Here is a 112,500-nt window from a genome sequence, read left to right as displayed (position 1 = left end):
TAAAGTGAGAATTTGGAGGGGAAAGTCAGAACTGAAATGTAAAGTGAGAATTTGGAGGGAAAAGTCAGAACTGTGAAATGTAAAGTGAGAATTTGGAGGGAAAAGTCAGAACTGTGAAATGTAAAGTGAGAATTTGGAGGGAAAAGTCAGAACTGTGAAATGTAAAGTGAGAATTTGGAGGGAAAAGTCAAAACTGTGAAATGTTAAGTGAGAATTTGGAGGGAAAAGTCAGAACTGTAAAAATGTAAAGTGGGAATTTGGAGGGAAAAGTCAAAACTTTGAAATGTAAAGTGGGAATTTGGAGGGAAAAGTCAAAACTGTGAAATGTAAAGCTGGAATTTGGAGGGAAAAGTCAAAACTGTGAAATGTTAAGTGAGAATTTGGAGGGAAAAGTCAGAACTGTGAAATGTAAAGTGAGAATTTGGAGGGAAAAGTCAAAACTGTGAAATGTAAAGTGAGAATTTGGAGGGAAAAGTCAGAACTGTGAAATGTAAAGTGAGAATTTGGAGGGAAAAGTCAAAACTGTGAAATGTAAAGTGAGAATTTGGAGGGGAAAGTCAGAACTGTGAAATGTAAAGTGAGAATTTGGAGGGAAAAGTCAGAACTGTGAAATGTAAAGTGAGAATTTGGAGGGAAAAGTCAGAACTGTGAAATGTAAAGTGAGAATTTGGAGGGAAAAGTCAGAACTGTGAAATGTAAAGTGAGAATTTGGAGGGAAAAGTCAAAACTGTGAAATGTTAAGTGAGAATTTGGAGGGAAAAGTCAGAACTGTAAAAATGTAAAGTGGGAATTTGGTGGGAAAAGTCAAAACTTTGAAATGTAAAGTGGGAATTTGGAGGGAAAAGTCAAAACTGTGAAATGTTAAGTGAGAATTTGGAGGGAAAAGTCAGAACTGAAATGTAAAGTAAGAATTTGGAGGGAAAAGTCAAAACTGTGAAATGTAAAGTGAGAATTTGGAGGGAAAAGTCAGAACTGTGAAATGTAAAGTGAGAATTTGGAGGGAAAAGTCAAAACTGTGAAATGTAAAGTGAGAATTTGGAGGGAAAAGTCAAAACTGTGAAATGTAAAGTGAGAATTTGGAGGGGAAAGTCAGAACTGAAATGTAAAGTGAGAATTTGGAGGGAAAAGTCAGAACTGTGAAATGTAAAGTGAGAATTTGGAGGGAAAAGTCAGAACTGTGAAATGTAAAGCTGGAATTTGGAGGGAAAAGTCAGAACTGTGAAATGTAAAGTGAGAATTTGGAGGGAAAAGTCAAAACTGTCAAATGTAAAGTGAGAATTTGGAGGGAAAAGTCAGAACTGAAATGTAAAGTGAGAATTTGGAGGGAAAAGTCAGAACTGTGAAATGTAAAGTGAGAATTTGGAGGGAAAAGTCAAAACTGTGAAATGTAAAGTGAGAATTTGGAGGGAAAAGTCAAAACTGTGAAATGTAAAGTGAGAATTTGGAGGGAAAAGTCAAAACTGTGAAATGTAAAGTGAGAATTTGGAGGGGAAAGTCAGAACTGAAATGTAAAGTGAGAATTTGGAGGGAAAAGTCAGAACTGTGAAATGTAAAGTGAGAATTTGGAGGGAAAAGTCAGAACTGTGAAATGTAAAGTGAGAATTTGGAGGGAAAAGTCAGAACTGAAATGTAAAGTGAGAATTTGAAGGGAAAAGTCAAAACTGTGAAATGTAAAGTGAGAATTTGGAGGGAAAAGTCAGAACTGTGAAATGTAAAGTGAGAATTTGGAGGGAAAAGTCAAAACTGTGAAATGTAAAGTGAGAATTTGGAGGGGAAAGTCAGAACTGAAATGTAAAGTGAGAATTTGGAGGGAAAAGTCAGAACTGTGAAATGTAAAGTGAGAATTTGGAGGGAAAAGTCAGAACTGTGAAATGTAAAGCTGGAATTTGGAGGGAAAAGTCAGAACTGTGAAATGTAAAGCTGGAATTTGGAGGGAAAAGTCAGAACTGTGAAATGTAAAGCTGGAATTTGGAGGGAAAAGTCAGAACTGTGAAATGTAAAGTGAGAATTTGGAGGGAAAAGTCAAAACTGTGAAATGTAAAGTGAGAATTTGGAGGGAAAAGTCAAAACTGTGAAATGTAAAGTGAGAATTTGGAGGGAAAAGTCAAAACTGTGAAATGTAAAGTGAGAATTTGGAGGGGAAAGTCAGAACTGAAATGTAAAGTGAGAATTTGGAGGGAAAAGTCAAAACTGTGAAATGTAAAGTGAGAATTTGGAGGGAAAAGTCAAAACTGTGAAATGTAAAGTGAGAATTTGGAGGGGAAAGTCAGAACTGAAATGTAAAGTGAGAATTTGGAGGGAAAAGTCAGAACTGTGAAATGTAAAGTGAGAATTTGGAGGGAAAAGTCAAAACTGTGAAATGTAAAGTGAGAATTTGGAGGAATTTTAGTTGTGTTTTTGTTACTTGTACCCGTTGTGCTGTATCAGGTTAACTCTTTATATTCTAAAATCGTGTCTGAAACCGCATTTAAAACACGACGCCTGCCGCTTAGTTTACGTATTGAAATGCGTTTGTGAGCTTGTGATCCTCTACCGTTTGTCATTGCTATGGCCACCGTCAGCTGTTCCTACACACGTGCAGCGATCAATGTTCAGAATAGTTCAGCTTTTGCCGCTGTGTGGATTAATACTGAAGGTGTGTCAAGGTTAAGAATAGAGCAATATGCTGCTGTTTACTTTAATGCACTCCTGTGTAGTTGAAATTACGGGAAATGGGTCAATAAATAAAACTGGAGGGTGGCGGGAGATGGGTCTGAAAGACGGGAGACTCGGGGGTAAAACAGGAGTGTTGGTAAGCACGCTCACACATACAATCTGCACTCTGACTTCTTCAACAAGGCTGATAAGCCGGGGTGGGCGCTTTACTCTGTCTTGCGCTGAACACAGTGGACCAATCGCAACAGACTGGGTCATGGGACCAATCAGGGCAGCGATTAAGGAACAAATGAATCGCTGAATGAATCATATGGGAGTCTCAGTGATAATCAGGTCAAAATAAATGCAGATTATAAGACAATGAAAGTGTTTTTTGACCTTGCATGCAGATCAGCCTGTTGTTGGAGACCCATAACCAAAATATAACCCTTTTAATAAAATAATAAATAAAATAAAATATAGTAAAACAATAAAATAAACAAGTAAATAACAGGGTGAGAATGTGGTAAAAAAAATGGTAAAATCTAGACAAGGGCTTTTTTTTCTGGATTGCTTTTGAAAACACAGTCAGTTGGGTTTAGGGAAGGAGGAGGGTGGGTCAGTCGATCAGTTAGTCAGTCAACAACAGCCTCTAGTGGATTTACGTGAAAACAGCAGGCGGTAATGGCACTCATGAGAGAAATTTGAGATCTGAAAGACATGCACAGCGTCCTCTGGTGGATTTACGAATACAAAAACTGCAAAAAACGTAGCTCCTGTGACATATTTGGCGCTCTCCAGAAATGTATACAGGGGTACGTATTCAGAATGAGCCTGGGTTGGTGGCATCCTAGCAGCACCATAGAACATAATGGTGACTCAACAACGATAAAAACTAATCATAACAATTGATCAGCAAGTAATAAAGTGCTTTATTTTCTTGAAGTAAATGATCGTTTCTGATTTGTGTGTGATCTTTGAGATGGATTATGAAGCGGACGTGATGGTGTGTGTCGTTCTGTGCTGAGTGAATGAAGGGCTGTGATTGGTGTTGGAGCAGCAGAGAGAAGCTCAAGGACACTCAGAGGAAAGCAGAAAGTCAAAGTCACATTGTGTCTGGGTTGTTGGAGGAGATTGGCATTAATGTTTCATCAGTGCTGTATTTGTGCCGGACGTTTGTGGCATTAAACTTTCATGTCTTCGCTGCCGCCGCCACATCCGTCAGGAAATGACTTCTTTAACAGAACAGGAGAGACTCACGAGATGGAGACTTGATGAGCAGCTGTGTGTGTGTGTGTGTGTTGTGGTCATACATATGTGCATGTGTGTGCATGTTTCTCTTCGTTAAACAGAAATTTGGGACAAAATATACTGGAAGGCAAATAGTTTAGGACTTCTGACCACTTCTACAACTTATGTAAATCGAAGATTGTAGTTGTTGCATTAAATGTGTGTCATCATAACAAATACATTAAAATGTGACCAAAAAAACAGTCAAAAAGGGGAATTTTCTTTGTGGATTATTAATGTTCCCACTTATTTATTATTTGGAGAATATTTGGATACATGACTATTTGAAAATCTGAAATCTGAGAGTTAAACAAACCTTAATATTGAGAAAATCACCTTTAAAGTTGTGCAAAATAGTTTTTTTAACACATATTATAATAATTATAATATGTGTTAAAAAAAAATATTTTTAACACATATTATAATATTCCAATATAACACATAATATTCCAATCTTACATAAAAAACTGACAGTAACAAAACTGACTTATTATAGCATTTAAGATAATTTAACAATTACCCCATTGAAGAAAACATTTAATAATAATTAATATAAATACAATCAATAATAATAATAATAAAATAATTATAATGACAAGAAATAAACATAATAAATAATATCAAAATAAATAATTATAATAACAATAAATAAATAGAATAAGAAATAATAATACCAATAATAATAATTAAGAATAAATAAATAAAATAATAATAATGACATTAATAATAATTACAATAAATAAATAAATAGAATAATAATAATAACATTAATAATAATAACAAAGTATAAATATAATAATAATAATAATAACATTAATAATAATAACAAAAATAAATAAATATAATTGTTAATAATAATAACATTTTTAATAATAAAATAATAATATAACTAATTATAATAACAATAAATAAATAAATATAATAGGTAATAATAATAACATTAATAATAATAACATTAATAATAACAATAAATACATATAATAATAATAGCATTAATAATATTAACAATAAATAAATAGAATTGGTAATAATAATAACATTAATAATAATAACATTAATAATAACAGCAACAGAAAATAAATATAATTGGTAATAATAACATTTATAAAAATAAAAATAATCATAATAATATAACTAAATATAATAACAAGAAATAAATATAATAGGTAATAATAACACTAATAATAACAATAAATAAAAAATAAATAGAATAATAATAATAACAACATTCATAATAATAGCATTAATAATAACAATAAATTAATAAATAAAATAATAATAATATTAATAATAACAATAAATAAATAAATAGAATGAGTAATAATAATAGCATTATTCATAATAATAATAATCGTAATATATAAATTGTATAATAACAATAAATAAATAAATAAATAGAATAAGTAATGATAATTATAAATAATAATAAAAACATAAATAGAAGAAAAACTAGTAATAAAAATAGAATAAATAATAATAATAAAATAAATAAAAAGAGTAAATAATAATAATTCTACAAGAGAAAAATATATACACACATTCACATACACACACACACACACACACACATATATATATATATATATATATATATATATATATATATATATATATATATATATATATATATGCATACATGATAATAATAAATATTTGTGTACAAATAAGGTTTAAATAATTCTGTTCTAGACTTATATCATTCTAAAAGAGAAAAGCTTACATTATATTTCTAATCAAATTAAGTTCTTTGCGATGCATATTACTAATCAAAAATTAAGCTTTGATATATTTACAGCAGTAAATTTGCATATCTTCATTCAACTGGATTTTTATTAAATATTCTATTGATTTTCGGCATAAAATAAACATCTCAAAGAAAAGAGACCCGTGTAAAACCACATAATAGTGCAGCTTGACGTTTTAAATAAATAAATGCTGAGTATTTGGATATTTATATGCGCTCAGACAATATAAAGAATATAATTTACAGTAAAATATATTTTAAAAGGTCAAACACTCGTCTTCCTCATTAATCAAAGTGTGAATATTCATATCATCCACCTGTGGTCTGCCTGGGTTATAGTTCCACATCAAAACTTCATAAGCAGCTATGAAACATGCGCAGCGTCCACATGAATTTTTGCATGTGTGATCTTTATATTAACAGACGCTGTAATGTACGTCATTAAAAACACGAGCCATAAAATGATCATAAAAAGCTTGAGGACAAAAGGACAGATCACTGTGTTTCTGCACACCACCGTCATCACATCAGGCATTAGGGTGTGTTTTACCACTGCAGATGTTGTATTTGTCTATCTGTCAGGTGTTTGTCTTCCTCAAGTGTCTCCTGTGTGTAGCACTAGTTTCTTCCACATCTCCTCCTCCTTCTGTTGTGTTCCGATGTGATTTCTGACTGTTGTAGTTGTGTAATAACTTGAATCATTCAGTGGAGTGATATGGTGCTGTAATGCACTCAAAACCTGTCGGAACTACTTTAGCTGTGCATTTATCTGATAATAAACGAACACCTGAGCTCATTAGCCAATCAGAATCCAGCATTCAGCAGAGTTGCAGTGTAAACAGTAATACACCACAATACAGTCATTCCCAATACAACTACATTAGAAATAAACCAGAAGTCACTTTTTTCCACATAGAGACGCCAAAATTAAAATATGAACTCAAAAAATATAACATTCAGAGCTAAAAAATAATACAGATACTAAAAATAAACTATAAATATTTAAGCGAGAAATAATTTCATGGAGCTGTAATGTGCTCAAAATCAGCCGGAACTACTTTACATGCATTTATCTGACAATAACCAAACAAATGCTCATCAGCCAATCAGAATCCAGCATTTAACCAAAATAAAATTAATTAAAAAATAATTAAACAGAAATTATGTAAAATTTTAAAAGATAAATTAGAAAATCTTTCCTATAAAGACACTAACGCTCCAGTCACACGGGGCTTCAGCATCAACGCTTGACAGAGGGCGTGTCTGAAGTTGAGGCTGAAGCGATCGTCATAGCATCGTCAGCCAATGAAATTCAGTCAGCAGTAGGCCACTGTCTGAGCTGGTGTATTTGCATACATTGATCTGATTGGCTGACGCTTCCGTCGGCGCTTGAAAAGTTGAGTTGGTCCCAACTTCTGCAGCGAGCAATGCTTCTGAAGCGGCGCCGACAGATCCACAATGCAGTTCGGCAACGCCTGACGTCACCCATTTAAGTGAATAGGAAGCGTTGACGCTGACGCCCCCTGTAAATGGGGCATAAAATGTAATTGACAACTGAATTGTATAAATATAAATAGGAGCTGATGAATACACTGTAAAAATGCCAGAATTTTACAACATGTTACTGTAATGTGTTCACAGTAAATGACATTAGTATCACTTTACAGGATTTAACTGTGCATTTCTTTGTATTCTGAATTTTATTGTGAAATGAAGGCAGGCATCATGATTACAGCAAACTACTGTAAACAGGGCTTTATCTTTCGCATGTTAGGAATTCCAACACTTTATTCAACATAGAAATGAACCCACATGAGCTTGTACAATGACTTTATTTGATACTTAGAAATATTTACAGAATTGTTGTTGTTATGAACTAACTCACAGTCATTTCCTGTGAATTTACCCACAGTACCTTACAGTGAAAGCAATGCAATTATTGGCCAGGAATTTACTATATATACTACTGTATATATATATATATATATATATATATATATATATATATATATATATATATATATATATATATATATATATATGTATGTATGTACTGTATATATACTGTTCAAATATTTCTTGGTATTTCTAGATACAAGCAATCTAAAAGAGGGTTTATGTTTCACATTTTATTTCTTTGTAAATTAAGCTATGAGCGATGCATATTACTGCTAAAAAATCTTAAGAAAACACATGTAAAAAAGTAAAAAAAACTACTGTAAATTTATGTTTTTTACTTAATATTCTAGTGATTTTGGCATTAAATAAATCTATATTATTTTGACTAATAATAACAAGAACAACAATAATAATAATAATATGAATAAGAATAACAATAATTAAAATAATAACAATAATAATAATTCATTCACTCATTTTCTTTTCAGCTTAATCCCTCTATTCATCAGCCACAGTACAATGAACCACCAACTATTCAAGCATATGTTTTGCACAGTGGATGCCCTTTCAGCTGCAACCCATCACTGGAAAGCACCCAAACTCACTCATTCACAGACACACACACTCAGACACTACGGCCAGTTTAGTTGATCAGTTCTCCTATAGCGCATGTGTTTGGACTGTGGGGGAAACCGGAGCACCCGGAGGAAACACACACCAACACAGGGAGAACATGCAAACTCCACACAGAAACACCAACTGACCCAGCTGGGACTCGAACTAGTGACCTTGCTTGCTCTGAGGCGATCGTGCTACCCACTGCGCCACCATTACGCCCCAATAATAATAATACAGTGTGTTTTAGTCTATTCCTACAAATATATTTGTGCAACTTCAGACAGATTTTTTCCACACACACACACACACACACACACACACACACACACACAGTATATATGACACTGATGGAGCTGAATAAATGTTGTGTGTGTGTGTGTGTGTGTGTGTTTCTACAGATCAGTGACAGATGACATTTCCAGCAGCAGCCGCAGATGTGCAGATCCTCTGTTCATACGCCTGTTATTATTCACACGGCTTATATAACACAGATCTGTGTGTCTTATGTAAGATCTTTAAGATCTGTGTGTGTGGTGAGACTGACACTTCTGCACATTAGAAGTACATACAGTGTGTGTGTGTGTATGTGTGTGTGTGTGTATTTCTATTTGTGTGTGAATATGTGTTTTTATAAGTGTGCAACCGTGCGTGTGTGTGTGTGTATGTGTATGTAAGTGTAAGTTAGTATGTGTGTGTGTGTATGGGACACAAACAAATAAATAGCGGACACACACACACACGCACACTAACATACTGATAACAAACTCCCAGATATCTCACACTCACTCACAGGTTAGGTACACCTCACTAGTACCGGGTTGCACCCTTTTGCCTTCAGAACTGCCTTAATCCGTGGTGTTGTAGATTCAGCAAGCTACTGGAAATATTCCTCAGAGGTTTTGCTCCATATTGTCATGATAGCATCACACAGTTGCTGCAGATTTGTCGGCTGCACATCCATGATGCCGATCTCCTGTTCCACCACATCCCAAAACTGCTCTATTGGATTGAGATCTGGTGACTGTGGAGGCCATTTGAGTACAGTGAACTCATCGTCATGTTCAAGAAAGCAGTCTGAGATGATTGAGCTTTATGACATGCTGCGTTATCCTGCTGGAAGTAGCCATCAGAAGATGGAGACACTGTGCTCATAAAGGGATGGACATGGTCAGCAGCAATACTCAGGTAGGCTGTGGCGTTGATGCTCAATTGGTACTAATGGACCCAAAGAAAATCTCCCCCACACCATTACACCACCACCAGCAGCCTGAACCGCTGACACAAGGCAGGATGATCCATGCTTTCATGTTGTTGAGGCCAAATTGTGAGCCGAGCATCCGAATGTGTCAGCAGAAATGGAGACTCATCAGAGCAGCAACGTTTCTCCAATCTTCTATTGTCCAGTTTTGGTGAGTCTGTGTGAATTGTAGCCTCAGTTTCCTGTTCTTAGCTGACAGGAGCGGCACCCGGTGTGCTCTTCTGCTGCTGTAGCCCATCCGCCTCAAGGTTGGACGTGTTGTGTGTTCAGAGATGCTCTTCTGACACTAAACTGACTTTAAAATTTGTGTTAAAATTCATTCATTCATTTTCCTTTGTCACAGCGGAATGAACCGCCAACTTATCCAGCATATGTGTTACATAGCGGATGCCTTTCCAGCTGCAACCCTATGCTCGGAAACACCCAAACACTCCCATTCACACACACACACTCATACACTACGGCCAATTTAGTTGATCAGTTCCCCTAAAGCACATGTGTTTGGACCGGAGCACCCAGAAGAAACCCACGCCAACACGGGGAGAACATGCAAACTCTACACAGAAACACCGACTGACCAGGCTGAGGCTTGAACCAGCGACCTTATTGCTGTGAGGCAACAGTGCTGACCACTGCGCCATTGTGATTATTTAAAAGGTTTTTCTATTGTGATCTTCAGCAAAACATGACATTAAATCAAATAATCTAATTAAAGGAAATGGTGAAATATTTCCTAAAATTAACATTTATGTTGCAATTAAAACTGTTCTCAGTAAAACATGGCATTTAATTAAATAAATGTAAAACATCTAAATTATTTAAATCAAAATGCATTGTTAATTGATATTAAAATACAGATTTTTCTCAGTAAAACACGAAGATTAATAACAAAAACAAAAATAAACAAATATGTTTAATATAATTGTAACCAACATATAAACTAATTTTTAAAACTACAAAGCAGGAAAACTACTAATTTTTTAAGCTACAAAGATCCTGATTTTCAACCAGTAGTGTACAGATGAGAAAGTAAAAGCAGTAAATCATAGATAGTGTGTAATTAGTCCATTTAGCAGGAGTACACAAGTGTTTTCCTCTGTTAGACAGAAATGCACACAGCAGAATACTGTACAGATGCAGCCGCTCCTCATGTTTGTGTGTGTTTCGCTCGTCTGTCTGTGTGTAAAAGCTGCTGTCAGACCGAGAAGAACCCAAAACTGCTCTGGGATCAGTGTTTACGCTCCTGTGTGAGGTCTGCTTCTTCACAACAATATAATTATGACAATAACAGCTCTGCGCTTGCGACTGTGATTCAGTGTGTGTGTGTCAACAGTAATTACACACAACATATTTTGACACATGATTTGCCTTTCATCACTAAAGTCTGAAACACCGTCACTTCAGGAGAAATCTTCCCTGCTCTGCAAATGCCCTTTAATTTATTCTTGGAGGTGATGCTTTGTGGATTTGTGAGAAATGCAAGTTTTTCTTTAATAACTACATTCATCCATTAATAAAAACTAGCTTTAATTTAAGGTTTGAATCAGTATTTAATGTTTAATAAACAAATTTTTGTTATTTTATTGTGTTTTTTATTTTATTTGTTAAAAATTATTTATTATATTGGGGTCGAGGCAGTGGCGCAGTAGGTAGTGCTGTCGCCTCACAGCAAGAAGGTCGCTTGGTTGCTGGTTCGAGCCTAGGCTCAGTTGGTGTTTCTGTGTGGAGTTTGCATGTTCTCCCCGTGTTGGCGTGGGTTTCCTCCGGGTGCTCCGGTTTCCCCCACAGTCCAAACACATGCGCTATAGGAGAATTGAGTAGGCTAAATTGTCCGTAGTGTGAATGTTTCCCAGAGATGGGTTGCGGCTGCAAGGGCATTCGCTGCTTAAAAACTTGTTGGATAGGTTGGCGGTTCATTCCACTGTGGTGACCCCGGATAAATAAAGGGACTAAGCCGTTAAGATAATGTATAAATGAATATATATATATATATATATATATATATATATATATATATATATATATATATATATATATATATATATATATATACACACACACACACACACACACACACACACACACATATATATACATATACACACACATATATACAGGGGCGCCCCCAAGGGGTGGCCAGGGGTGGCCACGGCCACCCTTGTGTAAACTCTGGCCACCCCTGTGGCCACCCCAATATGATAGTTGCTGATATTATTAATTTAAATGTATTTACTTAAATTCACAATACTTCAATAAATAAATGAATAAATAAAATGCAGCCACTAAATTATTGTAAATTGATCAGCACCACTGACGAAGCTGATTCACTGAGATTGCACACTTTTTATTAAGAAATTATTTTTGAAACGAGAAAGTTGTGTTTCATCTGATTGAAAACCACAAATCCAAAATAAATAACTAGATGCATTTTGAAATCTGCTTTTCAAAATTTTGTTGGGTTTTGTTTGGTTTATTAATTTATTCCTTAATCATATTCATTATTCATAATTCATCAATGTTAGACATGGCATATATTGTATGTTGTACAAGAAATAACTTACCTGATAGAGGTTTTAGACTAAATATTGATTTTTATTTGGTTTGCACTTGTACTTGCGGAATAAATTACATTATTTCAAGAGTAATTATTGGAATTCATTAAAACGTCATTATTTCTTTTACCAAAAACAAAAATATAACATTACTCCTTATTCACAATATATACACAATTCATAATTTTTTTGTGTGCCACCACAAGATTTGTTGTGGCCTTACTTGGCCACCCCTAAGAAAATTTTCTGGGGGCGCCACTGCATATATATACATATATATGTATAAATTATATATATATAATTTTTTATGTAATTCAAAAAAATAATTGTTAAAAATTGTTTTCATTTTAAGGCTCAGATTCTATCTCAGTAACTAATAAATCAATGATATTTAATCTCAAATCAAAATAATACGAGCATTTAATTCTGCATAACTCAATCACAGTCACATTTGCACCAAAACACTGTATTGTTTGTTATTATCGCAGGCGTGTGTGTGTGTGTGTGTGTGTGTGTGTAAAATCGTGCGAGCATATGGACTCAAAAAGGCTTCGCGTTCCTCTCTTTGTTTTTCAACATCCGGGTTTCCCTGCTGCGAAATTCCCAAATCCTACTACGGCGAGTACGCGCATCATGAATATTAACGACACCCTGCTGACGTCACACTCGTAGCATCCATTCGCGCGGTCGATTAAGTATTCATGAGCCAAGCCTGACTGCAGCTCATCCAATCAGCACGCACTCGTAGTAAAGCGTCACGTCGCGTAATTAATATTCATGAGCGGATCCCTGGCCGTAGTATACGTGGAATCTCGGTTTCCCCGCTGGCTGCGTTTGGCTCTCCGAAGCCATTTTGGACTCAGTTCAGTTCGGTGCGGGTCAGAATCCGGGCGACCAGAAGCTGCACAGGCGGACAGGCTCTGCAAGACCTGCCCTGAGATTTGGTTGATTATTTGGGGGGCGTCAGTGTGGATTATCCGCCGTTCCTGATGGCTTTAAATCGGGCTCAGGTTTGACTGAGAGCCGCTGGTGTGGACATCAGGCCGACGGTCACTCGGGCTCCAGCGCGCGCGTGTGCGTGTGGTGTGTGAGAGTGTGTGTGTGTTTTTCAGTGAGTGAGTGCGTGTGAGTGTGTGATCGGTTTAAATGTGTGCGAGGCAGAGGACGCCGAACAGGAGTAAATCCGGGCTGTTTTTGGTCTGATTAAAGGAATATGTTCGCTTCTCTGCTCACTTTGGCACTTCTTCTGGCAACTTTCGCTGCAGGTGAGACAATTTAACAATAATTTCTGAATATATCTGCTGTTTCTGTGGGATTTCGTGTTAAAATGCTCCTGAAGCGTGTTTGCTGCTCGTTTTGAACGCGTCAGATTTATTTGACCGTTAAAAATCAGTGCTGAAGTGTGTGTGTGTGTGTGTGTGTGTGTGTGTGTGTGTGTGTGTGTGTTAGTATTGGAGTGAGTGTTTAGTCGACGTGAATGAGTCACATTCATTCAGAAATACAAATACTACTCGCTGTATTCAGCAATAACTCACTGCTGTTGAAGCTGATTTGTTTGATTAAACATTATTAAATCAAGAAACATTTTGCTTGAAGTCGTCTGAAAAATTAAAGGGACAGTTCACCCCCGAAAACCCAACGTTACTCACTATTTACTCGCCCTCAAGTGGTTAACATTATCTATCTATCTATCTATCTATCTATCTATCTGTCTGTCTGTCTGTCTGTCTGTCTGTCTGTCTGTCTGTCTGTCTGTCTGTCTGTCTGTCTGTCTGTCTGTCTATCTATCTATCTATCTATCTATCTGTCTATCTGTTTATATATGTAATTATGTAGCTAGCTATACGTGTTTATTTTTATCTGTCTATTTATTTGTGTATTTATTCATTATTATACTCTTATCTAAATGTTTATATATATTTTTTTCACTTATTTATTGTTTTGGAACTGATATTCATTCATTTCTTTAGTAGTTAAAACCCTACAATTTAAGTCAATGGACAACATTCTTCAAAATATCTTGTGTTTAAACAGATGACAGAAAAAAAACTCTTGAGCAAGTGTGAGTAAATGAAAACAGTTGTTTTTTTTGGTGTACTTCCACTTTAAGTGAGTTTATCCTTAAAATATGAATCTCAGCATTTTGTTTTTATCAAATAAATAACAATCAGTCAACTTTAACACATTTTAATTTCTTGTTTAAAGCTCAAACTCGCTTAATTTAAGTGCTTTCCTGCGCATTTTGCTTCTTGATCTTCATTTTTTTTTAACATTTGTGCTTATTAAACCAAACTAAAACCTGAGGAAGAGGATAATCATGTAGTTTTTGCAATGATGTTAAATGTAAATATTGCTTTCTGAGGGTTGTGTTTATAGTTGTGTGTGTATGTGTCTGCTTTGGCTTTGTTGTGTTGGAGGTTTTGGGGGGGGAGGGTTTCGAATCTATACAGCTCAATTCTCATTGAACACCATTTAACATGCCAGTGTGCTTTTAATAAACAATCTCTCAGTTAACAACACGCATGCTGTCAGAGATGTGCATGCATTGCTTTTTATTTCAGAGCAAATGTCTCAGTGCTGGTGTGTGTAATTATGATTAGCATGTTACAATTTAGTGTCCGGATTACATAAAAAAAAAAAAACTTAATGTGCTTTTATGCACAAAGAAAGCATGCTAAATTCAATTAAAGTGCCTGCTGTAACATGTATTTGTAAATATTAAAATTGAATGCATTTTCTAAGCTGTGCTTGTTAAAATATGCGCTTTAATAAACAATCTCTCAGTTAATAACCCACATGCTCTCAGAGATGTGCATGCATTGTTTTTATTTCAAAGTAAATTTCCCAGTGCTGTTGTATGTAATGTGATGAACATGTTGCATTTTAGTGTCCGGATTAAGTAAAAAAAAATCTTAAAGTGCTTTTATATACAAAGAAAGCATGCTAAGTCCAATTAAAGTGCCTGCTTTAACATGCATTTATGTTGAAATTAAAATTAAATGCATATTCTGAGCTGTGCTTGTTACATTATGCGCTTTAATAAACAATCTCTCAGTTAATAACCCACATGCTCTCAGAGATGTGCATGCATTGTTTTTATTTCAAAGTAAATTTCCAAGTCCTGGTGTATGTAAATGTGATGAACGTTGCATTTTAGTGTCCGGATTACATAAAAACACTTACAAAGTGCTTTTATATAAAAAGAAATCATGCTAAATTCAATTGAAGTGCCAGTTTTATTGTTTCATAGCATTTATTTATGTAGAAAATAAAACCAACTGCATATCCTGAGCTGTGCTTGTTAAAATATGTGTTATACAGCTCAATATCATGCAGGATTCACATTAAACACCGTTTAACATCATAGTGCACTTTAAAGGGGTGGTCCACTACGATCTCATATTTTAAACTTTAGCTGATGTGTAATGTAGCTGTGTGAACATAAACAACATCTCTGAATGTAAAAACTTCTAAGTTCAATGGAAAGGGAGACCTTGGTTTTTACAGAGTTAGCTTAGCAAAGCCTACAATGAACAAATTTTGGGGACTACAAAAAATACTTCCGCCCCCTGTGAGATCACAAAGGTTTGTTTACTGCGCATACACACTACACAGCTAAGTGGCCAGAGGCGCTGTAACGTTTTAGCAGAGATGAAGCTAAAAACATGGCTGTTTCCACAGAGCTTCGTCTGTTTCTGTATTTGGGCTCCCAAAGCACACGACACAAAGACAGAAGTGCTTACAGGTCAATATTAATTATGTTCCAGAGAATTATAAAACACACAGCAAGCATGATTTGACAAAACAGCTCCAGAATCTCTCCCAGTTCAGTGCTGGATTCGGCTAAAATCTCCTCAAAGCAGAAGCTGTGAGCTACAACCTGTAAGTGTTTTTATTTGCTGAAATTGATCATGACATGTACAGTGTCTAGCGTTAACCGTATGCTGTAGCAACAATGTAAACAATGGCAAATGCTGCTTTGCGGGCAAATGATTTAGCTACAAACTCATATTTATCAGTCAAACTGCTGTAAACACACACACACACACTCCACCAGCACGTTCGTGTCTCTTATGTGTGTGCGTGACTGCATTGATTTCCTTCAGGCAGCTTTTCCATGCGTTTCACATCTCAGATAATGAAGTCACAAAAGATATGTGGATGACTCATATTACTCACACCTGCATATTCCGGATACTCGTGAAAGACGTCATGTAACGCATAGAGTTAAAAAAATACAGGTGAGCTTACCTGACTCGTGATAGCAGCAGAATAATAAATCAAGGCTCACACAGGGGGCATCCCACATCTTGTGCTTTATTCTTCTGTCACGATGTTTCAGAAAATAACTTAATCTGAGCATCAGAGAAAAAGAAAAAAAAACTCTCGTGCACATGCGCTTGTTACAGAAAGTTCACACATTCACACACGCATAGACGCAAACACAATGGCAAACGCTCTTAAAGGAGCCGCACCCTATTTTCACTCGTTACAGACACATGTCAGATTTTATTTTTGAGAGCAGGCAGGAGGTTGACTGATTGTTTACACAGCAGAAAAGCGCATGCTTTTACGGGCGTGACGTGGAGCCGATCTGCGAATCGCAGCACATTTTGACGATGACCTGAAAGTTTTTGATTTCCAGACATATGAATTCAGGGCCAGGGGTCTGTTCTTCTTACCTCGCTTAAAAGATGATTTGGCAGATCCTGGATCTGTTCATCTTGATAACTGATCTCTGGCCAATTTGGTTCTTCAAACAATTTCTCGAATCAGATTAAAATGTCTGGATGAACTTATCTGAGATCGCTGCGTGTGTGAGCAAGGACAGATCTATCGGTCCTCGAAACCATGATCAGCAATGCAACGATTGGCTGACGGCACAGCAGCGTAATGACATCATCTGATTAATATTCATTTATCCATGCAAGCAGTTTTTCCATGTAACGGTTTGTTAAATACGATATGCAATAACTTGTTGTGGGCTACATGCTTTACAGTTTCATGTGTCAAGAGGATTTAGCTGTTTATTTAGTTTTACAGTTAGAGCGGATTTTCTTTATTATAGTAGCTATAGTAGTATTATAGTAGCTAGTTTCTTAATCGGTATAAAGAATAAATTAAAATTAATTTTGCATCACAAAAGCATTTTGATATTGGTAAAGATGTCTGCAACTTTCGATAAAGCATCAAATCACCATGATATTTACTGTTAAAACATGTTTATGATTGCATAAATTTATTATTGCTTTATAAAAAAGTCGCATATCGTGCATGTCTATTATCATACACAAATTGCACTAAAGCTATTTTACTTGTTTATATCTAAAAAGTTCATATGAATACATTCTCTTTAAACCACCAGATGGCAGTCTCTGCACTTTTATATACTTTTATATATATATATATTTTTAAAAAAAAAAAATTTTTTTTAACTTTTATATATGTGTATATAGTTAAAAAATATATTTACTATTTTCCCAAGTGTATATAGCTTCTACTGTTAAAAAATATCAGGATTCGGTACATACTTTCAGTATTACCTTACCTTAAACTGACCCAATCTAATCCTGTTTACATAAAATAAACCTGCTCCTGAGCAGGTTTGAGCTGCCAGAACTGTTGCTATGACAACAAATCTTAGATGAGTTTTGAAGAACGAAACGATCGTGGATCTTGTCAAATCGTCAATAACCAAATCCAGCTAACTGAGGAATCCACGTACGAAGAACGAACCTCTTGAAAACAAACAAAGGTCCTTGATAGTGCTTGAGTTCAAAGTTTAGGTGTTGTTTCATCTATTTTCCTGTGGTACTTTCAAAAACTGAATGAAATAACTAAGAAATTCTTAATTTAAAGATCTTAAAGTTTAGTCTTATATAAACTTTGACAAATAATGCATTTTAGCAATATTTCAGAAAGCACATTTAAGTATTGCCAGGATTGAAGTCAGCTAATTGTATTAAAGTTCTTTGAACATGACTTTCTTTAAACAAAGCGGTTGTTTAAAAAGGTCAACGTTTTACAAAATGATGTTAAAAGCATCACCATTATGACATTTTAATTTAAATTTTAAGTATAAGTGAAATGTTAAGAACAGGATGGACTTTCATAGCGCTATATTTTGCTTATAAAGGAGCTCAATTTAAAATATTAGTGATTTAAAAGTCCTTGAATTTTGTTGGAAACCTTAATAAATGATCAATTGCTTGACTTTATGCTAATTATGTGTGCATTTGTGTGTAATCTGCCAGTGGAATCAGAAGACTCCTGTTTTCCCTGTGATTTGTGTAGACTTTTCTGACTCCATTGGCAGATATTTGTTCTTGCACTGTTAACCGTTTAGTAAATGACAGTGTTTAGCTGTAATATAAGCTGTATTAGTGCTGCACGATCCTGGCTAAAATGTGAATCACGATTTTTTTGCTTAAAATCGAGTTCACGATTCTTTCTCACGATTCTTTAGATGTAAAATAAAGGTTAATACGAGTAGGCTATTATTATTGTCAATTCTCAAGCATATCATCACCTTGGAATTATGAGGTTCTCTCTGCGATCTAAATGATTTTGAGATATTGAGCTTCAAAGTTTTTGCAATCCATATAGCAAACAGTATGTGTGCAACATTTTTTTTAAAGTCTTAATGTAAACAATAAGTTGTCATTTAATAAGAATATGTCAATAACTAAATTTTGACAAATGTCAGATAGAACTGTATAACTCTAAAGTGATGATATGGTAAAACAACACTAATAATATCAGGCCTGTGTGTAGCTCTACTGTTGCTTAAAATGCTCAATTTTGTACAGTCATTATGGTGGACTTGAACAGACTTTCAACATGTCCTGTTAGTTAATTCACAGTAAAATGAAGACATCAGAATACAACTATTCAGGATTATAAAGTTGAATTATTATGTTTAAGACATGTGCTTGTCATCTGTCATTGTCAGCATTATTAGACCATTTGTTTTCACTGGTAAAATGTTTGCATTATATTGCATTATTTTTAACATTATATAAGCTAGAGTAGCTGTACTGACGCTGTAAAACATTTATTTTCATGCACAACACTGTGTTCGCTATGAAAGAAAAAAAAACAAACATATCAAATGCTTGTCGTAATCATGATTGTAAAATGCGTTATGATCATTTAAATGATGTGCTCACAGGTTTCACTTCGCAGTGCGGCTCATGGCTGCCGTCACTGTGAAAATACACACACATGCAAATCATTCCTTCAGCGCAGCTCTTTAACGATCAGTCTATGCAACAAACTGAACGTCATTTACAACTTTATAACTTGTTATTCACAGCATATGCAGGTTCTGTTCACTAAAGTAGCCGTCATTGGTGTACGTGCATGTGCATGCGTTCTCGATAGCTCGTGGTCAGCTCACGTGTGATTTTTGCGGCCGCAAATAAATCCTTACATAAGACAGAAATGAGATTTCTCGGTGAATTATGCCTTAAAAATACAGTATGTGACACTTTTAATGCCATGTTACTGTGCGGACCTGTGGGGACGCCTTTAAGCTTCTCTCCTGAGCTTGAAAATATAATTGGCTGAATCGTAGAAAAGCAGAATTAAGATCGTGTGTAGGGTGGAATCGAGATCGTGATCGTTTTTTGATTAATCGTGCAGCCCTAAGCTGTACGTTACTGTATTTTAAGAGTATATAAGAGTCTATTTTACAGTAGAGACATGCAATACTGGAACTACATGACAAATGTCCAGATAACTGGTGCTGTAAATGTCAATACAGTATGTTTTCTGATTGATTTAATGCAAGTTATCATAGATTCTAAGGGGAAAGTGCTAACAGTGCATTTAAACACACGTACAGATGATTTTCAGGTGGTTTAGCGTCTCCCGTCAGTGTATGCTGATTTAATAATGCTCACGTGTTTGTTCTGGGAAAGGAGAGGATTCATTTCATTATAGTTCTGAGTGTGAGATGTTCTGCTGGTGTTTGTTGTGAAGCGCTCTTATGCTGAAGCCTGATGTTTTGGCTGCTGTGTGTGTGTGTGTGTGTGTGTGTGTGTGTGTGTGTGTGTGTGTGTGTGTGTGTGTGTGTGTGTGTGTGTTGTGTGTGTTGTGTAATCGTGTTCTGCTCTAGCATTCCAAGATTCCCTGGCTGAGCACAGGGGCTGTAAAAAGCCGAGCAGGCGGTGTGTCTTTCAAACACTCGTCTATTGGTGGAAACTCATTAGCCTTGATGATCATTACTGTGTGTTTCTGCTGTTATTGCTGTAACACTGTGTGTGTGTGTGTGTGTTTCTGCATTACTGACAGAGAGATAGCGTGTGTGTGTGTGTGTGTGTGTGTGTGTGTGTGTGTGTGTGAGCTTTTGTGTGCTCTCTTGTATGTTTTTGTGTGTGAAATGTGCTTGTGTGTTTGTGAATGGGTGTGTCTGTCATTGTGTGTGCGCTTGTATGTAGGTATGTGTCTGTGTGGGTGTCTGTGCCTGTGTATGCGCTTGTGTGTGAGTGTGATTGTGTGTGTGTGTGTGTGTGTGTGTGTGTGTGTGCTTGTGTATTTGCCCACATGTATGTGTGTTTTTTTTGTGTGCTTGTGTGTGCATGCTTGAATGCGTGTGTGCGCGCAGTTGTAGGTAGGTGTGTGTATGTGTGTGCATCTGTGTGTGCTTGTATGTGTGTTTTTCCATACATATGTGATGTTGTGTGTGTGTGTGTGTGTGTGTGTGTGTGTGTGTGTGTGTGTGTGTGTGTGCTTGTATGTGTGTATGCAGAGGCCATTTTAGTGCTTGGATGGGTGGGGGTGTGTGTGTTTGTGTGTGTCTGTGCGCGCATGCTTGTTTATGTGAGCATGAGTGTGTTTTTGTGTGCGTGTTTTTTTATATACGTTTGTTTGCGTATACTTGCATCAGTGTGTATTCAATTTTTTCAATTCAGCTTTATTTGTATAGCGCTTTTACAATGTAGATTGTGTCATCTGTGCATGTGTGTGTTTGTAAGTCACTTTGGATAAAAGCATCTGCGAAATGAATAAATGGGTGTGTATGAATATTTGTGTGTGTGTGTGTGTATGTTAATTTTGATAAGTGTCCACTGAAAAAATAAACGTGTGTGTGTGTAAGTTAATTTGGACAAAAGCATTCACTGAATGAATATATGTAAAAGTGTGTGAGCACACTTGTATTTGTGTATGCATCTGTATGTTTGTAAGTTGTTTTGGATAAAAGTGTTTGCTAAATAAGTGTGTGTGTGTGTGTGTGTGTGTGTGTGTGTGTGTGTGTGTGTGTTAAGAGGATGGTCCACATGGCTGAATGGGGGATGGTGGTGTGGAATTCCTCTCTGGACTGAAATGGCCTCTGTATCGGCAGTCAGTCTCCAGTCGGCCCGTCTCTCTCTCTCTTTGTGTGTGTGTGCGCGCATGTTGTGTATGCAGGCTGCATGAGCTGCATGTGCTGCATGGGTGGGGGGTGGTCGAGCAGAGAGAGAGAGAGTGTGTGTGTGTGTGTGAGAGAGAGAAATGGGGGATGGGGCGCCTAAAGCCAGAAATGCCATTTAAAGCAACAGTACGTGTTTTTCTTGAGATGTTTACTAACTCCAGCATCACTGCGCTGAAAACAGAGTCGAGTTTTCATTTACATTTTCACACAGTTTTAAAGACAGGTAAACCTGTGTTTATGTAGAACTAAGAAATAAATAAAATTTGATGTAAATGTAATTTTAGGTAATTTCCTAAAATTATTGATGTACTTTAAAGCAGTTTTCACTCAGAAGTTGGTTGTATAATGCACACAAATAATTTCAAGTAGGAAAAATAAAAATGTATACATTTTAAAATTGTAGTACAATGGTTTTATTTAAAGCCTTAAAAATAACAAGTCAATTTATTAGCATTTATATAGAAATTGATTGCGTATTTCACTGTTACGAAGAGTTGACAAGTGACATCAAAAATCAAGCATGGCATTTTTGTGTAAAATAAACGTATACTATACTAACTTATACTAATTTGGCCTGCACAATATATTGCTTTAACATTGATATTGCAATGTGCGCATACACAATTCCACAAGATATGCAGTGTTGAGTCTGGGTTAGGGCTGTGCGATTAATTGAAATCGAATCGCAATCACAATTTGAAACATTGCGATTAGCTAATCGCAAGAGGCTGCAAGATGAAATATTTAATTTCCCGTGCCCAGAGCAAATGCGTGACTGCCGTCTCTGTGTGACAGTCTTATTAGCCAATTTAGTGAGCACATTTTCATTCTGTCCAATCAAAGTTGCTCACCCAAACGATGCGGAGCGCCCACAATAAAAAACAAGAAAATGTGAACAAGTGGAATGATGGCATCTGCCAATTCAGAGGCATTAATAGACTAAGTAATATAAAAAAAAAACATTAGGTTGGTAATATGGGAATATCCGGGTTTCAAAGTCACAGACACGAACAAAAACAGCTCCATGGTTTCCGCTACTATCATTCTTCCATGCCAAAATTGATCCCGGCACGGCTACATCACAGCTTCTTATTCAAAACATTGTTTTTTTTAATAGCAGGTTATAATCACACCAAAACGTATGAAATGGTAAGTTACTATAACAGAGTGAACTTTTCTGTAACCGTAGCAGTGCTGTGCGTCATTTGTTTTAACCCTTTAAGGTGACGTGCTGATTGACAGGCGCTTGATGCCAGTAAACAAAACGTATAGCCGTTTCACTTTACTTCAGGACGCATTAATGCCGCTCTGTAGGTCTATTAGAGACATTCATAAATGCTCCTAGCAAATCTAATAAATGTTGGAGACATACTCGTAACATAAACGCACTAAATCGCACTTCAGCAGTGTTTATTTAAGAGCGCACAAGAAGATCTGGGCTTGAGCAGCGTATATTTGAGGGCGTGCAAGAAGTTCTGTGCACAAGCCCAGAGATTCGCATGTTCGTCGGCTATTACATAATAGCTCACTTGTAATTCTGCGCTTGCGACATTTGTCATTGAAATACCACCACAGGTAGTCTGTAGATCTGTGTATAAAAGACCTGCCGCCACAGCTGGAGAAAATCCTAGAGGAAATGCTGAGTTCATTTGTAAGAGCTGTCACAGAACTGTAGCCAATTGTTGTTATACATTATATATTTGTTGTTATACGTGTTGCCTCACACATGTTTTTACCATATTACAGTAATACAGCTGTAGGTTGAACGTTGTAATGTTTTGTGCAGCCTCTGTGATAATTATGTTGTTTTTAGACTATATAAGCTGTAGAAAGCCATGCTAGTTTGCTGAGTGTTCTGCATTTTTATAAATACAATTTTTTTTTGTATAATAATTTCATTTGTGTTTAATGTTTTCTCTAGAGAAAAATAAGTGTTTAATTTCTGAATATTTAAAAACAAATTTAAATAAACATTGTAGTTATTTATTCTCCTTTTTAGCTCCTTTTTTGACTAACATTGACCGCATTTTAGCAGTAAGAAGACACGATACAGATTATTAAGCTGAAACTTGACTACAAAATTAAATCGCAAATCAAATTGAAATCACATTGTCTGTCAAAAATAAATATTTTCCCCAAATTGCACAGCCCTAGTCTGGATTATTCCCCAGGAGCTACAGAATTGTATTTAATTACTGTATTTATACGGAACTTAAATGGTTTAATCAGCATAAAAAATAAATCCTACCTAGAATTTTTATCTTGTTTCTTGTCCAAATATCTACATTTCAAAGCAAAAACAAAAATATTTTACTGCTATATTAATGCTAGTGACACAGAATATAGCGCACACGCAATATCGGATTTGGATCGGTGCCAGCTAAACGATACCCGATCCAGCAAAAATATGCGGTATTGAACCGATATCTGATCCAAGTATCGGGATCGGTGCATCCTATAGGTAGTTACATTTTGTTTACTGTGTAATTCCATAAAATGATATACAGTTGAGACGCACAGATTATTGCTAGATTGACATTATAAATAAATATTGATCTATTAATGTGTACCATTGAAGCAGAATTGAATCACTGAATTTGAGGTATTAACAAATATCATATCGTTGGTATCTTATCATGACGAGTACAGATATCATATCGTAGAATGTTCGATTTAGATCCATATCAAAGACAGAAAATTGCTTGTAATTGTCTACCATCACAGGATTGAGAAAAATTATGGTTTTGTTATGAATTTGTGACACGGTGGCTCAGTGGTTAGCACTATGGCCTTACAGCAAGTAGGTCGCTGGTTTGAGTCTCAACTGGGTCAGTTGGCATTTCTGTGTGGAGTTTGCATGTTCTCCCCGTGTTGGCGTGGGTTTCCTCCGGGTGCTCCGGTTTCCCCCACAGTCCAAACACATGCGCTATAGGGGAATTGATGAACTTAATTGGCCGTAGTGTATGAGTGGTGTGTAAATGATTGTGTACGGATGTTTCCCAGTGCTGGGTTGCAGCTGTCTGCTGTTTAAAAATATGCTGAAATAGTTGGCAGCTCATTCCGCTGTGGCAGCCCCTGATAAATAAAGAACTAAGCCAAAGAAAAATGAATGAAATACACTTTGATACTATGAAATATGAATTTGATCATGCCGCACAACCCCAATATGAGCAGCAGCAAGAAAGCGTCTGTCACAGGAGTGTGTGCTTGAGTTTGGAAATAACTTGGTTGTATCTGAAAGTATTAGGAAATGACTTTATTGAGATTTTTTTTGTGTAGATTAATTCTGTAATGGTGTGATTGTGGATTTGAATCTGTTTAATTTGATGTTATGCGTTTGGTCAAACTTTGAGCAGTGCATGTTTGACTTGGCGAACAAAACAAAGCGCTAATGGTGCCAGAGGATTATAATCAATATCTTTCATTTCATGCGTGTCAGCTTTTTTGTGTGAATTATTATTATTATTTTTTTTAGGATGCTGTTTGTTTTTGCCGGATGCATTTCTTCGACAGCGCTTTGCTTTTCAAGGTCTTTGGTCAATGATCTATCCATCCGCTTGGTGTTTTGTCTTTTGTTTGGGTGCTCGTGGCAATACAGAAAAGCAGAAATACAGCCATTTTTGGGTGCTAATTGTTATGTTATTTATGAGTGCATGGAGTTCATAAGAATGTGAGCTATAAAGATGATGCAGCTTCATTTATGAGATGGAGAGTGGGTGTTACTGACAATTATTCAGAATTAATTAAAGTCTTAAACCCTCGTCTGCAGTGACTGATGAAAGACTGCATAAGTGTAGGACAGCTTCAACTTTTGTCCTGCATACTAAAATAATTTCCAGTAGACAAGACAGACACTCAAATGTCATTGAGAGTAAAAATAGTTTCCATATCCAGAACTGCCGTATTTACAACACAAATCATTTGCTGACATATTAAAAGACTCTATTGAAGGATTATCAATTGACAATAAGATGTTGACACTGCAATGATGCTGAATAAGACTACTGTGTTTTTAGTCTCAGTTTCAGTCTGCATCATGAAGTGAGTTGTATTAATATTCCTGGATAAATTGACGACACAATCAGAAGTGTTTCAGTCTAGTTTGACTCTCTCTTGTTTGCTTTATTTCTGACATTTTGAGGCCAAAACGTGTCTTCTTACAGATGTATTTTGAGTACTGCCATTTGCCAGAATAAATCAGGCTGTCAGGTTTGGTGAAGAATTCCTTAATGTCCTTTCTTAGGCCAACAAATGCATACTATTCTCTCCGTTTTGGCCTTTCATCCACACTCAAATGGATTATAGGAAGCGCTGGGTTGATAAATGATATATCATGATATAATTTGTCAAAAATTATAAGCTCTGGACTATTTTTTACTTTATATTGATCTAAGAGCCAATCACACAGGAGAAATCTGCAACAACGGAAACCTAAAAGTGTGTTAATAGAGATGTCTTGAGTTTTCAGCCCCTGAAAATGTTATGCCATTTCATTTTTGGGGCTTCAGTCATTGTTGTGGTACTCTTTTAAATCTGAAAGCATTAACAGCTCATATCAAAATATATATTGTTATCGTTCAATATGGAAAATAATTATTGAGATTGTATTTTTGCCATATCGCTCAGCTTTTTGAACACATTTCCAGAAGTGGATATACTACAAAATGCCATTTCTGTGTGTTGGCACAGATCAAGCATCTTAACAAATGTATAGTGTAGTATAGTGTAGTAGTATAGTAATGTAATGTAATGGAATGTATAGTAATGAAAGTGATTTCAAACAGTCCAGGAAAACAAATATACTTTTTATGTTTATTTAATGCTGTAATGGTAAAATCAAAATCCTCAGTGTGAAATGAGAAACTGAATGGCAGATTGGAACATTATTGTTTGCATATTTTGATATTTTTATGTTATGCAAGGAATAATCGACAATGAGTTATCAGACAAGAATGCACACCTGAGGTGACGAGATGTGGCTGTTACACCTCAGGTGTGCATTATTTTCTGATAATTCCCAATCTCAGAGATGATTATTGTGCTTCTCCTCAGGTCTTCACTGCTCAGATGTTGTGTTTTAAGAGTTTTTTTTGTCAGGTTTTTGTCCTCTTAAATAGTCTGCTGTGTGCAGAACTAGTGTTTACCACATCTCTTCCTCCTCCTTTTATTGTGTTTTGATGTGATTTTTGACTGTTGTAGCTGAAGTGAAGTGATATGGAGCTGTAATGCACTCAATACCTGCCGGAACTACTTTAGCTGTGCATTTATCTGACAATAACCAAACACCTCAGAGTGCTCATCAGCCAATCAGAATCCAGCATTCAGCAGTATAAACAGTAATACGCCACCTATATCGCTATTCCCAACTTAAACTACATTAGAAATCAATCAGAAGTCACTGTTTTCTACATAAAGAAGTTAACATTAAAATATAAACTGAAAGAGCTGTAATGCGCTCTCAACACGCCGGAACTACTTCAGCTGTGCGTTTATCTGAAAGTAACCAACATCCGTATAATGCTCATCAGCCAATCAGAATCCAGCATTCTGCAGACCTGTGGTATACTAATAGCACAATGTTTTGTTTGTCTGTGCATATAGAGCGACTTGTGTAAATGTTTATTCTGATTCTCTGAGGGCCGTTTCCAGGGTCTCAGAGTCCACCTTGTGTTTACTCTGTGGGTTGCGAATAAAACTCTTGCTTGGCAGCTTCTGGATCCTTTCCAGGTGCAGATCTGTGCTATTATGTTCTGAAATGAATCAGCGGTGTTTGAGGAGAGATTGCGGACTGCAGAAAGTCAGTTTGTTTGCCGTCACAGATAGCGTTTATCTGGGTATCGTACATAAACAGAGATATTCTGCAGGCTTTATCTCTGGCACGGGACTGTCGTGCATCACATGCGGAGCTCAGGAACATGCATTTGTTTAGTGCACAGAGTCCATTAAATGAATGCTCTGCGAATGTTTAATGTGATTAATAGTCATATAATGCTTGATTTTGATTGGCTAATAAATGGACAGCTAAAGTAGTTAAATATACAATCACTGGCCACTTTATTAGGTATTAGGTTGCACCCCTTTTGCCTTCAGAACTGCCTTAATCCTTGGTGTTGTCGATTCAACAAGCTACTGGAAATATTCCTCAGAGATTTTGCTTCGTATTGACATGATAGCATCACACAGTTGCTGCAGATTTGTCGGCTGCCATTTGAGTACAGTGAACTCATCGTCATGTTCAAGAAAGCAGTCTGAGATGATTGAGCTTTATGACATGCTGCGTTATCCTGCTGGAAGTAGCCATCAGAAGATGGAGACACTGTGCTCATAAAGGGATGGACATGGTCAGCAGCAATACTCAGGTAGGCTGTGGCGTTGATGCTCAATTGGTACTAATGGACCCAAAGAAAATCTCCCCCACACCATTACACCACCACCACCAGCCTGAACCGCTGATACAAGGCAGGATGGATCTGACAGTGCTATAAGACTCACCAGTGTTTAGGTTTACTCTCATTTGGCGTTTGGCGAGTGTTTATTTTAGGCTCTGGTTGTAATTCCGGTTTGATTCGCCCCTCGCTATTCGTGCTTTCATTTTGCATTTGCATGGACGAACTGTCTGTATCGGAGTATTAAATAAATACTTTTATTTATCTGTGAGTCCTGAAAAAAATACTGCTATTAAAATAAATTTTGCATTTTTGCTAATTTAAGGACGGGAAATCTGCTTTGCGCTATGGCGCATGGTCTAAAAGGGTTGAGTTTATTTTCTTAATGAGTTATAGGTGTGTTTTGAGAATAAACCAATCAGAGTCTCATCTCCCATTCCCTTTAAGAGCCAGCTGCGTCGCGTCATAAGCGCATTCGTTATTTACAGGACGTAAAGTAAGTCTAAGTGGAAAAACTGAGCATTTCACAAGCAAACAGTTAACAGTTTTGTTTTTTTTAACAGAGCATCTACTGCGTGAGAATGAGAGATAATGGATCTACTTTCACACACAGACAACAATTAGCCTATAAATAATTAATTGTGTTTGTTTAAGCGCAAATATTCGTTTCAAAACTATTTCTAAATTCAGTTCTAATTTCCAGCAAACTAATAAATGAACAATAATAATGAAGTGTGCTCAAAAACCTGAGTTATATCCTAAAACATGCTGTGCCCCATATGGTCTAAAACCTGACAGGTGGGCAAATCTAAGCTTGTTTTTAATAAAACAAATATAAATATGGATATAATAAATAATACTGCTAATAATAATAACATTATACAAAAGCAGATTGTTTTGAATGAACTGAAAAAGCCTCCCGAGATGAAGAAGACATAAAAGCAGTGATTTTCATATTTATGTAGGCTAGAAAATAATATGTTTTGTAATATTTTAATCCTTTATATTTATATCCTATATCTATTCTTATTATATCCTATATATATCCTTAATATTTAAATTTTTTCATATGTAAAGATATTTGCCTATTGCTCTCTTGTGTGTATTAGGCAGTGTGTAAGCGAGGTGCAACTCTGCGCTGGAGTTTAGACCGGGTTAGTTTTGGTCTAATGAAAAATCTATTATAGTTTCTCAAAATAGCAACGCGCCAGCGGTCCGCCTCAGAACACCTTCCTTTTTAGAGCAGAACGCCTATGAGCGCACATATGAGCGCTAATGCATTTGCTATTTAAACAGCGTAGCGCAACGCCTCAAAACCACTGTTGCGCCAAGCTGAAACTACCAAAAGACTATTGCGCCACACCATGCGCCACACTGCGCCGGGTGTATGATAGGGCCCTAAGATTCATTTGAATTATTTAGCCTGACATGTTTACTGCTCCAAAACATTATGAATCTTTCACAAAATAATCTATATTGTGTTCAGTTTTTTATTTATTTTTTATTTTTACCCAGACATTTAAAAAGAACTTATTTTAGAGTAGTAATCGCAATACCGTGATATTTTATCCAAGATTATCATACCGTCAGAATCTTAGTCCGGCCCATGCCTAGTTTAAACAACAACAGGTCCCATTCATCATATGTTGTCAAGCGTATGTACACTGGCAGGATGAAAACCTGAATGCTGCAAGTTCATGTGGGTTATGGACTATAAATTGTATGTAGCAGCAAACTGTGGATTGTCTGTTTTGTGCTGAGGGATGCCCATTATGTTCAACAAAAATTACATCTACTCAACTCTCTTCTTCTTACCAATGGATAAACAAATAGTCATTAATGAAGGCAAAATGGCTCCTGTATCACCCATGTAGTAAACTCTGCTCCATCTAAACACATTTCCCACAATCAGCTTTACTGATAGAATGCTGCACCTCGATTAAATCACCCAGCTCTAATATATTCTGCAGCTCTTCTTCAGAGATGTGCTCTGTCTGGAGCTCCTCTTGATTATTCAGGCTGGATCTGGTCTCTTTGAGATGGAGATGGAGCAGATGGAGGAATGTTCTGGATAATCCTGACTCCCAGGCTCCTCTTGTGACCTCTGTGTCTCCGTCTTGACGTCCAGCTGTCACTAGTCATCAGCTGCGCACGTTTGTCCACTCGGGCCTCCAGCGGCTGAAATCTCACACTGATATCTGCAGGAAACTCTTTCATCATTCTGCTTCCCTTTACGCTCGAGTGTTTCCTATTCTCGTGGCCTGGATGATTGTTTTATCGTTCTTTTGTTAAAGTGCCAACTAAACACTTACTATAGGACTTTCTTTATTGTCATACAATAGTTTTTTCACTAGCACTTTATTGAAAACTAAAAGGTTTAAGAATGCTTTTATCAGCAAACTGTTTTCAAAACATTTTTGTTTTAACCATTTATTATTATTATTATTATTATAATTATAATTTTATTTTACACTTTTTAAAATTAATTTATTTATTTATTTTTGTGTGTCTGCCCAATTGCCAAACATCCGCAATCGAATAACCAGTGGAAAGTATTCTCTTGTCCTACTCGTTTCCTACTTCTCGCTATATGTGTGCAAGAACTTCCCCACACTCCCACAGACAGTCTCACATGCTCTGCAGAAACCCACAGGACCCAGAGAGACGCACCTTTTTGTGACATCCGGCCAGTTTTTCTAAAATGTCTGGGATTCGACTTTTGGTTTCGCTTTCTAAGCCGTCATTATTTGTTTGTGTTTTTGCAAGACATTACATTTATTATAAACATTAATTGTTGTTTTGACAACTGGTGCTGTCAGATATTGCTCAGATGATATTGACATATAACCTATTATTTGCATACGTCATCTTAATAGCAGTAACCGTCTTTTCATGAGCTGCACTGTTAGCTTCATCTCAGTGAATGCATGCTCTTTAGCGATGGTGAACGCAGTGTCAGTCGCACGATTGTTGCATCGTGACGATTAATTGAAGTATTAAATAAGGGTAGCACATCTCGTGCTTAAAATGTGTAGATTCAGTGGCAAACACTGTTACCTGAAAACTCCCACCGGCTTCACAGTGAATGCTTTAGTCATTTTCATAGCGGACTTTAACCCACTGGAAGTCTTTTATCCACTCTTGGATAAGTGTAACTCATTCATCACATGATCAGTAATCAGATCTGCCATTATCTGCAACTTAAGCTGGTTTCTAACACTAAATCTGTCATGGTTGATAATATTCTCTCGTATCCAGACCTTTTTGTTTTCGCGGCTGTAGCACCCTGTCATCGGATTGACAGCTGATATTAACCAATCCATTCGCGTTCTGTTCTTGCGCAGTGGGCCAATCAACTGTTTTAAAGCATTTCTGAGCGCTGCATTTGGCGTTTTTAGGTGCAAAGATGCATGAATGCCTCCTAATTCCGCGTATGTGATGAACATTTTGCTGTGAAAACAGGTCGCACGATATCAGGGCAATATCGACATCTGTAGTTCGCTTCATTTGGTCCAGACCAAGGGTAATACATGATACATTGTTGCATTTTCTGCCGTCTTTGGGTTGTTTTCACACCACACTGCTGGCTTAGGTCCGAAACAGTTGAATCGAACCAAAATGCAGTCATCTGTCAAAATCCACATCTCTCATTGGCCAGATGTTGTTGAACATATTTCCTAAACTGCTTATTGATTGGTCAGAATTCACTTGCGGGAAAATGCCAATGAAATCCCGCAAGTAAACAAAACCGGCAGACACAAAATGTCGCCTTTACTATGGAGGGACGACTGCGCTGACTGACTGTATCCCTGCTTTAGACAAACTATACATTACGAAAATGAAGCGCGGCCGCGGCTGGTAAACAGTGTTTAATGCATCGCTCGTCACTTCAGGAGGAGGCGTTAATTTAGCTAAACTGCGACATGCTCGTCTTGCGTAAATATTACTAACGATCCATCAGCTAATGTTTTCCCCTCTCTCTCTGTTGGTAAAGCGCTGTCAACAAATATTTTTCCTCCATATCCCATAATGCTCAGCGCATCAGCCTACGGCAGCTGAATTAGTCCGAAAGGCGCAGTACTTTTTGCGGTTGGACCTGTTTTAGTACGGATCAAATTCTCACCACAGACGAACCGCTCCAGGCTTCGTTTGAAAGCGTACCGAGACCACCTCTTCAAGCAGGTCTCGGTACGCTTATTTGGTCCGCTTTTGGTGCGCACTCGAGTACGATTGCTGCATTCTCACCTGCCCAAATGAACCATACCAAGAGGGAGAACGAACTCTAGTGCGATTCAATCGAACCAAATAAGGCAGGTGTGAAAGCACCCTTATTTCCACTGCTATAAATGTACCGATCGCCTCAGTGATTTGTTTTGCCCTGTTTGAATCTGTAGGAATTGCCTGTCTGAATGCTGCGGGGATAGTAGCATGTAGTGCGCGTGCTTCCAGTTTTCGTCTAATTCCAGTTTGTGATTCCGTGATGTCAGTGTAAATGAGTTGACATGCTCTAATATTACCGCTAAAATAGCTTACTGTCATAGTCTGTCATATCCACCACTCTCTTGCCATCACCCACATAACATACAGGGAAACCAAAGTGCTCCCAAACGCCAGACCCGCTGTTGGTTATAAGAGGATTACATTAACTTAATAGCCATTTTGCGAGCTAGTGCAGCGTGTGCCTGACTGGAGTTTGGAGGTGGGCGGGGAAGGGCAGCATGTTGACTGTCACGTCATTTGAGATGCCTTGTTGAGCATTGTTGCATGGAAAACATTATGTTTTGTACTTATTCTCTTTTAGTTTTTTATATATTAATCAGAACCGACTCGTTCGGTTTATAATGCATACTGAACCGAAAGTCTCATACCGAGCGGTTTAATACGAATATGAATACCTATATCGTTACACCCGTAATGATCACTGATGAGATGTGCCATTATTTGTAACTTTAGGTGGTTTCTTAAACTAAAACTGGTTTCTATCAGTGTTGTTTTTATTCTCTGATCCAGACCTTTCCTTTTTTGCGGCTGTAGCTCCCTGTGATCAGAACTGAGGTCGCATAGATAAAATTTCGGGCGCATATGCGACCAAAACGGTCACAATTTCGAGCCCTGTGTGAGGTGACAGCACTACCTACTGCGCCACCTTGTCGCCCTTGTATAATTGTAACTAAGAACAAACCAACAAACCAACAGTAACTGCTTTACAATTCTATCTGAGCATGAACCCAGAGTAACAGATTGAGCCTCTTTATTTTTAGCTGCAGAGGTGTGTTGTGTCTGGTTGTTTTGGTCTGTTTGACTCTGATATACAGCCAGTGTGTGTGAGTTTGCGGAGTCGCCGGAGTCTCCAGAATAATTGACTGGAGTAGCGTCTGGGCTCTTTGTGTGTGTGTGAGGGGCCGCTGGCCGACGGAGGGTCCGCTTTTGTGATGGAAAAGCAGCGGTGAGCACCTGCCGTCACTGACGCCCACCAGTGCGTGGGAAACTGCTGCTCCGAGCCTCCAGACACAATCTGCCATTTATTCCTTCAGCGGGACAAAACTCCACATTGGCCTGAACTCCACGCCATTGTTAGTGCGAGGTTCTGCCGCTGGTTCAAAGGGCACAGACTGTGGCAGAAGGATGAATGAGAGCGAAACGTCAGGCTTAATGGATGTTTGTGCTGAAGGACTTTGACTCCGCTGGCATCACAACAAAAGGCGTTTTCTTAATTAATGTTGCTGGTTTTTATAGATCGCAGCAGTCGGGACCCTCCTATAAAAACGCTTTATTTCCTCCATAGGAAATGAGATTTTTCACAGCCATCGATTGTGTGCTTTTCTTCAACGCATCTGTTTGCCTTAATTCACCTTATACTTAAAATAAAGTGTTGAGTGGGTGAATTTGTGGAGGAATACTGCATAACCCATGATGCTGTGGTGAAAATTCCATCAATCAGAGAGTCACACTAAGCAAATTACCCTAATGAGTTTTGTAATAAGCTTGATCATACATTCACTTAATGGATTCAACAGTTTTATATTTTGCTGTGGTTTTGAATGTGATTTTGTTATTGGCAATCATGGGCTACATGCAAATCATGGGATTGCACCGTTTTGCTCTGCTCAAAGCCAAATACTGTTTGTTGTCGGACTAATATTTGGAAGTTGAAATGTGAATGTCTCTATAATAGTTGTTTTTTAGATATTTTTCTCCAGGTTTCCTCCTTTTTTTGTATGTTGTTCCCTCCTTACTGATAATGCACAATCCATGCAGACAAACTACATTACCCATAATGCTGTACTGAAAATTCTAACAGGGTCACAATGAGAAAATTGTCCTAAGGAATTTTGTAATAAACTTGATTTTATATATATATATATATATATATATATATATATATATATATATATATATATATATATATATATATATATATATATATATATATATATTTATATATATATATATATATATATATATATATATATATATATATATATATATATATATATATATATATACACACATACATATACACACACACAACAGCTGAATAGTTTTATATTTTGCTGTGCTTTTCAATGTGATTTAATGTGTTATTGGCAATGCATCATGGGATTGAAGTTTTAATGGCACTGTTTTGCTCCGCTCATAGCCAAATATTGTGGTTTTGTCCTCCTTTGTGGAAGTTGAAATGTGAACGAACCCTATAATCATTTTTTGCAGATATTTTCCTCCAGGTTTCCTCCTTATTTCGTTTGTTATTCCGTCCTTCACTGGTTATGCACAGTCCATACAGACAAACTACATTACCCATAATGCTGTACTGACAATTTCATCAATTAGACAGTCACAGTGAGCAAGTTGTCCCAATGAATTTGTCTCGTTTCATTGTGTATTGCACTGTATATTGTTGATATGACAATAAAGCCGACTTGACTTGGCTAAACATATGTAGTGCATTTAAACTGCTGTTTCAGAATCAGTGTGCTTCACACACACAAGGAATTTGTTTTGGCTACAGAAGCTTCCAGTGTACATAGTGACGACACAAAATAAAAATGAAAAAAAAAGATGATAAACATTAAACAGAGATGCAGTTAGTAAAAAGATCTGAATGTAGAGTTCTGTGTGCAGATTAGTTATAAATCTACAGGTTATAAGGTGTTATTCTCTCCTTTACCCACAGTAAAATAACATATACACATCTCCTCAGGGGTTTAGCTCGTGCTCTGGCCTGTCTGTGTGTGTTTTAGTGGCCGGTATAGCAGGTAATCTATATTTTCTCCTACGGTAGATCTGTGCTGTCTGCTGCAGGACTCATGTATATCACTCTATATGAGCCGCAGTCTTGACCTACTTACAAACTCACCATCAAATTCCTCCGTCTGGGTGAAATCAGGTCTACTTTAAACTCACACACAGAGCTGAGTGGATTACTTGGAAATTGTAATCCATTACAAAATACATGAGCTAATGTGTAGCCAGTAATATACTCTCTTTGATTACACATTGATGGTAATCTGACTACTTTTGGATTACATTTGGATTACTTTTGTGCTCTTATTTGACTGCACATATATTAAAGCAGGATAAACTTGTGCTGTTTTAACAGACGGATGAAAAATAAATATTGTAAGTAGGGCTGCATAATATATTGCAAAATTATTGTTATTGCAATATTAGTATATGCAATTTATGCATTTATTTTATCGTTTTTTACGTTTTGCATCGCATTGTTTAAAAAATACATCCATTTGCACCACTTTGTGAACTCATGGGTGTGCTGGTCTGACAAGGTGTGTTAAGGCGCATTGTTGCTAATATAATTATATTTGTTGTAATTAATCAAGTTTTGATTTGTCCACCTGTGGGGTTTTGGAGACGTGTGCATCATCATATGGGGCATCAGAACAGGACGTGTGTTGAATTATAGGGTTGGGCTATGTCAACCAATTTGCCATCGTAAAGAAAAAGAGGTTGAATGGAGGAGGCTGGTTCTTTATCCTCGCACTGCAGATGCTCCATTTTCTCGCCAGTGAAGCGTTCGGTTTTTCCACTTACAAAGTCCGCCATCTAAACAGCAAATGCGCCATGGCATGACATAACTGACTTTTTTTTTTTTTTTGGCCTTTTTTTGCCTTTATTATTTGATAGGACAGTATTGAGACAGGAAGCGAAGGTGGAGAGAGAGAGGTAGGGGGTAGAGTAGGGAAATGTTGTCGAGCAGGGATTCGAACTCACGACGTCCTGACGTGCTATTGCACCAGATGTCGGCGCGCTAACCACTAGGCTATTGCGCCAACCTGACTCTTAAAGATAATGAGAGATGAGACTTTGATTGGTTTAATGCACGTTATGCTTTAAAACACGCTCAGAACTCATATAATATATAAACACAACCCTGTTTGTGGGGTGCAAAGCATATAAGTTTGACACCGTGGTTGAACTAGGTATTGCATTCCTGGATCAAATCACACAAGCACAGGTTGCCAGATTGAAGACCAAGGAGCGATTCTGAAGATCGAGCCTAAAAGCTGATTTAAGTTATGTTCTAACTAAAAGCAACGGCACAAAAATAGAAATAATATTTTCCATATTGAAAGCCGTTTTTGTCAGAACCAACACCTGAAATTTATATTTTAGAAACAGCTTCTTTTTCTCACAGCTGAACAACAGAAATCTGACAGTGTACAGTTTATGCGCTTTATTCAGTGTTAAATGCTAATAATGTGAACCTAAATGGCATTTCACAAGACATGTATTGCTGTACTTCTGAAAGCAGCAGCAGATAGTTCAGCTCAGATCTGGAGAATAAAATAAACCGTTTAAGATTGAACTTCAGAACTGAGAAACTGTTAGAGATTCAGCATCTACATTTAATCATGTTAAAGAGGTTTAGTATGTATTCATTAGATTATAAACCTTACCTTTCCGCTGGAGTGCAGTGTGTGCACTATTCTGTGCTTCTGAATGGCTGTATTTACATTTCTGTCGTGTTTCGTCTGGTGCAAACAGCCAAACTGCTCATCACTGTGTATCTTGTCACGTAGCGTGTTGTTACGACACGATGTTACAATGTGACCTGCTTACCTAATGTTCACGCTCGTAATATTTATATTATTTACTAATTAATAACCTCATGTGGAACTCTGAATCTGCGTCTTATTTCGGAGTCTGCTACTGTCCACCAGTGGTCGCATTTCAGTCACGGACACATGCTTTGAGAGCCTTCCTGACTGAATGAATGAAATTAGCTGTTTTCCACTATCTGGCAACCCGGGGTGCTGAAATATAATTGGCTAAACCGGCATTGGGCGGGTTAAAGGAACAAAGACAGATGTTCCGGCAGGTAATGCACATGTTTAAAGCAGAATATCTGACTTCAGCATCGTTTCTCAGATAAGCAAGAAAGTTCACTAATCATGTTACTGAAATATCTGCACACATACTACGGTATTTTGATGCTTTAGAAGAGTCAAAAACGTACACCGAGCGCCTGTAAAATAGAAAATGTTGATTCAGACACACCCTTAATGCTTCTGTGAGATGCACTTTAGACTTTGTGCTTACATTGTTAAAAAAATAGAGCTTTAAATGTGTGCACCCTGACTCTATTTTTTTTTTTTTTGTATGAATTATAGTTAATTAACCTGTTTATTTTAATATCACTGCACAGGTAAATGACTCAACATATCTAATAAAAACGAACATTTCTCTAAGGAAACATTATATCATAACATACCATTATAGCAATACTCAACAACATCATTGCACATTTTCCCATATCGTGCAGCTTTAATGTACTAATGTCAGTTTTTTCCCCAATATTTCTGCCACCATTGCAACTTTTAAAAAGTAGTTTACTCTCAATTACAGATACTTGATGTTTGGGTTCTGATTACATAATCCAGCAGATATATAATCCATTACAACCCTCCTTTGGGCTTGTTTTTATTGCGACGGTCTTGATGATGATGATTATTGTTGTGTGGTTGAGCTGTGGTTTGTGTTTCTGGCCAGCGGCTATAATTAGAGCGGTGTCTGAATGAAAGAGCGCTTCACCAGAAGGAGAAACCCACAGGAGCGCTGCCAAAATAAACTCAGACAGAGACTGTAGATTGTTTCATTTCTCTTTTGTGAAGGAGTTTTCTGCTGAAGAGCGTCATGCATCATTCACCATCAATGCAGGCTGTTGCGTTTAGGAAATAAGAAGCTCAATTATCTATTTAGCATCCAAAAGACAAACTAAAGCAATTCATAAAGCGCAATGGAGGATTTTATTGCACAACTACATTAGGATAATCTTCATTTTAAGCACTTGTTTTTGTAATAGAGGGTTATGTTGTTTGTGTTTCTACGTTAAGCAGATGCTTTTATTCGGAAGAGGATCAAATGCAATTCATCAGCGATATTCATAATGCACAGTGGCAGGGTTATTAAGGATATTATGAGCATTTCATATTAAATTTCACAATACATTACGTGTATTTTGGGTTTCATATGTTCTTTAATTTTTATTGACATCATAAATTTACACAAACGCACAATATGTATAAAATAATCAATAAATAAAGTGTATTACAGATTTGTTTCACTAGACTGACTTAAAAAAAAGCAATCAGTATAAAATTGCATAATAAAAGTTTACAATTTTTAAGTAATTTTGTAATTGACCCTTGTGTGCTGTTAGGGATGTGTGTGTGTCTGTGTCTGTGTGTGTCTTGTATTATCATGCAAACGCACATTTCTTTATGGTTTGCAGTCTTTGTTCTGGTCAGACAGACACACACACACACACGTGCACACATGCAGAGGAATAAACCTCTGTCTTTTGAGTGAACGAGTGTGTATGAGCATGCGTGTGTGTCTATCCAAGTGTTTGTGTGTGTGAGGCCCCGTTTACACTTAGTCAGTCAGTCAGTCTTTATTCATTTCCCGAAGGCAATTTGGTTGCAGCTTACAAGCATGTCACACATAATACACAAAGTACATCATACAATACAAACTCTACCCTAAATTTAAAAACTTTACAGCTGAGGGGATGAATGAAAGTTTAAAACGATTTGTTTTACTAATAGGAGTCCTGTATCAAATACCAGAAGGAAGAAGATAAAACTCGTGGTGCACAGGATGGGACTCATCTGTCAGAATACTCTGAGCTTTACTCAAAACTTGTCTGTGGTATAACTGAGCCATGGTCGTCTGTTTTCACCCTGTTATTTTTCCTCCTAGGCTCACAATTTTCTCCAAACAACTCTTATTTTTCCCACTTAGAGAATTGAACCAACAAAGCAAAGAAAAGGATAACAGTGACTGAATGTATGAACTGTAAAACATGCACATGAGTGATTTATCTATACCAAAAGATGTCAATTTCTGTAAACAGTGTAATCTTTGTTGCCCCTTCTTACACAACATATTAGTATCAGCAGAAAAGGACAATTTATTATCTAAAACAGTTCCCAGATACCTATACTGATCAACACTCTCAACATCCTCTCCATTAATACTAGTTTGTTTACCCTCAATCAGTCTCCTCTTACGATTAAAATCAATGGTCATCTCTTTCGTCTTAAGAACATTCACTTGTAAGAAAGTCTCCTGACACCAGCTGGAAAAATAATTAATTACAGGATGGTGCGTGGAGTCTTCCTCACTTAACAAACTAACAATTACAGAATCGTCAGCAAATTTTAAAATGTACCTATTACTAAAAATACTCCAACTATTTGTACAAAATAAATAGTACAGGAGGAAGGACACAACCTTGTGGTGACCCCATAGATGATACCAACCATTCAGAGAAACAATTATTTACCTTAACCCTCTGTGTCCTCTGAACAAGAAAGTCTAAAATCAAATCTACAAGCATTCGATCCAACTCAAATTCATTAATAAGCTTCTCAACTAAAATATGTGGCTGAATGGTATTGAATGCAGACGAAAAGTCAATAAAAAGTAACTTGGCCAATGTTTTAGGCTTATCAAGATGCTTAAGAACTAAGTGCAGCAGAGTCCCTACTGCATCGTCCACCCCCCTCACAGGCCTATATGCAAACTGAAAGGGATCTAGAACACTGAGTCTTTTGCGTTATTTCCCTCTTAACTATCCTTTCAAAACTTTTCATATAGCTCATGTGTTTGGACTGTGGGGGAAACCGGAGGAAAACCACGCCAACACGGGGAGAACATGCAAACTCCACACAGTATGTCGCCAACTTCCTGTTCATGAACACTTTAATTGTAGATGAATTGCAGGACATCTGTGATGGCGAATCCAGCATATTATGAGTAATTATCTAGGTGACGAGCGACTTCTGTCTTCCCTGATATTATCCTGGTTTAATACGACCAGGGAAGGAATCATCCTTGACCTGAAAGTGCCTCCATCCTGCTGTGAGATCCGGCATTCAGGAGCAGTGAAATGTCAGAGTCATAAAACAGAGGCCAGACACTCCTTTAATAACTGCTTTAAAGGGACACTTCACTTTTTTTTGGAAATAGACTCATTTTATAGCTCTCCAGGGCTCGCAAAATTACAAAATCCCTGCTAGCCTTTTGTGCAGACGCTCTTCAGCTATTGGTAGCCCGAAGTGGCCCAAATAGAAAATATATTATTTACCAATAAAAATAAATACACACATTTACTAAATAAAGAAGTTAGAATGACATTCATTTAGGCTACATACATATATGTTTTTCAAGATAACCACATTTAATTAGTTTCCAATGTTTTATTGCGCCTGAAAAAATAAAAACTATGTGAAAACCTAGCGGGCATAACTTTATTATTAGGGCTGCTCGATTTTGGGAAAAATCATAATCACGATTATTTTGGTCATAATTGTAATCACGATTATTCAAAACGATTAGTGTTGAAGTCAAAATTATAAGCGCTCCTGAGATATTGTTTTTTTTTTTTTTTAAATAAATATTTCCCGAATGATTTTTAACAGAGCAAGGAATTTTAACAGTATTTCCTATAATATTTATTCTTCTAGGCTTATTTGTTTTATTTTAGCTAGAATAAAAGCAGTTTAAATATTTTGAAACCCATTTTAAGGTCAATATTATTAGCCCTCTTAAGCAATATATTTTTTGATTGTCTGCTGAAGAAATTACTGTCATACAATGCACTGCTTAATTACCCTTATTAAGCCTTTGAAATTATGAAATGCACTTTAATCTGAATGCTTGTATTTAGAAAAATATCTAGAAAAATATTATGTACTGTCATCATAGCAAAGATAAAAGAAATCAGTCATCAGAAATGATATATCAAAACTGTTATGTTCAGAAATAAGTAAAAAAAAAACTTTCTATTAAACAGAATTTGGGCAGGAAAAGGGTTGCTAATATTCAGGAAAGCTAATAATTCTGACTTCAATGTTTACATTCAGTTATTTTCCTCCCTGCAAAGGAAAGAGAAATAAATACAATAGAATAAAAGTATGAAACATTAAGCATCTTCGCTGTAAGAAAAACCCTTTAGCTACAAAAATCCTTCAGTCAAGAGCAGAGGGATTTTCTCGTTTTGTTTGATTAATGATAAAAACAACATTGCACGCTGTCTCCTCAATGGTTTCCCTTTCGTGTGTCTTTTGATCCTAAACTCGTTTGTTTATTACACAAATGAGGGTTATTATGAACAATCACTAAACACTGCGTTTTGACACCTATTTGACCATTAAAGCGCTCACATTAAGTTGACTTTAGATGTCTGCGCCTCGTCCATTTCGCAAGGTGCGCGATTCGGCACCAGGCGCGAGTAAAATTCCTGCTTCAGTGTGCAAATAAGACCAAATGCTGACCGGCCGCATGATTCTGGCTGTGTGCGCGTGCCGCACACACATAAGCACGCGGCCTTTTGCGCTTTTAGGAGCAACAGATGTGTGCAGCTGGGAAAGGGGGCGGTATATGATACAATAATCGTTTATCTCGATTAATGCTTTTTCATAATTGTTTGAAGCCGAAATCGAAATCGGATTTTCGATTAATTGCACAGCCCTATTTATAATAATTATTATTATTATTATTATTATTATAATTATTTGAATCAACTTAGCACCAGTTCTTTTGACAACATCAGTTAGCGCAATTGTAAATTTAAACACATCTATTGGTAGTGGCTCTTTGATTAGTGAAAATTACATGCAACATAACCAATTTGTGAGAGAATCCAGAAGCATTGAAATATGCTATATTTTTTTCTCCCATTAAGAACTCGACAGGCAGGTTGGATTCATTTTTAGTTTAATGGTTAAATCAATTATTCTAATTATGAATGCATTCATTAAGATTAACAGTGAACTGATTATGTAAATGATTAGCATTTGAGTTTTACCATTTCTGAATTCATTCAACTGATATCCAAGTTTGATAAAAGCACTTTTAGCTTAGTTTAGCATAGATTTTGCTAAATCATTTCAATCAGATTAGACCATTAGCATCTTGCTAAAAAAAATTCTAAGGTAATTTTACTATTTAAAGCCGGACTCTTCTGTAGTTGCATTGTGTTCTAAGACTGATGCAAGTTATTTTTTAGGCTGATATGTCTAGAGGAACTATGCACTCTCATTCTGGATTAATAATCATTAATAACTTCGCTGCCGTAACTATAGCTACAGATTCACGGATATTACGCAACAAATGAAAATCGTTCTTAATTGGTTATCTAGTCGTTATAGTGGTAGTTGTTGCTTTTTTATAGTAGTTGTTGTAGTAGTGGTTGTAATACTTGCAGTTGTAGTTGTAGTATTTGCAGTAGTACATGTAGTAGTTTAGCCAAATGAGAAATGATCGTGCCCAACTGAGCCTGGTGTCTCTCAAGGTTTTTGTTTTCCTTCACTTTCGCCAATTGGTGAAGTTTTTTTTTTCTTGCCACTGGCTTGCATAGTTCGGGACTTGTAGAGCTGCACATTGATGGATTACTCTTCAGTGTTTGGACTCTCAGCAGTGAATATTAAAACACACTGAACTGAACTAATCTAAACTGAACTGAAATGAAACACTGAAAACTGAACTGACACTTTCAATTCGCTATAATCTTCTATGTGAAGCTGCTTTGACACAATCCACATTCTAAAAGCGCTATACAAATAAAGATGAATTGAATAGTTGTAGTAATTGTAATATTAGCTGTTGTAGTAGTAGTTGTTGTTATAGTAGCATTTGTAGCAGTTGTAATATTTATTGTTGTAACAGTTGTAATAGTTGTAATACTTGAAGTTGTAGTATTAGTTGTTGCAGTTGTAGTTATAGTAGTAGTAGTTGTAGTAGTTGTAACATTTATAGTTGCAGTAGTTGTTTTAACAATTGTACTTGTTGTAATACATGTAGTTTTAGTAATTGTTGTAGTAGTTGTAATACTTGTAGTAGTAGTAGTTGTAGTTATGGTAGTAGTTGTAACATTTATAGTTGTAGTAGTTGTAATATTTGTAGTTGTAGTAGTTGTTTTAACAGTTGTAGTTGTTGTAATACATGTAGTTTTAGTAGTTGTTGTAGTAGTTGTAAAATTTATAGTTGTAGTAGTAGTTGCAGTTATAGTAGCAGTTGTTGCAGTTGTAGTAGCTGTAGTAGTTGTAATATTTATAGTTGCACTAGTTGTAGTACTTGTAGTAGTAGTAGTAGTTGTTGCAGTTTTAATCGTTGCAGTTATAGTATGTTTAGCAGTTGTAGTAATTGTAATACATGCAGTTTTAGTTGTAATTTTTGTTGTTGTAGTTGTAATAATTATAGTCAAAGTAGCTGTTGTAGTAGTCTTAATACTTGTAGTTGTAGTATTAGTTGTTGCAGTTGTAGTTATTGTAGTAGCAGTTGTAGTAGTTATAATATTTATAGTTGCAGTAGTTGTTGTTTTAACAGTTGTAGTAGTTGTAATACATGTAGTTTTAGTAGTTGTAATACTTGTATTAGTAGTAGTCATTGTAGTAGTCGTAATACTTGTATTTGTAGTAGTAGTTGTTGCAGTTGTAATCGTTGCAATTATAGTTGGTTTAGCAGTTGTAGTAATTGTAATACATGCAATTTTAGTAGTAGTTTTTTGTAGTAGTTGTAATACTTATAGTAAAAATAGTTGGTGTAGTAGTCGTAATACTTGTAGTTGTAGTATTAGATGTCATAGTAGTGGTTGTAGTAGCAGTTGTAGTAGTTGTAATACTTGTAGTAGTTGTTGCAGTTAAAGCAGTAGTTGTAGTAGTTGTAATACATGTAGTTTTAGTAGTAGTTGTTGTTGTAGTAGTAGTTGTAGTACTTAGTTGTTGTAGCAGTTGTTGTTGTTGTTGTAGTTGTAGTACTTATAGATGTTGTTGTTGTTTCTAGTTGTAGCAGTTGTTGCAGTTGTAGTAGTTATTGTAATAGCTATAGTTGTAATGTTAACACTAATAATACAATTCTAAGCACTACTTACGTATTATATATATATAACATAATAAATGTCCATGTGCAGAATGACATGCTAAGAACGGAAGCTTTTTTTTTTTCAGGCCCCCAAAAATGCTATTGCGCTAAAATGTGTACCTTTTAATCATCTTAATAATGTAGTGTGTATTTCACTCATGATTTACTCGCAGTTAAAGTGTTTTTCTCCTCTGCATGTTGACTATGCTGTTGCAGATTCTGTGTCGAAAGGTTTCAGTGTTTTATTCTGGAGTGAAGGGGAGCGCTGGAGAGCACGGTCCGCTGTGTGTAATGTGTTAATGGGATGTGTTAATGGAGTCATCGAGGGCCAGTACAGAGCAGTGTGTTATTCATCTGAAAACACTGAGGACAGATGCTGCTCATTAACTTCTGAGGCAAATCTGAGCGACTGATGAATGAGTGTATTGTTAAACTGTGAGGAATGAAGATTAAAGCTCTCATTGTGTGTGCGTGTGTGTTCGGCTTGTGTGTGTGTGTGTGTGTTGGGAAATGGGTTAAATATTTGAGCAGATCTAAATATTTTGGGGGATTAGAATTTGGTGACAATAGTTAGTGGAGTGTGTTTGTGTTTAAGACTGGTATGGGTTAATAAATATGACGGTAATACCACCAGCAGGTCTTAATAAGCGATTCACTGAATCATTTATTCAAATGCATAATTGACTGAATCAGATTCATTCAGGAAGTAAATGATTCAGTGTCGCTTTGAGGTGCACAAATGATTTGCTTCTACTTTTAAATAAACCGATGCAACATTGTGTGTTTGACCCGTGGCAATCGTTCAGAGATGTACAGTTTGAAGTTCTAGATTTACAACAGCATTGAACTCTTATTTATCAGATGAGGAATGCTCGGTCTGTGTGTGTGTGTTTTACCTTCACCTTTCGCTGAACTGTAGACAGAAGTGGTGTGCGTGTGTGTACAGACAGACACACACTGATGCTCATTTCTGGATCAGTGTTATGAAGCGTCTCCTCATGTAGTTGGTGTGTGTTCGACTGCCAGCCGTTTATTTTCAGCTCTCTGTGGGAGTTTATTTTGCACAAATAAGATTTTCGCCGCCGGGTTTCTTCTCCTGCTGTAGAAAATACAGCTGATTGGCTGAAATTAGGCTTTTTCATGCCGTCTAGTAAAAAAGCTCAGTGCACTTTTTTTTTTCTTGAACACAGCTGGTGTTTCTTTCTCTCTTTCCCTGAGGAGTAATAAAATGCCTTTACTATTATTTTTTTTTTTTAATAAAGAGCTGCTCTGTGTTTTTATCTCATTTGTTTGTGAATGTTGAGTCGTTCTTTATGTGTAAATAGAGCATTATGGAGATCTTTCTGAACAAATCAAGCCTCAGTTGCACTCTAAGGATTAAATCATCCACTTTGTGTGTGGGAGAAACAAGGGAATCATTTCATCTTTAATATTGGTGCGTCATTGTTTTGTAAATATGATGTATTACTGCAGTTTGGGTCTGTAAAACTATTCTGATGAGGTGGATATTAAGATTAGGGCTGCACCATATTGGAATAAATAAACATTGCCATATTTTGTTATTCTGCAATTTATACTTGTGATTTAAATACAATTTTACCACATGTCTTAAATATCTCTACTTGGAAAAAATTCATGATTTTAGACTGATTATGACGATTCTGTAGGGGAGTGCGTCTGCATAAAATAAAATAAACAGTCTACAAGCATATATAAACACAATAAAACATATATCGTTCTATATAGAGTAGAGGTGTGAACCTACACTGGTCTCACGGTTCAGTTCGGTTACGATTATCATGCCATTGATTCGGTTCAATTCGATATCTCAGTGCATCACGGTGCATTGACGATGCTTTCCATACACAGTGTTGTATTTTAGGGGGAGCCTATAACAAGCTGTCTGTATACACACACACACACACACACACACACACACACACACACACACAGACACACAATCACACTGTCTCTCACACACAAACATAGACAGCATCAAACAAGCACGCACACACACACACACACATGCACACACACACACACACACCCTCAAACTTACATCCACAAATAGTCACAGTCTCACACACATGCACACACACACATACAAAGTCGGACACACACACAGACACACACTCAAATACCACACCAACACACATATGTCATAAACAAAGACTTCTACACACACGCCACGCGCGCTTGCTTGCTCGATCGGGAGTGATATCCACTTCTGTTAAAATATATTCAAAAATGTATTCGCATGAAATCTGGTTGGGTCCCGCGACAATGCACAGGTACAGCCGCGGGAATGCATACAGCCGAGAGGAAAAGAGAGGGGAGAAAAGTCACACCAGCAGCTGAAAGGAAAAGTCACGCCAGCAGGTGAAATGGGCCAAAGTGAGAGAGAGAAAGAAATGAGTGATTCCCTCAATCGCAGAGAAATAGGGGCTTCTTCTGCAATTGTCAGTGAAAGACTGTACAGAAATCACACACACGCAGTGAAATTATGCACAGTTTTCGCCAGGAGTGTTGTAAATACCCGCGCTCACCTCCCTTGCGAAGAAGCGCATATGAGGTAAATGACATCAGTACATAATAACCGGTTATGATTATTACTGAACTGATACCGAATTTTGACACCCCTAATATAGAGTTCAATAAATAAAGAGTCTAACAGTATTCAGATACAGTAACTATATAATAAAAATAAGTTTAATAAAATTAATCATTATTATAGTCAGGGCTTCACATTAACAACCGCCAACCTGCCAAATGCGGGTAGATTTCAGCTTTAGACATGTTAGACAGCCGCTCCCACTAGCCACTTTGGCAGGTTGAAAATAATTTTTACATTGTGGTTTTCTTTAAGCAGGGTTCGACAATAAGCATGGCCCAATATGCGTCCAAATGTGATCTTAAAATTGAGATGCAGCACGACTGACAAAAATAACTGTTCGCTTGAGCAAAAGCAGGTGAATGCCTTATGAGAGGATGATTACTGTTAAAAAAGTGCGCACACGCGCTCCCGTTTACTTGCGCGAAATAATCGTGTGTAGAGGAAGCGCAACTGCTGCGATCGGTTCTCTTTGAAATGGAATAGATAAAAAGCGATGCTCGTGTGAGCAGCAAACCTTTTGTAAACAGCAGCAGCAGTCACTGCTTTCATTTTAATTATTCTCAGGCACGTGGTCGTCCTTTCATTATCACTCGTGGTATGATTTTACGGTCACACTTTACAATAAGGTTTATCAGTTAATGTTAATTAATGAATTTACTAACATGAACAAACAATGAACAATATATTTACTACTGTATTTGTTCATGTTTGTTACTGTTATTTAATAAAAATACTGTACAGTAGTTCATTGTTAGTTCATGTTAACTCATGGTGCATTAACTTTTGTTAACAAGCACGGACTTGGATGTTAATGATACATTAGTAAATGTTCAATTATGATTAATAAATGTTGTAAAAGTGTTGTTCATGATTAGTTCATGTTAGTAAATGCATTAACTAATGACCCTTATTGTAAAGTGTTACCGTTTTTACCTGCTTTCTTTTGCTTAGTTGTTTTGTTAATATAGTTTATCATCCTTTGCAATAACATTGCTTTAATATTAGATGAACTCCCCATTTATGTGTAGTAACTGCTGATCTGGGACCTTTAGCCAGGACAGATTACTGTGCATATTTTAGATACATGACAATAGATCTTTTTAAATGCCCATTTAAAAAAATAATACAATTTTTGTTGAATAAAAAGTGCATACAGCTATATATTTTGCTTGTTTTGACACTTTTAAAATGTGTGGATAAGAAATAATTAATTATTTATTTATTTTTGGTGTGGTCAAAGATAAACTTAGTAAACCCTTAATTTTGAGCCCTAAAAAAATCATGTAAAATAAAAACCAATTACAATGCGACACAACCCATTTGCTTATGCACGGTGAGCAAGCTCACACACAACACACACAAACAGTGAAATAAATGAGGAGGCATGTGGACAACACAACATCTAAATCAAGTCATTTTAGCATGTCAAAGTCACATTTATTAATACAAAATATATTTTGTGGCTAGTGAAAATGGCAAGTGGCTAGTAATGTAAAGTAGTTGGAAATCTACTAGCCACCGTGGCTGGTGATCAAAAAAGTTAATGTCAAGCCCTGATTATAGTTACAAGTGGTACAGTTTCTTACGCCTTAATGCTTTAAAAAATATAGTCATTCATTCATTTTCTTGTCTGCTTAGTCCCTTCATTAATCAGGGGTCGCCACAGCGGAATGAACCGCCAACTTATCCAGCATATGTTATTTAAGCAGCGGATGCCCTTCCAGCTGCAACCCATCACTTGGGAACACTCATACACTGTCATTCACACACATACACTATGGACAATTTAGCTTACCCAATTCACCTGTACCGCATGCCTTTGGACTAGTAGGGGAAACCAGAGCAACTGGAGGAAACCCACGCGAATGCGGAGAGAACATGCAAACTTTACACAGAAATGCCAACTGACCCATCTGAGACTCGAACTAGTCACCTTGCTGTGAGGCGACAGCACTACCCCTATTGTGCCACTGCGTCACCCTATAATATAGTCACAGGCCTCAAAATCACATCCAAAGTATAATACAGACTCAACATTGCATCTCCTGCGATGTGACTGTAGTGAATGATCACATTGCCATATCCATGCTGAAACCATATATTGTGCAGTCCTAATTTAGATTCTAAGTTGCTTGCAAATAATTTTGAATGTGTGTTGTACTTTTATATTAGTGTGAATAGGGCTGCACCTAACAATTAATTTCATATTGGATTGATTGGGTGATTACTTTTCCAGTTAGTCTGATAAATAGCGTTCTTTTATTGGACATTTTGCTTATTATAACTATAGTAACTGTAAATTAGGCTATTATTGATGTATAAAAGTAAACTTAAAAAAATGTAAAAGCCACAAACAGAGTTGAATGATTTTTCATTTTGATATTTTTAACCTTAAATGAAAAACAAAGTTTGTTTTTGAACAGTAAAACGTCTCTTAATATTCGATATATAAATAAGCAAAAAGCAAAACAAGTGTTGCACTCCTGAAATAATCACAAGATGAAATTAGCACATAAACATGCTGACAATAAGACATTAAGCAGCAGTTTGTTGAAATATAAATAAATAAACAACAAATATTGCTTTTTTGAAACTGAGGCAGAAATTATGCGAGCAGCCCATCTAATCTTACAACGATTTTCATTATCGATAATCATAGATTTCGTAGATTAGTTGTTGCAGCCCTAATTGGTAATATGATATGGCATGATGTTCATCACAATATTTTTTTAGTTTTCTGTATTGTCATATTAATATTAAAGTTCGAACTGTTTGTTTTAATGAATCGGAAATATCCATGTTTTACTGAAAATTATATGGTTTAACAAGTACCAATATTTTTTTAATACCATTAGGTAAACATTGTAGTCTATTTAATAGTTTGACATGCCTTTTTATTATTTTTTTTCAGAGATCATATTGATATTTATGTGTTTATATAATTATATTTCTACTAGTTTCGGTGTAATGTAGTATAATATATTCTATAATCGTAGAAAACTTCAGTATTTAGTAATTTGCTTATGTTACTCAGAATCACCACAACAGATCAATTACTGTTGTTGTTGTTGTTACCATAGCAACTGTAGAATCACCACAACAGACCAGTTACTACAGTAGTTGTTACCATAGCAACTGTAGAATCACCTCAACAGATCAAATACTGTAGTTGTGTTACCATAGCAGCTGTAGTCACCCCAACAGACCAATTACTATAGTAGTGTTAACATAGCAACTGTAGAATCACCACAACAGATCAGTTACTATAATAGTGTTACCATAGCAACTGCAGAATCACCACAACAGATCAGTTACTGTAGTGGTTGTTACCATAGCAACTTTAGAATCACCACAACAGATTAATTACTATAGTTATTCTGCTACTATAGCAACTGTAGAATCACCTCAACAGATTACTATTATTGTTACCATAGCAACTGTAGAATCACCACAACAGATCAATTACTATAGTAGTTGTGTTACCATAGCAACTGTAGAATCACCACAACAGATCAATTCAGTTACTTTACTATAGAATGGTGGAAAACACTACAGTACTGTAAATGTAAATAAATGATGAATAATATAAAGCTCTATTTATTTACTATATATGAGCACAGTGTTCATAGCTTGTCTAATATTACCAGACGTTCATATCTGATAAAAATAAAGCCATGCAGGGATGATTTCTGCTTTCATCATTTTAATGAATGTATGTTTATTTTTTTCTGCATTCTACTAGTCTTCATCACACCGTCAGTGTTTTTGATTCTCAACACTAATCGTTTAGTTTGTTTTATTGAAGATATAACACTGTTAAAATGACAATTAGCACATTATCAGCAAATCTAGTGCCATTATTCTAATCAGTGCTGATTGTGTTTGTCAGTTGTGGTGTTTTTGTGGTTTGTTCACTCATGCTGCACACACTCCTTCTGCTGTTCAGTGTGTGTTTAGTGGTTTCCTCATCTGCTTCTCATCAGGATCTGGTCTGGTATGTTGTGGATGTGATTTTGGTGATGTGTGTGTGGATCGGGTTAAATGAGATCCAGACTCCTCTCTGATTTTCAGGATTCATTTGATTGGCTTTTCACTCTTTACAGAACCACATTTAGGCCTGAACAAAATCCTGAAAAATTACATATGAAGAGTTCAGAGTGCCGTCTGAATTTTGCATAATTTTTCTCAGCGTTTTTTTGTTGATGTTGAGATATTTCACTTTAAAAACCAGGAAAGGGACTTATTCTTATTCTTCACAGGAGCCTGATGAAAAATGCTCATTTTAGAGGAAAATTTCAGACGCCATTTAGAGGTTTTAGCATCTAAACTCTTCATATTTTGCATTAATAGTACATGTAATATCCGTATCAGAGAGAGGAAGATAACTATAGCCAATGAGAGTCCAGTTTACAGTCATTCATTGTGCTTTAAAGTCTAAATGTTTACCTTTTTATACTGAAGATGTAGTTAAATCTTTAAAATATCAGTTTTCTGTTTATTTTATTATGATTATTAAACAAATAGGTGTTTTTGAAGCTGATAAAAATAGATTTTCTGTAGTGGAATGTGATAACACAAAATATTATCGTAAAACTTTATTAGAATATTGCCGTGAATATTGCCTATTGCCCAGTTTCATGCAGTGTTTACACGTAGAGCTTGTGTTTGTTTATATTGGTGTTTGTGTGCATTTGTATTTGTCTGTGTGTGCTATTGTGCTTAAGTTTGTGAGTGTGTGTTTGTTTTTGTGCTCTTGTGTGCATTAGTCTGTGCTTGTGTGTGCATTTGTGGGTTTTTGCGTGTGCAATTGTGTATTTTTGTGTGTTTGTTTGCTTGCAGTTGTGCGTGTGTGCGTTATGCACATGTGTTGGTTTGCGTGTGTATGCGCTTGAGTGTTTGTGTGTACATTTGTGCTTCTGTGTGTATTTTTTGTGTTTGACTTTGGGAGTGTGTGTGTGTGTTAGTTTGTGCTTGTGTGTGCAATTGTGTGTATCTTTTTGTGTGCTTGTATTTGTGTGCGCTTTGTGTACTTGTGTTGGTATGCGTGTGTAAGTTTGAGTGTCTGTGTGTGTGTGTTAGTTTGTGTTTGTGTTTGTATGTTTGTATGCATGAAATGTGTGTACATGTGAGTGTTTATGTATGTGTGTGAGTTTGTGCACTTGTGTTTGTGTATGTGTGTGTGTTTGTGCTTGTCTGTGCATTTGTGTGTTTGAGTTTGAGTGTTTGTGTGTGAATTTGTGCTTCTGTGTGTATTTTTTTGTGTTTGACTTTGGGAGTGTGTGTGTATGTTAGTTTGTGCTTGTGTGCGTTTGTGTGTATCTTTTTGTGTGCTTGTATTTGTGTGTGCGCTTTTTGCACTTATATTGTTATGCGTGTGTAAGTTTGTGAGTGTGTGTGTGTGTTAGTTTGTGTTTGTATTGTTTGTGTGTGTGTGCGCGCTTGAGTGTGGGTGTCTGTATATGAGTGTTTTTGTATGTCTGAGTTTGTGTACTTGTGTTTGTGCTTGTCTGTGCATTTGTGTGTTTGAGTTTGTGAGTTTGAGTGTTTGTGAATTTGTACTTCTGTGTGTATTTTTTGTGCTTGAATTTGGCTGTGTGTGTGTGTGCTTGTGTGTGCATATGTTTATCTTTTTGTGCGCTTGTATTTATTCATAAGTTTGTATATATAAGTTTGAGTGTGTGTGTGTGTGTTTGTGTTTGTAGTTTTGTATGATTGTGTGCTGGAATTTGTGTGTGTGCGCGTGTGTGTACATGTGAGTGCTTTTGTGTGTGTGTGTGTGTGTGTGTGTGTGTGTGTGTGTGTGTGTGTGTGTGTGCTTGTGAGTGTTTTTGTTTTTGTGTATTTGCGCCCGTGTGTGTGTGTGTGTGTGTGTGTGTGTGTGTGTGTGTGTGTGTGTGTGTGTGTGTGTAACGCCGATGACTGATCGCTGCTCTTTCTGTGCTGTTTGTTGACAGCCTCTCCTCTCGGCCTCTTATAAACCTCATCAATTACACTCTAATGAGGAAACAATTACTGTCATTGTTTAATTAAAAGCAGGAAAATGTCAGGCGGCGTCCCTGAAGGAATGTGTGAACGCGTCTCTCTTTATGTCTGCTGTGTGTCAGCGTGAGTCTGCTTGCACGGCTTCATTCAGTGCTGGATTCATCTGACGGCTTATATGACGGGTTCTAATTAAAAAGAGGCTGTTTGGGGCTTAAACACCACCACAACCTTTCACTCATTCATTCAGTTTCCTTCAGCTTAGTCACTTATTCATCAGGGGTCGACTCAGCAGAATGATCCGCCAACTATTCCAGCATATGTTTTATACCATGGATGTCCTTCCAGCTGCAACCCAGTACTGGGAAGCACCCACACACACTGATTCACACTCGTACACTACGGCCAGTTTAGTTGATCAATTCCCCTATAAAGCTATAAATAAATGATTAAATATATGAATAAACAGATTGATCGATAGATGGATAGAGTAGATTGATAAAGAAACACATTCTTAGTTGAAACATGAAGAGAGGGCAGGACATAGTGTAGCTCCTCCCCCTTTAAAAAAAGCAGCCAATAGCATTTTGTTTTGCTCTGCCAGTGAGTTTTTGAGCACAAGTGCATTAAATAAACAGCCAATGATAAGGGGGCGGGGCATGCCAGATACATTAATTTGATTGGTCAGGAGATTTGATGATTAACTGAAGTATGAGCTGACGCGAATAAAACCGTTGATCCATTTATGTGGAAAGGACAAACTACAAGCTTTATGTAATGAATTTTGTCACTGTTTTGGTGCGCACTAGACTATAGGTATCCTAAAATCTAACAATAGTGATACTAACATCTGAAAATGTCTTATTTTAATATAGTGGTTCTGGTGTCTAACGATGTGTGTGTTTGTTTACAGACCCCAGTCATGGCGAGGTGGAGACGCGGGAGTGTTTGTACTATAACGTTAACTGGGAGGTGGAGAAGACGAACCGTAGCGGTGTGGAGCGATGTGAAGGAGAGAAAGACAAACGCTCGCACTGCTACGCCTCCTGGAGGAACAACTCCGGCTCCATCCAGCTCGTCAAGAAGGGCTGCTGGCTCGACGACTTCAACTGCTACGACAGGTAATAACACCTAGACTATGACTATAATTAGAATTATATGAGCACCGGCTCGACAACTTCAACTGCTATGACAGGTAATAACACCTATACTACAGTTAGAATTGTTTGAGCTCTGACTCGATGACTTTAACTGCAATGATGGGTAATAACTAAATTATATACATAACTATTTGAGCTCTGACTTGATGACTTTAACTTCTATGACAGGTAATAACAACTTAACTATAGTTATAACTGTATGAGTTCTAGCTCGATGACTTTAACTGCAAGAGGCTATAACAACTAAACTATAACCATAACTGAATGAGCATTGACTTGAGCACTTTATTTTAGGTGTCATTACCTGTCATAGCAGTTAGAGTTATAACTGTATTAGTACTAGCTCAATCACATTAACTGCTATGACATGTAATAGCAACTAAACTATAACCATAACTATATGAACACTGACTTAACTGCTTTGACAGTTAATAACACCTAAACTAGAGTCATAATTGTATGAGCACTAGCTCAATTACTTTAACTGCTATGACAGGTAATAACAACTAAACTATAACCATAGCTGTATGACCACTGACTTGAGGACTTTATTTTAGGTGTCATTACCTGTCATAGCAGTTAGAGTTATAACTGTATGAGAACTAGATCAATCACATTAACTCCTACGACAGTTAATAACACCTAAACTAGAGTTATAGTTGTATGGGTACAGGCTCAATGACTTTAACTGCTATGACAGGTAATAACAAATAAACCATAACCATAACTGTATGAGCACTGGCTTGATAAGTATAACTGCTATGAGAGGTAATAACACCTAAATTAGAGTTATAAATGTATGAGTACTTGCTCAATGACTTTAACTGCTACGACAAGTAATAACAACTAATGTTTAACCATAACTGTATGAGCACTGACTTGATGACTTTAACTGCTATGACAGGTTATAACACCCAAAATATAGTTATAACTGTATGAGTACTAGCTCAATGACTGTACCTGCTATGACAGGTAATAACAACTGAACTAGTTTTATAATTGCATGAGTACTTGCTCAATGACTTTAACTTCTATAACTCATTAATAACAGCTAAACTATAACCATAACTGTATAAGCACTGACTTGATGACTTTAACTGCTATGACAGGTAATGACACCTAAAATAAAGACATAACTGTATAAATATTAGCTCAGTGACTTTAACTGCTACGACAGGTAATAACAACTCAAGTATACTCATAATTGTATGACAACTGACTTGATGACTTTAACTGCTATGACAGGTTATTACACCCAAACTAGAGTTATAACTGTATGAGTACTAGCTCAATGACTTTAACTGCTATGACAGGTAATAACAGATAAACTAGTTTTATAATTGCATGAGTACTTGCTCAATGACTTTAACTGCTATGACAGGCTATAAAACCCAAAATGTAGTTATAACTGTATGAGTACTAGCTCAATGACTGTACCTGCTATGACAGGTAATAACAACTGAACTAGTTTTATAATTGCATGAGTACTTGCTCAATGACTTTAACTGCTATAACTCATTAATAACAGCTAAACTATAACCATAACTGTATAAGCACTGACTTGATGACTTTAACTGCTACGACAGGTAATAACACCCAAACTAGAGTTATAATTGCATGAGTACTAGCTCAATGACTTTAACTGCTATGACAGGTAATAACAGATAAACTAGTTTTATAATTGCATGAGTACTTGCTCAATGACTTTAACTGCTATAACTCATTAATAACAGCTAAACTATAACCATAACTGTATAAGCACTGACTTGATGACTTTAACTGCTATGACAGGTAATGACACCTAAAATAAAGTCATAACTGTATAAATATTAGCTCAGTGACTTTAACTGCTACGACAGGTAATAACAACTCAAGTAAACTCATAATTGTATGACAACTGACTTGATGACTTTAACTGCTATGACAGGTTATAACACCCAAACTAGAGTTCTAACTGTATGAGTACTAGCTCAATGACTTTAACTGCTATGACACATAAATAACAACTTAACTATAACTGTATAAGCACTGACTTGATGACTTGAACTGCTATGACAGGTAATAACACCCAAACTAGAGTTATAACTGTATGAGTACTAGCTCAATGACTTCAACTGCTATGACACAGGATAACAACTAAACAAGAATAATAAGTGTATAAACACTTAATTATTGAATTTATTTAACCACTATGACAAGTAATAACGACTATATTAGACTCATGCCTCATAGCTCAATGACTTTCACTCCTATGACAGTTAATAACTAGACTACAGCCAGCAGAGCAGGAGCATCTTCATGATAGCATTGTGTGTGCTGCAAGTGTGTGTCTGTCGCTTTAAATGCTGTGTGTTAGCAGTGAAGTGTCTTCAGGTCAGATGAGGGTTTGCATCGTCTTACATCATCTAATGGAGCGTTTGTGCTCTTTCTAAGAAGCCAGTGTTTCTGTGTTTAATAAAACCTCTCTGGATGCACACACACACACACTCGCACTCACACACTCCTTATTTCATCTTCCTTATCTCTGCTGGACTGTGATTAGTGTTACGATGCTGACTTTACTGACACTGAACATGTAAAGAGTGAAACATTTTGCACACACACACACACACACACACACACACGCACACACAGTGAGTGATGTGTCAGCAGAATGTGCTCTGGCTGTTTCTGTGTTGTTGTGAATGTGCTGCTGCTGCATCAAACACAATAGCGAGCGACACACACAGCAGTTTTCCAGCGGTCGCTCGGTCTGTCTGTCCTGCTTCACACACATTCACTGCTTTAATTAAACATGTTGTAGCCTGAGGAGCTCGAGTGTTCTGCATGAAGATATTATTATTATATATTTATTATTTAGTATATGTGTAGAGCAGATGACAGTGATGTTCAGTCTGCTGCTCATCTTCACTGCATTTGGCTCATTTCACTGTACATTTACTGCTCCATTTAAATGTGTTGTAGTACAGTGATAAACGTTTCAGAGGAAAGGAGAAGTGTGAGCAAACACAGCAAATATTATCTGATTATTTATAACAGCAACAATAATATTAATATTTGAATGCGATTAGTAATAAAAGTAGATGTTGCTAACTAAGAGTTAATAATAAGTGTGTGTGTGTGTGTGTGCGCACTACAGGCAGGAGTGTGTGGCCACAGAGGAGAATCCTCAGGTGTTTTTCTGCTGCTGTGAAGGAAACTTCTGCAATGAGAGATTCACACACCTGCCGGACATCAGTGGACCAGGTTATTCTCTTAAATACATTTATTGCATATATTTATTAATATATTCACTGGTTGATACATGATTTTATATCAAATACTATGTAAATAAATAAATAAATAAATAAATATATATATATATATTCTTTCTTTTCTTTTAATTAATTTAATTGTACTTAATATTATTTAGCTGTTAGATGTTAAATAATCTGTTCAATATTATACTGTAATGATTGATTAATCACATGAACTCATTTCCTTTATTTTTATTTGCATTTATGTACATTTATTAGTAGTAATTTTCTATTTATATTTCAATGCATTTAGTATTTAAATGAAGGTTTTTTTCTTCATGTACTTAAATGCATATATTTTCCTTCATGTATTTAATAAATGTTTTGTCTTCATGTATGTAAATGCGTGTGTTTTTCTTCTTGTATTAAAGCATGTGTTAGCTGTGATGTACGTGTGTATAATGTTATCTGTGTGTCTCCTGCAGTGATCTCTCCTCCTCCAGTGTCTCCATCTCTGCTGAATGTGTTGGTTTACTCTCTGCTGCCGCTCTCCATGCTCTCCATGGCTGTGCTGTTGGCATTCTGGATGTACCGACACAGAAAACCTCCGTACGGACATGTGGACGTCAATGAGGTGTGTGTGTGTGTTTGTGTATGCTGCTCTCTGGCGCCTCCTGCTGCCTCTCCCTCTGCACTGACAATACAGTAAACACTGAACACTTCAAACAAACAAACTTCAGAAACATCTAAAAATCTGAGGATGCTTGGTTTGTTTTGATGAGAGTAGCAGCTTTTAATTGTCTGGTGGTACTTTTGGAAACTTTCTGACAGTTTTTTTGGGATCTCATAACATTAACTACTAAAATTACTGTCATTGTTTGGAGAAATGTTAAATATTCAACATTATCTCTATTCAAAAGCACACTTATCTACACATGCAAACAGACATGCACATACTTTCTCACACACAGAAACTGACTCATTTACACACATTGGAAAACCATTTAAAATAGACGCCTCTCAATGCAAAAGCAAGTTCGCCGAGATCTAGGCCTGTTTCGATGATTATGTTGATCATAATAATGATTGTGTTGTGTGTGTCTGTCTGTGTTTCAGGATCCAGGCCCATCTCCTCCATCTCCTCTGGTGGGTCTGAAGCCTCTGCAGCTGCTGGAGGTTAAAGCTCGCGGACGCTTCGGCTGCGTCTGGAAGGCTCAGATGATCAATGAATATGTAGCTGTCAAGATTTTCCCCATTCAGGTGCACCTTCATTTACTCTGCCTTACTTTACACGTGCAGACTGTGTGCAGGCCACATCTGTAGACTTCCAGATACACTTCTTGCTAAAGGGAAAGTGCTTGAGGGAGTTCAATGGTGGCATTTACGTTAATTGCATCCTATTTTTATTTTTTTTTTAATAATTTAAATGCACAGATTTGTTTAATTTTATTTATTTTATAAATTTATCAGCAGTGCCAGCAAATGCATTAACTTTATTCATGAACTTTTTTATATTTACTTATAATTGTGGTAAATTAAATAAAATTTTTTTAATTCTTGCATTTATTTATTTATTTATGCATTTGTTTATATATTTATTCATGCATTTATTTATTTATTTATTTTTGCATTTATTTATTTATGAATTTATCTATTGATGTGTTCGTTCATTTATGCTTTATGCATTTATTTATTCATGCATTTATTTATTAATTAATTTATTAATACATTTATCTTTTGCATTTATTTATTTGTATAATTATTTATGCAGCTATTTATTTATACATTTGTTTATTTGTGCATTTATTTATTAATTAATCAATTAATTAATACATTTTTGCATTTATTTATTTGTACATTTATATATTTATGCATTTATTAATCAATTAATTTATGCATTTATTTATTCATGAATTTATTTATGAATTTACTTATGAATTTATTAATTATTTTATTTATCCATTTGTTTATTTATGCATTTATTTATGTATGTATTTATTTATGCATTTATTAATTATGTAATTTATGCATACATTTATGTATTTATGCATTTATTTATGCATTTGTTTTTATATGAATTTATTTATTTTATGCATTTATTAGCAGTGCCAGTAATTGCATTAACATTATTTATTTACTTTCGTTTCATATTTACCTATAAATAAATTTAATTTAGTGACATTTAAGTTATCAAATTTATTATATTTTGAAGTATTTAAATCGTGATTTTTAAATAGATGTGTTTATGTAATTTCTTTTGGCCAAGATGCTGCAATGGAATATTAACTTTTTTTAAAATGTAGTTTTATTTTAATTTATGTATTTAAAACTGCTTATTAATAAAATAATTACAGGCAAACTCAAACATAAATATCTAAATGTTAAGATGGTTAATGCTGAACAAGTGTAAGTACATTAGCTGCATTTCATTTATTTATTTGTATGTTTTTAATGCATTTTTTTTATAAGCATTTATATATTTAATGCATTTAATAGCTTTACACAAAATTGTAAAACAAACCACAACTTGTATGTGTTTTAAGCATTTATTCAGGAACATGCATCACGATGAGTTTTATTTTATTCAGCAGACACTTTTGTCCAAAGCGTCTGGTTTTGAAATTTGTCATTTGTTGAGCTTCTAGATGCTGTATAGCTAACTTAAGTCAACTCATCTCTGTGTGTGTGTGTGTGTTACTGTGTGTTCAGGATAAGCTGTCGTGGCAGAACGAGCGGGAGATGTTTTCCACTCCGGGAATGAAACATGATAACCTGCTGCGCTTCATCGCTGCTGAGAAACGCGGATCTAACCTGGAGATGGAGTTCTGGCTCATCACTGAATTTCATGAGCGGGTGAGGACACACACTCACACACTCACACACTCACACACTCTCACACACACGCGCATATATAGGCACTGACTGAAAAGAGTAGTTCACCAAAAAAATTGAATATACATTAAACTTGCTCTCCGTCAGGCCATTAAAGGTGTAACTATGGCTGGCCGATAGAGTTATTTGATCTATTTATGAAGATTTTAGCCATGTATTTATGTGTGTGTGTGTGTGTGTGCGCGCATTTCAGATAGCGTCTACATGATGTAGTGTGATTTATTGACATTTCTGTGCTGTGCTGGTGTTGATGTTGTGTTTTGGGCTCTCAGGGCTCTCTGACGGACTATCTGAAGGGGAACGCAGTGAGCTGGGCTGATCTGTGTGTGATAGCGGAGAGCATGGCCTGTGGTCTGGCGTATCTGCATGAAGACGTGCCGCGATCCAAAGGAGAAGGCCCCAAACCAGCCATCGCACACAGGTGAAGACGAACACACACACATGCATACAGACAGACAAACACACACACACAGATGAACACAAACATACACACTCTCACTGACGAACACAAACAGACACACATAAACACGAATAGACAGACAAATAAACACACACACACTTAGAGTTTCTGTCTTGTTTGTAGTTCAAATATCTAACAAATCTTCAATCAAGAAGCATTTACTAGACGTGCAATAGTATTGTCTTTTTCTTTATAGCTTCTTGATTTATTAATGACATTTTTAAATATTTGGTCTAGAAACGAGATCAAAAAATCTGAGTAATTGAAAACTCAACTCCTGCATCCACAGAGACTTCAAGAGCAAGAATGTGATGCTGAAGATGGACCTCACCGCCGTCATTGGGGATTTTGGGCTGGCGGTGCGGTTTGAGCCGGGGAAACCGCCGGGAGACACACATGGCCAGGTCAGCTGTTTCACTTTTCACAAATTCAGTTTCGATTTCAATTTTGGCTTCCAACAATCATGAATAAACAATTATTACTTGACATAAAATGATTAATCCGTCATATTCTGTCCCTTTTCCAGCAGTATACATTTGTTCCTCTGCAAAAAGCCTTAATTTTAGATAAAGATTAGGAAAAGCATGTACTGTAATGTAACTATGTAATGTGAATTCATTTATTATATATATAGACTCACGGCCACTTTATTAGGTACACCTTATTAGTACCGTGTCAGACCCCCTTTTGCTTTCAGAACTGCTTTAATCCTTCATGTCATAGATTCAACAAGCTACTGGAAATATTCCTCAGAGATTTTGCTCCATATTGTCATGATAGCATCACACAGTTGCTGTAGATTTGTCGGCTGCACATCCATGATGCCAATCTCCCGTTCCACCACATCCCAAAGCTGCTCTATTGGATTGAGCTCTGGTGACTGTGGAGGCCATTTGAGTGCAGTGAACTCATTGTCATGTTCAAGAAACCAGTCTGAGATGATTGAGCTTTATGACATGCTGCGTTATCCTGCTGGAAGTAGCCATCAGAAGATGGAGACACTGTGCTCATAAAGGGATGGACATGGTCAGCAGCAATACTCAGGTAGGCTGTGGCGTTGATGCTCAATTGGTACTAATGGACCCAAAGAAAATCTCCCCCACACCATTACACCACCACCAGCCTGAACCGCTGATACAAGGCAGGATGATCCATGCTTTCATGTTGTTGAGGCCAAATTGTGAGCCGAGCATCTGAATGTGTCAGCAGAAATGGAGACTCATCAGAGCAGCAACGTTTCTCCAATCTTCTATTGTCCAGTTTTGGTGAGTCTGTGTGAATTGTAGCCTCAGTTTCCTGTTCTTAGCTGACAGGAGCGGCACCCGGTGTGCTCTTCTGCTGCTGTAGCCCATCCGCCTCAAGGTTGGACGTGTTGTGTGTTCAGAGATGCTCTTCTGCAGAGCTCGGTTGTAACGAGTGCTTATTTGAGGTTACTATCAGCTGGAGCCAGTCTGGCCATTCTCCTCTGACCTCTGGCCTCATCAACAAGGCATTTGCGCCCACAGAACTGCCGCTCACTGGATATTTCCTCTTTGTTGGAGCATTCTCTGTAAACCCTAGAGATGGTTGTGCGTGAAAATCCCAGTAGATCAGCAGTTTCTGAAATACTCAGAGCAGCCCGTCTGGCAGCAACAACCATGCCACACTCAAAGTCTCTTAAATCCCCTTTCTTCTCCATTCTGATGCTCGCTTTGAACTGCAGCAGATCGTCTTGACCGTGTCTACATGCCTAAATGCATTGAGCTGCTGCCATGTGATTGGCTGATAAGAAAATTGTCTGATTGCGTTAACAAGCAGTTAGACAGATGTACCTAATAAAGTGGCTGATTTCATGAAATTTGACAGTACAGTGGTTGTTTACACACATTAATGCCCGCACTGCATGTATAAGTGTGTTTTTCTCCAGCTGATGTGTGTGTGTGTTTGTCCCGCAGGTGGGCACGAGGAGGTACATGGCCCCGGAGGTGCTGGAAGGAGCCATAAACTTCCAGCGGGACTCCTTTCTGCGGATAGACATGTACGCCATGGGCCTGGTGCTGTGGGAGCTGGTGTCACGCTGCAAAGCTGCTGATGGTGAGAAAATACTAATGCACTGACCTGAGAACAGCACTGCAGCGCTGTTTATGATGGACAGCTGACAGAAACATTAAAAGCCCTTTCATATATATATATATTTATTTATTTTCAGATGTTTCTCAAGTGCTGTTGTTTTCCACTGTATTTCCTCTTGTATTTTTCTTCTGGAAAAAGTCTGATTTCTTTGTATTTTGGTTGAAATTAAAGCAGTTTTCGCTATTAATAAAGAATATAAGGTCACTATTATTTGCCCTACTAACCTTTTTTAGGTTGCCTACAGAACAAACCACTGTCCAATGACTTGCTTAGTTAGTTAAGTCTTTAAAATACTCGTATCTTGCATAATAGCTAGCAAAATAATTAGTTTAATTAGTCATGAATGTTATGATCTTTAAAAATGGTGAAAAACAACAGTTTAAGTCTGTTAAACGGCACTTCAGAAATCATCGAAAAAGACCACTAGAATGTTGACTATTCAGGGCTCGGAATTAACCTTATTGCTTGGTAGCACTGGTGCTCCAAACTAGAGGTCTGCATTCCCACGGCTGTACCGCGAGAGCAGCAGGACCCAACCAGGTTTGAAACGACTAAAGCACAGGTGTCAAACTCAGTTCCTGGAGGGCCGCAGGTCTGCACAGTTTAGTTCCAACCCTAATTAAACACACCTGATCAAACTAATTGAGTCCTTCAGGCTTGTTTGAAACCTACAGGTAAGTGTGTTGGAGCAGGGTTGGAGCTAAACTGTGCAGGGCTTCGGCCCTCCAGGAATTGAGTTTGACACCCCTGGACTAAAGGGTCAAATGAGTGAAATGTCTCTCTTAGTGTGAGCTGTCCCTTTAAGACCAGTCTTCCCTTTGCTGACTGCTGCTTGTGATGTCTCTGATGTTTTCCTTCAGGTCCTGTGGACGAGTACATGCTGCCGTTTGAGGAGGAGATCGGTCAGCACCCGTCGCTGGAGGATCTGCAGGATGCTGTGGTCCATAAGAAGCTGCGGCCGGCGTTCAAGGACTGCTGGCTCAAGCATTCAGTGAGTATTCAGACGTCATCTGTAGAAGCACAAGAGTGTTTTCCATATCAGTGGGAGCTCTCTGTCCACTTGTGTTCAGAACAGGACAGTCTTAAACATTCTTTCACATGATCATCACGTGTGTTTTGTTCCTAGAATTAGACATGGTAAATCAATGCTGTTTTAAGAAATGTTAGCGGGAAATAGAGGTTGTTAAAGCTTCAGTAGCTGGACAACACTATTACAGACAACACGAGGGTGTGCTGCAGAGGACTGCAGTGTTTTACTGCTCACCAGGTTACAAAGGCTGAAGCAGGGAAGCGTCCCCATGGTGTTTAAACTAGTGCCATCAACTGAAGCCTTGGAGAACACTTGAACATATTACTCTTACAGAGATTGTGATGTTGTTTGGTGCTAAACTGCTTTTAATTGTTTAAATTAAACTTACTGAATGATATTAAAGTGATGTTTACACCATTTCTGCATTTTGAAATCTCGGCAATAGCTGGAGGTTTGTAGTCCACAGCATGTTACTGCAATAGCCGCGTTTCCACTATCGCGCCTAAAGCGAGCGAGCCAGGGCGAGCCAAGGCCAGTGGGGTTTCCACTGTCACTTCCGGGGCCTAATCGGGCCAAAGCGTGGCTTTCTTGGCCCGCCGAATTCCTTGGGCCAAAGAGGGCCAGCCGGGGCTTCGGGGCGGAGTGAAAGGAGAGGCGTGCACAGTTTTCCAATATTTCCGAAACACATAAACAAACAAATAAATAAATAAATAAGGGAAAGAAAACATCTGGAACAAATTATAGGCTGGGGTCTTTTTTTGCATATGATCGCCCTTATGTTTCTCTTTAAATGTAAGGCTGTTGCATAAAATGATTTAGAGTTTTTATAAGTGACTTTTCTTTGCTGCATCTTTTTGATGTTTCAATAACGCATAATAATCTTTACACCATATTAAAGACACAGCAGACAGTAAAGGTTTTCAAGAGGTTTTGTCAAGTGTTTTTGCGCCTTTAGATGCCTGTGTATGTGTGTGAGAGCAAGGAAAAGAGCGCTCCATTCATAGCTCTGTTAATGCCGCGCAGCTTTTTTCTTTTCTTTTTATTGTTTTAGCTTATTTCGGAGATAATACACTATATGAATACAACAGAAAGACATTAAACTTTACTAATTTCATGTCCACTTTTGTAGGCTCAAAACAATAGTGTCATATCTAGATAAAATAGCCCTATATTGAAATAATTTAAAGAATTACAAATATCAGATAGGCCTATAATAAAATCACATTAAATAAATAAACCAATATAAAACTAACAAAAGCTATAGCTGTAACAATTAGGTACTATATCAAACTGTTTCAAATTTATATTAAACTTTCATTTTTCAAAAGCGTCTTTGAAAAAAAAGATTTTAGATATTTTCTAAAAATAAATAAATAAATAAACACCGGAGAATGTTTTAAATGTTATTTATAAAGTATTTGGATACGATGATATTAATCCGCCTGATATAAGCGTATTACATGTAACTAGTGACTCCCCAACTCTGACTATAGGTAAATCTCAGGAAAAGTCAGGAGATGTGATATTTAGCCTAAAGTGGAAACCCTGGTTAATGACTGTTTTTCACTAATAGTTTTGGCTTCCTAAAATCCCCTTTGTGTGTGCGCAGGGTCTGTGTCAGATGTGCGAGACCATGGAGGAGTGCTGGGATCATGACGCAGAGGCTCGTCTGTCGGCCGGCTGTGTGCAGGAGCGCATCTCTCAGATCCGCCGCGTCAGCAGCTCCACCTCAGACTGCCTGTTCTCCATGGTGACCTCGCTCACCAACGTGGACCTGCCGCCCAAAGAGTCCAGCATCTGAACACACTCAGAGAAAAACAAAACAAACACACACACCACCCTCAAGCAGCTGCTATTTTACCACGACCCTTTTTTTAAACTGTCCTCGTTACTGTTGTTTATTATTATTATTATTATTATGATTTTTATTTTTCTGATCAGATCAGCAACTTTACCAGCACACTTACTCTTCTCTACTGTATTTTTATCATCGGAGCAAACGCGACGAAGCGTGCATTCAGGTGCCGACGAATGAATGCTGACGCTGCAGGTACCTCAAGGTTTATCTGGTGTTGTGTTTTTTCCTCTTCTTCTGGATGGCTGAGCAGTGCTGCAGACCCGCGGGGATCATCATGACTGTTACACAAAGCTAGCTCCTCCGGGTTTATTTTCTCTCTCTCCGACAGTGAAACGTGTCTTTCGGAGCTAACGGGTGTTCAGAAACACCACACCACAGCCGGCAGGTTTTGGATGATCTTGTGGTGGTGTCTCTCTCACGGCTGGCTTGCGTGTGCAGATTTCGGAGCATTTAGTTCGGTACAGGAATCTTTCTCAGGGATCCAGAGTCGAGGGGTCCATGACTGCCTTTTTTTCCGCATCAGTATAGGACAGAGATCGGTTTATAATGCCAATTACCTACCAGGGCTGGGACCATAAATCATGCATTGTGAATCGAGAGAGTGATTCTGCGTAGACTTTTCTGAATGCATTGCGATTCTCGTTTGAATGGATTCTTAGGTTAGTTTTTTCCAGCAGATGGCGCTGTGTGTTCTACAATCAAATAACTTGCACACACATTTAAACATGGCATATTTATTAGTCAATTTTGGGAAAAAAATTAAGCAAATAACAAGAATCACAAAACTAATATTGTGAGTTAATTTGACCACTTTACAATAAGCCTAGAATGTCATCTACTGTTTAAAACGAGCCTAGAGTGCCCTCTGCTGTTAAACACAAGCCTAGAGTGCCCTCTGCTGTTTTAAATACTATCCTGGAGCTGCATGTACCATTTTAAATCTAGCCTAGAGCACCGTCGGCTGTTTTAAAACTTGTCTAGAGCGACATCTACTGGTGAAAACTTGCCTAGAGCACCCTCTGCTGTTTTAAATCTAGCCTAGAGTGCCCTCTGCTGGTGAAATTTTGCCTAGAGCACCCTCTGCTGTTTTAAAACTTGCTTAGAGCGTCATCTACTGTTGAAAACTTGCCTAGAGCACCCTCTGCTGTTTTAAAACTTGCCTAGAGCCCCATCTGCTAGTGAAAACTTGCCTAGAGTGCCCTCTGCTGTTTTAAAACCTAGGCTAGCGTGCCTTCTGCTATTATAAAAATAGCATAGAGCACCCTGTGCTCTTTTAAAATTAGCCTAGAGCACTATCCGCTGTTTTAAAACTAGCCTAGAGTGCCCTCTGCTGGTGAAAACTTCCCTAGAGCACCATCTGCTGGGGAAAACTTCCCTAGAGCACCATCTGCTGGTTTAAAACTTGCCTAGAGTCCCATCTGCTGGTGAAACCTTGCCAAAAGCGCCCTTTGCTGTTTTAAAACTAGTCTAGAGCTCCATCTGCTGGTAAAAACTAGCCTAAAGCGCCCTCTGCTGATTTAAAACTGGCCTAGAGCACCATCTGCTGGGGAAAACTAGCCTAGAGCACCAGCCGCTGTTTTAAAACTAGCCTAGATCGCCATCTGCTGGTGAAAACTAGCCCAGAGCCCCATCTACTGTTAAAAACTAGCCCAGAGCGCACTCTGCTGTTAAAAACTAATCTCAGAATTAATTTCAGAGTGAATTGCGATGCATTTAGAAAATCTCAGAAATGATCCAGGAATCTCAATGCTTCAAATTATCGCCCCAGCCTAGTTATCTACACAGAACATGCAAGACTGTGTGCGTGTGTGCGTGTGCTGAGAAGTTGTTTAAATAGAAAAAAAAGGCTATAAAAAGGGTGTGCGACTGAAAGTAAGTGTTTATTTTGGTCGTCTAGTTTCTCTCGTAATGATGCAATGTGTTTGTTTTGTCGTCTGGAGTGAAGCATTCGCACGTCTGAAGCGAATCAGTCCTCATCCAGACTGATAAGGGGGGGGGGTTCTGGGTCACATTTTACCTCAAAATTAAAAAAAGAAAAAAAAAATTCACAAATAATATTTTTTAGAACTGAAAGGAATATTAAGATGTTTTAGGAATTGTGGCATTAATTTGAAGACTGCTAAGCACATTTTCCTTCAAATTCTTATGACCGAAATGCATCCAAATAACTGGTGATTTTCATTATTTTTGATGATTATTATTACAGTAATACAGCGATTTATGGAAAATAGTATTTTTTAAATATTGAATATTTTTTTGTTGCCAAATTCTCATGAATGTAATGCGTCATCTACCTTATATACATAATTTCAGCATTTAAATCTCAATACTTAGATTATAATTTAATTCTTTTTACTGCAATAAATAAAAATATACACTTTTTTTAAAAAAGTAATTATTGACAGTAATACAAAAATAATCCATAAAACCAAATTATTGTTTGCATAATGCAGTTTCAGTTAGTTTTATTTGATGTACTTGTGTTCCAAATGATGATTATCACTGTATTTTTATATGTGCTGCTTTTAATTGTATTTTCTCACCTTAAAAACATACTAAAATTGTATGGAAAACAGCAAAATTTCTGACCATTATAAATCCAGATGGTTTGATTTATTTTTTATACATGTATAATCATTGGTCCCAATGAATCCAAGTGGATGTTTTTAATAATGTGATTTCATAACTCCAAAAACACCAAATTTCCAGCTGTTTTGCCTCTTCTCAGTCATGATTCTGTGCAGATTTGCTGTGACGGAATCATTATATTGATTTTAATTGCCAAAAAAATGTAATAAAAATTCTGATATTAAATGTATACTTTTTTTTTTTTTTTTACACCAAACTCATAACCAGAGTGAGTACATGTAGATTTTTTTATTTAATGTGTTAATGTTTTTAATATTCAGTCCCTTCAGGGTTTCGACAGTCCAATGGAAATAAGATTTTTTAAATTTTTTTATTTTTTTTATTTTTTTAAACAGCGAAACTCCAAATGAATTTCAGGCCACAAATATCAATATTAACAAATCCTGGAGGACTTGAGGAAAGCCTTAATTTTAGGCTATATAAATATATATATGTATATGTAAACGCTATATACAAACACATATATACTCAAAATCCTGGAGGGACTGAATATTTAATTTTTCTCCCAAACTTTCCTGCTAATTCTCAATGTTTTTGACATTTAATAATCAACAAACAATTATTATTATTGAAATATAATTTGCTGGAAAATGTGCTTATCTGTTGTGAGGCGTTGAAATAATTGAACAGGGGCTGTTTTTCTCAGTCTAGTTTGCAGTTTTTCTCTGCTGAAGTGTGTGTGTGTGTGCGTGCGTGTGTGTGTCGCTCGGGTCCTTCATGCATTACCTCTCTCGAACAGGGACCAAATCTGAGATCTGACATTCACACTTGAGTTCTGGACTTCATTGTGAAGGCAAACAAACTCAAAACAGACAGAACCCCATCAGCAAGTGTTTGAGTGGTGAAGGTGAAAGTGCTGGAAGTGGAGGAACGCCACCAGTCAAACACACACACACACACACACACACACACTCACACACACCGACCACAGACCACCTCAGACCACAAATACCTCAGATTTTCTACGTCTTTGACTCTCTTGCGTTGCTCTTGTCGTCCGTCGTGTGGACTGTAGTGAGTGTGTCCTGATGTACGTCTGCTTTTAAGCGAGCTGGTGTTGTACAGGAGCGCTGTAAATATATACTGTATAGAGTCGTGTGTGTCAAACTGGGCATTATTATTATTAATATTCTGATTATCCTTCATCTTCTTCTGTCTTCACCTGTTCAGCTCTTCTTCCAGATTCTCCTCTGTTTTCTGAAAACACACACACACACACACACACACACACACATTTATCTGCTTTTAGTCACTTCAGAGCCAAATGAATGTTCCCATCATGCACTGCAGCAGACGCTTCAGCTTATTCTCACTGTCTGATATAAGATGTGGAGATACTTGTATTGTTGTGCCATATCACACACATGTATACACATACATTTACATGCACGCACACACACACACACACACACACACACACACACACACACATATATGCATAAATACACTCACATATTCACACACCGGCATGCACATACATTTGTATAAATACACTCGCATATATACACACACACACACACACACACACACATATATATATATGCATAAACACACTCACCTATACGCACATACGTATGCATAAATACACTAACATATACACGCACACACACATATATGCATAAATACACTAACATATACACGCACACACACATATATGCATAAATACACTTACATATACACGCACGCACACACACATATATGCATAAATACACTTACATATACACGCGCACACACACACATATATGCATAAATACACTCACATATACACGCACACACACATATATGCATAAATACACTCACATATACACACATACGTATGCATAAATACACTAACATATACACACACACACACATATATGCATAAATACACTCACATATACACACATACGTATGCATAAATACACTAACATATACACACACACACACATATATGCATAAATACACTCACATATACACACATACGTATGCATAAATACACTAACATATACACGCACACACACATATATGCATAAATACACTCACATATACACACATTTGTATGCATAAATACACTAACATATACACGCACACACACATATATGCATAAATACATTCACATATACACATATATGCATAAATACACTAACAAATACACATACACACACACACACACATATGCATATGCACTCGCATATACACGTGCACACACACACACACACACACACACACACACACATATGCATAAATACACTCACATATACTGTGTGTGTGTGTATTTATGTATAAATGTATGTATATATGTATCTCACACACATAAATATTTACACACACACACACACACACAGAAATGCTCATTCTCCAGGTGGTTTTTGGAGTTTCAGGTGTGCTTTATGCAATATTCTTCCACACTTCATTATGAACTGAACACAGTATTTGACCATCGCTCTCGTGCCAAACACACACACACACAGCTCAGGACACAGCTTTCACATCAGAACCACAACATAAAATTAAATCTTTTAGATGAATACTACATTGCAAATGTATGTTGTATGTGCATATATATATATGCATAATGTGTTTCTGTAACTTTAATGATGATCCTTTAATCAGCGTAAAAAATATGACAACTTACACATTTATATTAAAATATATTGTAACAGAAGTACGTTATGCATATTATTAATATCTGAATAGTTTTCTCTGTTTGCTCTACATTGTAGAAACTAGTAATTATTTAGTTATTAATAAATAAAAAATGGAAGAATTGGTGAATTATGTAATGATGCACTACTCAAAACATTAAAGGGAACACTTGGAGTTGTCTCAGTGTTCCCTTTATTTCTTTGAGCTCGGTCCTAGGGGGTCGGTGTCCTGCAGATTTTAGCTCCAACTTGCCTCAACACTGCATGGATGTTTCTAGAAAGCCTAGTCAGAGCTCGATTAGCTAGCCCAGGTGTGTCTGATTGGAGTTGGAATGGAACTTTGCTGGACACCGGCCCTCCAGGACTGAGTTTGGACACCCCTGGTGTTTATATATATAATATTGCCGTATTTCAAATTTTAGTGGAAAGTTTTTTTGCAAATTATTCACTGTAATTAATTTATAGTCAAATACTATATATATATATATATATATATATATATATATAATTATTTTAATGTACAATTTAATTTGCAATGTAGTAGACGCACTGTGGAAATATCCTTAAATGATCAGTTTTCCGTATTTTGTGATTGATGTTTTTATTTTTCCTGTTTATTTCTGCTTCTGAATGGCATTATGGGATCTCCATTATTCTTCCAGCAACTTTGAACTGTGAAAAAAGTTTAAAAGTGACTTTTATGTTCATTTGTAATAGTTTAATGGTGGCACGGTGGCTCAGTGGTTAGCACTGTGGCCTCACAGCAAGAAGGTCACTGGTTTGAGTCCCGGCTGGGATCCCATCATGCAATTCACAACCCAAATATACACAAAATACAGAGAAAGTGCATTTACAGATAGGATGTACAGTGTGTGAATATACAAACACAAGGTTGGCTCTGAATGAGCTGCATTTTCATGACTTTTGTTTTGAAATATGAGCTTTTATTTAATTTTAGCTCTTTATCTGACCGTGTGTGTGTGTGTTTTCTGCTCTTCTTCTTCTTGATTTCTCCATCTCTCTCCTCCTGTTGAACTCATAGCAGATGAAGCTATATAAATATCTATGGAGATCTTCTATATAAATGTATGAGAGAGGAACTGTAAAAGTGACCAGCTGCAGTTCTGGTCCAGGTTTTCAGGACGCCGATACCTCAGAACTCAGAGAAGCAGTGTTAACCGCCGTCATCAGCCCTCCACAAACTCCATCGCAAAATATATGAGAATTCATTTTGTTAATATTGTTTTTAATCACCAAATAAGCTGATAAAATGTGTATTGTTTGCTTTAAAAAGCTCTATTATTATTATTATTATTTCAATATTTTAGATTTTTTTTCATGTTTTATTACTTTTATTTACTTTTTAATACTGTTTTTTGTTTTATTTGGTTCTTTTCCTATTTTTAAATTTTAAATTTCTTATTTTTTGTTTTCATTTTATTTTGTATTATTTTTTAATTTTAAATTGACTTTGGTTGTATGTTATTGTTATTAGTATTAGTAGTTGTACTATTATTATTTCAATATTTTTTATTTTATTGTTTAGTTTTATTTCAATTATAGTGATTATTTTCATTTACTTAAAAAAATATTTTATTGTCATTTCATTTTCTCTTATTTTTTTAAAAACATTTTTATTATTTGATTTTTCTTATTTTTCCTTTCAATTAAATCTTACATTTTTTTGCCTTTGTTTTAAATTGAATTTGGTTGTATATTATTTTCATCATTATTGTTATTATTATTATTAATATTATTTTTACTATTATTATTTCAATATTTTTATGTTATTTTTTAATATTGTTGTAATTATAATCATTATTTTTATTTACTTTTTAAAATGTTTCATTGTTTTATTTGTATTATTTTTTTCTTTTTAATTTGAATTTTTATTTTAAAGTTTTGTTTTATTGTTTTGTTTTAAATTGAATTTGGTTGTATTTTATTATTATTAATATATTACTATTATTATTAAATTTTTTTTGCAATGTTCAATTTTTAATTATTGTCATTGTTTTTATTTTCTTTTTTTAATTTTATTATTATTTTTTTCCCTTTTTTGTTTATTTTCATTTATTAACATTTTTTCACTTATTTTCTTGCTTTTATTAAATTTTATTTTAATTGTTTTATTTTTTTATTGTGTGTGGCTTTTATAACATGCAAATTTTGTGTATTTAAATTTTTTATTTAATTATTTTTGTTTTCATGTTTTTTTATAAATTGTTAATGCTGTTTATCATTCATTCATTTTAATTGTTTATATATATATATATATATATATATATATATATATATATATTTTTTTTTTTTTTTTTTTTTTTTTTTTTACATTTTATTATTCAGTATTGAATTTCATGATTTCAGCAGCTCCTGATTGTGTTTTCTGTCCTGCGCGTGTGACATGTTGAGTTTGTGGAGGGCTGTTTCTGTGCTCTGTAATGCTGATTCTCCTCCAGAATATGTGAACTGTACCTGTGGTGGTTTTTCTCTTTCTCTATTGTAGCTGAAACTGTAGATCAGACACTGCTTGTACTACTGAATATCCTCAGACGTGTGTGAGTGTGTGAGTGTGTGTGTGTGAGTGTGTGTGTGAGTGTGTGTGTGAGTGTGTGTGCGCGTCTCAGAGCAAGTGTTGTATCTACAGGAGCTCTGGGTTTTTTGCGGTGGATCTTTGTTTTTTTAGATCTGTGTATTTTAGACTGTAGCTCTGCTAGACGTCCGGCTCGGGCTGTGCTTGTTTCTGCTCTGCATTGGTGCCAGAATAAACCAGTATGAATGTAGTTAATATTTGCCCAGTGGGAAACAAACACACCCCGACTCTTAGAGGAGAAAAAACAAACAAACAAACACTAGAAAGGATTATTTCAATTTTATCTTTTTGTATATGAAAGTAAACAATAAATACTGATGATAAAGCAGCGCGTCCACTGTGTGTCGTCTATTAATGTGTTCAAATCAATCTCAGGCATGTAGACACGGTCAAGACGTCAAAGTGAGCATCAGAATGTGGAAGAAAGGGGATTTAAGAGACTTTGAACGTGGCATGATTGTTGCTGCCAGACGGGCTGCTCTGAGTATTTCAGAAACTGCTGATCTACTGGGATTTTCATGCACAACCATCTCTAGGGTTTACAGAGAATGCTCCGACAAAGAGAAAAATATCCAGTGAGCGGCAGTTCTGTGGGCGAAAATGTCTTGTTGATGAGGCCAGAGGTCAGAGGAGAATGGCCAGACTGGTTCCAGCTGACAGAAAGGCAACAGTAACTCAAATAAGCACTCGTTACAACCGAGCTCTGCAGAAGAGCATCTCTGAACACACAACACGGCCAACCTTGAGGCGGATGGGCTACAGCAGCAGAAGAGCACACCGGGTGTCAACGCCACAGCCTACCTGAGTATTGCTGCTGACCATGTCCATCCCTTTATGAGCACAGTGTCTCCATCTTCTGATGGCTACTTCCAGCAGGATAACGCAGCATGTCATAAAGCTCAATCATCTCAGACTGGTTTCTTGAACATGACGATGAGTTCACTGTACTCAAATGGCCTCCACAGTCACCAGAGCTCAATCCAATAGAGCAGCTTTGGGATGTGGTGGAACGGGAGATTGGCATCATGGATGTGCAGCCGACAAATCTGCAGCAACTGTGTGATGCTATCATGACAACATGGAGCAAAATCTCTGAGGAATATTTCCAGTAGCTTGCTGAATCTACAACACCACGAGTTAAGGCAGTTCTGGAGGCAAAAGGGGTCCAACCCGGTACTAGAAAGGTGTACCTAATAAAGTGGGCGGTGTGTATATATATATATATACTTTTGATATATGCTTTAGAAATTCAGATAATGTTATAAATGAAGTATATAAATTATGTATTTTAATATGTTTGTGAAAAACACTCAACAGTTTTAATATTTAAATTCTTTAAATCAGTGTTAAAAATTGACAGTTTACTAATTATGATAAATAAAATAACCTTTTTTTATATATATATACACACACACACACACACACACAAAGTTAGTCAAAATTATTAGCCCCCCTGTTTATCATTTTCCTTAATTTGTTTAACAGAGAGCAGATTTCTTCAACACATTTCTGATCATAATAGTTTTAATAACTCATCTCTAATAACTAATAATAAATAATTTATTTTATCTTTGTCATGATGACAGTAAATAATATTAGACTAGATATTCTTCAAGACACTTCTATACATTTAAAGGCTTCACTAGGGTAATTAGGGTAACTAGGCAGGTTAGGGTAATTAGGCAAGTTATTGTACAATGATGGTTTGTTCTGTAGAATATTGAAAAAAAAAATTGCCTAAGGGGGCTAATAATATTGACCTTAAATGGTGTTTAAAATTTTAAAAACTGCTTTTATTCTAGCTGAAATAAAACAAATAAGATTTTCTGTTTCACACTGTGAACATTTCCTTGCTCTGTTAAACATCATTAACAGAAGGGGGCGAATAATTCTGACTTCAACTGTGTGTGGTTAGCAGACTGTTCAAGTGCTGTAGTGTATAGTGTCCGCTAGTGTTCGCTGTGATGATAAGCATGTGTGTTTTTCGCGCATGCGCAGTTATTCCCTCGCCCGCTCTATTAGCACGCGTGTGTGTTTGAGTTCTGCTGAATGTTTCTCCTCTTGTGAAGTGTGTGTGTGTGTGTGTTGTGTGTTAATGATGCTGTTTTCTGTGAGGTTCATCAGCGGCTTCGTGTTTGGAGCGGGTTCTGGAGTCGCAGCGCTCAAACTCTACTATTATGAAGAGCAGCAAACACACACAGGTAAAACTGACTCATCATCATCATCATCATCATCATCATCATCATCATCATCATCATCATGCTCTTCAACTGCTCATTCATAACGAGAGATTACTGTAAACAATGCAGAGCAATCTTTAATGATTATTATCAAGACTAAGAGTAGAGAACAGGCCAGTCTCTCATTTACAGTAATGGAGAAGATCAGTGTTATACCGTCTTATAAAGTTATTCTACTCTGATTAATGACTACACTTATCTGTTTTTCAGCCTTTACATGTCACTTTAAGCTGTATGGAAGTGTCTTGAAGAATATCTAGTCTAATATTATGTGCTGTCATCATGACAAAGAGAAACTAAATCAGTTATTAGAGATGAGTTATTAGAAATGTGTTGGAGAAATCTGCTCTCCGTTAAACAGAAATTGGGGAGAAAATAAACAGGGGGCGAATAACATAATATACAGGGCTTTACATTAACTTTTTTGATCACCAGCCACAGTGGCTAGTAGTTTTCCAACGTTACTAGCCACTCTGCATTTTCACTAGCCACAATTTTGTTGTTGGGAAAATATTTTTATATGCAGAAATATGACTCTGACATGCTAAAATGACTTGATTTAGATTTTGTGTGTGATGTATGAGCAAATGGGTCATGGTTTCATAGTGTGATACTGCAATTAGTTTTTATTTGACATGACTTTTCAGAACTCAAAATGAAGGATTTACCTAATTTATCTCTGACCACACCAAACAAAAATGATTTCTTAGCCACAAATGTTGAATGTGTCAACACAATATAAATACAGCTGTATACTTTTAATTTAACAAAACATTTCTTTTAAAAAAATAAAGAAAAACAATTGACTTTTAAAAATAATTATTGATATGTATCAAAAATATGCACAGTAATCTGTCCTCGCTAAAGGTATCTCAGATCAGTTAACTACACATAAATAGAGAGTTAATCTCATATTAAAGCAAATTTTGTTGTAAAAAATGATAATTAAGCCATATAAACAAAAATAACCATAAGCAAAAGAAAGCAGGTGAAAAACACACTGTGTGATGGGGATGATCACACGGTTAAGGCCAATTAATAATCTGTTCAAAGCGAAAGCAACCGGTGCTGCTTACAAAAAGACATAATTGGAGCTCTTGAATGCATCAAGACTGTATGTGTGGGTGCATTAGCATTACTTTTTTGCCTGACTGTTTGAAAGAGATCCGGTCACAGTTGAGTCTAGGCAAGCGTGCTTCAAGGAAGGAAGCAGGAGCGCGCACACGCTTTAAACAGTCGCGCGCATCACATCAGCTGTTAGTGCGAGTGATCATCCTCTCATTCCGTATTCATCTGCTTCTGCTTGCGCGAATGCAATTTTTTTTGTCAGTCGTGCTGTTTCTCCATTCTAAGATCACATTTGCACGCATATTGGGTCATACTTATAGTCGAACCCTGCTTTGAAGAAAACCACAAATTTAAAAAATTATTTTCAACCAGCCAAAGTGGCTAGTGGAGGTGTCTGCCTAAATATATATATATGTGTGTACATATATATATATATATATATATATATATATATATATATATATATATATATATATTTTTATATATATATATATATATATATATATATATATATATATATATATATATATTTTTATATATATATATATATATATATATATATATATATATATATATTTATATATATATATATATATATATATATATATATATATATATTTTTATATATATATATATATATATATATATATATATATATATATATTTTTTTTTTTATATATATATATATATATATATATATATATATATATATATATATATATATATATATATATATATATATATATATATTTGTGTTTATATATGAGTTTGTTGTATTTATGTGAGTGGGATCCAAGTGATGTCACTTCCTAGTAGATCAAAGCAATAGAAATTGCTAAAAAATGTTTCCACAACTAACTGAATGTTTGTATCTTTCTTTTGTGTGTGTGTGTGTGTGTGTGTGTGTGTGTGTGTGTGTGTGTGTGTGTGTGTGTGTGTGTGTGTGTGTGTGTGTGTGTGTGTGTTCGTTCAGGCAGCTCGGTCCACCGTGTGATTGGGCGTTTCGGTCTCCCTGAGAGCGGAGCTGAGAGTCGTTTCTACACCAATCATGTGCTGTCGTACGATCAGACGCACCGGACGCCACGCTGGGTCACTGAACACCTGAGCTCCACACGCCTGCTGGGTCAGTCAGTGTGTGTGTGTGTACGTGTTTTTGTGACATATCAGGACACAAATCTGTATAATGACATGGGTATGACACAGGTATTACAAAAAGGAGGTGAAGTATGGGGACATTGGTGACGTCCTCGTTTCTCAAAATGCTTATAAACCCTACAGGATGAGTTTAATCAGACTAGCTCAACTTTTCAAGCGCCGACGGAAGCGTCAGCCAATCAGATCACTGTATGCAAATACACCAGCTAGACAGTGGCCTATTGCTGACTGAATTTCATTGGCTGACGCTGCTATGACGATCGCTTCAGCCCCAACTTCAGACACGCCTTCAGTCAAGCGTTGATGCTGAAGCCCCGTGTGACTGGAGTGTTAGGCATCTGTACTTTTACTCAAGTATGGTTTTCAGGTACTCTTTACACCTCTGGTTAGAACTGGAACTTAGACTGGAAGTTGATTTGACTGGAAAAAAAGACGGAGTAGTCTGTGATCCGGGGCTGTTATAGACTGTTCCAAACACCTGTGGACCGGGGGAAAAGGGTGAATTTCCGGAGGTTTTCCAGGAGAAATGATAAAATAGGAGCTGTTTCTGAAATACAGGAGTGTTGGCAGGGATGTGAATGCCGTCTGACTATATATCATATATGAGTAAGGCAGTGAAGATCACGGATTTCAAATATTTCTTTATATATTGGTGTGAGAGTTCACCAGAAGCGCATGTGTGGCTTATTCCTAAAGGAAATGTCCTCATGAATATGCATTTCTCCGATGTTCAGGTGAAGCGAACAGAAAGCAGTGTAAGTTCAGACCTGACCCGAGCGTTCCTGAACTCTTCACTGCACACAACGAGGATTACCTGAAGAGCGGATGGTCACGAGGACACATGGCGCCCGCTGGAGACAACAAGAGCTCTGAGGTACACACACATACACACACACACACACACACACACACACGTTTGTTTTTGTGAACAGTGGGTACATTACACAGGTTTCCATTCATTTTATACTGTCCAAACCATATATTATATTGCCTCCACCCCACCCCTAAACCCAACCATCACAGGAGACAGTGTGCATCTTTACTCTGATTAAACTCATACTGTAGGGTTTATAAGCCTTTTGAGAAACGAGGACGTCACCAATGTCCTCATATTCCACCTCCTTTTTGTAATACCTGTGTCATATCCATGTCATTATACAGATTTGTGTCCTGATATGTCACAAAAACCCGTACACACACACACACACACACACTGAAAGTCAAACACTGAGCAGTTTAGCTGTGATGGCTGAATGTGCTCCTCCTGGTGTTGACTCTTCTCTGATCTTCACTCCAGCAGTAGAGCGGAGCGGGAAGAGTTCATCAGCAGAGGAACAGCACAGTTCTGCTTCAAACACTGCACTGCACACACCATTAATATTATACACAGCAGCTGTTTAAAGGTCAGAAGTAATTTGGTTCTAGTTTTCACCTGTCCCGGTGTTTCTGCCTTTGCTTCTGTGAGTTTTTCTGCTGGATGTGTTTCTACAGCAGGCCATGGCGGAGACGTTCTATCTGTCCAACATCGTTCCACAGAACTACGAGAACAACGCTGGATTCTGGAACAGGTGTGTGTGTGTGTGTGTGTGATTTTTTTTTTGTGTGTGTTTTTGTCTGTATTTGTGTGTTTCTTTGCGTGTGTGTTTTTTCTGGGTGTGCATTTGTCTTTGCTTGTGGGTTTTTGTGTATTTGTGTGTGTTTGTCTTTGCTTGTTTGTGTGTGTGTGTGTGTGTTTGTCTGCTTGATTGTGTGTGTGTGTGTTTGTTTGTCTGCTTGATTGTGTGTGTTTGTGTGTGTGTGTGTGTTTGTTTGTCTGCTTGATTGTGTGTGTTTGTGTGTGTGTGTGTGTTTGTTTGTCTGCTTGATTGTGTGTGTTTGTGTGTGTGTGTGTGTTTGTTTGTCTGCTTGATTGTGTGTGTTTGTGTGTGTGTGTGTGTTTGTTTGTCTGCTTGATTGTGTGTGTTTGTTTGTGTGTATTTGTTTGTTTGTCTTTGCTTGTTAGTGTTTGTGTGTGTGTTTATCTATGCTTGTTTGTGTATGTGAGTGTTCATGTGGTTTCCTTTTCACATGTTTTTCTCTCTCTGTGTGTGTGTGTGATTTTTTTTTTTGTGTGTGTGTGTTTTTGTTTGCATTTGTGTGTTTCTTTGCGTGTGTGTTTTTTGTGGTTGTGCATTTGTCTTTGCTTGTAGGGTTTTTGTGTATTTGTGTGTGTTTGTGTGTGTGTGTGTGTGTTTGTTTGTGTGTGTGTTTGTGTTTGTCTTTGCTTGTTTGTGTGTATTTGTTTGTTTGTGTGTGTGTGTTTGTTTGTTTGTCTTTGCTTGTTAGTGTTTGTGTGAGTGTTCATGTGGTTTCCTTTTCACATGTTTTTCTCTGTGTGTGTGTGTGTGTGTGTGTGTGTGTGTGTGTGTGTTAGGCTGGAGATGTACTGTCGAGAGCTTACAGAGAGGTTTTCGGATGTCTGGGTTGTTTCTGGGCCGCTGATGAAGCCGCAAATTACAGACGACGGCAAGAAAACCGTCAGCTATCAGGTCACAAACACACACACACACACACACACACACACACACACACACTACTTTTTAATGTCATATTTCAGGAATATCAACAAAATCTTGCTGTTTTAAATGTAATTACTATACAGCTTCATTGTAGTTCTGTTATAAATAATGTATTTAATAAATAACTATATTAACTTATATAATACTCATTCATTCATTTTCTTGTCGGCTTATTCCCTTTATTAATCTGGGGTTGCCACAGCGGAATGAACCCCCAACTTATCCAGCACATGTTTTTTTCAGCGGATGCCTTTCTAGCTGCAACCCATCTGTGGGAAACATCTACACAAATACACTCATGCACTTATATAATAATTAAATTATTATATAGTAAAAACTATTTATATAATAATAATAATAATAATAATAATAATAATGTATTCTTATTGTAATTAATAATAATTCAAATAATTATTATTCTGAGTAAAAATACAAATAATACCACTAATAATTATACATATTATTAATTTAATAATTTTATTATGATAAATACATTACAATTATTACTATTTTTTTATTATATAATTAATCATTTTAGTGACAGAACCTAACTCCCAAAACAAAACATTATTAAAAAAATTGACCTTTATAAGCTTACCATTTAAGATTTTTTATATCATTATAGTATTGATCATTTTTCAATATCAAATGATAATTTTTATTTTTCAATAATGATAATTTTTCAAAATCTAAGCGTTTAGCCCTGTATAAGTCTAAAATTTCACTCATAATGATCTTAAAAAGGCTTTTAAAACTCTTATATTTGACTTGGTAGCAGCCTGAGGTTGTGTTGGTGTTTGTCGTCCAGCAGGTGGCGCTGCTGCTCTTCATTTCTGTCAACATTCTCTATAATCGCTGCACTCACAAACACGCTGAGCACTGCTAAATGTTATTTTATTTATTATGTAAGTTGTAAATTATGTAAATTATGACAGTTAAACAAGAGTAAAAGAGAAAATGACACCAATATATAGAAGAGCACAATTGAATAACCAAAATAGACAGACCACAGCATAAATATTATGATCTGTAGGTGTGTGCTGAAAGATGAGCTTGACAGCATGGTTTATTAAGTAAAACACATAATGATCATAAGATAAAGAAAAGAAATATGTAAAAGAGAGAGAAAAGGATGAATATATTAAAGTGAATGCGCTAGGCTTATTATGTTATTATATTAATAACGGAACATTATTAACTCACCTGTGTAAAATTAAAAGTTTTGCTTTTACCATGATGACTGTACATTATATTTTGCTAATATACAGTATATATGTATATACAGTTGAAGTTAGAATTATTAGTCCCCCTGAATTATTAGCACCCCTGTTTATTTTTTTCCCCAATTTTTGTTTAATGGAGGGAACTCTGTTTCAGCACATTTCTAAGCATAATAGTTTTAAAAACTTATTACTAATAACTGATTTATTTTCTCTTTGTCATGATGACAGCAAATATTATTTTACTTGATATTTTTCAAGACACTTTTATACAGCTTATGGTGACATTTAAAGGCTTCACTAGGGTAATTAGGTTAACTAGACAGGTTAGTGTAATCAGGCAAGTTATTGTATAGTGATGGTTTGTTCTGTAGATTTAAAAAAAAAAGCTTAAAGGGGCTAATAATTTTGTCCCAAAAATGGGTTTTAAAAAATTAAAAACTGCTTTTATTCTAGCCGAAATAAAACAAAAAAGACTTTCTCCAGAAGAAAAAATATTATCAGACACACTGTGAACATTTCCTTGCTCTGTTAAACATCATTTGGGAAATATTTAAAAGAGAAAAAAAAATCAAAAGGGGCGAATAATTCTGACTTCAACTGTATATATATACACACACACACACACACACACACACACACACACACACATATATATATATATATACACACACACACACATATATACACACATATATATACATATATACACTCACCCTATACCATTCTCTGTGTGTTTGCGAGTTTGAATATGAGAAAGCCCCTCCTCTTAAAGGTTCAGGACACCCTCGAGTACTTTTTTTTTTTTTGAGATGTTAACAGATTTGTGTGTGTTAAACTTCAGTTTAGATGACATTAGCCCCTGTCAGCTTTAATTGTGGGGGAAACTGTGTCATTTGCAGCTTTTGTCTGCTAATTTCATCTTCCGGGTTTAAAATGATTTTTGGGGCGGATCAAAATCGGTGACGTAGCGCAAAACTGCAAGTGGAGTGATGATGCGTCGGTTGCTCATTATTATTCATAGTATAGATTTCTTATCCTATGAGAAGAAGAACCTGCTTGTTAATTATTCATGAGAGCACATACTTTTTTGAAGGCAAGACAGACCTGCCAAGCTGGAAGAGCTGTGTTTGTTTCCGTGATCCACAGGGTTTGTTGCATGTTTTTCCCCGTGATGCTGTCAGGGCCGATGCAGCAAGCCTTTGTGTCGGGCAGAGGTGGCGTTAACCGAATATTTTCCGTCATTGACTGATTTTTTTCTGCAGTGACGGAAAAATCTGAAGTTGATTCATTATGCTGAGAGGGATCGATTGTAATTTGTTGCTAACTGTAATTCCCACTCCTGTCCAGCTGATGGCGATTGTCCTTGTTTTGTCTCCTCTTGTCACCGCTGTGTAGTTGCAAAAACAGACAAACCTGCCAACACTCCAACACAATCTCGTTTTTCCCGTATTTCAGACCCATCTCCCGCCCATCTCCCGTATCGTTCTATCTCCCGGGAAACTCCCGGAATTCCACCACCTCCCCCCGCTCTTCAGCTTTTTGGTACAGTCCCCCCCCATGCGCACCGAAAACAACGCGCAACCGTCTCCATACCTGCTCCGCGCCTTTCAGTTGGCGCTCACCACACCTTCCCCTCCCGCTCTTCACTAGCTGAAGTAGCGCTAGTAATCCCGGTCTCCAGTGTGGCAGCAGAACGCGGCTTCAGCCTCCAGAACAAAATTAAACAATCAGGAGAAGTCGACTTTCCGAGGCAAAGACACAGAATTTAATGACAACTGCCTCTGCATCAGTCTCCCTTGATGCGCTTGACCCAGTTCAGGTCGACGCAGGAGGAGGATATGAGTTAATGCAGATATGAGTTATTGTTCATTTGTCAAATAAATAAATGAATAATTTAGCCTTTATGCTCGTCGTGCAAGTTCATTATTAAAATATGAATGAAAAAAGCGATTAGAAAATATGCAAATTAATTGACGGTCAATAATAGGTTATGACGGAATTTTTACAACCCTCTCCGCCAAAATGACGGACAATGAGAAAGTCTAACGTGACCTCTGGTGTCGGGAGAGCTGTATGAGAATTGGAGAATGGCGGACTTTGTCTTTTATCAGTTGAGTTTGTTACCATTCAGACACATCACCTATATCCGTGCTGCTGTGTTCACCTATGATTAAAATCCTCCAGATGACCGGCAGGGCTAATAGTTGGAATAGTAGGGAAAGAGACCTGCTGTGCTGCCATACACCATGTCTGCATTCAGACCCGGGGATTGAGGAGGAGAGCAGTCCTCCTCATTAATAGTGTTTATATAAACATGAATATCTTTATGATGATAGAGCACATTGTTGTTGTGTGTATATGAAGTTAGTAGAAACATGTAGCAGGACATTACATTACTGTTCGTTTCTTTGCGTTTTAACTTTGTAAACTATATAGTCATGTGACTCCTCACGGTTTGTGTCTCATTTTGTGAGCCGACTGATGATGTTGTTTGCTCTCCTCTTTCTCCCCTGCTCTGCTGGCCACGCCCACTCCTCCCTCTGCTCCCAGCTCCATCATGGAGCATGATTAGAAAACATTCTGAGCAGGTCCGGATTGGCCAGTAGGGAGTGGGCCGGTCCGGTGTTCCCAGCTCCTTGCACTCTCAGTAGTCACACTTTCATTTATTTCTTTATTTCACCATCTCCTCACTCCTTTTCTTCATTATTTCGCCGCAGCTCCGCTCTTTTCATTTATTTTCTCGCAGCCCCGCGAGCAATATGCAGCCTGCAGATTAATGATGATTAACTATCATTCGACCCAAACAGCGACATCTTAGTCAATATAAGAATTTGAATAATTAATATAGATGAATATTACACCTGCTCACTGAAGATCAGGTGATTCACTAGTGTTATGAAGCGCACAGTTTTGCTGCGTGTATGTTCTTTCTCTCTCTCTCTCTCTCTCTCTCTCTCTCTCTGTACCGGCCCTGTCATTTCTAAAGTACCGCCTACTTATTGGCTGACAGGACTGCCAATCCTAATCAACTGTGTGACGACGACTTCTCTCTCTGCCAATCGCGTTTGTTGCAGAGCCCTTTAAAACTTAAGCGGCAACAGAGAGAGATCAGCTGTTGTTGTTTTGGCGTGTTGTGTTTGGTGGTGTCCGTGTCCGTGTGCGTTGTCGCTGTTACTGATGTGTACTTTGATTGAGATCTACTGATGTTGACTTTGAGTGAGATTTGTTTGAGAGTTCTGGCGAGTGTTTGTGCATCTCTAGCCTGCTACTGCTCCATTCAAAAACCTTCTGTGACTTGACAAGGGAGATCTGGAACAACATAGTAAGTCACGTGATATACTTATTTGCATGCAGGATTATTGACGTATAGACACACTAGTTAGCGAAGTGCGCTAATTTTCAGGGTTTAGCGCTAAGGATTTTTTCTACTGGCCCAATCGGACCAGTGGTTCAGATTTTCACTTGCCCTGCCAATATTTTCACTGGCCCCACCAAAAAAAGTTAATTTCTTAGCCACAAATAAAAAAAAATGTGCCAAAATGTTTGTACATATAGAATTTAAATATTTCAAAATTTTTAATAAATGTGTAATGAGCAAAATTCAAAGTGTTTTGAAACAAAACATGGCTAAAGACCTGCCAAACTGATGGCAAACTGTACAAAAGATCACTTATTTTTTTTTTAGTCGTGGTGTACCCTCGTATATGTCTGCTTCCAAGATGTTAGAAACAAATGTTTTCCTTTAGCATCATCAGTTGATGTCATCGCCATGTTGCTGTCTCTTCATTGTACTAATAACGTGCTCACAACATCCAATCAGATAAGAAGAACCGAGAAGGTAGCATTTGAAGGCTTGAAAATGCGAACTGTTTCTCAATTCTAAAACTTTATTTGCACGCAATTGACAAATAGTCACAGGCAAATTAAACTTTAGTAACAAGAAGCAGTGGCCCGATCGGGCTAGTAACTATCCTGTCTACTGTCCCGAGCATCTCACACGCTGGTCCCAGGTCATCGGGCAGTCCTTATTGTTGAGCCCTGATTTAGTATTTTTATTTATTAGTTAGAGTAAGTTCAGGGCGCTTTGCACTGAAGACATTTCTTTTCATATTGTTGTTTTCTTATTTAGTGGATTGGGGAAGAGATTAAGGGAATGTTTTTGTTATGTTTATTTCTTTGATTTGCATGCGCAAGCTTCAGTTCCCTCTCTTGTTTGTCTTGGTTCTTTTCAACTTTATCTTGTTGTTTGTAAATAATGTGGGAGCAATAATCTTTTGCGGTGCTAATTTGTTGTTTGGTGTTTTCTCTAGCCATTCTTCATCATCAGTTTATACTTTGGTCATCCTTATGTTACTCCTTTTAATACCCCAGACATATTGCCATCAAGGATCGTAACAACTACATTAATAAATCTGACATAACTTGATCAGAAATCTAAAAAGGGGAGAAAAAGATCAAGCGATCAATACCAGCAGATAACCAACCCAAGCTAATTCTGGAAACGTAGCCCCGCGGACGTTTCTGGAGACCGCGATTTACGTGGCCGGAGGTACGTAAAGGCCGCGTTTGGTTTTTTTCGAGCGAACACTGCGGGGCGGTGTGGCGCCGCTCCGCCCCTCCTCTTCGCGCTCGCCGGCCGACGGCTCGCCTCCGAGTGGAGGGCTTTCCCGACGCAATCAGTTTGTCCGCCTAGCTCACAGCGTTGCGTTGGCGGAGCGGAGGCCCCGGAGAAGGAGGAGGAGCCGGCCGCGGTGGACGACGACCGGGATCGAGTCCGGGGAACGGCAGGTTCCGGAAATCAGGTAAGACGAAAAACAGAATCCGGAAAATAAGGGCGAGAACGCGGCGGGATCCGAAAACGCGGTCGAAATCGAAGACGAGGGCTTTTGCGCCTGCCCGAGACGAGAAAAAGCGTGCACAGCGGCCTCTCGCGTATCCGCGAAAACAAAAAAACGCTCGAATACGTACCTCCCGGGACGTAAATCACGGTCCGCAGAAACGTCCGCGGATCTACGTTTCCACAATGAGCTCGGGTTGCAGATAACAGTGCAATACTTATTCTTTATCGCAAACGCATCAGCTTGACAGCACTATCGTGGTCTAGTGGTCAGCACGTTGCATTATGACACATTCCGACCCAAGTTCGAACGTAAATTCATTCATTCATTCATTCATTCATTTTCTTGTCGGCTTAGTCCCTTTATTAATCCGGGGTCGCCACAGCGGAATGAAGCGCCAACTTATCCAGCAAGGTTTTTATGCAGCGGATGCCCTTCCAGCCGCAACCCATCTCTGGGAAACATCCACACACACACTCATACACTACGGACAATTTAGCCTACCCAATTCACCTGTACCGCATGTCTTTGGACTGTGGGGGAAACCGGAGCACTCGGAGGAAACCCACACGAACGCAGGGAGAACATGCAAACTCCACACAGAAACACCAACTGAGCCTAGGATCGAACCAGCGTCCTTCTTGCTGTGAGGCGAACGTGCTACCCTCTGCGCTATTGCGTCACCTCCTGAGTAAATTGTTATAAATATATTTTCATTTTTAGTGTTAAGGCATATATGTCCTATATATGTCTTTCTATATAATATATATGTTAAGACATGATAGTGTCATTAGAAACTTAATTGGAAATGACGTTATTTTAGTATAGTCAGTCGTGAACTGAGGTGGGCCGGTCTAAGGCTTGAAACTCCAGCGCTGAAAAGGAGTCCCACTCCAGCCCTGATTCTGAGGTAGACTTGAACAGAAGGAGGGGGGTTTCTTTAAAGGCACAGGTCACCATAACTGAAGATGTGCTCTTGTCTTGTGTTCTCCTGCAGCTGATTGGTAAAGATGAGGTTGCGGTTCCCACTCATCTCTATAAGGTGATTCTGGCTCAGAAAGACCCGTCCTCTGATGCTTTGGCTGTGGGTGCGTTCGTGGTCCCCAACGCCCCCATCGGCTTCCAGCACCAGCTGCAGGAGTTCCAGGTCTGTAGACTTATCAAGTCAAACTCAGCTTTATTATATATGTTTTACATATTGCTGCCATATATGTCTACTAAATCTGCGCGCGCCGTGAGGTTTTTGCAGTGAAAACAATGAAAATGTATGAGCCACAGTGAACTCCAACCGAACTCTCGTCTCCTCCACCAGCTGTGAGAAAAGCCATTAGAATGACACAGATCACTGCATATACATGCCAGAGTCCCGCAGAGAGAAAGTGATGGACAGGTGGTCATCTGTGTGTAACTTTATTTATTCATGGTTTGGTTATGGGTAGGACCACACGGAATCTGCGGACGTTTTTTGCTATTTCTGCAGAGAATTTTGGTAAAAATCTGCGGATTTCTGCTGAATTATTTTGGGAGTATCCAGCGGAGTATCATAACTTACACTTTAATATATTAAATAAAAAGTAATAAACTACTGAATAAAAACTAAATAAATTCAGATTTACTCATTTACTCAAGTAAATAAACAGAATTTATATGGGCAAAAATACTGCAGAAATCTGCGGAAATTCTGCGCGCGCAGATTCCATGTGGGCCTAGTTATGGATAAAGCAGAGACCATGTGGGTCAGGTAGTGAAAACGGTTGGCTACTATTAATGAATTCGTTATCAATTTGTAACGAACAAACGTTACATGCTTTAATTGTTGTTTTAGTTTCTTGTGATGCGAGAAGCACTGGTTGCAATATTACTACAGGCCACTAGGTTGCACTAGAGGGGAGTGAGAACTGGATATATTCCAGCTCACCACAGAGCAAGTGAGTCGTGTTTGGTAGAGGGAACCACATGGTGAACTGAGGCTACCGACACACTCCGGTTCCGATTGTTTTGAGAACATTATTGTTGCTGCTCAAATGTGAGTATTGAATACGTTTTAAGTTTGAAAGTATTTTCAATGGTTGGTTGTGATTTGCCCGATGTTTATTTCTTATGTAGACAGGACCTGTTGTCCTAGAGATGTTCAGATGAGGTGTTTGTTGGTGCTTTCAATGGACTGCAATGATTTGGTTTCAACGTTCTTTATGCTTCTCATTGGCAAATGAACTATATGTGTACACGTGGAATGACGGTCAGTGACTCTTAAATTCCTCCATACTACCGTTTTCCCAGTGTGAGGAAGTGGATCTTATTGCATCGCACTCAAATCCATCTACCCAACATTCACCCAACCATCTATATCATTTACACAGACTGTTTACATTCAATGACTGCTTGGTTTTGGATATTGATTACTTTTGTTTGTGTGGACTAAATACTGTATACACATGTAGAGAAATTAAACAAGAAGGAAAAAGGGAAAAACAGGCTTGTGAAGTTTATTTTAATTTCAGTATGTGTGAAATAAAAATTCTGTGAACTCCCTCAGTGTAACATCTTGCATGCATAGAGGTGGTGTTACAAATTAATTGGTATTTAACAACCCCCCCCCCCACCCCCCCAACCCCCCGCCTACGACAAAGATGGCATCATCCATCGCGATGTTTCACATTAGACATCGTACGATGCCAAATTGGTCAACATCGCCCAACCCTACTTCATATAGCCGTATATGTGGCTATTACACAATCATAATGCACTGTGATATAGCCTGGGTCGTTAGCTTGTTGCATTGTTTTGTTTTCTCACTACAATCGATGTGCTCAGTCGAGTAGAGACCAGCTTATTCAGGCGATGTTGGACCGATTGATTTGGCGCAGATCTGTGCACGATTGCTGGATTCACATATGCCAAACAAACCACACTAACCGCGGGGAATCGAGACAGATTCCGAAACAAACGTCTACGTGTGAAAGCGTCTACGCTAAGAGTGCATTCACACCTGTGAATCGATTCAGTTGTTCTGAAACAGAGATTACAATTGTTACATTGTTGCTCTTTGCTCTTGGAGCGGTTCAGTTTCACACTGCAAAGTTTCTAATCGGACCAAAATAGCTAAAACGAGTCACGTGTGAGTAAACTCTCCTCACATTGGTCAGAGTGTCAGGGTTTATTTTGCAGAGCTGTCAGGAGAGGTGGTGGTTTGGTGGTGATTGACAGGGTGAGCGCGCGACGTGTCTGAGGAGAGATGCGGTGGGGAGGGGTGGGAAGGGTGCGACGATGCCTATTTGAGGACCGGGAGGGAGACGCGAGGTTACCGGGAGATCATCACTCGTTTGTGGGCATCCGGAGACTCTTGAAACTTCCCGCCCTACTCATAATTCTCTCTTCATATAGCCGTAAGCCTATTACACATCCATAAACACTGTGATATAACCGGGCTCGGATCGGATCGCTTTCTCACTGCAATCGAACCGCTCCAGGGTTCGTTTCAATCGAGCCGAGACCACCTCAGTCAAGCGATCTCGGAGCGATTACTTTGGCGAGGAACAGAGCGCGATTGCCCTGTTCACATATGCCAAACGAACCGCGCTAACCGGGCAAACGAGACACGTTCTGAAACAAAAGTGTAGGTGTGAAAGCACTCTAAGATTGTGTTTCCCCAGGGCCGACTGCCCGGGGCCAGCGTGCAGTTCTTATTGTCGAGCCCTGCATTGTATAACAGTGGTTTGATCTGGAGACAATCCAACACTAATATTGCTGAAGGGGAGAATAATATTGACCTCAAAATAGCTTTAAAACTATTAAAAACTGCTTTTACTCTAGCCAAAATAAAACAAATAAGAGTTTTTCCAGAAGAACCAATATTAGAGGAAATACTGTGAACAGTTCCTGAATCTGTTCAGCATCATTTAGGAAATTTGAGAAAGAATAAATGTTTGACAGGAGTGCAGATGATTGTGACTTGAGCTGTACGTTATCCCTAACACACTGAAGGACTGAGTCTGATGGTGATGATGTGTGTGTGTGCAGGTGAGTGTGTGTGATCTGGAGCGCGAGTCTGGCCTGGTGTTTTTCCCAGCGCTGCAGAAACAGCAGCTCTCAGACCTGTGCACCGTGGACTCCTGTCAGCTCATGGACTTCAGACGCTTCAGTCTGTACATCAGCAGCCGGAAGATGCAGAGCGCCAACAGCGTCTACAGGCTGGAGAAGATCCTGGCGGAGCTGCAGGAGGCCGGAATCGCACCTGACGAACACCTGAAGCAGATCTACCAGCAGAGGAGGACAGAGCTGGAGAGACGGCAGGACACTAACACACACACATGATGGAGTCTAGCTCGCTTTTATTTTGGAAATAGTTTTAAATTAGAAACAGAACATAATTCATTCAATAAATAAGTGCTTGGAAATCTTGGACACCGTATATTTATATTAATTTCATTATTTTTTACTGTTATTGTTACATTAATACTACTTTATAGTCACCAAGTCTGATTAGCAGCCGCAGTTTCTGTGCATTTAAAAGCAAGTGTGGGGGTTCATTTTTTATCAGAGTTGTTGACATGAAGAGTCGGTCTCTTGTGATTTTGCATTTATTCTTATGATGTTTTTCAATAAAAGGCGTTTCGCTGTCATTAGCGGTTGATTTGGGGTGTGTGCGTGTTTATTAAAGTCACGTTTTAATCTAATGAGTTTTCCTGGAGCTCTGATGTTGATGGACATTCAGATGTGGAGCTCTGGGTTGAGACTTATCACTGATATCTGTGGGATACAGCGTACAGATACAGCCTTGACTGTGATTGTGTACAGCTGTGTGAACGTTCCCCTCAGCCTGTGATGATGAAGAGGATGCTTATGAGGATGATGATGATGATTATGATGATGAAGATGGTGATCATTAAGATGATGAAGATGATGGTGTTGATGAAGATTACGGTGATGAAGATGATGATAAAGATTACAATGGTGTTGATGATGATGATGATGATGTTGAAGATTACGATGATGAAGATGATGATGAAGATGATGGTGCTGATGAAGATTACGGTGATGAAGATAATGATGATGGTGTCAATGAATATTACGGTGATGAAGATGATGATGATGATGGTGGTGTTGATGAAGATGATGGTGTTGGTGAAGATTACGATGATGATGAAGATGATGGTGTTGTTGAAGATTATGATGATGAAGATGATGGTGTTGTTGAAGATTATGATGATGAAGATGATGGTGATGATGAAGATTACGATGATGAAGATGATGGTGTTGATGAAGATTACGATGATGAAGATGATGGTGTTGTTGAAGATTATGATGATGAAGATGATGGTGATGATGAAGATTACGATGCTGAAGATGATGATGTTGATGAAGATTACGATGATGAAGATGATGATGAACATGATGGTGATGATGAAGATTACGATGATGAAGATGATGGTGTTAATGAAGATTACGATGATGATGATGGTGTTGATGAAGATTACGATGATGAAGATGATGGTGTTGATGAAGATGATGGTGTTGATGAAGATTACGTGAAGATTACGATGATGAAGATGATGGTGTTTATGAAGATGATGGTGTTGATGAAGATTACGTGAAGATTACGATGATGAAGATGATGGTGTTGATGATTATGATGATGAAGATGATGGTGTTGATGAAGATTACGTGAAGATTACGATGATGAAGATGATGGTGTTGATGATTATGATGATGAAGATGATGGTGTTGATGAAGATTACGATGATGAAGATGATGGTGAAGATGATGGTGTTGATGAAGATTACGATGTTGATGAAGATTACGATGATGAAGATGATGGTGTTGTTGAAAATTACGATGATGAAGATGATGGTGTTGATGAAGATAACGATGATGAAAATGATGGTGTTGATGAAGATTACGATGATGAAGATGATGGTGTTGATGATTATGATGATGAAGATGATGGTGTTGATGAAGATTACGATGATGAAGATGATGGTGAAGATGATGGTGTTGATGAAGATTACGATGTTGATGAAGATTACGATGATGAAGATGATGGTGTTGATGAAGATTACGATGATGAAGATGATGGTGAAGATGATGGTGTTGATGAAGATTACGATGTTGATGAAGATTACGATGATGAAGATGATGGTGTTGATGAAGATTACGATGATGAAGATGATGGTGAAGATGATGGTGTTGATGAAGATTACGATGTTGATGAAGATTACGATGATGAAGATGATGGTGTTGATGAAGATTACGATGATGAAGATGATGGTGTTGAAGATTATGATGGTGATGATGAAGATTACGATGATGAAGATGATGGTGTTGATGATTATGATGATGAAGATGATGGTGTTGATGAAGATTACGATGATGAAGATGATGGTGAAGATGATGGTGTTGATGAAGATTACGATGTTGATGAAGATTACGATGATGAAGATGATGGTGTTGTTGAAAATTACGATGATGAAGATGATGGTGTTGATGAAGATAACGATGATGAAGATGATGGTGTTGATGAAGATTACGAGGATGAAGATGATGGTGTTGATGATTATGATGATGAAGATGATGGTGTTGATGAAGATTACGATGATGAAGATGATGGTGAAGATGATGGTGTTGATGAAGATTACGATGTTGATGAAGATTACGATGATGAAGATGATGGTGTTGATGAAAATTACGGTGATGAAGATGATGATAAAGATTACAATGGTGTTGATGATGATGATGATGATGTTGAAGATTACGATGATGAAGATGATGATGAAGATGATGGTGCTGATGAAGATTACGGTGATGAAGATAATGATGATGGTGTCAATGAATATTACGGTGATGAAGATGATGATGATGATGGTGGTGTTGATGAAGATGATGGTGTTGGTGAAGATTACGATGATGATGAAGATGATGGTGTTGTTGAAGATTATGATGATGAAGATGATGGTGTTGTTGAAGATTATGATGATGAAGATGATGGTGATGATGAAGATTACGATGATGAAGATGATGGTGTTGATGAAGATTACGATGATGAAGATGATGGTGTTGTTGAAGATTATGATGATGAAGATGATGGTGATGATGAAGATTACGATGCTGAAGATGATGATGTTGATGAAGATTACGATGATGAAGATGATGATGAACATGATGGTGATGATGAAGATTACGATGATGAAGATGATGGTGTTAATGAAGATTACGATGATGATGATGGTGTTGATGAAGATTACGATGATGAAGATGATGGTGTTGATGAAGATGATGGTGTTGATGAAGATTACGTGAAGATTACGATGATGAAGATGATGGTGTTGATGATTATGATGATGAAGATGATGGTGTTGATGAAGATTACGTGAAGATTACGATGATGAAGATGATGGTGTTGATGATTATGATGATGAAGATGATGGTGTTGATGAAGATTACGATGATGAAGATGATGGTGAAGATGATGGTGTTGATGAAGATTACGATGTTGATGAAGATTACGATGATGAAGATGATGGTGTTGTTGAAAATTACGATGATGAAGATGATGGTGTTGATGAAGATAACGATGATGAAGATGATGGTGTTGATGAAGATTACGATGATGAAGATGATGGTGTTGATGATTATGATGATGAAGATGATGGTGTTGATGAAGATTACGATGATGAAGATGATGGTGAAGATGATGGTGTTGATGAAGATTACGATGTTGATGAAGATTACGATGATGAAGATGATGGTGTTGATGAAGATTACGATGATGAAGATGATGGTGAAGATGATGGTGTTGATGAAGATTACGATGTTGATGAAGATTACGATGATGAAGATGATGGTGTTGATGAAGATTACGATGATGAAGATGATGGTGAAGATGATGGTGTTGATGAAGATTACGATGTTGATGAAGATTACGATGATGAAGATGATGGTGTTGATGAAGATTACGATGATGAAGATGATGGTGTTGAAGATTATGATGGTGATGATGAAGATTACGATGATGAAGATGATGGTGTTGATGATTATGATGATGAAGATGATGGTGTTGATGAAGATTACGATGATGATGAAGATTACGATGATGAAGATGATGGTGTTGATGAAGATTACGATGATGAAGATGATGGTGAAGATGATGGTGTTGATGAAGATTACGATGTTGATGAAGATTACGATGATGAAGATGATGGTGTTGATGAAGATTACGATGATGAAGATGATGGTGAAGATGATGGTGTTGATGAAGATTACGATGTTGATGAAGATTACGATGATGAAGATGATGGTGTTGATGAAGATTACGATGATGAAGATGATGGTGTTGAAGATTATGATGGTGATGATGAAGATTACGATGATGAAGATGATGGTGTTGATGATTATGATGATGAAGATGATGGTGTTGATGAAGATTACGATGATGAAGATGATGGTGAAGATGATGGTGTTGATGAAGATTACGATGTTGATGAAGATTACGATGATGAAGATGATGGTGTTGTTGAAAATTACGATGATGAAGATGATGGTGTTGATGAAGATAACGATGATGAAGATGATGGTGTTGATGAAGATTACGAGGATGAAGATGATGGTGTTGATGATTATGATGATGAAGATGATGGTGTTGATGAAGATTACGATGATGAAGATGATGGTGAAGATGATGGTGTTGATGAAGATTACGATGTTGATGAAGATTACGATGATGAAGATGATGGTGTTGATGAAAATTACGGTGATGAAGATGATGATAAAGATTACAATGGTGTTGATGATGATGATGATGATGTTGAAGATTACGATGATGAAGATGATGATGAAGATGATGGTGCTGATGAAGATTACGGTGATGAAGATAATGATGATGGTGTCAATGAATATTACGGTGATGAAGATGATGATGATGATGGTGGTGTTGATGAAGATGATGGTGTTGGTGAAGATTACGATGATGATGAAGATGATGGTGTTGTTGAAGATTATGATGATGAAGATGATGGTGATGATGAAGATTACGATGATGAAGATGATGGTGTTGATGAAGATTACGATGATGAAGATGATGGTGTTGTTGAAGATTATGATGATGAAGATGATGGTGATGATGAAGATTACGATGCTGAAGATGATGATGTTGATGAAGATTACGATGATGAAGATGATGATGAACATGATGGTGATGATGAAGATTACGATGATGAAGATGATGGTGTTAATGAAGATTACGATGATGATGATGGTGTTGATGAAGATTACGATGATGAAGATGATGGTGTTGATGAAGATGATGGTGTTGATGAAGATTACGTGAAGATTACGATGATGAAGATGATGGTGTTGATGATTATGATGATGAAGATGATGGTGTTGATGAAGATTACGTGAAGATTACGATGATGAAGATGATGGTGTTGATGATTATGATGATGAAGATGATGGTGTTGATGAAGATTACGATGATGAAGATGATGGTGAAGATGATGGTGTTGATGAAGATTACGATGTTGATGAAGATTACGATGATGAAGATGATGGTGTTGTTGAAAATTACGATGATGAAGATGATGGTGTTGATGAAGATAACGATGATGAAGATGATGGTGTTGATGAAGATTACGATGATGAAGATGATGGTGTTGATGATTATGATGATGAAGATGATGGTGTTGATGAAGATTACGATGATGAAGATGATGGTGAAGATGATGGTGTTGATGAAGATTACGATGTTGATGAAGATTACGATGATGAAGATGATGGTGTTGATGAAGATTACGATGATGAAGATGATGGTGAAGATGATGGTGTTGATGAAGATTACGATGTTGATGAAGATTACGATGATGAAGATGATGGTGTTGATGAAGATTACGATGATGAAGATGATGGTGAAGATGATGGTGTTGATGAAGATTACGATGTTGATGAAGATTACGATGATGAAGATGATGGTGTTGATGAAGATTACGATGATGAAGATGATGGTGTTGAAGATTATGATGGTGATGATGAAGATTACGATGATGAAGATGATGGTGTTGATGATTATGATGATGAAGATGATGGTGTTGATGAAGATTACGATGATGAAGATGATGGTGAAGATGATGGTGTTGATGAAGATTACGATGTTGATGAAGATTACGATGATGAAGATGATGGTGTTGTTGAAAATTACGATGATGAAGATGATGGTGTTGATGAAGATAACGATGATGAAGATGATGGTGTTGATGAAGATTACGAGGATGAAGATGATGGTGTTGATGATTATGATGATGAAGATGATGGTGTTGATGAAGATTACGATGATGAAGATGATGGTGAAGATGATGGTGTTGATGAAGATTACGATGTTGATGAAGATTACGATGATGAAGATGATGGTGTTGATGAAGATTACGATGATGAAGATGATGGTGAAGATGATGGTGTTGATGAAGATTACGATGTTGATGAAGATTACGATGATGAAGATGATGGTGTTGATGAAGATTACGATGATGAAGATGATGGTGTTGAAGATTATGATGGTGATGATGAAGATTACGATGATGAAGATGATGGTGTTGATGAAGATAACGATGATGAAGATGATGGTGTTGATGAAGATTACGATGATGAAGATGATGGTGTTGATGATTATGATGATGAAGATGATGGTGAAGATGATGATGTTGATGAAGATTATATTGATGAAGATGATGATGATGATGAAGATTATAATGGTGTTGATGATTACGAGGATGGTTATGAAAATGAGGATCGTTATGATGAAGGTTATAAGGATGTTGATGATGATGATGAGGATGGTTATGAGAATGTTGATGAAGATTATGATAAAGATGATGATGATGAAGATTATAATGGTGTTGATTATGATGATGATGATGATTATGAACATATTGATCGTTATGATGAAGATTTTAATAGTGTTGATGATTATTATGATGATGGTTATGAAAATGATGATGACGATTATGATGATGATGAAGATAATGAGAAGGGTTATGAAAACGTTGATGAACATGATGAAGATTATAATGTTGATGATTCTGATGATGAGGATGGTTATGGAGATGATGATTGTTATGATGAAGATTATGATGAAGATTAGGAGGATGTTTATGAAGATGATGATGATTATGATTACGATGATTTTGAAGGTGATGATGATGATGATGAAGATGGCACTGCTGATTATAATAAAGATTGTGATGATGATTAAGATGCTGACAATAATGGTGCTGCTGCTGCTGCTGCTGATGATGATGATGATGAAAACTATGATCATTATGATGAAGATTATGATGAAGATGAGGAGGATGTTTATGAAGATGATGATGATTATGATTGATGATTTTGAAGGTGATGAAGATGGCGCTGCTGATTATAATAAAGATTATGATGATGATTAAGATGAAGATGCTGACAATAATTCTGCTGCTGATGATGAAGATTATGATGATAATGTAGATGATGCTGCTGATGATAATGAAGATTATGAGGATGATGATGGTGGTAAAGATGATGATGAAGATGCTGATAATGATTATGAAAATTTTGATGAAGATAGCGATGATAATAAAGATGAAGGTGATGATGATGTCAGCGGTCTCCAGTGTGAGTGATGTGCTGTGATGTGTATAGGGATGTGTGGCTCAGGGTCTCTGCTGTTGTCTGCTCTGCTCTGCATAACTCAGTCCGCCACCGCAGCTGCGCTCCGCTCCTGACACCGCTCGCCTCTAATCTCCTCTGACGGCCCGGCACTGAAACACTGAAGATGTCCGAGTCTGTTCTACTTGTCAGATCAGCTTTCTGGCGGGAAAACCTGCTCATGCATCAGCACAAATCAACACACTTATAGCACAGAAATCACCTCAAAGCATGCAGCGTGTAAGCACTTCTGTCTGTGCGAGATGGACTGCGGCGTCCATTACTGCATACAGTGTGCATTATTTGAGTTCATGAGCTGCTTTCTGTGCTGTGACCTCCTGCGATGTTGTCCTGAAGGTCAGAGGTCTGTGAAGTGTCTGACCTCAGTGAGCTCCAGAGCAGCATCACAACAGTTGTAGTACGGCCCTGAACAATCTTTCCCCTACCCATACACCTCCAAGCAAAAGAGAATTGGGAAACCCGTTCATCTTACCTTTCAGCTTTCCCTTGCCTTTCACATTCCCCTTCCTCGTTCACTTCCACCTCCCACTCACCTCTATCTTCCCCTTTCCCTTCCTCTTTCTCTCCCCCTTCCTCTTCCCCTTCACTTTAATTTCCACCTTAACCTTCTGCTTCCCCTTCATCTTTATCTTCACATTCATCTTCACTTTTCCTTCCTCTTCATCCTTTATCCTTCCCTTTTACCTTCACCTGTATCTTCCCTTCCCCATCATATTTCCCTTGACCCTCTCCTTCATTTTCACCTTCACCTTCTGCTTCATTTTCATTTTCAACTTAACCTTCCCCCGATCTTCCTCACTCCCTTCACCTTCCATCTTTACCTTCTTTTCACCTTCATCTAGCCCTTAAGCTACCCTTCATATTCTCTTTCTCCTTTATCTTCAACTTTTCCTTTACTTTAATTTTCCCCCTTACTTTTCCTTCACCTCCTTCCTACCTACCTCTTCACCTCCTCCTTCATCTTCACCTTCTCCTCCTCCTTTACCTTCCCTTCTGCTACCCTTCCATCTTCAACTTCACCTTTATCTTCCCCTTCTCCTTCCCCCTCCTCTTCACTTTCCATTTCACCTTCACCTTCCCCTTTATCTTCCTCACACCCTTCACCTTCCATGTTCTCCTTCCCTTTACTTTCTCTTCACCTTTGTCTACCCCTTGTGCTACCCTTCATCTTCTCCTTTATCTTTACCTTCATCTTCCCCCTTACCTTCCCCTTCACCTCCCCCTTCATCTTCTCCTTTTCCTTTACCTTCCCTTCCGTTTCCCCTTCTCCTTCACCTTCTTTCCCCTTCACATTCCCTTCTCCTTCATATTCCTCTTCCCCTTCCCCCTTATCTTTCCCATCATATTCATCTTCCCCTTTACTTTTATTTTCACCTTAACCTTCTGCTTCACCTTCCTCCTCATCTTCCACTTCACTTTAATCTTCCTCTTGTCCTTCACCTTTATCTTCACCTTCCTTTCCCTTTCAAATTCCTTTCTCCTTCTCCTTCCTCTTCCCCTTCACTTTCATTTTCACCTTAACCTTCATCTTCCCCTTCATCTTTACCTTCACCTTCATCTTCCTCTTAACCTCTTAACCTTCCTCTTCCTCTAACCCATTATCTTTCCCTCGACCTCCACCTTCCCCTTCATTTTCACCTTCTGTTCCCCTTCACTTTCATCTTCACCTTCCCTTTGCGCTTCCGCTTCACCTTCACCTTCCTCTTCACTTTCCCCTTCTCCTTGAATTTTCCTTCTTACCTTCTTCTTCCCTTTGCTTTTCCCCTTCATCATCTTCTCCATTCTCACCTTCATCTTCCCATTGACTTTCCCCTTCTCCTTGACCTTCATCTTTCGCTTCATCTCACCTTCTCCTTGACCTTCCCCTTGACCCTGACCTTCCTCTTCTCCTTCACCTTCACTTACCCTTCATCTTCCCATTTACCTTCCCCTTCTCATTGCTTTTCCCCTTCATCATCTTCTCCATTCACACCTCCATCTTCCCATAAACTTTCTCATTCTCCTTGACCTTCACTTTTCATTTCATCTCACCCTCCCCTTGACCTTCTCCCTGACCTTCCTCTTCACCTTCACTTACCCTTCATCTTCCCCTTTACCTTCCCCTTCCCTTTGCTTACCCCCTTTATCATCTTCTCCATTCTAATGCCCATCTTACCATTAATGTTCTCCTTCTCCTTGACCTTCACCTTTTACTTCATCTCACCCTTCCCTTGACCCTGATCTTGCCCTTCATTTTCCCCTTTACTTTCCCCTTCCTTTTGCTTTTCCCCTTCATCATCTTCTCCATTCTCACCTTCATCTTCCCATTAACTTTCTCCTTCTCCTTGACCTTCACCTTTCGCTTCATCTCGCCCTCCCCTTGACCTTCCCCTTGACCCTGACCTTTCTCCTTCACCTTCACTTACCCTTCATTTTCCCCTTGACCTTCCCCTTGTCTTCACTTTTTCCCTTCATCATCTTCTCCATTCTCACCTTCATCTTCTCTTTCACTTTCCCCTTTCCTTGACCTTCACCTTTCACTTACACTACCCTTCCCTTTGCTTTTCCCCTTCATCATCTTCCCTGTTCTCACCTTCATCTTCCCTTTCACTTTCCCCTTATCCTTGACTTTCACCTTTCACTTCATGTCGCCCTCCCCCTGACCTTCCTCTTCTCCTTCACCTACTCATCATTTTCCCCTTTACCTTCCCCTTCCCTTTGCTTTTCCCCTTCCCCATCTTCTCCATTCTCACCTTCATCTTCTCTTTCACTTTCCCCTTTCCTTGACCTTCACCTTTCACTTACACTACCCTTCTCTTTGCTTTTCCCCTTCATCATCTTCCCTATTCTCACCTTCATCTTTCTTTTTACTTTCCCCTTATCCTTGACTTTCACCTTTCACTTCATGTCACCCTCCCCTTGACCTTCGCTCTTGACCCTGACCTTCCTCTTCTCCTTTACCTTCACTTACTCATCATTTTCCCCTTTACCTTCCCCTTCCCTTTCCTTTTCCCCTTCCTCATCTTCTCCATTCTCACCTTAACTTTCGCCTTCTTCTTGACCTTCACCTTTCACTTCATCTCGCCCTCCCCTTGACCCTGACCTTCCCCTTCATCTTCACCTTCACTTCCCCTTTACCTTCCCTTTCCCTTTGCTTTTCCCCTTCATCATCTTCTCCGTTCTCACCTTATCTTCCCATTCACTTTCCCCTTCTTCTTGACCTTCACCTTTTTTCTTCATCTGCCCTACCCTTGACCCTGACCTTCCTTTTCCTCTTCTCCTTCACGTTCACTTACCTTTTATTTTCCCCTTTACCTTCACCCTTCCCTTTGCTTTTCCCCTTCATCATCTTCCCCATTCTCACCTTCCCCTTTATCTTCCATGTTGATTTCATTACTCAAAACACATTTTTAACCTTTTTTTTGTTTAGTTTTATTTGTATGTTTGTATTGTTTGGGTTTTTACCTAAATCTGGTTTAATTCCATGTCAACAGCTCCTTTAAGAGTACCCCCCCAAATGACATGTTTAATGCTTACTTCCCCTGCTGTAGGTGTGTTCTTGGCAGTGTTCTCCACATGTGATCATCTATGACATCTGTACACACACTCTGACTCTCTGTCTGTAATATTTAATTAAAGAAATGAAGATGATCTGCTATATATATATATATATATATAATACTCTAAGCTGTCCTGTTTACCCTAGCACTGCTATTCCCACATGAGAATGCTCTTCTTTATCACAATATGTGGGTCAGGATAAAGGCCAAGGGTATGTAAATGCACCAATAACAGATTAGTTTTGCAGGATTTATTCTTCAGAATGGCTCTCCAGGTATAAATCACGCTAGTGTAGTGAAGAATCGCTGCTGTCCGTACAGTATGGCTGCGCTCAGACGCGTGTGTTGTTGGTAACCCAGTTACACAGAGAGAAATACAGCTCCCATGATTCCGCTGGGTTATTTTCACACTTACCTCCCATGACTCTGTGCTGTGTGTGTGTGTCTGCGTCAGCGTTTCGTGCCACAGCAGCAGACATTGATCAAGCGGCACACACTTTCTGCAAGCGAGTCACATTCCAAGTTTGTTTGCCAGCGTGGCAATTTTAGTAAGATATTCCTCTCCCCGACAAAAATCTTTCCAAAGACTTTCTGGTTTTCTGGAAGTCACCTTCCGCCGCTGTTGTGCAGGAGCGGCACATTTTTTTTTTTTTTTTGCTCTTGCTTTGCAAATCGTAACTTGATGTTCTAGAAATTAACATTGATTTTTTTGTTCTGTTTCTTTGGCATATTTAGAGCAAGAATCATCTGATGCTAATTAAACGGCTCTATTTACAGATCACAGATTTTAACTTTGGGTGATTTTCTTACTGAGAGTGTTTGTCTTGTTTTTAGTCTGAATATCTAAAAATTGGGGCGTCACGGTGGCTCAGTGGTTAGATTTGTGACCTCATAGCAAGAAGGTTGCTGGCTTGAGTCTCCACTGAGTCACTTGGCATTTCTGTGTGGAGTTTGCATGTTCTCCCCGTGTTGGCGTGGGTTTCCTCTGGGTGCTCCGGTTTTCCCCATAGGCCAAACACAAGTGATATAGGGAAGTTAATGAACTAAATTGGCCATAGTGTGTGTGGATGTGGGTGTTTCCCAGTGCCAGGTTGCAGCTGGAAGGGCATCCGCTGTGTAAAACATATGCTGGAGTAGTTGGCGGTTCATTCCGCTGTGGCGACCCGGATTAATAAGGCGAATAAGCCGAAGGAAAACGAATGAACGACTGTCTGATGATCAAGAATCCCTCCTGCTGATTATCCTGATTGTATTTGAGCGTGTTGAAGTGTTCAGACACATGCATAGAGCACAGGCTGACATTAGCTGTTGGCTAGTTCACGTCACAGCGCATCTGATCAGGAATGAACTCAGACTGGAGCAACTTCAGTGACAGCAGCAGCAAATACTGAGGAAATCCTGCTGATTGCGGCTCACATCAACACACACACACACACACACACACACACACACACACACACACACACACACACACACACACACACATATATCTGATGGCTGCACACTCATTTCTGCTGTACTCAACAAACACAAGTGCTTTCAACAGTTTTAGATGACACTAGGAGCTCATTCTGGATGCTTGTTTAGTGGTTTGAGTGGTTGTCGGGGTGTGTTTATGTGGTTACTAGGGCTGAATGATTTTTCGCCATATTTTTACACATACAAAGACACACACACACACACACACACACACACACACACACACACACACACACACACACACACACACACACACACACACACACACACACGCACGCACGCATGTTTCAATGAGTTTGCTGTATCTATGGTTGTTAAAGTCATTCTGAGTCATTGTTAAGGTGTTTTTGTGTGGTTGCTAGTTTGTTTATATCTGGTTGCTTGGGTATGTGGGGTGGTTGCTAGGGTGTTTCTATGGGTTTGGTGTGATGTTGCTTTGTGATTGCTAGAGTGTTCTGTTTAGGTTTCTTGCTAAAGTGTGTTTTTTTTTGCAGTTGCTAAGGAGATTTTCCTGTTTGGTTGCCAAGGTGTTTTCATGGGATTGCTAAAGTGTTTTGAGTTGTTGCTATGGTGTTTCTATGTGATTGTTAAAGAGTTTTGGGTGGTTCCTAGGGTGTGTATATGGTTTTAGCATGATATTTCTATGCAGTTGCTAAGGTGTTCTGGGTGGTTTCTAGTTGGTCAATATGTGGTTGCTAAGGTATTTTGGGTGGTTGCTAGGGTGTTTCTATGGGTTTGGTATGGTGTTGCTTTATGGTTACAAGAGTGTTCTGATTTATGGTTCTTGCTAAAGTGTTTTTCTATGGGGTTGCTAAGGAAATTTTCGTGTTGTGTGGTTGCTAAGGTGTGTCTATAGGATTGCTAAAGTGTTTTTCTATGGGGTTGCTAAGGAAATTGTCATGTTGTTTAGTTGCTAAGTTGTTATGTATGGTTGCTAAGGTGTTTCTATGTGTTTGATATGATTTTGATATGGGGTTGCTAAAGTGTTCTTAGTTGTTACTAGGGTGTTCTATGGGATTGCTAATGTGTTTCTATGTGGTTGCTAAAGTGTTCTGGGTGGTTGCTAGGGCGTTTCTTTGTGTTTGATATGATTTTATATGGAATTGCTAAAGTGTTCAGAGTTGTTGCTAGGGTCTTTCTATGGGATTGCTAAAGTGTTCTGGGATGTGGTTACTAGGTGTTTACATGTGGTTGCTAAGGTATTTTGGGTGGTTGCTTGGGTATTTCTCTGGGTTTAGTGTGATATTGCTATGTGGTTGCTAAGTGTTCTGATTTATGATTCTGGCAGGTGTTTTGCTATGGGGTTAATAAGGAGATTGTAATGCTGTTTGGTTGCTAAGGTGTTTGAAGGGTTGCTGATGTGTTTCTATGTGGTTGCTTATGTGCTAAAGGTGTTTGAGTTGTTGCTAGGGTGTTTATATGGGGTTGCTAAAGTGTTTCGGGATGTGGTTTCTAGGGTGTATATATGTGGTTGCTGAAGTGTTTTAGGTGGTTGCTAAGGTGTTTCAATGGGTTTGGTATGATATTTATTTGTGGTTGCTAAAGTGTTCTCAGTTGTTGCTAGGGTGTTTCTTTGAGGTTGCTAAGGTGTTCTGAGTGGTTGCTAAAGTGTTCTTAATGGTTGCTTAGTTGTTTCTATGTGGTTCCTAATGTGTTTTGAGTAGTTGCTAAGCTGTTTCTTTGTGGTTGCTCAGGTGTTTTGAGTTGTTGCCAAGAACACTTGTGTACGGTTACTAGGGTGTTCTGCATCAGATCATGTGGCTTCCCACTCGTGTCCAAACACATTTAGCATGTTTATTATTTCTCTGTGGTTTTATTAGTGTTGTGGCTCTTTTGTATTTCAGTCAGCTCATGAGCTTCTAGATCTTTCTTTCTGTCCTCGTTTGATCACACAGAGAGAAGCAGATGATGTGTGTGTGTGTGTGTGTGTGTGTGTGTGTGTGTGTTTTCTTCAGGTTTTCTGAGGACGCTGGACTCTCCTTTGTCCTCCTCTGATCTCCAGGAAGACATGAGATCTGCTGACGTCTTGATAATGTGAGCGAGTGTCTTTTTCAGCCAGTTGTCTTCCTCTCAGACTGACCTACTGGCCTTCATTTACAGCCTGCAGTGTCCGGCCTCATTCATCACTCCTGCACATGATGCCAACAGTTTATTTACAGCATTTATATAAGAACTTCCTTTCCCTAGATGGGTTTTATTCACCGATAACTGTGTACATTTATTGTATTTTTTATTTTTATTTTTATTTTCTATGTGGTTAAAGGTGTTTGAATGGTTGCTATGGTGTTTCTATGTGGTAAAGATGTTTTGAGTGGTTGCTAGGTGGTTTCTATAAGGTTAAAAGCGTTTTTAATGGTTGCAAGAGTGTTTCTATAAGGTTAAATGTGTTTTGAGTGGTTGTTAGGGTGTTTCTATGAAGTTAAATGTGTTTTAAGTGGTTGTTAGGGTGTTTCTATGTGGTTGTTAAAGGTATTTTGAGTGGTTGCTAGGGTGTTTCTATGTTGTTTTAAAAATGTTTTAGTGGTTGCTAGGGTTTTTCTATGTCATTCGATGGGTTTTGAGTAGTTGCTAGGGTGTTTTTATGTTGTTGTTAAAGGTGTTTAGAGTGGTTGCTATGGTGTTTCTATGCGGTTGCTAATTATTATTCGAGTGTTGCCAGGGTGTTTCTATGTGGTTGTTAAAGGTGTTTTGAGTGGTTGCTATGGTGTTTCTTTGTTGTTGTTAAAGGTGTTTTGAGTGGTTGCTAGGTCATTTCTATGTGGTTGATAAATGTATTTTGAGTGGTTGCTAGGGTGTTTCTATGTGGTTGCTAAAGATCTTTTGAGTGGTTGCTAGGTTGTTTCTATGTTGTTGGATGTGTTTTGAGTGGTTGCTAGGGTATTTCTATGTGGTTTCTAATGTGTTTTGAGTGGTTTCTATGGTGTTTCTGTGTGGTTACCAAAGATATTTTGGCTTGTTGCTACGGTGTTTCTATGTTATTGTTAAAGGTGTTTAGAGTAGTTGCTATGGTGTTTCTATGTGGTTGCTAAATATCCTTTGAGTGTTGCTAGGGTGTTTCAATGTTGTTGTTAGATGTGTTCTGAGTGGTTGCTAGGGTGTTTTTATGCCGTTTCTGGTTTCATTTGAGTGGTTGCTAGGGAGTTTCTATGCGGTTGCTAAAGATCTTTTGAATGGTTGTCTGGGTGTTTCTATTTGGTTGTTACAGGTGTTTTGAAATGGTTTCTAAATATCTTTTAGGTGGTTGCTAGGATGCTTCTATATGGGTTCTAATGTGTTTTGAGTGGTTGTTAGGTTGTTTTGATGCAGGTGCTAAATATAATTTGAGTGGTTGCTAGACTGTTTGTGTGTGTCTGAATGTGTTTTGAGTGGTTGCTAGGGTGTTTTTCTATGGTTGCTAATGTGTTTTGAGTGGTTGCTAGGGTGTGTCTGTATGGTTGCTAATGTGTTTTGAGTGGTTGCTAGGGTGTTTCTGTATAGTTGCTAATGTGTTTTTAGTGGTTGCTAGGGTGTGTCTCTATGGTTGCTAATGTGTTTTGAGTGGTTGCTAGGGTTTTCTCTATGGTTGCTAATGTGTTTTGAGTGGTTGCTAGGGTGTTTCTGTATAGTTGCTAATGTGCTTTGAGTGGTTGCTAGGGTGTTTTTCTATGGTTGCTAATGTGTTTTAAGTGGTTGCTAGGGTGTTTCTGCATATAGTTGCTAATGTGTTTTGAGTGGTTGCTAGGGTGTTTCTGTATGGTTGCTAATGCGTTTTGTGTGGTTGCTAGGTTGTTTCTGTATGGTTGCTAATGTGTTTTGAGTGGTTGCTAGGGTGTTTCAGTATAGTTGCTAATGTGCTTTGAGTGGTTGCTAGGGTGTTTCTGTATGGTTGCTAATGTGCTTTGAGTGGTTGCTAGGGTGTTTTTCTATGGTTGCTAATGTGTTTTGAGTGGTTGCTAGGGTGTTTCTGTATGGTTGCTAATGTGTTTTGAGGGGTTGCTAGGGTGTTTCTGTATTTTTATGTATTTTATTTATTTACTTTATTTATTTATACAGGGACAATGTACAACATGACATGTTGTGCCAGAGTTAGCTATAAAGCTAATTTACATCTGTAGTCCCTGGGCAGGAAGTAACAAATTTAACACTTATAACAAATACAATATACACTTACAGTACAATAAATACAATACATCATTGTCAATAAAATGCTAATTAGCAAAAAGTTGCTAATGTGTTTTTAGTGGTTGCTAGGGTGTGTCTATGGTTGCTAATGTGTTTTGAGTGGTTGCTAGGGTTTTCTCTATGGTTGCTAATGTGTTTTGAGTGGTTGCTAGGGTGTTTCTGTATAGTTGCTAATGTGCTTTGAGTGGTTGCTAGGGTGTTTCTGTATAGTTGCTGATGTGTTTTAAGTGGTTGCTAGGGTGTTTCTGTATGGTTGCTAATGTGTTTTGAGTGGTTGCTAGGGTGTTTCTGTATGGTTGCTAATGTGTTTTGAGTGGTTGCTAGGGTGTTTCTGTATAGTTGCTAATGTGTTTTGAGTGGTTGCTAGGGTGTTTCTGTATGGTTGCTAATGTGTTTTGAGTGGTTGCTAGGGTGTTTCTGTATGGTTGCTAATGTGTTTTGAGTGGTTGCTAGGGTGTTTCTGTATGGTTGCTAATGTGTTTTGAGTGGTTGCTAGGGTGTTTCTGTATGGTTGCTAATGTGTTTTGAGTGGTTGCTAGGGTGTTTCTGTATGGTTGCTAATGTGTTTTGAGTGGTTGCTAGGGTGTTTCTGTATGGTTGCTAATGTGTTTTGAGTGGTTGCTAGGGTGTTTCTGTATGGTTGCTAATGTGTTTTGAGTGGTTGCTAGGGTGTTTCTGTATGGTTGCTAATGTGTTTTGAGTGGTTGCTAGGGTGTTTCTGTATGGTTGCTAATGTGTTTTGAGTGGTTGCTAGGGTGTTTCTGTATAGTTGCTAATGGTTGCTAATGTGTTTTGAGTGGTTGCTAGGGTGTTTCTGTATGGTTGCTAATGTGTTTTGAGTGGTTGCTAGGGTGTTTCTGTATGGTTGCTAATGTGTTTTGAGTGGTTGCTAGGATGTTTCTGTATGGTTGCTAATGTGTTTTGAGTGGTTGCTAGGGTGTTTCCACTGATAATAATTGGTTTCTAAGTATTGAATAGGTCTTATTAGCTGTTCAGCAGCAGTTGTTTTGAGTCTACAGTGTTTCTGCTGGAGGATGTGCTCTGTGTGGTTTTGCTTGACACTGAATATACACAGTGTTAATACAGTAGAGCAGAAGCACACTGACATAGATCACATCTGGTCATTTCCCCGAGAACAGAAAGGTCATGTAGCGCGTGCTGAATTGTTCTGCGTCTTGATTACAAATGTAAAATAGGGCAAAACAGCTCTTGTTTAGGAAGTGCCATCCTTTACTGTTTTTTCTTGCTGCGCAGGACAGTTTTGGCCAATTAAATTGATGTATGGATTTTCGCGCGCACACCTGCTGTACGTTTGATTTGTAACGCTGAGGCTCTGTGTTGGCTAATGTGGAGTAAGATATTTCTGAGCAGAAAAACACAAGCTGCTCCTCCAAACGCATGAGTCACAAGAATGACGACTTCTGCAACACGCGGCCGCTAATGCGCGCGCTCCAGAATGCATCTTTCTGAAAAATTGTCTTTGTGGGGTGTCGAGCGTCTGGGGAATAAAATTAAAAACGCTGAGCGGGCCAGTTTGAGACTCAGATCTAACTGCAATCTAGCTGGATTGAGTTCGGCCCTTCAGTATGTGTGAGACATGTTTAAAACAAATATACACATATCAAAAATCTAATTTATTTGTATACACACATGGAAAATGTTTTAATATAGTGCTCAGGATAAACGAGTACACCCCCTTTTGAAAATTAATATTTCTATCCAATTCTGGGCGGCGTGGTGGGACAGTGGGTAGTGCTGTCGCCTCAAAGCAAGAAGGTCGCAGGTTCGAGCCTTTCTATGTGCGTTTCTGTGTGTAGTTTGCATGTTCTCCCTATGTTGGTGTGAGTTTCCTCCGGGTGCTTCGGTTTCCCCCACAGTCCAAACCCAGCTAGCAGAATTCATGTGGCTCAAATGCGGCCCACATACCACATAAAATGATGGCACTTCGGTGGTCCGCTCCTGTTTTCCAGATCTGGCTCACAATTATGCCATAGCAATATCACATATCAGTCATATCTCAACCAAATGAACCAGAACTGACCCTATTCTGAGCCACAGTTTGCTTTTATTCTGGCCCAGATCCAGCCCACACCAGACACTTACATCTGGACCACATACTGAATGGAACATACTTTTAGTCAGATCTGGGCCACAAATAAGCCAAAGCAATACCACGTATTAGCCGGAATTCAACCTATTGAATCAGAACTGACTATTCTGGGCCACAGTTTGCTTTTATTCTGGCCCAGATATGGACCATTACTTCTAATAATGGATTAAACATTTGCCATATCTTCTCTGGGCCGCTTTAGGCTCACAGCCACATTCGCCAGAGCTTACTGTGCTGAATATTTGCCAAAAGTGGGACACTTTTGTTTTAGGATAACTGGGCCACATTTGCCATATCTTCTCTGGGCCACATTAGGCTCACAGCCGCAATAGCCAGAGCTTACTGTGCTGGATCTTCACCTTAAATGGCCCATATATGAATTTGAATCTTTGCCATTTTACAGGCGGGCCACTTCAGGATCCGTTCATTTTGTCTGGGCCGAAGGAAGACCACCAGTGCTGCATAACTGCCTAAAGTGGCCCACGTTCATGTGCTATCTGGGAACACATGCGCGATAGGGGAATTGATGAACTAAATTGGCTGTAGTGTGTGTGTGTGTGTGTGTGTGTGTGTGTGTGTGTGTGTGTGTGTGTGTGTGTGTGTGTGTGTGTGTGTGTGTGTGTGTGTGTGTGTTTACCAGAGATGGGTTGCGGTTGGAAGGGCATTCGCTGTGTAAAACATATGCTGGAATAGTTGGCGATTCATTCTGCTGTGGTGACCCCATATTGATAAAGGAGGTGAGCCGAAAAGAAAATGAATGACTGAACGTAGATTATTCAGCACCAAAGACAAAACTGATGAACTAATTTAACTAAAGATCACAGTCCAAAGAAATGACTACATATTAATATGTTGGGGAAAACATTAAATAAAATGTAAATAAACTGAAAAAATCATGAACATACAAAATATAAAATTCATAAACTGAATAAAGTGAATAAACACTTATATTAATGGATATAACTTAATAAATAGAAATAAAACTGCTTTGTTTAAATGCACCACTATATTATCATCTATATTCACTGAAAAATGGATAAAATATAATTTTTTAAAAGCAGGTGTCCTCATTTATGCTCAATACTATATAATGTATGTATATATATATATATATAATGGCTGATGTTGGGCGTGAGGCTTGTTTTCTTCTGGAAGGTTCTGTGAGATGTTTACATGTTTTCCTGGCATGAGGAACCAGATGTGCATTACTGAAGTATCGATAAGCATCACACACACAGTAATGCACTGCATGTCCGTTTCCTGTTAATAGGGCTCATGGGAAATCCAGCATCAGACGATGATGAAGGCCAGACGAGACTCTTCCTCTTCTGACCCTCAGACTGACTGATGGACGTCTTTACTTTAGTCCAGCGCTCACTTTACATGCTTTCAGCACAGCCTTACAGGAACCCTGGAGCATGCTGATGGATGTTATGTGTGTGTGTGTGTGCTGTATGTATGTACATATGTGTTGTGCATGTGTCTTCATGTATTCGTGTGTGTGTCTGTAATGTCTTTGCCTATTTGTATGTATAATTGTATGTGTGTGTGTTTCTGTGTGTGTTTTCTCTCCATCTGTCATTCCTGCTCTATGAAGAGCTTCAGTCAGAGATCAGAGCTCCTGATATCAGCACTACATTACTGTACATGACATTACTCTGCATTACAGTACATTATTACAGTGTATTCCAGCAGTGTATCCCGCATCATCAGCAGATCAACACTGATGGAGAAGTGCACAGACACACTCCTGCAACTTTCCCATTACTTCTCTCTGAAGAGCAGACAGCTGTATTTGACCGTGTTGGTGAGTTCCTGTTCAATAATAATCACATCATTACTGACATTTGTAGTTAAGTTACTCATTTCTATGCTAGTAAAGTCATTGAAACGCTGAACCATTACTTCAAGAGTTCACACTTAGCTGTTGATTGATTATAAAGCGTGTTTGGCATGCTGGCCCGGGAGAGATCCTCGAGCCCTGGGCTCCCTACCGTTAGCAGGGCCAGAGGAGAGTTTGAGCTCAGGTAGATCTCACTTACTGGATTACAGATATAGGGGTGGCTAAGGAGAGATGTACGGCTTACTAAGAGCTTGATGGTGTCAATATGGTATGTTCAATTTACTTATGTTGTGTGTTTTTTGGACTGTGGGAGGAAAGCGGAGAACCCAGGGGAAACCCACACAGGGAGAACGAGCAAACTCCACACAGAAATAGTGCATGTGTTGGGACTGTGGGGGAAACCGGAGCACGCAGAGGAAACCCACGCCAACACGGGGAGAACATGCAAACTCCACACAGAAACACCAACTAACCCAGCCAGGAATCGAACCAGTGACCTTCTTGGTGTGAGGCCACAGTGCTAACCACTGAGCCACCGTGCCACCTTTAATTACTAAATAATCAATATATATATATTTAATGATTGTAAATGAAGATCAAATATAGCTCTAATAACAGCTATATACACTATTTTGAAGGATGCAAACAATAGCAATGCTCCCAATGTACTTCCAGCTTTACATTTTTAATTTCTACAGCTTATAAGAATCAAAAAGAGCCACATATTGATGAACAATGTTATGCAAACATTAAGTTATGATTGAATTGCCTCTTGTTAGTTATTAAATAGTTTGATAACATGCAGGAAATGTTCATCTGCCAATGACATCACCACATTGAAGTGGTCTATATACTGTTATAAAATCAAGCTATTAAATAGGTTTGATTCTAGTAAAGTGCTTCGTTCGGACTGCAAATGAATCAAATCCAAATGAATCATTGTGTTTTATTGAGCTTTTGTCGTTGTGAAACTCTATGAAAGTAAAGTTTTGTGAGCAGAATAGACGTGTTTGATGGCTTTAATGTCTTTATTCCAGAGAGACTGAAGCTGTCAGACAGTAAAAGCTTCCACTTCAGATTGCTTTTGAAAGGCATCAGTTTATACAGTGGATTTGTTCATGGATTGAATCATCAGCAAGTGTGTCTGAAACGCTGCAGACATTAAAAAATCAAACCGGGAGAGTAAAGCTGGAGTTATGCCACTTACAT

At 37.7% G+C, this 112,500-nt stretch overlaps 2 protein-coding genes and 2 long non-coding RNA genes across 8 annotated transcripts; all 4 read left to right on the top strand.

Annotated features, from left to right (window-relative positions):
• The first annotated feature begins 12,795 nt into the window (after positions 1-12,795).
• On the top strand, positions 12,796-67,903 carry acvr2ba (activin A receptor type 2Ba). The gene is given in 12 exon segments (NM_131210.4): positions 12,796-13,260; positions 53,689-53,896; positions 57,075-57,181; positions 57,657-57,805; positions 58,288-58,431; positions 59,881-60,024; positions 60,336-60,484; positions 60,813-60,927; positions 62,458-62,596; positions 63,496-63,626; positions 65,275-66,740; positions 66,773-67,903. Coding segments are annotated over 11 exon segments (1,530 nt in total). The 5' UTR covers positions 12,796-13,208; the 3' UTR covers positions 65,467-66,740; positions 66,773-67,903.
• Positions 14,434-16,217, top strand: LOC147831167 (uncharacterized). The gene is made up of 2 exons (XR_015525446.1): positions 14,434-14,881; positions 15,153-16,217. It is a non-coding gene; the product is annotated as an uncharacterized LOC147831167 (long non-coding RNA).
• Positions 42,191-48,107, top strand: LOC147838117 (uncharacterized). Its single transcript, XR_015525447.1, has 3 exons — positions 42,191-43,873; positions 43,923-45,935; positions 46,891-48,107. It is a non-coding gene; the product is annotated as an uncharacterized LOC147838117 (long non-coding RNA).
• A 7,480-nt stretch (positions 67,904-75,383) lies between the features above and the next one.
• exog (exo/endonuclease G) lies at positions 75,384-91,102 on the top strand. Of its 5 annotated transcripts, XM_087310195.1 has the most exons (8): positions 75,384-75,590; positions 77,671-77,820; positions 78,587-78,726; positions 79,150-79,255; positions 79,344-79,420; positions 80,266-80,380; positions 87,469-87,618; positions 90,492-91,102. In XM_087310195.1, the coding sequence occupies exons 5-8, from the start codon at positions 79,350-79,352 to the stop codon at positions 90,783-90,785; spliced, it is 630 nt and encodes a 209-aa protein (XP_087166321.1). In that variant the 5' UTR covers positions 75,384-75,590; positions 77,671-77,820; positions 78,587-78,726; positions 79,150-79,255; positions 79,344-79,349; the 3' UTR covers positions 90,786-91,102. The 5 variants fall into 5 exon arrangements, 4 of the variants coding, with proteins under 4 accessions (XP_087166321.1, XP_087166322.1, XP_087166319.1 ...); XR_015525437.1 differs by lacking the exons at positions 79,150-79,255; positions 90,492-91,102 and adding an exon at positions 88,578-88,943 and having other exon boundaries at positions 87,469-88,501; XM_087310196.1 differs by lacking the exon at positions 78,587-78,726.
• Positions 91,103-112,500: the final 21,398 nt, after the last annotated feature.

The sequence above is a fragment of the Danio rerio genome, chromosome 24 (genome assembly GCF_052040795.2).
Source record: "Danio rerio strain M-AB ecotype USA chromosome 24, GRCz13ab, whole genome shotgun sequence".
Taxonomy (NCBI): Eukaryota; Metazoa; Chordata; class Actinopteri; order Cypriniformes; family Danionidae; genus Danio; species Danio rerio.
The sequence above is the reverse complement of the archived record's forward strand: the minus strand, read 5'-3'. Positions and strand labels throughout refer to the sequence as shown.

What these genes read in the sequence shown, in the direction of transcription:
- exog (XM_087310193.1), top strand. Translation starts at nt 75,485, where the DNA reads ATGATGCTGTTTTCTGTGAGGTTCATCAGCGGCTTCGTGTTTGGAGCG. An exon ending in GAGCTCCACACGCCTGCTGG is followed by an intron (nt 77,821 to 78,586) that starts GTCAGTCAGTGT and finishes TCCGATGTTCAG; the next exon opens with GTGAAGCGAACAGAAAGCAG. An exon ending in AGAAAACCGTCAGCTATCAG is followed by an intron (nt 80,381 to 87,468) that starts GTCACAAACACA and finishes GTTCTCCTGCAG; the next exon opens with CTGATTGGTAAAGATGAGGT.